The sequence below is a fragment of the Canis lupus genome, chromosome 1, assembly GCF_011100685.1.
Source record: "Canis lupus familiaris isolate Mischka breed German Shepherd chromosome 1, alternate assembly UU_Cfam_GSD_1.0, whole genome shotgun sequence".
Lineage (NCBI taxonomy): Eukaryota > Metazoa > Chordata > Mammalia > Carnivora > Canidae > Canis > Canis lupus.
Genome location: NC_049222.1, coordinates 85,722,259 through 85,866,437, shown reverse-complemented (window position 1 = coordinate 85,866,437; position 144,179 = coordinate 85,722,259). Strand labels below are relative to the sequence as shown.

The 144,179-nt window shown below is 38.0% G+C and overlaps 1 protein-coding gene across 2 annotated transcripts; it reads left to right on the top strand.

The window, feature by feature from the left end:
• Nucleotides 1–48,530: 48,530 nt before the first annotated feature.
• Nucleotides 48,531–143,521, top strand: TMC1 (transmembrane channel like 1). Of its 2 annotated transcripts, XM_038525616.1 has the most exons (18): nt 48,531–48,891; nt 49,698–49,826; nt 69,945–70,035; nt 71,696–71,777; nt 81,022–81,128; nt 83,830–83,928; nt 99,480–99,622; nt 102,912–103,056; nt 103,684–103,878; nt 106,406–106,585; nt 106,708–106,869; nt 113,652–113,780; nt 123,794–123,861; nt 129,200–129,439; nt 134,514–134,639; nt 138,034–138,112; nt 138,215–138,266; nt 142,002–143,521. In XM_038525616.1, the coding sequence occupies exons 2-18, from the start codon at nt 49,768–49,770 to the stop codon at nt 142,022–142,024; spliced, it is 1,980 nt and encodes a 659-aa protein (XP_038381544.1). In that variant the 5' UTR covers nt 48,531–48,891; nt 49,698–49,767; the 3' UTR covers nt 142,025–143,521. The 2 variants fall into 2 exon arrangements, with proteins under 2 accessions (XP_038381544.1, XP_038381545.1); XM_038525617.1 differs by lacking the exon at nt 103,684–103,878.
• Nucleotides 143,522–144,179: the final 658 nt, after the last annotated feature.

The following is a 144,179-nucleotide window of genomic DNA, read 5'->3' as shown; positions in this document are numbered from 1 at the left end:
TTCTTATAAAGAGAAAGACCCTCCCATACAAGTTCTTCCCATACTAAGTATCTGTCTTATTGACCTTAAACTTCTGCTGCTCTTGTGGTATCCAGTAAGGCACCTGACAGAAATATCTTTCTCCAGTGGGCTTCTTTGTATGCCCGACAAAGCAATCAGTCTAACTGTTGGATATGTGGCTAGCTGACATTCTCTAGCTCTGCAGGACTGCTATGGAGGGTATCACCCCTCCAGGCTGGGGGTTAGAAGGCATTAAAGCAATACATTAAGGGAGAACAAGCTAAGATTGACACTCTTAATTCATGATATTATGGATACTGAGCCAAAAACCTGGCTTGTGGCACGTGCTATTAATAACACTGGGAATGGGTATTCTTTTCCTGTCAATCAGACTACACAGGCAGCCCATCAAACTGCTCACCAGAAGGGTCCTAAAAATACCACCATCAGAGCCATGGGTGGCTACACTCAAATTTGGGATGGGTTCATCTGGCTTACCCTGGGTATTGAACATTTGAGCACTCATGCACTGCTATATTGAGAATGGAAAGACCACTCTAAACAGAACCAACCCAGCTGTACAAGGGATATAGGATGGATGTCACTACAACCATGCAGTCAGTCTGTCATATGATGGGTTTGGTAGTGGCTGGTCACGCTGCTCAGGTATTTATTGGGTAGCCCCAAATGGGTGTCAGTGGTTGTGTGGCACAAATCTTTGGCTATGGCTTTTATCCATGGGCTGCTGCACCCTAGGTTTTCCCTGGACACAAGAAGAATCCACCCAACAATAAGAGTTGCTAACTTCCCTCTCCTCGAGGCCTGATGGACATGTTCTGTTTTCCACTGGTGCAATCGTCTGGCCACCATATTTATTTCCTATATTGACCTCGAGGACATGATAGCACACACAGCAGCCCTTACTAAATTCACCCCACAAGCCTTAAATGATAGCTGACAAAGCCTATCCTTACTGAACTCTGAAATATCCCTAATGAGAATAGTTTTCCTCCAAAATAAGATGGCCTTGGCCATTATTGCTGCTGCTCAAGGAAGCACCTGTGCCATTATCCCAGCAAAATGTTCTGTGTTCGTAGCTGAGGAGTCTGTTCATGTATCATCTTTATCAAAACACACTAGCATATAAAGCAACCACCCCTGAAGGATCTGACCCACCCCCAGCCTAGCCGACTTAATAAATCAGTGCTTCAGCTCATGGGGCTCTTGGCAGAAAAAAAAAAAAAAATTGTTACTTACTTTGGGAATCATTGTCTTAATCTGCATATCTTCATTGGTGGCATCTGCTCTGGTATAGTCAGCAGACAAATGAGTCAACTCCTTGCTAATGAACCCACGATGATCATTCAGGGCACATTGTGAAAGAGGGAAACTATGTGAGATCCCAAAAGCCACTCATGAGAGTTGGAATGTTAGAGGAGGTCATCCAGAGGACACAACTGCCCGTTGACCCTCAGGTTGGCCCCTGGCAATGGAAGTTCCTCTCTCCCTCCCTTATCTTTGCCAAGTACACTCTGCCCACCATTCCCATGGCTGGAGCCATTTTCAAGGACACAGCCTGGAGGGAACAATGTGGTGTTGAGACCATTTGAACACCTTTAAGGCTGCTATATGAACTCTGAAGATCCTGGCCCGCAGGTGCAGAAATCTACTTGTCTCAGTCACCCAAGACAAGTCTCACAAGTAGTTCCCATGTTTGTTAAAACTGCCACCTACCAGGCGGTGCACCTGGGTGGCTCAGTAGGTTAAGCATCTGCCTTTTGGCTCAGGTCATGATCTTAGGGACCTGGGATCAAGCCCCATTTCTCCCTATTCCTCTACTCTTCTCCCTCTCCCTTAGCTCATGCTCTGTCTCAAATAAATAAATAAAATCTTAAAAAAAAAAAAAAAAAAACAAAACCCAAAAAACCTGCCCCTTACCAATCTTCAGTGCCCTGTGTCTTTCTTCTATCCTTCCCACCTACAGAGGTTTCAAGTTCATCTCCCACTCAGGGCGGTTTCAAGTTCACCCCGGGGAACTCCGAGGTTTCCAACCAACATACCCACACGGTTAGTGGTCTTGATTTGTGTTTCTCTAGATAACATCGGGCCTTTCTTCATGTATCTATTGAGTATATGTTCCCCTCTTTTGTGAAATAACTGTTCATGTTTTTATTCATTTTTTCCCTAGGTTACAGGCCATTTTATATCTTTATGTGTGAAATGTTTGTTCAAATATTTTGTTATTTTTTTCTTTTGTCATTATTTTAGAGTACGTGTCTTCTTGTTGAAAGATAGAGGTTCTTTATTTTTTTATACCCTTATGAAGTACTGTGTGAGATGTAAATCTACTTTAGTTTCTTTGAAACATCTTTTGGTCAATAAATTTTTTAATTTTAAAGTAGTTGAATCCATCTATTTTTAATGTTATAATTTCTGTCTTTAATATTTTGTTTATTTTTTGGTATAATTTTTCTGGATATAAGGCTTGCAGAACATCTTTTGTTATTTTACCCATAAATTTATGATGGTTTTTATTAGAATAGTGTTTAGAGTTATTTTATATATTCATATTTAATATAAATTAAATTACATCTTGTTCTCACTCTAGGTTATCTGTCCAATGATTTACAATAAAATTTCTTAATGTCTTTATAAATTCTCAAGTTGAAGAACCACTCTGGCATCTTTAAATATAAGTACTTGTATCAGCTACATCCTTATCTTACTGTTACAGTTAAGACCTAGTGTCTGAATAGGGAAAAACTAGGCAAGTAACATCCTTATGGAGCTTTGTTTTAACCTATAATTTTGAATGTGCTACACACTACTTTGGCTAGAATCTATGTACTAGTCTTTGTATATAAGCTCAAAGGGGTAGATCTGTGCACAAATCCATTTGCGAAGCCAAAAGCTACCCTGGTGTAAATGTGCCACAGGGATCCATTTCAAAACACTGCTTCGTCTTGCCAAGGTCAGTGGCTATCACCGAGAGTAACCAGAGAATGCCTGTGTCTTCACTCTTAAAAAGGCAGCCTCTTTTGCAACATTAAATAACAAGACTTTTTGTCCCTTTCTTTCTTTTCAATGGTAGAAATTGTTTTTGTTTATCATTTTAGAGCAAAGAGTATCACCTTTCTACGAGAAGTTTTGATAAAGAAAAAAGTCTTAAAATTGTGTCCAGAAAGTACCAACTTCCTCCTAGAGCCAGTTTTATTTTGAACAGGTTGAGAAAATAAATACGATGTCTCCAGGTATCCCCACATTAGAGACGGATTGCTAAATTGAATGCTCTATAGCTTTGCACTTACACCTGAACTCCAGATGTAGGAGTATCTTGTTTATTTACTCATTTAATTTACCGAGTACACTTGGTGGGTCAGTATTTCTCAGTAAGAGTCAATAAGAATCCACTCACACTGCCTTCAGTATTTGTAATTCTGATAAAGCCCTAGAATGGAAGGCATTCAAAACAAGGCAGGCTAGAGGACCTACTGGGATGAAGCCAGATTTGCTTTGAAGACAGCTTATGCAACCTGTTTAGTTTTATTTCAAACAAGAGCCCCAAATACAACCCTTTTGACCTGAGTACTCCATCCCTAAATGGCAAACTAAACATTCATGAAAATTTAATGGTGAGGAAATTAGTACCTTCTTATGTTTCAGACTGTGAAATGGCACCAGGGAGCACTTTCAGCGACAGGCAGAAGTGTGTGGATGTGTTGGACCAAACCTGAAACATTTGTTCCTTTCAACCTGTCATCCTTCATTAAGTCAGCCGGCAGCTAAGGCATCTGAAAGGACGCCGCCAGGATGCCACCCAAGAAAGGTATTTCAAAATAAAGACCTGGTTCTAGAATATTCTACCTTTCTTAGAGATTGGGAACTTTGAATAGTTTTGTGGGTTTTCTTTTTCATAATTTTTGTTTCCTCCTTGGGACTTTCCCTTTTTTATATTTCTGTGATTAGAGACCATTTGTGTCTTGAGAAAATGGAAAAGGTTCATTCTTTCATCTCTTTTCTGTAACGAACATATGCTTTTACCAACTAGTTGGGGAAAACAGTGATAGAGCAAATTACACTGAGGTTCAGCACCACATCTGAAGTTGGGGGTTCTATTTCCCAGCAGGGACCTCTGATCAGATTGGTGTGGGAGGCAGCTTCGTGAAGGGGACAAGTTCGCTGTAGTTTGTGAATTAAATACAGCTCTGAATTAAGTAAAGCTGAAAAGGAGAGGAGGGTGAATTAAGGCAGAGAAAATGAAGAAAAGAAGCATAAAACCTTCCTGGGGGAGATGCATGTGAAAGGATGAGTGATGTGATGACACACAATTTTTGGTTGCTGTGACTTGTCACCGGGGCACATTTTCAGTACCCTGGAGACAATGTGTGATGTGTTGGGTGTCATTCTGTGATGTTTACGGAGCTTACACTGGCTCTGTGTGCAGCCTCAATTTCAGTCCCCAAAAGACAAACTGGTAGAATTTTCAAATAGGGAATAACCTGAAAAGACATGTTTGCTTTTGAGCTTAGAACTTCTAATTCAGACGGCCTTGGTCCTGGTCATTTCTTTAACTGACTTGTTAAGTCTTAGAATGGAAAGTGGAGACAGAGACCTTGCTTAGAGATAATCTATCAAAGTCACCAAACTATAGGCTCATGTCTTGAGATTGTGAGCAGGATTCTATTTAATAGGCATAGTTGTTTTGTTGACTTCAAACATCTGGACAGGTTTAGGAATATCATTACCAAAGTAGGTCAAAGTTTTCAGAAAACAAAAACAAAAACAAAAACAACCCTTTTATTTGAGGCTCTACATGCATTTCCAAAGAAACTGTTAGAAATAGCCCATAGATGTACAATAGCTTTTAATAGGGTGGGGTTGGTTTTCCATTAATAAGGATAGGGTTTAAATCTTATTAAGATGTTCATTTTAGCCCCTTTAGGATTTTTCAACCTGGGGTCCTCAAGCTCCCCAAGTGGTTTTGGTAGTTATGTTTTCAGGCTCATTTAAGATCTAACAATTCTTACAGAAACTTGCAATAAGGCCGCTCAAGCTCTCCTAAATGCTGACCATTTTGTTAGGCAAGTAAAATTGGAATCAATTATTCTTGCTGTTTGTTCATGCTATTATTTATCATTTATTAATCTTACTGCTTTCATAACAACAGATGGTTTAAAGTTTAATCATTTTATTTTGATTGTGGATGGAATATATGTTGTTGCAGAAAATGCATAAATTTTAGAAAAGTGTATTTTAAAAAACAACAAAAATAATCTCACCACAAATAGACTACTGTAGACATTTGGTTTTCTTCTTCCAGACTTTGTCTATGAAAGTTATGTTTGGTTTATATTTAACAAAATGGATACAAATTAATTGATACCCAATGAATGTTGTTTCAAAGACAATGTTCTGGCTTTATAAGAAATGAAAAGAACAATGGCATTGCCTGTTTCTGTTACATAATATCATAGTATCATAATAATTGCTTCCATTATTGAGTGCCTATTACATGCCAGGCTCTGTGCAACATGTAGTGATGAATTACCATGAAGGTTAGATGTGAAGGGATGACAAGTGATATCTTACTGTGGTGGCTACCACTTTCAACAGGCTGTGAAGGGACATGGCAGGTCAACTGGCAGGTGCGTTGCTCAGCATATTGAACTTCTCCAGACAGGGCACAAGGAAAAATCATGCTTATTGGTAGCCCTTGTAGGGATAGAGGAAAGCAAGTTTATTTGCCTACATCCCTCCTGTCTCCTGTTTTTACCTCATGGAGTTAACATAGGACATTACTAAGTTGTGTCACCTAGCCCCTGAAACATGACATCACCGTAAGATGCCAGATCCCAGATTCCATGATGTGATGCTCCTTTCAAGTCTGGAAGAGGCAGATATCCTAACACTCTGGGCTTGTAGGCAATCGACTCTGCTGTGTGCTTGGCACTACAAGGGCAAGTGATGGGTTGGGACTGGGATGCTGTTGGAGTGTTTGGATGGAAGGAAGCACTGGAAGGGATTTGATGAGGTACATGAGGTTTGTGTCTGGCACAGAAAGGAAGGATTCCAAAAACATTTAGGAATATGGAAATATTCACTGATACTGAATGTGGGAAGATGAGGGAAAGGGTCATGTTAAAAATGATTTCGTGATCCTGGGTTCGGTAACTGAGTAGATGGACATTCCGATAAATAAAAGACTCTAGGGGACAAAAAAAGGTTTGGTTGGGAGGTATGTCTTGGTTATCTGCAAAGTATTTTCTCATGGTAGAGATTTTGGCAATAGCCAGGAGTTGAAGTTGCTAGAATTACATGACTTTCCAGGAAGAGCAAGGAGCAAGGAACTATAGCAAGGAAAGACAGCAAACAATGGAACCTGGGACAACTTCCTATTTGGTGGTGAGTGGAGGAGGGTAAGCCCATGGAAGAAACAAAGGTTGGGTCAGAGGGTGAGAGAGGAAGAAATACCTTGCTGTGCAGACTAACCATTTGTAAAAATGATGGTAGTTCTGGATTGTAATTTAAGATGTAGTCATGTTGATTTCTCTCTCTCTCTCTTTGTTTAGAACAGATTAACAAAGTGTTAACTAGAAAAGCCTTTAGAGATTCTTCTTCAGTGAATGAATAGATTCTGTTATTTATAGATAGAAACTGCCTATTGCTAAAATAGTGCTCCTAAATGCCTTAAATGAATTAATGCTTGTAAGGCCACTTGTAAACCCTGAAACAACATGCAAAATGAGGGTGGTGATCATTGTCACGTTGTCATACTATTGTTCGGCCATATGCATTCTTCCCCCCAACAATGCAAAGATAAACCCCAGCTCTGCTTGTACAAATCCTTCAAAATTCTAAATTCGTGATGCTCATATGGATGATGTTTTACTGTATTTAACGATGAATAGATAGCATTTCCTAAAGAGATAAATTATATATAATATATATGTATATTATATATATAGCTGTGTTAGAATTATAAATTTTCATAAAAATTAATTCTAGTCATTCATTTATTTGGTCACTTTGACAATGCATTTGTTTCTTTTTATGTTCTCTGAGAAGAATGTGTTTATCCTTCTCAAAGTCAGAGTCATCCTTCTCAAGACTTTAGAGATTAATATATTAATATATTTGGGGCAATATATTAATATAATATAATAAACTAGAATCAAAACATTGCTTTACAAAGTACAGAGGGCCTTTAAAAATTAGGAACATTGATGCATTTGTTTCTCACTTGGCCTGTGCGTTCAGGGTTTCTCAGCAATGGACAGCACTTCTTGGGTTTGAAATGCCCTTCAGTGATGACCAAGGGATGATATGAATGATAAATTATTGACAATATTCTATTTCCATTTCTTTAATTCCACTTTAAACAACAGCCTTGTTGAGATATTATGCACAATAAACTGTACACATTTAAAATGTACAATTTAAGAAGGTTTGACAAATATGTACATAGTACTATAATGACGAACACAATCAAGACTTCTGCCCCTCCCAAATATTCCTTAGATCTCTTTGGCATAAATTCACACATTTCACCTCCCACCTCCTATATATTCCCCACTGCACACTGCAACCAAGCAATCCTTATGCAGCTTTTTTTGTCGTGGATTACTATGCATTTTCTAGAATTTTATGTAAATGGAAACATTCAGTAGGTACCCTTTTGTGCCTGGCTTCTCACATTTAACATAACGCTTTTGAGATTTATCCACATTATTAGATATACCAATATTTCCTCACTTTTTTCTGACTCCCCCTCCTGGAACTTCAAGTACACATATTTTAGATAATTTAATTTCATCCCACAGGTCAGAGATGCTCTTCTGTTTTTTTTTAAAAGCCCTCTATTTTACTTCTTTCATTTTGAGTAGAATCTCTTCTTCATGTTTGATGCTTTTGCCTTCATTAATGTCAAATCCACTGTTTATTGCATCCAGTGTATTTCTCATTTCAGATATCCTATTTTTCACCTCTAGAGTTTGTATTTTTAAAATATTTTTTTTATTTTTCACATCGTGTTCTTAAACACATGGAGTATATTTATAACAGCTGGTTTACTGTTAATGTCTGCTAATTCTATCATCTCCGACATTCCTGGCATTTCTGTGTCTATTGATTCTTTTGGTTGCTTCCTGGTTGGGAGGTATTACTTTCCCGACTTCTTTGTCTGCCTGCTAATTATTTTATTTGCTGTTGGAGATGTTGAATTTTACATGTTTGGGTCCTGGATTTATTGGTATCCCTTTAAGGGATTGTTGGATTATGGTCTGGGATGCAGTTAAGTTACTTTGAATTAGCTAGATACTTTTGAGACGTGACCTTAAGCTCTGTTAGGGTGAGCTCAGAGCAGATTTAACTTGGTCTAGGAAATAACTTTCTCAGGGCTCTAACCAATATTCCATGAACTAGGAGGTTTCTACTCCCGACTAGCGGAAGACCTGAACTATTCCTGTCTTTTGTGAGCTCCAGAAAATTTTCTTCCTACTCTTGTCTTTCTGGTATTTCACTTCACACATTCTAGCCGCTTTGTGCTCCCTGAAAACAGAACTACATTCCCTCAGCTCAGTAAGACCACAAGGTCGCTTTTTGGGTCCCCCCTTCCCTGTGTTGCTGCCTAAAAACTCCTCAGGTAAAGTGATCAGACAATATCAGGGCTCATCTCATTTGCTCTCCTTCTTTCAGGGATTGCTGTCTTGGGCTGTCTGTTCAGCAATGTCTGAAAAGAGATGTTTCATATATTTTGTCTGGCTTTCTAGTTGCTTAAGGTAAGGGGGCTAATTCATTCCTACTTATTTCTTTGTAGCTGGAAGCAAAATCTCAGTCCTGTGTTTATAGTATGCTTTGCCTTAATTATTTGAGCATTCCTTCTCATTATCAAAACTTTTGATGCTGTGAGCAGATAATTGAGAACATCTTCAAAACATCTTTCTCCTTTGGAGTAGTTCTCATAGGCCAGGTCTTTACTAAGCATATAAACTTTTAGTATCTGAGTTCCATATGCCAATATTCATAAATATTAGGTTTATCCATATGGTATGTTCTAATGGAGAAGAAAGATGAAGTTCTACTCTTATCTGATGTCTTTTTAGGACTTGGAGACACTTAAATCGGAGTCATGAAGTCTATAACTCTTTATTCAGTGAGAAGTTAAAAGGATCCAAGCCAAAATTGCCCTTGACAGTGACAAATATCCCTATGAAGAACCAGAATCTCTAAGGCTTTTCCTCCTGTGACACATCCCACATTGATTGCTCCAATTGGAACGTTTATTTCTAGTACTAACTAAACACCTATGTTAGTATGTGAGAATCCTTCCTTTTCTTCTGGTTGTGGTCTGGAGAGAAGTCAGTTCCCATCAATGCAGACCTTCATAACAAATTATTAAACTGTTGCCTTCGTCCTCTCTGTTTGAACAAGGTGTGTACCTTCCATTTTAGCTCATTTAACACAATATTCGTTGTTTATTGAATACAACAAAGAATATGACATCAAGAAGCCCAGAAGCTTTTTGGGATGAGGAGACAAAAAACAGAAAATGTTAAAAAAAACAAAAACAAAAACAATGTAAGACTGTAACAAGAAAGATATTTGGATGCAGGATATGAAGTGTCAATTGAATTGTAGAGGCAATGCATACTCTGTGCTTTTTTTTCTCATTTACAACTCTTTAATCTTCTTTTATGGCTCTCTAGTGAACATTCTTCAATTTATTCAGGCCATTCCTTAGCTGCTGAGCTAAAACATTCAGAAGATACGAATTTGATGAGTTCTGAGGATGTCTGGATGATTACTTCAGTGTTCTGACTGCTAGGTTCTGTTTATGCATCCCAGACCTGCACTTGTTCTTATCAGCACATCAGAGTATTATCTCCTGGCAGTGTGTGTAGAGGAACAAATGTTGGAATCATGCAGGTTCGGGTTTGAATCTTTGCTACCTTTGCAGCCTTTCGATCTTGAGAGAGGGTATTAGTTAAGGGTGATTCGGTTGAAGAAAACATATTCTGGCTTAGCTAGGTCAAGCTACAAGATAGCAGGGGATGACTCATGGAACCCAAAGGCAAGAGTGAAGTTGAGTGTTGAGCTCAGATAAACGCTGAGGCTAAAACTCTACAGCAAATATGCTTCATTTTTCTTTCTGGCTGCATGTGGTCTTCTCTCTTTTATAGTAGATATGACAGGTAAAGCCAAAGTTAAGAGTGACCAAAGTCCTCATTTTCTCAGCCATGTGGGTGACTACATTGTGTATGTTTATGTCTGGGTACAGTTCACAGCAAATGTTGGGAAGGTGGTAGAAAAATTCCCATAAAAGCAGAGTAACTGGGATCATAAAATGATGATCATTCACTATAATGAATCATTTCACCTTTTTTAGTTCAGCTTACTTACATGTGGGAGGTCCTCCATAAATATTAATTCTTCGCCCTTACTTCCTTTCCAGTCATTTTCATTCTCTGTTCTAGATAATTTTCTGCTAAGAGTATACAATATGCACTACCTACAAATAGGAATATATCTTGAGAAAACAACTTACATTCCCATAATTTATCAAGGTAAGGATTCATATATTCCTCCTGGGCCAAGTTGATGCTGTGAAAAATAACAGGGATTGAGTGATTCTGAAGATTCTTTACTCAAGAAGTTGCCAGCTGGGGTGAGGATTGTATAGATATGGAGCCAGCCTGTGGAGTAAACACCTGGGGTGTACTTTGGGAGTATTGCAAAAGGCTCTCAGGAAAATGCATTAACCAAGTCAAGAAACCATAGTGTGAGGCTTCCTTCAGGGCAAAAGGGATGGTTTTTGAAATGTTCACAAACTTTCCCATGTAATGGCCATTGATGGTGACAACAAGGCATAGTGGGTGGCCACCCAGTGTGAGCAAAGACCCTAACTTTTGCCCATCTAATCTTCATCCTACTCTCCCAGGCAAGAATCAGAGGCTATGTAGTGAGTAGAAAAGGAGGCATAGGTCAGGAGAAATGGTCAAAGATATGTTTCCATTCCTTTCTAGTTAGGTTTCTCATTCTCAATTGTTAGCATGAGTAAGGAGAAAGAGAAGTGTTGAATAGGCTGTGAGATTGCAGTTTTAACTTAGACTGGACTGGGTATTTTAATACCTTACTACCAGAAAATGGATGTGAATTATCAAAGTGAAGTGGTTCTTATAACTGTAAAAGCTACAGAATCTGCCTAAAATATTATCCAGGTCTGAGAAAATGAAATCCAAGAGAGCCTGATTTAAGGTAGCATTTTTTTGATCCTTTAGTTAAATGATCTACACTTGTTGAAGTGAATATAGTTATGGTTCATAGGGCACACAGTAGATTTTATACAAAATACTCTGTTTTTTCTCTTAAGGGAACTAGTTAAACCTTAAGCAAGATAGCCAAGGAACTGCTTAGGGGGTGGAATGGCTCATTCACCACTCTGTGCTCCATTCTACTCTGGGTCTGATCTTAGTGGAGAGCTCTAGTCATGATTTGTGCTTATTAATAATAACCTGTGACCAAGAGTTAACAATCTTTGCTTTATAACTATGAGAACAACTCCATGATGCTACAAGTCCTTTTCTACTCCTTTTTTAAAAATTATTTATTTATTTGAGAAAGAGAAAGAGAGACAGTGAGAATGAGCATAAGCAAGGGTAAGTGGCAGAGGGAGACGGAGAAGCAGACTCCTCATTGAGCAGGGAGCCCAATGTGGGGCTCAATCCCAGGATCATGACCTGAGCTGAAGGCAGATGCTTAACCGACTGAGACACCCAGGTGCCCCAGTTTTTTTCTATTCCTAAGGACTGATGCTCTGTCTTCTTCCTCATGTCAGTCCTGTCTCCTTGAAGGGGATGAGAGGGTTGTCTACACACTGTGTATGTTGAAGAAGCCTTTCTCCCTCTTTGATGTTAATGCTTTCTTCTGCTTAAAGTCTAAACTGGAAATGAGTCCCTCGTTTATGCCACCCTGTGACACTTTCAAGTAATAAAGAATTAAACAGCAACAGTCATTGTTTGTTTGTTTTCCATTCCATAGCCAATATTGTGTGCAAGTTAACATTATAAAGCCCAAGCCTTCACATTTGGTGATTTTGTGAAATGGGATTCTCCACTTCAAATAGACTTCCTTTTCACTGAACTTACCAAGTTGCATTCAGGTCAGTTCTTCAGTCCTTAAACATCTGGTTTTTTAGAAGCAGTGACCAATACAATGAAATCCCTTCCCTCTGTTCTATCCAATGAAATCCCTTCCCTCTGTTCTATCCCCCTTAAAAATTTGTTTTGACTCAAAGGAGAAAAGTTTTCTTTTCTGCCCCTATGCTCTGTCCCCAAATACACAGTTTTTCAGAGCTCCAGAGTTTCTCTGACGCTACACAAAAGATTTGGCATCTAGCTATAATACTCACCTTCTGCTGAATACTGATGAAATAAATGTATTCTAATTTTTAACATCTTCAGTGTAACGATCTTCTTGCAAAACCATCACTTGGACCCTACAGGGGAGGACTCGTAAATCTCAGTCAAAATTATGAAATAACCCAGATCCCTATCCTTCCCCGTGTTTCAATAACACTGTCGTGATCTAGGATCCAGGACTCCAAAGCTCTCTGACTTGCACTTTTTATTTTAGCTTGCTTGTATGCAGGCAACAGAGCAGAAAAAAAAGCAGTACAATATTGTCACGCTACAGTGTCAACTCTAGGTAGCTAACAAGGTGCTTCCGAGTTTTCATCTCTGGCCCATTTTTTAGCCTTGCCTGATTCTTACAGTATCATCCTGTGATATCCTCTCCTTCATCAGAAGTCTTAGTCAGTTTTACATTGTTGTCATGCAATGTTTAGACTCATGGTCTTTTGCCATTTGAACTTAGTCTTCTTTTAAGTTAGTATCCAACCTGTTTGATCTACTTTCCATTTCCTGCAGATTGAACACATTTTTCCAATCTCTGTGTTTTATTTTATTGGAATAATTCACCTTAGCCTCTCTCAATTTTTGCTCATTATTATCCTATCCATCCTTCAAGGCTCATTTGACCTCTGTGATGCTTTCCTGGATTTCCTCAATAAGGCATAATTTCTTTCTCTTCGTATGACCTGTGGCATTAAATATTCATCACTCATATATCTCTCTTCTCCAAGTACTTTGGGGTGATTATGTCCTTTATATGGCTAGTGACCACTTTTTCCAAACCAAATATTGACATACTTGGCCAGATTTTTTTTCCAACTTGTGAGTTTCTTTACATAATTTTTAAAAATACACTTGTAAAATTAAATTGTATTTTGTTAGGTTATGAGTTTGAACAACTTCAACATTGAGGTGAGCTTATTATGGCCAATTGGCTAGCTGCTAAACTGATGGTTTGGGTTTGCTGGCCAATGCGTTATTGCCTTAGAGAAAATTTACATGGGGAAGCAGATTGTAATGCACATGTTGTTGGGGAGCACAGGAAAAGACTTGAGGGATATTTCAGCCAGATCTCATGGAACTTTCCAATGTTGCCAGGAGAAAAGCAAACAAACAACACACACACACAAACACACACACACACAGAGGAATGGCTTGTCTTCTCCAGGATCCAGGATCCATTTGGATCTCTTTAACTGGATAATGTTTAATAAGCGCTAACATTATTTCTTCTTTGGCTCCCCATTTTCTGTGCCTCTTTTTCTGATCACTTTCTCTCTTTTGATCCCTTTGTTTGTTAAGTGTAGTGATACTATAAAGCCTTTCTGTCTCTTTAGGAGGATTTTGGATGGGTCAGATCTCATCTTTCATGATTTTTAATAGCACTCAAAGGTTTTGGATTTTTTCTGTTTTTTTTTTTTTAATATTAGAGAAAGTGTGCTCACTTAATAAGCTATATAATCAACACTTTATTATTTTTAATAAAGAAAAATAGAAAACTCCGTGATAATATAGTTTGCAAAACATTTGTAGTCAGGATGCTTCTAGAAACTCAGAATGTATCAACTTATCACTAATTACCCTGGAAGCTCTGAGAAAGCAGGGACATAGCAAAATTTTAATACCATATATCCTCTACTACAATAAGAATAGTTAAGACCTAGTAAATATTTATTAAGTGGATGTCCAACTGTAAAAATAGGTACAGGCATAATGATTAAGTGAAACTAGGTTTTATAAGACACCCCCTGAGACCTGCTTTCAAGTGGGTATAAGAGGGGGTAATTGTAGTCTGGGGCCTCACTCCCTGTTCTTAGCTCATGCTTGCAGGAGATGTTAGAAAAGGAGATTGGTTTCTGGTACTATTTTCCTCTGTGGGTTATATGGAATCAAAGGCAGGACTTAAGGAAGTAGATCTATTTTTAGACTCAGTGACATATTTAAATAGGTTGCAATAGAAAGTGGTGCAAAGATATTTCACAGGTCGAATATCACATTCAGGGTGCTTTAACACTGCATTCAAGTGGGTGGAAGCATCTATAAACTGAAATAAGTCACCACGAGCTCCTCTTTGGAACCCACAAGTCTGGCAACTGGTGACTCAGGCTGTGGGGGTCAGGAGACCTGGGTGTTATGTCTAGCACGATGATGCCACTTTAGTTTACAGACTTGGAGATTAATCTAACAAACCTTGAATAGTTTGCTTCATTTAAAAAGAAATCTGTCTAGTTTTTTCCCCTGGTAAATTTCTCTCGGTTTATGTCCAAATGTGGGTGAGGGTGCTTGATCCTTGTGAGTTATCAGCCCTGATTCCTAGGAGGGAAAATTATCCCAGTCATGAGTGAGTGAGATTTGCTTTCTGTGAAGAAAAACGATCTACATAATGATATTTAGAAGTACGGAACACAGCCCGCAGTTCCCTGCCATGACCTTGATCCCCTGAAGTTGTGTCTCCTCCAAATAGAGGTAAGGGTTGTATGAGAGACAGAGCTACCAGACTGCATGAAAGCTATAGTGCAAAGATGACAAGTGTTAAAAAATCAGAAATTTCAAGGGGAAAGTACTAAAAAGTACTTTGATATTGAGAGCTATGGGAAGTAAGTGAAGGAAAATAGAAGCTCTTCTCTAAGAAAATTATGAAAGAGCCCTGCAGAAGCAATCCTCACCTAGTCTGGCAAATCTCTACTCCTTCCGTGTCCTGTGCCTACTTTTTCCATCTTCCTTCCTCTTGGAAAATTTTCCTGTACTAATTCAAAGGCCCCAGGACTCAGGGGGAAAATATGGCAAGTCTGAAACTAGAAGGAAGTTACTGTGTAATGTCCCTTTTGTTCATGGATGGCTTGGTTCATCCATACACTCATTCACATCACCAAATTTGGCTGTGTGCTTACTCTTTGCCAGGCACTAAAGGACAAAGAGTTGAAGATCAACCAAGGTCCTGTCTTCCTGGAGCTTACTTTCTTGTGGGGAAAATAATGGATCCATGAACAAACAACCAGATAATAGAATGCCAGGTGGTGACATTGTTATGAAGAAAATCAAAGAAGATTGGGGAACTAGTGATGACATAGTTTTTGGATTCTCTGCCTGTCTGGCTGCTCTTGTCCCCTCAGTGAGGTGGACTGGCAAGAGAAACTTGCAATATTGACTTTGAGGTTAGGGCTATTTCCACGTGCCCCGCTCCCACTTACCCACTCCTGGCATCTCACCCCTCCCCTCCCCCTCCAGTCTCTAATATCTGAGGCATGAGGCAGCTCCCTTTCTCCTTTTTGCCATCTTGCTACATTGCTTGGCCCAGCTGAACCAGAAACCTCTTCTTTTTTTCTCATGGTCACAGTGTTGTAAACATCTCCGATCTGTTGATGTTCCTGCTTCCCTTTTGTCTTGTGCTTCTATTACTTTCAAGATCCCTTCACCACCATGTGTAGTCAGATCTTGGGAAGTAGTAAAGATGAGCACATATATACAGTCCACCACATCTAAATGGATTCAACCACTTCATCTGTTTAAAATGGAAACACAACACAGCCATCACTCAAGGATCTGCCCTTCCTCTTTGCTGATTCGACTTCTTTTTTAGGAAGCATTTTAACTCCCAGAGTGTCTGCATGGAGCCTCCAGTATTCTGTCAGTTACAGGTTAAGGTTTTCCTACCTGGGAACAGTTCCCACAGTGGTTTCTGCTTGTGCATTTCTGCCCTGTTACACTGGCTTTGTTTCTCCAGTTTGGGGGGCAATGGTTTTCCCTGTGAAGCTCAACTCTCTGATAGATCTAAAAAGAATTGGTCTCAGTTTGTTCAGCTTTTCTCTTATAGGACTGGAGTGATGTCCTGAATGGACTAAAATCTGCATTGTTACAGAGCTAGAGAATTTTTTTTAAAGACTTTATTTATTTATTCATGAGAGACAGAGAGAGACAGAGAGAGAGAGAGAGAGAGAGAGGGAGGCAGAGACACAGGCAGAGGGAGAACCAGGCTCCATGCAGGGAGCCCAACATGGGACTCCATCCCGGGGTCTCCAGGATTACGCCTTGGGCTGAAGGCGGCACTAAACTGCTGAGCCACACAGGCTGCCCGCTAGAGAAATTTTTATGTATGAAAATGGCAATAGCCTTCCACTGAGTACAAATAATCCTTAAATGCATGTGAAGATATGATCATTCATGATGTTACTTGTAAAAAAAAGTATACATATCTTTTGAAGTATTGAAAGTAGTACTTTATAATCTTTTTTGTATCACTTTTTGTAAGTATTGAATATGTTCCTGTTTATGTTTCTATATTTTGTTTTGTAGCCTTAAAAACAGTATTTTGAGCGTATCTGAATATATGAAACAAGAGTATATGTCCTATGTGATGTGATACTGCATTATATATAAAACTATGTACATATACTTTTTAAAAAATCTTCTTACATCTAGAGACTCAATATAAGTATTCATGGTCTGACCATTTTAGCTCCCTAGGATGTCTTCCCTTTCTTGGCTTCTAGTCTTAATAGTAAATATAAGGAGGTTCAATTATATTTCACCTACAATTGTTTTATTTTTGCATATCATGTCTTCTATATAGGTGGGTACTTCTTAGAATGAAAAGAGAATATCTTACTCGCTTATGGCTGCCCAGATTTTATTAGATCAATACAGATTTGAGTGCCTTCCATATGCTAGACACTGCTATATATATTTTACTCCATGATCACATCACTTCTAGGAGATACTTTGTTTTCACAATTCGTTGACATGAAATCTGATGCTCAGAAAGTTTACAAATTTGCCTGTCATTGCTCTTTTTGAAGGGCAGAGCTAGGTTTTGAGTTGAGGTCTGTCTGATTCTAAGAATAAGACAGTGCTCCTTCAACTATAAAGAGCTACACAGCCCTACTCACTGCTTTCTCTCTATAGACTCAAGTATATCCTAGTTGACTGAGTGAATTAGTGGATGAATTCTTCACACCTCCTTTCTACTTACTGTTCTCTTCTCTGTAAAAGGTTCATGGAAGGAACCTGATCTAAGAATCAAATAGTCCACCGAGGTCTCTTAATTTGGCAACCAAGAGAAAGCAGAGTTCATTAACTAAAGCTCTCTCTCATCAGTTTTCTTTAAACTTCCAGAATGTTTCAGAAGCATTTTCCAGAGCTGCATTACAAGGTGGAACATTTCAACCATTACTGAAGAAGGCAGTATTACCATTTTATGAGTTGGCTCCTTTCTTCTTAACACTGTCGTAATAAAACATTGTTTGCAAAATTCTGGCTGCTCGATTCCTATTTTTTCATGATGTTTATAATCCAGGCCTTCATCATAGGGACATAGGGGCATGTTGATAACTGCAAGACCAAGTAAGAGTGCCTGAGATCCTACGAGACATAGCTAAGCAGTAATCCTTGAGTTTCTGTAGCTTTTCACCAAAATTGTCTCTCATTTTCTGTCTCCCTAAATTTCATTCTAAAAAGTAAAAACAAAACAGAAGTTAGTCTTTTTAAGCATAATATGCATCATTATAGTCATTTGGGAAAGACAGAAACAAATCTAGAAAGGAAGAAAATGTCACAATCTCATCATCCGGATATGGCTGCTAACATTTTGGCGTATTTCATCTCAGTCCCTGCCCTCCCTCCCACTTGTTTTTGCATAAGGCATTTATTTCAGATATACAGATATATAGGAATTTTGATAATCTTTTTGTACATTATAGATTGTAAACATTTCTGCATGTTATTAAAATATTTATAAGCATATTCTATTAGTGGAGGCATAGTCAACTGATGTAACTATTCCTCCAAAACTGGTAATTCCATGCAGAATTACCTGGAGATGATTGTGTGTGAAACAAAAAGGAATAGGAGGCAGCCAGAGTTCTTGACTCATACTTTTTTTCTCGTGGACTGAAAAAAAAAAAAAAAAAAAAAAAGGAACTCAACTGAGATACTTCTAAAACATTTAGAATGAATAGGTTTTTTATGTAAGGATGGAGTATAGATTTACTGAATTTACTGTTTATCTGAAACAAATACAAAAATAGAAAAAATACATGAAACAACAATTTCAAGACATTATATGTCAGTACTAAAAAGGATAGTGACCTCCGAGAGATGGAAAATAAATGAGGTGAACTCCTCCCACAAGTAAGAGTATAAAACCTTATAATTCATGAGATGCCATATAGAGTACTCAGAAGCTGTTTGCTCAGCAGTAGGAAAAAAATTAAGGCCTAGATTAAACATTGCTCTGGTCTCACCAGCAACTTAAAACTTACCTGACTCCAGGTAATTTAGATGCATACCAGAACAAAGCTAAAGAATATTTATGGGAATATAAAAATATCTAGCACCCAATAAGGAAAAATTAATAATGTTTATCATGCAGTCAAATATTACCATTAATACAAAGAAGCATGAAAATACCCATAAAGTAAGAAAAAAATAAATTAAACATAATCGTCCCATAACTGACATGGTTGATATAACTGGTACACAAAAAGTTATGAAACTGCACTGTACATATTCAAGAGACTAATGAAAAAATTAACTAGAGACATAGATGAAATAAAAAAGACAATAAATAAATAAATAAAAATAAAAAGACAAAATTCACCTTCCATAGATGAAAAATACAATGTACAAGATGAAGCATATGCTTTATGGGGTTAACATAGAATTAGGCACGGCAGAAGAAAGGATCATTGAGCTCGAAAACATGTCTGACAACAGCACAAAGTCTGGAAAAGAAAAAATGAAAATATTCTGGTATAAGGTTTTTCACTATAAATGAAATGGTATTTATATAATTTGCTACTTATATAACTTTTCTGGCACTTATATTAAGTAGTAGTTTAGAATAAAGTGGTATTTAACTAGTTACAGAAAATAGGCCATAGAAGTCAATAAAATAGAATCACTGTAAAAATCAATTCATCCAAAAGGTGGCTGAAAAAAGGAGAAACTAGAAACTAGAGATAAGACAAAAAAAATTAAAAAGCAAGAGTTTAGTTTGCAAAGAAAACTTGTAGATATGCATGTTAAATATTAATGGTCTGAATACTCAAATTAAAAGTTAGAAATTGTCAGATTACGTAAAAATTTCAGTATCAAACTATTTCTTGTCTATAACAAATCCACTTTCAGTATAAAGATACAAATAAGTCAAACGTAAAAGGATGGAAAAAACATACCGTATTAAACTAATAAAAAGAAACCTGAAGTAGTCATATTAATGTTGGATAAGTTTTATTTTAGAATAAAGAATATTATCAGGAATAAATAACATTATTTCATAATGATAGAGGTAATTTTATCAATAGGAAATAACAAATGTAAACATTTAGATACCTAATAGCAGAACTTCAAAATACATAAAATAAATACTGATAGAGCTGTAAGGAAAATAAATAAATCCACTATTATAGTCAGCAATTTTTCCACAATAGATAGAAAAAGCAAAATAAAATCTGTAAGCATATAAAGACCTCCACAATACTATCAACTGTCTGAAACTAATTGACACTTCTATAACTCCACCTAAAAGTAGCAGAATACACTCTCATCAAGTTCACATAGAACATTTATGTGTTTATATAAATATGTTCACATATTATGCAAACATTTATGTTCAAGTTATACAAAGTATATTCTCTAACTACAATGGAGTTAAATTAGAAATCTAAAGTAAAATATATTTGAAAAATCCCAAAATATTTGGAAACTAAATATCACTTCCAAATGAGCCATGGGCCAAATGCAAAACAAATTTGACCAAAGTAGTGCAAGACCTACAAGCTGAAAACTACAAGACATTGCTGAAAGAAATTGAAGAAGACTTAAATAAATGTACTTATTTGTCGAATGAAAGATTCAATATTGTCAAAAATCAATTCTCCTCAAGTTAATTTTTAGACTCAACACAATTCTATCATATCCAACCAGGTTTTTAAAAATTTTACATAAGTTGACAAGCTGATCCTAAAACTTATATGGGAATGCAAAGGACCTAGAAGAGGCTAAGCATCTGAAAAGAATGGACAAAGTTTGAAGATACATCCTTACTCTCAAGGCACATCGTAATGGCACAGCAATCAAGAGAGTGTGAAATTGACATAAAGATAGACAATCAAAGAAAGACAATTGCTTAGGTCATAATAGCTATGGTTTCTAAAAGGAAGTGGCAAGTGCTTGTTAACTTTCCCCCACTCCCTCTGGACGCCTCATGTAATTGGTTCCCAAAGTGTGATTTGAGGACTGGTAACCTTACTTGGAAGCACTTAGAAAAGCCAATTATTGGCACCCCAATCCCCAAACTACTGAGTCAGAATCTTTGTGGATGAAGTGGATCAATGTGTTTGAGAAGCACTGCCTAGATCTCTTTCTGCTGGAAATCCTCCAGAATTTGGGGGACAGGCAAAAAGATTTGGAGATAGGAGCATAATTCAGTGTCATGGAATGAAGAGGGAAGCTGATGGCCTTTGACCATGGAATCCATTAAAATAGACTCTCAATGCTGCCAGGCTGAGATGATGGATAAAAAAATAAACTAATCTCATTTTTAGTCATCATGCTATTGATGGTAAATAACTGGGCTTCAAGGAGGGCAGAGAGTTTTACCCAGCACAGGCGATGGACACATTTTGTTGTTTGGAACTAAGTAGATGATTGAGAAGAATGCAGAGGCTGTGAGGAGAAATCAAGGGATCTGGAATACTTCCTTAAGACTTTTAATTTTTTTTCTTTTCTCTCTCTCCTTTCTCTCTTACACACACACACATACGCACACATACAAATTCACACATATGCACATGTACACCCACGGTGAGATTTCATGACACAGGAGACAGGAGGTGGAACTAAGAGTCTTGATGAATTCTGAAGAGCCAGTCTTGAGCATCTATTCTGGCTAGGTATGATCTAGGAACTAGTTTCTTGGGAAATATTTGATTACATTTAGGGAAGTTGAGTAGCTTTGGGAACTACCATCAGAATTTGAGTTCTACCCTTCAATCATCTGAAAAAATATACTGCACGGATTTAAGAAACTTGGCTTAGGATATTCTGATCCTGCTCTCTGGAATTAGAATATAGCTTGTCCCAATAATCAAAGTAATTTCATTTTATGGAAAGGAAGGGAAGGGATAATGTAGAATTAGAAATATAAGAGCACCTGAAGTTACTTGCTGTCTCTATCAGCATCAGCTTTCTTTTCTATCTTCTACTCCTGTTGTGCCCAAGATTGCGAATCCGAGGAACCACCAAGGAGCCGACACCGATGCAAGCACACGGTTTATTTACAAGCTCGAGCTTGGGTCCAAGTATACCCGACACAGCGGAGCAGGGACTTGGACCCTGAGGTGGGTTTCAGCTTAGTTTTAAGGGATGGTCTAGGGGACGTCCAGAAGGGGTGGAGCAATTCCTCAAGTTCTGTTTACATTTTGATGTGGGGCCTTCAAGGGCATTGAGCTTTGTTCTTATTCTAATAGGAGCTTCCTGCCCTTGGCTTGGGCTCTGTTTTTATTCTAATATGGGGCTTCCTAGGACGTTAAGCTGTAAACTGTTTTCTTCCTGTAACTGAAGTAAGGTAAAATTCAGCTCTTATTCACAGGGGCCTGGGATGGCTGTACTTGTGCTAACACTGAACTTTGAAGTGGAATGATTTTCCACTTGAAGAAAAATAGTTTTCTCGGCCTCCACACTCCAGATCCAGATCTTAGTTTTTAACCATTGCCCTTTGCTGTGGGATATAATAGTCACAATTACAGTCCCAACCTTTTGGTATTTAATCAAGATAGAATTGATTACCCTTAATTGAAAAAAAAAAAAAAACACTTAAAATCATGATACAGATATATAAGCAAGGGCAAGGTCACAACTGTTAGTGGACTTGGCAGACTGTCAGCCTCTTACTAAATACTCCTCACCCTACATTTTTTTTCTGTTGCCCACACAGGTATAATAATTTGTCCTCTGGATACCAGGGTATTCCCAAGAAAGGAATTTGGAAGCTAGATGAGACAGAACATGCAAATCTCTCATTCTAGGGTCTGTTGACTTTTTTCTCTGTATGAAACTAATTTTATAATTCCTGTGGCTCTAAAAGTCTGTTTTTCACAATGGCTGCTGATCAGTTTTTATGAGTCAACTTCGACTTGTTGTTACTGCTCCTCCCATTGCTAACAAGCAAGAATTGTATGGTTAAGCTGACCATTGGCCCAAGCAGCATGACTTTCCACACTGATTGGCATCATCAACAGGCATGGCGAGAAGCTAAGGATACCAAGAGACAGAGTTTAGGGTAATATTTTATTCTTTGACTTTATCTTTTGACTAAATGGCCTTTAATACAATCCCAGACCAAATATTGAGGTAATTTTCTTGCTGGCTGAGTCCAAAATTGGTCAGAATAGATGTGTCTTCCTTATCTTTCTAGAATTTTAGGTGAAAAATCTCAAAATTTTGTGTATAGATATGTGTAAAGCATTTGAACTGTCCTTGTAGATGATTTTAACCTTTGCTCTATGCCAGGCACATTATATTATACACATCACATTTATTTATTTATAAAAAGATGTAATTTATTTTAGAGAAGGGGAAAAGACAGAAGGAGAAAGAGACTTCCAAGCAGACCCCTCTCTGAGGGCAGAGCCCCACATGGGGTTCAATCCTACTACCCTGAGATCCTGACCTGAGCCAAAATCAAGAATCTGACATTTAACTGACTGAGCCAACAAGGCACCCCCCTATGTCGCATGCATTTGTTATTATGTTTAGTTTTCACAGAGACTCTGTATAGTGATTATTGCCCCTTTCACCAAGCATAGAGAATTTAAATAATTATCCAAAGTTATGAGATGGCATAAAATTGTTGCAGAGTCAAAACACAAAACATTTACCTGTCTAACTCAAAAGCTTGAGAGTTTTCTACTAAGCCAATTGCTGACTTGAAAGCTCTGAGTTGTCTTCTCTGGTTCTATGGTACAAATGTAATAGTTTTAGAGATTCAGGTGAACAAAAGTCCTTCTTTCTTGTTTATACTTTGTAGTCGTTGGTTAATCATGGAAATAAACTTTCTTCTTCATGGTCATGGTCTTGAAGGAACTGGGGTTAATCCGAAGGAAATCAGGTGGTGAAACATACATTTATTTATCCTGATTCCAGAAGTATTTGAAGAATAACAAAAAGCAAATATCCTAAAATTCCCTAATAAACATGATTGTCCACTCCATCCTTTGAACTCTAACCATATCTTCTGCTTGTATCTCTTTAGTAGAACCTGTCAATTTATATCTTGTGTTATTGTTTCCAGTATTTGTCTGGTTGCATTATGGTAATCTTGAAAAGAAAGACTGTCTGGATCAGGGTTCTCCAGAGAAACAGACCAGTAGGTTATCTCTCTCTCTCTCTCTCATTTATCATCTACTGAGAGATTTATTAAAAGGAATTTAATTGATGTATTGTGTTATTTTATATATTTTATGTTTATTCTTTTAAAAAGTATTTTCTTATTTATTTATTATAAAAACATATATAATAACATCCATATAATGTATAATGATTCAGCTGCGTTTAGGATGTGAATTAACACACATTCCACATTCTATGTGAACTATTTTGATAAAATTATAGAACACATACAAATTACTTACAGTTTGAATCTTATCATGTATCATAAACTGAGTCTGTAGGGAAAATGATCATAATGGGTAGATGGGTGGTCACAATTCTTATAAACTCATGAGGACACCTGCACATAGAATTCAGAATTGCTGTTCCTTAACTGATGATGATGTTAACGAAGATCTCTAGTTGGGTAGTAAATCCTACAGAATACAATTTTTCCTAAACAGCTAAAGAGCAGAAAAAAGAATGATTCATTCTAGTTAATGTTTGCTTTTTCTTTTATTTCCTTCTCCTGTTTATTTTTCCTTAGAAACAAAAATGAATGAAATCATTTCATCCTTCCTGGTGCTGTTACTATTTTGTCAGGAAGGTAGTTCTTCCAATTTGAGGAAACTACCAATTCCTTCCTAAGCCATTCTCCTAATTTTCTTTTTCTCTGCCCCTGTCTTCTGCTGCAGCTTTTGACTTACAATTCAGCCACCATCCCTCCCTGTATGCTGCCCCACACTGCCTTTGTTCTTTAGAAGACACTCATTAATGTATGCTAATGAAAAGTAATTAGCATCTTCTGTGCAGCCTGGGAAGGAAGGATGAAGACCACACGGAGTTCAGCTAGCCTTGCTTCCTGCTTCTTTAGGCTCCAGAAACAATCGTCTGCTTTCAGTGGTTACACAATTCTTTAGTGCATTTTGTTTGTTTGTTTCATGTTGTTTGTTTATCCATGAATCTTGACAAGCATTCTTCTTCTTGACTTGGAATATTGCATAAATACTTGGGGTGGGGGTGGGGAAAGATTCCTTTTTGTTCTAAGCAATCCAAGGATGTAAGTAGAGCTGCCAAGGGTTTACAACACATTATTTTCATCTGGTTGTTATTTTGGTATCCTATTACTATAAAAGATTATAGCCACAAAAACTCACACAAGAGAATGTATTTTCGTTTCAGCACACTTATTTACAGTGGTTGCTCTTTATGGTGGTAATTGAAATGTGAGAACACACACTCTGAATATATATGTTATGACAGCATGGTTAAATAAGAAATGTCCCCTCCCCCAGAATATTCTAAATGCAAAGAAAAAGCAAGACTCACTATTTAATTTTTTTGTAACCATGGAGAGCTCTAAATGCCGTGGTAAACAGCTATTTATTGAATATGAATTGTTAAAAAAATAAGCCAACCCCTCACACCAGATAGAATAAGAGCTGTTTTTGTTTTTCCATACATCAGTGGTGTCATAAAATATCTAATTACAGTTTCTCACAAATACTCCAGTATATAATTCACTATTTGAAGAACTATGCTTTAGCATTTCATATTTGCTCTTCCAGCTCAAGGGTGGTAGAATTTGGAAACATTCCAGCTACCCACTCCACTCAGCTTGTGTTTAATTTTAATTTAATGTACAATAAAAACAGAAGGAAAAAGTGCAAAATAAATTGGTGTGCATCCCCTTCCCCTCCTTCTTATGGATATAAAAAAAGATTATTACCATTGTAAATGTATAGAAGGGGGATTTTTATTTTGAGTGAATCTCCTTTTTTTTTTTTTCACCTCTCTGTTCTCAGGGTTAGCCATTCTCGCTCCAGGACCTCATAATAAAATGTGTTTCTCTACAGAATTCATCCTGTTCTAGTTGGCAACTACAATATATTATATTGCGGGTTTTTTTTAAAGATTTTTATTTATTTATTCATGAAAGACACAGAGAGGGAGAGAGAGGCAGAGACACAGGCAGAGGGAGAAGCAGGCTCCATGTAGGGAGCCAGATGTAGGACTTGATCCCAGGACCCCAGGATCATGCCCTGGGCCGAAGGCAGGTGCTAAACCGCTGAGCCACCCAGAGATCTCTATATTGCATTTTTTAATAAAGCAAACATCAGTAGCTATTTATTCCCTACTTCTTAAGGGCTTCATAGTCTCAAAAAGTAAATGTAATTTATTCCCTTTCTTAGAAGGAAAAATACTGGAGGATGACAGTAACTGTAGCAGTTGAATTTCTTGCCCATTCCCTTCTCTAAGGTGGCTGAGTCTCACCAAAAGTCACAATTATTATTTTTTTTGTAATTTTACAAAACACAATTTAGAATAACTATTTAGTATCTTCAAGATATTAAAATGATTGTAAATATGACCAATCTTTTGGCATTTATTTTAAAAGTTTTCATTAGGGTGGTTTTGAATCTATGTGTTCTGTGGTTCATTTTCTCAATGGTCTTAAGGAAGAGAAGAAGGGTGCTGGCATCTGCAGAAAGATTATCAGCACCAGTTTGTCAAATTAAACCTTTCCCCCAGATACCTTGATGATATTCAAATGTAATGATCTCATTTTGTTTTTTCCCACTCCAAGGACTTTGTAAATGTCTTATAGTTTATAGGTTTATTAAGGTATTTGAATGATATAAGAAATAAATAAGTCTTCTCTTTACTCTATGGCTTCCAAATATTGTGCTTAGCACCATCACTTGAAGGATTTGGGATAGTTATAAACAAACGTCCAGAGCATCTTCTTGTCCTTCCCTAAAAGTAAAAAAATACAGGGAGCTGCTGATTTAAACTGAATCTGATTTCATGTCTTGGGTAAGTCCGATTCTTGAGGAAGAAGAATCAAATTCCAACATTTTTGTTCAATTTTGCAGATGGTGCCTTCTGTTCCTTACTTTGTACTCAATAGCTGAATGGGAGCAGGATAATGAGGTGTTCTCTGTAGGGTAGAGGAAACCTCAATGTGGTTTGGTGACGATCTAGCACCCAAGTGTCTCACTGGTGGGAAATTCTTCCTTATGCCTAACTTTACTCATTCCTTTCAAAATTTGGGCTGGTTTACCTTCTGTTTGGTTTTTACAAAAGCAAAATATCTAAATGTTGTTTTTGGCTTTAACTTATACACAGCTTATATTTATTTACATACATACATACATACATATAATTATCTCCATATCGTAATTGCACCACCATCATCATCATTGTTACTATAACAAAAAAATTAGCAATTTGAGCAGCTACTGAGTGGCCATTAGACCTAGAAATTTCAGAGCGTAAAATTTACAGTGTCTATCATAAGGAAGCTATATTTAAAGAGATTTTTAAAAATCATAGCTTACTTTTCATAGTTTCACTGGTCAGTTTTCTCTCTTCTTTCTCTCTTGAAAAAGAGATTTCCTGTTTTTGGTAAGGGATCAAAACTCTTCTTCCTTACAGAACAAGGCAAGCTTTACTTTGGAATATACTCTCTTAAGAAAAGAGATACCTTTATTTTGTTCATATTTTCTAGCTCTTTTACTTTCACATTCTTGTTAGAAAAGAGTATTAGTTGAAGAAATAACTAAAGACAGTCTAGATTTTGTTAACTTGAGGTGTTCCTAAAAGAGGAAATATCATTTAGTATATGAATTTAGAACTGATAACATTTTATATTTATAATATTTACTTACATGAAAATAAAAATACAAATATGTTTATTTATAGACAGAGTAAAGACAAAATGCAGTGTTTTACTTTTCTTTTATACTTTTTTTCCCTCTTATTTACTGTAATCTCACCTCATTTTTGCCCCTTTACCTCCCTTTCTTTGCTGTATTCTTCCCTTCTTCTCCGTACTCTTCCCCATTTTTCTTTTTCTGTCTTGTTCCTTCACCACCCTTTAGTACCATACCTTTGAACTACTATACGGTGGACACTATATATAAGCAAGGGGTATATTAGTAAGTTGCTCCATCTTTTAACAAAGTCTCAGTCAGAGACACATACCCCAGTAACAAAACCAAAAGCCACATCAATGCAATAAAAGAATTCAGAATCTAATATGTGTTGTATGTGTAACATTATCTTTTTATAACCTACATCATCAGTTTATCATTCTCTTTTGCCATCAGCATGTAAGATGGCTAGCGTAACTAGTGGTCCTATTCCTCACTGACCATTCTCTTGTAAAGTCATTGAAATTCAGGCTTTTCCTTATAACACTTTGCTAAATCTATGCTTGCCAAAGTCGTCATTGACTTCCATACTGCAAAATCCAATGGTCAATTTTCAGTCCTCGTTATACTTGAGTTATAAGCCTACGACACATTCCTTGTTTTCCTCCTACTCCATTGATTGTTCATTTTCAGTGTCTTTGATTGGTTTTTCTTCTTCTCCCTGTCTTCTCAATTGTGGAGTTTTCTGTTTTGTTCATTTTTTCTGTTCTGTTTTTATTCATTTACCTGGTGGTCTCACTTGGTTCTACGGCTTTAAATAGCATCAATATGCTAATAATTCCCAAATGTATATTTCCAGGCCAGACTTTTCTTCCAAACTCCAGACTCCAATATCCAATTGCCTATTCAAGTTAACCATGGGTATCTAATAGGCAACTCAACTCCATCATTTCATATTAAACTCCCTATCTTCAGCTCCTCCCACCTATTCTTCCTATAGACTTTTCATCTCTTTTATTTTGACTCTATCTATCTAGGTGCCTGCCAAGGATGAAAACCTTCTGATTGTCTTGATTCTTCTCTTCCTCTCACATTCCACATCACACCCCATACTGATGGCTTGGATCCTTCAGCTAAGATTCAGAAATGACCTTGTTACAGCAAAGATGAATATCACTTCCAGTGCAGTTTAGCCTGAGGAGACATGTACCTCATGTATATGGGAAGGACCCATGCTGACATTTCCTTGCACATAAAAAAAAAAAACCCTAAAAAGAAACACACACAAAAAGCCTCATGAATGTAACTAATACATTGCTGTTACAACCCAGGTAAGCTGGCTAAGATACTCCTATCTAATCTTGATCTCACTTATGAAGTCATTGTTTTGCATAAAATAGTAAGACTCCTTAAAGACTCCTTATGTTTTCTTTTAGAACCTACAAACTCCCTGCCCAGAGCATTTTGTTCTGTACTCCCTTGTGCTAATTGGATAAACGAGCTCTCAGTTTCCAGAGTAATCACCTAGTGCTCCAAACATCTCTTAAAGAGCTAAACATGGGTTAGAGGAACAGGCAACACTACTTACTTTCAGTGGCATAGATTAAAAAAGAAAGCCTGGAACAACATCCCCTTCTCCAAACGATTCCAATGCCTCTAAAATGTGACATTTTGCTGTTGTTTCCTTTTACTGTTTTTAATTACTGGGTCTATTTGCATGAAATGAGGATCTGGGTTGCCTAGGCGTTCATCTGCTCTGACTGCATTTTCCTCTCTTAAATAGCGTACTTCAGTGAAGCTTTGCTTGTGCCTCCAACATTTTGACAGGACCTCCCCCTCCTCTCCTTTCACCATCCTCCCATAGCTCCCCAGGAGAGAGGTTATTTTTAAAGTACATAATCAATAGGCTTTGGGAAGCAGCCAAAGCATGTGGGGGTCATACGATCGGGGATAAGCTACTAGGGATTGCTGAGAAAAGGAATGGCAACACGCCATGCCAAAAATTGTATGAGGAGGGAGAGACAGTCTGTAGCTCCCATTTTAGTGCTCTGAGATATTCTTTTGCACAAGGTTTGGTGTTGGAGGGGCTTCTTAGCTTGGTTCTTTAGCCTCACTTTGAGTTGCAGGAGATCCAGACCACCACTGATAGTTGCTTTTCCAGCCAAATAATGTTCCATTAAAATCAGAGTCCGTCTGAGGCTCTTGCAGGCATCTTACATCTGGTCACAGTGCTGTTGTTTCGTTCTTGATACTGATGATGCCTTTGCTGAGGGTTTGAGTCAAGAACAACCCAATGATTATCACAATAACTATGAAAACAACTATTTCATCGCCCCTTGACTCCACTGCCAAGGGGATGTCATTGAATAAAGAAGGCACCTAATGAGAATGTGCAGATGATCATGCACAGATGAATATCACTCTCAGAGAGTCAGCTCAAGAGGAGGCTAGGGGCTATTTCTGCAGTACTCTCCATTACATCACTTAGAAACCATAGCTCTTTTTTTTAGTTCTTTACTTGCCACCACAGGGATATCTCCTCTGATGGATTTTTAGGTTTTATTTAATAGCCATTTGTTATTACCCTTCCTGTACTCTAGGAGATGATCCATGATTGCAGCCCTGCTTTTTCTCCTCCACTGGCTATCAGAAGAAATGGATGTGTTGCTCATCTCCTTGGCTTGGGACATTTCATTCTGCTGTTTTTATTTAATATATAATCCTTCCTAAAGATGTGCTTATATTTTTGTTCCTTTTTCTCTGTTTCATTTAGTCACATCCAGTGAGTTGTTATTATAAATCAGCATAATATTTTGTGTGGATTTTGCTTTGGCTATGATGTTGCAGAATAGGCTGTGTGTCAGTCTTTGCTGTTTGTCCCTAGCTGTTCTTATATTATACACACAGAACGGACTCTGTTCCAAGGCTGCCTTCCTACGAAGTGTCTTCCTTCTTTGACTGAAGAAGCTTGGTGGTGATGATTAATTACAAATAAAAGACCAAGACTGATTGTTAAATGTAAAACATCTTCTTAGAAGTGTCTGCCTCACTGCTGTGGACTCTCAGTAGTGACATAAAGATCTTTGTCCTGTGCAGATCCAGTTACAGCCAGTAACAGAAGGCACATGTCCACTCTGAACAAAAGAACACTTATTTTCACATTCCGTGGCTGACGTTGAGTGATGACATTTTTGCATATCCTAAAAATTTTTATGCAGATGCTGTTTAAAGGCAAAATGTGCTTTTATAATAATCTCCTTTGTGAATGGAATTTAAACTCTTGGCATGTGTTCCGTTTTCAATGTGCTTGTCAAGTTCTGAAAAATAACCTTTGACGGTACGCGAGCAGAAACAAAACGGAGGTTGTTTCCTCTGTTTGCGGCAATGTTGTTTTGTCATCTTTACTCTCTCAGACTCAGGCTCATCTGACTTAAAAATATGATACACTTATGATTTTATAAGCTAGTTATGGGACTACGGTTTTAAAGAAATAGTCGATTCTCATTTTTACCTGAGCAAGTTGTAGAGCTTTGTCTCTGGCTGAGACCTGTAATGAATGGACAGTAGATGACAAGTGTAAAAGTTAGTATATTTTCGCATATTATTGGACAACTACAATTTTTTTAAACCGTTTGATGCCTTCGCAAAAATAGATCAAAACTAAAAAGAAGATGCTGTCTTGAGTATGGAGTGAGGAATACACAGAAGAAATGTTCTTTTTTGGGGGAAGAACTACAAAATCACGTGTTTCCCTATAGTCCAAGTAAATCATATATTGGAAAATTTAGGCTATCTCAATAGACAACCCCAGGAATCCTTGAAATAGGAAATATCAGCCTTTCGACATTTTTTTGAAAGGCTCTTTGACACTGGTAACTGGTTAGAATTAAATGTTCTCTATTTTAATAAATTAACTTGGTTCTAATAACCACATTGTTTGTGCATGTGGATATAGCTTTACCAGCAACTCAATTTATCACGGAATGCAATGACCCAGCAAACCCCAAGTCTACTCATTGCAACATAGAATTTATTTTGGTAGCAGTTATATTCAATTGAACCGACAGGCTTATAATTGATATGTTTTGCAAGCCTTTGAAGGCAATGAAGCAGAGAAGTTTTTGCATAACACTGTCTAGGATGCTGTGACTATATTTCTTTAATAAACAATGCTCTTTTTGACAAGCTCATTGAAAAATATTTGTATTAACTGCACAGAAAACTTTATGATGAAAATAATAACAGGAAAAACCTGTTACTAGTTGCTATGCCATCATTTAAAGAACTGCTGTATTTTTCTTTTCTTCAACAGTACAAATTCAAGTGGAGGAAGAAGAGGATGACACAGAAGAAAGTTCAAGTAAGCGGGGATGGACATGGAATGTGTTTCCAGTGAAATGGTAGTGAATTCAGAGGACTTGACCTTTTACCTTGTGCAATTATGCTCCCACATGTAAGCACATGCTACCCCAGATGCGGGTGACTTTTGATGGTCTCACCAAAGAGATCAAGTCCAGCAAATTGGATCTCCACTGTAGAATCTCTAGATTCTATTCAATGTAGAATTCTACACTCTATCAAATGTAGAAGTTACTCATGATCAAGTAGATGGTAGCCCACAAAAATTTGCTTTTTAAAATTTCTCTAGTATTTTCCCTATTAAAGCCTTTGTCCTGAAAGCTCTTCTCTAGGGCTGAATCTACTACAATAGAACAGATTGGCCATTTTGACTGACTTGATCAGGTGGTTCAATTAAAATGAATAATTACATTCTTTTGCACTGAATGCATGGGTATTTTGTTGGAATTGCTCTGTTGTTTTTACTTTGTGAAGGTTTAGCTTAAGAGCTTGGATTGTGATCCCTTGCATGCAGAGCACTCATGGACTGGAGCATGGGAAAGATCATTCATGAGATGAGCAAAAGCTCTAAATTTACTAAAATGGAAAGAAAGAGCAGTATCTCAAGAAGAGTTCAATTCGAGGATCCATTAACATTATCAGTGTAATAACTTGAGTACAATATGGCAGCCAGGGAATGTTCACAATGCCAGTTGTTTTCAGGCTTTCAGGGCATTTTACATGCAAACAGCTCAGAGTCTCACATAGACAGACTCTGCATGTCACGGCTTGAGTGCTGTAGGGGAGGAAAAATAATTTTCCCTCTAGCCCTTCTGAGTAGTTAGCTGAGACCTCTGTAATATAAGATAGTTTAATAAGAGAAAAAACAAACAGAAGCTTATTAATGTGTAGTCCTCATGTATACATGAGAGATACTCAGGAAAAAGTAACTCTCTGAGGTGGCTTAGAATTTAGACTTAAATACTGTCTTAATAAGGAAAAAAGAGGGTGTGTATGTAGGCTTTTAGGAGAGAATAAATAATTTTTTTAGGAAAAGTGAGTAGGCCCTTCAAAGAATAAATGGGACATTTGATTGTGACAAAGTTTGTCTGGGTATGGTATTGACTTCCAGTGTCTTCCTTTGTGATGAGTCAATATTCCCTAAGGGTGAATTCTTGGTAAGGGGATTTAGGACAATTCAGTACCTTTTGGAGGATCTGTGTTTGGGCAGATGTAGGGAGTTCAGGAAAACCTTTTCATTCGCAGTTTTTTGTGCCTATAGCTCAGTACAATCAATATACCAAAGTAGCACAGTTTAGGGCAGGCATGTCCTGAGCTCCTGCAGTCTCACTTTGAAGTGGCATATTCTGCTACCCTTCCATATTGAATGAAGACCATTTTAAATGGTAACATTGTATGTAAATCTGCAGTTAGTAGGCAACTGTAAAATATTGGTTATTTGTTTTAGAATTTGGATTTTTGAAAATTAGTTAAGGCAGTAAAAATAGCCTTTTTGTTCCCAATTGGTAAAAATGAAAGTTTAATAGTTTAGTCTTAATACAAAATATACTAAAATGCAGAGTACTTTGTCACCTGGGTGGCTCAGTTGGTTAAGTGTCTGCCTTCAGCTCAGGTCATGATCTTGGGGTCCTGGGATCGAGCCCTACATTGGGCTTCCTGCTTCTCCCTCTCCCTATGCTGTTTCCCCTGTTTGTGCTATCTGTCAAATAAATAAATAAAATATTAATAAATTAAAAAAAAAATGAAGAGTGGCTGCTTGAGTTCTTGAGTTATTTGTGGGAAAATTGCTTTTCAATCCTTATCAAGGTCTTGTCCTTTCTATAAATGGTGACTAACGTGACTAATAAAGACTGGGCAAATTTTCAGAATGTCAGAATGGGATTCACATTACATACAACATTTGCCACATATTTAACAAATGGAAAATTATTCTTGGTTTTTATGACAATGTATGGTTCTCAAAGCCTAATTTGAAAGTTATCCTTCAGTTTTTCTCTGCTAGTCAAACTTTAGTACTATAGGTAATACTTAGATCTCAGATTTGAAATATCAATAAAAATGTTTCAGTAAGTAATTTTAAAAGATAATTAGGGGTACCTGGGTGGCTCAGTTGATTAAACCTCTGACTCTTGATTTTGGCTTAGGTCAGAATCTCAGGGTTGTGAGATTGAGCCCAGGTGGGGCTCTGCACTGGCCATGGAATCTGCTTAAGATTCTCTCTCTATCTCTGCCCCTCCTCTTGCTAAAAAAATAAAACTGAGGGCACCTGGGTGGCTCAGCAGTTGAGCACCTGCCCCTGGCTCAGGGCATGATCCGTGGTCTCAGGATCAGTCCTACATCAGGCTCCCTGCCTGGAGCCCACTTTTCGCTCTGCCTATATCTCTGCCTTTCTCTCTCTGTGTCTTTCATGAATAAATAAATAAAATCTTTATTTTTTTATTGGAGTTCAATTTGCCAACCTTTAGCATAACACCCAGTGCTCCTCCTGCAAAGTGCCCCCATCAGTGCCCATCACCCAGTCACCCCAACCCCCCATTCACCTCCCTTTCCACTACCCCTTGTTCATTTCCCAGAGTTAGGTGTCTCTCATGTTTTGTCACCCTCACTGATATTTTCACTCATTTTCTCTCCTTTCCCTTTATTCCCTGTCACTAATTTTTATATTCCCCAAATAGATGAGACCATATGTTTGTCCCTTTCCGATTGACTTATTTCACTCAGCATAATACCCTCCAGTTCCATCCACGTCAAAGCAAATGGTGGGTATTTGTCAGTTCTAATGGCTGAGTAATATTCCGTTGTTTACATAGGCCACAGCTTCTTTATCCATTCATCTTTCGATGGACACCGAGGCTCCTCCCACAGTTTGGCTATTGTGGACATTGCTGCTATAAACATCGGGGTGCAGGTGTCCAGCGTTTCACTGCATCTGTATCTTTGGGGTAAATCCCCAGCAGTGCAATTGTTGGGTCCTAGGGCAGATCTATTTTTAACTCTTTGAGGAACCTCCACACAGTTTTCCAGAGTGGCTGCACCAGTTCACATTCCCACCAACAGTGCACGAGGGTTCCCCTTTCTCCATACCCTCTCCAACACTTGCTGTTTCCTGTCATGCTGATTTTCACCATTCTTACTGGTGTGTGGTGGCATTTCACTGTGGTTTTGATTTGTATTTTCCTGATGACAAGTGATGCGGAGCATTTTCTCATGTGCTTGTTGGCCATGTCTATGTCTTCCTCTGTGAAATTTCTGTTCATGTCTTTTGCCCATTTCATGATTGGATTGTTTGTTTCTTTGCTGTTGAGTTTAATTAAGTTCTTTATAGATCTTGGATACTAGCCCTTTATCTGATAGGTCATTTGCAAATATCTTCTCCCATTCTGTAGTTTGTCTTTAGTTTTGTTGACTGTTTCTTTTGCTGTGCAGAAGCTTTTTATCTTGATTAAGTCCCAATAATTCATTTTTGCTTTTGTTTCTCTTGCCTTCATGGATGTATCTTGCAAGAAGTTGCTGTGGCCAAGTTTAAAAAGGGTGTTGCCTGTGTTCTCCTCTAGGATTTTGATGGATTCTTGTCTCACATTTAGATCTTTCATCCATTTTGAGTTTATCTTTGTGTATGGTGTAAGAGAATGGTCTAGTTTCATTCTTCTGCATGTGGCTGTCCAATTTTCCCAGCACCATTTATTGAAGGGACTGTCGTTTTCCCAGTGGATAGTCTTTCCTACTTTGTCAGATATTAGTTGACCATAAAGTTGAGGGTCCACTTCTGGATTTTTATTCTGTTCCATTGATCTATGTGTCTGTTTTTGTGCCAGTACCACACTGTCTTGATGATTACAGCTTTGTAGTACAACCTGAAATCTGGCATTGTGATGCCCCCAGCTATGGTTTTCTTTTGTAATATTCCCCTGGCTATTCGGGGTCTTTTCTGATTCCACACAAATCTTAAGATGATTTGTTTCAACTCTCTGAAGAAAGTCCATGGTATTTTGATAGGGATTGCATTGAATGTGTACATTGCCCTGGATAGCATTGACATTTTCCAATATTAATTCTTCCAATCCATGAGCATGGAACATTTTTCCATCTCTTTGTGTCTTCCTCAATTTCTTTCAGAAGCGTTCTGTAGTTTTTAGGGTATAGATCCTTTACCTCTTTGATTAGATTTATTCCTAGGAATCTTATGCTTTTGGGTGCAATTGTAAATGGGATTGACTCCTTAATTTCTCTTTCTTCAGTCTCATTGTTAGTGTATAGAAATGACACTGATTTCTGGGCATTGATTTTGTATCCTGCCACACTGCCAAATTGCTGTATGAGTTCTAGCAATCTTGGGGTGGAGTCTTTTGGGTTTTTTATGTACAGTATCATGTCATCTGCGAAGAGGGAGAGTTTGGATTCTTCTTTGCCAATTCGAATGCCTTTAATTTCTTCTTGTTGCCTGATTGCTGAGGCTAGGACTTCTAGTACTATGTTGAATAGCAGTGGTGAGAGTGGACATCCCTATCTTGTTCCTGATCTTAGGGGCAAGGCTCCCAGTGTTTCCCCATTGAGAATGATATTTGCTGTGAGCTTTTCATAGATGGCTTTTAACAAGCTGAGGAATGTTCCCTCTATCCTTACACTCTGAAGAGTTTTGATCAGGAATGGATACTATATTTTTGTCAAATGCTTTCTCTGCATCTATTGAGAGGATCATATGGTTCTTGTTTTTTTTTTTTTTTTTTTTTTTTCCTGTTGATATGATCAATCACATTGATTGCTTTACAATTGTTGAACCAGCCTTGCATCCTGGGGATAAATCCCACTTGGTCATGGTGAGTAATCTTCTTAATGTGCTGTTGGATCCTATTGGCTAGTATCTTGTTGAGAATTTTTGCATCTGTGTTCATCAGGGATATTGGTCTATAATTTTCCTTTTTGGTGGAGTCTTTGTCTGATTTTGGAATTAAGGTGATGCTGGCCTCATAGAACGAGTTTGGAAGTACTCCATCTCTTTCTATCTTTCCAAACAGCTTTAGTAGAATAGGTATGGTTTCTTCTTTAAACGTTTGAAGAATTCCCCTGGGAAGCTATCTGGCCCTGGGCTTTTGTGTCTTGGGAGGTTTTTGATGACTGCTTCAAATATCTTCCTGATGTTTGGCTTGTTCAGGTTTTCTATTTCTTCCTGTTCCAGTTTTGGTAGTTTGTGGTTTTCCAGAAATGCGTCCATTTCTTCTAGATTGCCTAATTTATTGGAGTATAGCTGCTCATAATATGTTTTTAAAATCGTTTATATTTCCTTGGTATTGGTGTTGATCTCTCCTTTCTCATTCATGATTTTATTAATTTGAGTCTTTTCTCTCTTCTTTTTAATAAGGCTGGCTGATGGTTTATCTATCTTATTAGTTCTTTCAAAGAGCCAACTCCTGGTTTTGTTGATCTGTTCCACAGTTCTTCTGGTCTCTATTTCATTGAGTTCTGCTCGAATCTTTATTAACTGTCTTCTTCTGCTGGGTGAAGGTTTCATTTGCTGTTCCTTCTCCAGCTCCGTTAGGTGCAAGGTTGGCTTTTGTATTTGAGTTCTTTCCGGTTTTTGGATTGATGCTTGTATTGCAATGTATTTCCCCCTCAGGACTGCTTTTGATGTATCCCAAAGATTTTGAACGGTTGTATCCTCATTCTCATTAGTTTCCATGAATCTTTTTAATTCTTCTCTAATTTCCTGGTTGACCCTTTCATCTTTTAGCAGGATGGTCTTTAATCTCCACGTGTTTGAAATCCTTCCAAACTTCTTCTTGTGGGTTTAGTTCTAGTTTCAAAGCATTATGGTCTGAAAATATGCAGGGGACAATCTGAATCTTTTCGTATTGGTTAAGACCTGATTTGTGACCCACTCTGTGGTCTATTTTGGAGAAAGTTCCATGTGCACTTGAGAGGAATGTGTATTCAGTTGCATTTGGATGTAAAGTTCTGTAAATATCTGTGAAATCCATCTGGTTCAGTGTATCATTTAATGCTCTTGTTTCTTTGGAGATGTTGTGTTTAGAATATCTATCAATTGTAGAAAGCACCATATTCAAGTCTCCAAGTATAAGTGTATTATCGAAGTATGTCTTAACTTTGGTTATTAATTGACTTGATATACTTGACAGCTCCCGCATTTGGGGCATAAATATTCATGATTGTTAGATCTTCTTGTTGGATAGATCCTTTAAGTATGATATAGGATCCCTCTTCTTCTCTTACTACAGTCTTTGGGATAAACTAATTTATCTGATATGAAGATGGCTACCCCTGCTTTCTTTTGAGGACCATTTGAATGGTAGATGGTTCTCCAACCTTTTATTTTCAGGCTGTAGGTGTCCTTAGGTCTAAAATGAGTCTCTTGTAGACAGAAAATAGGTGGTACTTATTTTTTTTATCCAGTCTGAAACCCTGCACCTTTTGATGGGATCATTAAGCTCATTCATATTCAGAGCTACTATTGAAAGATATGAATTCAGTGTCATCAGAATAACCTATTCAGTCCCTATTTTTGTAGATTGTTTCCTTGGACTTCCTCTTTATTTTACAGAGTCCCCCTTAATATTTCTTGCAGAGCTGATTTGGTGGGCACATATTCTTTCAGTTTCTGCCTATCTTGGAAGCTTTTCATCTCTCCTTCTATTCTGAATGAGAGCCTTGCTGGATAGAGTATTCTTGGCTGCATGTTTAGGACCCTGAATATATCCTGCCAGCCCTTTCTGGCCTGCCAGGTCTCTGTGGAGAGGTCTGCTGTTAACCTAATACTTCTCCCCATATAAGTTAGGGATCTATTGTCTCTTGCTGCTTTAAGGATCTTCTCTTTATCTTTGAAATTTCACTATTTCACTATTAAAGTTTCACTATTAAATGTTAAGGTGTTGAATGGTTTTTATTGATTTTAGGGGGGATCTCTCTGTCTCCTGGATCTGAATGCCTGTTTGCCCCCGCAAGTTAGGGAAGTTCTCAGCTATGAGTTGTTCAAATACACATTCTGGTCCTCTGTCCCTTTCGGTTCCCTCTGGAACCCCAATTAAATGTAGATTTTTCCTTCAGAGGTTGTCATTTATTTCCCTTAACCTATCTTCATGATCTTTTAATTGTTTTTCTCTTTTTTCCTCAGCTTCCTTCCTTGCCATCAACTTGTCTTCTATGTCACTCACTCATTCTTCTACCTCATTAACCCTCATCGTTAGGACCTCCAGTTTGGATTGCATCTCATTTAATTGATTTTTAATTTCGGCCTGATTAGATCTAAATTCTGCAATCATGAAGTCTCTTGAATCCTTTATGCTTTTTTTCTAGAGCCACCAGTAGCTTTATAATTGTGTTTCTGAATTGGCTTTCTGACATTGAATTGTAATCCAAATTCTGTAACTCTGTGGGAGAGAGTACTGTTTCTGATTTTTTTCTTTTGTGGTGAGTTTTTCCTTCTAGTCATTTTGCTCAGTGCAGAGTGGCTAAAAACAAGTTGTACTGGAAAAAGGAGAAAAAGAGAGAAAAAAAAGGGGGTGGGGACAAACAGAAAACAAAAAACAAGGAGGAGTATCCTCTGATCTTATATACTAAGTCCCTAGACTTCCCCTGGAACTTTCCAGCGCTGCTTGGTCAAGAACTTGCTCTTCCCCTGTCCTTCCAGCTGGTCTTCTGGGGGAGGGGCCTGCTGTGCTGATTCTCAGGTGTGTGCACCTGGGGGAGCTGCCCTGCCCCCTGCCAGGTGTAGGGTTCAGTGGGAGCTGTTTATCCTGTGAGGTCCCTGCTCCCTGGTGGCCTTGCTCAGTCCCAGGTACAAGGTGACACCAGGAGGAACAACAGTGGCGGCAGTCAGCTCCCCAGCCCTGGAGTCAGCTCCCGCAGGAACTCCCGCAGCTCCCAGGCTGCAGGGGCCTGGATGCTCTGGGTGTGGGGGGCACTGACCTGCACAGCTCGGCTGGCCAGGTGGCAGGAGCGTCCTCGCTGTCCTGTGCCCTCCTCACCTCCGCCTGTCCCGGGGGAGCGCCGGATCCTGGGCTGTGTCCCCCGGCACCCTAGGGCTCTGGGGCCTGCGCCACTGGAATCGCCCTCCCGGCCAGGCAGCCCCTCCACAGAGCCGCCACCAGAGCCAACACCGAACTGCTCCCAGGGCCTTGCCGGGGCGCTCTAGCTGTTTAGGGAGCTTGGCCCGGGGTGTGTGGTACACTCTCCCCGGGGCGCCCCTCCTCTGTTAGTGTCCCTGGGAGCCTGAGGGCATCCCTGCCGCTCCTGGGATCCTGCCCGAGCTCCCTGTAGCGCCTTTCCATCCGGGAGGATTGGTGAAACTCCTGCTTCTCCCTGGCTGGGCTTTCCTGTCCTGGGGGCTCTTGCTGCCCCTCTTAGCCCGGCTCCTCCTGGGGACTCCTTCCCCACTGGATGTTTTTTAATTTTTTTTTTCCACTTCCTACCTTGATAGAAGCACAAACTCTTCTCACTGTAGTGTTCAGCTGTTCTCTCTTTAAGTTTCAGGCCGAATTCGTATGTTTTCAGGATGATTTGAAAGTTATCTAGGTAAGTTGGTGGGGACAGGTGACTTGGGGACCCTACTCCTCTGCCATCTTGCCCCATCTCATAAAAATCTTTTTTTAAAAAATAAATAAAAATAAAACTGAAAAACAGAAAACCTTAAAAAATTAAAAATAAATAAAATCATGACACACACATGTAAAAATGAACATGTTTAATGAATGAATGAGGACCCTAGTGAGTTGTTACAACCAGGTCAAAGGAAAATCCAAAGAATAGATACATTTATAGATCAGGGCTATTGAAATGATTGTGCAAATGGAGGCACTACTGTTTTGTGGGAGGTTATTTTTCCTGATGAGGGAAGATTGTCTCTACACTGGACTGAGTTCATGTGCAGATCTACAGACAAGAATTATTTTGCATTGCTTTCTAGTGATCTATAACTTTCAAAATTACAAAATAGCTCCCATAGAATCAGATAACACAACAGGGTACATTGCAGAGAATTCATAGTTTCCCACCAAAGTACAATTTTTCCCTATAGTACCTTCTGAGAGGAGTTGATTTTTTTTTTTTTTTTTTTTTTTTTTTTTAATTTATGATAGTCACAGAGAGAGAGAGAGGCAGAGACACAGGCAGAGGGAGAAGCAGGCTCCATGCACTGGGAGCCCGACGTGGGATTCGATCCTGGGTCTCCAGGATCACGCCCTGGGCCAAAGGCAGGCGCCAAACCGCTGCGCCACCCAGGGATCCCAGGAGTTGATTTTTTAATAATAGGTAATTCTAAATATCAGAAGAAGCAAAAAGATGAAAGTGAAGTAAGAGTGTATGTTATAAACTGTCAAGGAAGGAACTGGATTCTTTCTCTATCTGGAAGATTCTGGTGAAGTTATGGACACATGAGGCATTAATTGCTAGTTGATGAACAAAATAAAATGCCATTTCTCTCAGTTTTATGTTAAATTTACATGTTATATATTTCTATTCATAAAGATACTATCATCAAGCAAGTATTTATGTATATAAATATACTCGGTATCAATTTCATTTAAGAAAGGGAAATATTCAGGAAAAAGAAGAAAAAACCATGGAATAAAAAATAAAGATCATTTGAATTAGGAAAAATTCCAAGGTCTGAATTAGTTTCTTCAAAATTACTCTAGTTTATTGCATTTTGTCCTTCTCGTCCTTTGTTCTAGGATAGAAGTGGTGGCAAACATATAGTGGTTGATCACTTCATCCTTATGCGTTAGATCGGTAACCTCTAAACTTGGTCTTAGAGATCATGGTATAATATTGAACTCTAAGTCATCTAGTAACCCAAAAAAATGAAGACTGGGTTTCTATGAATTATTAAAATTTTGTGATCCACATTCACATATTTGAGTAGATGAACCACACATCAAAAAATGAGAATATAGATAAGTGTATTTGAATTGCAAGCCATGGAATATATATATATATATATTCCATGCATACATCTTATCATGATGTGGAGACTTGCTGGATTGTGCTCTCATATGTGACCATGGTCACTAAAACACTAAACAGACATTTGGTAGTGGGAGAGAGCACTTTCTGATATCGATCATCGAAGTATTCACTGCTGTGTTTAGGTGAAGAAGAAGAGGAGGAGGAAGATAAACTACCTCGAAGAGAGAGCTTGAGACCAAAGAGGAAACGGACCAGAGATGTGATCAGTGAGGATGACCCGGAGCCTGAACCAGAGGATGAAGAAACAAGGAAGGCCAGAGAGAAGGAGAGGAGGAGGAGGCTGAAGAGAGGAGCGTAAGTGAACTCTGATCTGTAACTGGGATTGTGACTTGTTCACAAGTGCCTAACTTGGAAAGAAGACCACTCCCTTTAGGTGCTCTGTGGCCTTGAAAACTATTTTTAGGAAGAACAGGTTTAATTTGATGTTGCCATTTTACTCCACTTAGTTAAATGTATTTTAAAATTAAAAAAAATAAAATAAAATTTAAATAGAATTCTAAAATGAATATACATATTAAAAATGGACTAGGAGAAATTTTCTTATGTGAGATCTAAACTATCATTGGTTATTAACATATTTTGAAGTTCTTCCATAGATGATATGCGTTGTTATCAAAGTGAAATGGAAAATCCCTAAAACATGAGCCCAAATCACTTGACCTTATAGAGCAGGGGTTATAAAATATGGCTAATTCCAGACCAAGAGTGAAGAGTGGTTCTTTCAGCTTTAAAGAGCTGTTGATTAAACAACAACAAACAAACAAAACCAAAGAAATATAGGATAAAGCTGTATGTAGCTCTCAAAGCCTAAAATATTAACCATTTGCTCTTTTATAGAAAAAAAAAGTGCTGGCCCATGTTACAGAGTATTGGGGTTGTCATTTCCTTTTTAACACAACCTGACATCTATCATTTCCACCAGGCAAACATTTCACTGAGTGTTGACTTTGTATAAAATAGTATATTAAATACCATTTAGGAAAAATTCAGGAAAATAATTTTTGAGTCTTTGCTTTGTGGAAATTTGCAGATGGCAGGCCAGTAAGAAAGGTGTGCATGTATCACATCCAATAATGGAAAACCCAGACCCCTTGGAAAGGCTTTAAGAGAACAGCTATTATGTTGTTTCCAGGTAGTAGGGTCATGAGAACCATCAGGAGATGATGAGATCTCCTCCAAAACACTCCTAGGACTTGGGATGAAGAGGAACTTCTAAGATGTCCCCCCCAAATGACACAAACTAGTGTTCAACAGCTAGCTTTTACTTTCCTTTTCATAAAAAATTATAAATACAATCGTATGAAAATTTTGGATAGTAGAGAAGCTTAGCATTGATAGATGATGATTCTTTTTAAAATAGAGAGATAACCCCATGCACTTCTTCATCATATTTTTATTGACTTCAGTTTTTAAATCCTCCTACCCTCTCTTCCTGTCTCTTCCTCCCCAAGCTCATTTCTTTCATCTTTGAATATCAAGACACCACCTTCTTTAAATGTTGCCTCTGGGATTTTTTATCCTATTTTCCTTTTAAGTTTTTTTATGCTTTTTACTTTTAAAAAACAAAAAAAAATCATCTTACTCTTTTAAGTTCTATGTCTTATTGTTGTCACTATCATGACGTAGTAATATTTCCTATTAGCAAAGCCTGTGCTTGTTGACAGTACTATTTCATCAATAGGATAGATGCATGATATAGGCTGTGACCCAGAATTTGCTTTTACTCTCTACATGTGCTTCAGAGAGGTCCTTTTAGAAAGGTGAGTTGGGTGGAAATTTCTGTGCTCTCTTGATCTGCTGAAGGCTGTCATGCGAAATGTTCAACCCCTAGAGAGAGAACCGTGTGAATCAATTGGGTCTTGGCCCCTACTGCCTGAGAGAATGTTGTCCTGGCGACAGTATCTATCCTTAGCTGGTACCACTCTCATCCCGATTCTGAGAAGCCCACAAGCACCCCTGCCACTAGTCCTCTCTACTTCTCCATACAGCCAGTTAGCTAACATGAACTTTGTGTCCAAAGGCTTTTCAAATTACATAATTACTGTCATAATTTGGGTAACTAAATAGTATTATACATTATTTGTAATGATTGATGGTTCTGATCCCTATTTTAAAGTTCATTTTCTATTTTTTATTTTGAAGATAAGTTTTTTTTTTTTTTTTAAGGAAATGTATTAGCAAACATATCTTGAGAAAAGATTTGTGGGCAAATCAGGGTACATTTATTTAGACTAACTCATTTCCAGTGCTCCCTTCAGCAGCACATATACAAGACTAACTCATTTCCAGTCTTTTAAACTTTCAAGTGAAACACCTAAGGGAATTCCTACTCCCACCCCCCACTGACAAAAATTTGAAGCCAACTAAAACCAAGGTTGTAATGCTAACTATCTTTGGAGACAGTTAAAAAAACACTGCCTTTTTAGACATTTTGGAGGATTTCTAATAATATAACAGGCTTTTCCTGACCCAGTTTTAAGTGAATAAGAAATATGTTCATAGCAGTGAGAAATTCAGCACATTATGCCTTTCCCCCCCCAACAACTGTTGTTTAAATAAATCAAAGTTAAGATGGAAAGCCATTCTTGCACAGATTAGCCATACATTTTAGAAGATGAAGCATTTCTATGTTATATTCTTTTAATATGATTAGCACTTTCTTTGATTCCTGGAAAAGCAGTTCCTTATATGCTGGTGAAAGTAATATTTTAATTACCTGCCTATTTGAAGATAACTCAGGAGACAACTATACCTGGTAGCACAACATGATCCGCTTGGAGCAATCAACAATTAACAAAGACTTTAAAATATACCTGTCTGGGGTTATTTTGTGTAAGGATTTATCTTATCTTTCCCTACCATACTAATCTTGGGGGACACTCTTTTATCTTAGTGGACTTTGAGGGCTGGACTTATGATGATAACTCTGTCATTCAGAAAGAATTCTGTACATAAACATTTATGTAATTAATATTTATTCAGCTCCACTACTGTGGAAGCTGATTTGCTAATTTCTTTGGAAGACATGGGTATGAATATGCAATTGGCTGTATTCTCTAGGAGCTCATTATAGAGTAAGGGAGGGGCCACTTAGACACAAATTATTGTGAAGTGAGACAGTATAAATGTGCCAGAGAAAAAGGATAAAGTTGTTTGGAGCCTTGGAGCCTTAGAGAAGACAAAACTGTTATATGGGATAATATATATGGATAATCAGAAAAGAGGGTTAGTGAAGAGATTTCAAATAATGTTTTAAGGAATCATAGAAATAAAATAGATTAAACTCATAAAGTACTGGATTTAAGATAGCAGGAAAGTTTATAATTAGTGTTAGGAAGATTTCCATTAAATGTTTTCTAAAAATTGGCATGTAAAGAAATTAGCTGTAGTTACAGGGTAAATCCACATACCTAATAGATAATTTATTAAAATTTTTTGATGATTCTGGATTAAATGATGATACTGTTTTCTATATGATTCTAAATGGGAATTCATTAATTTAAAGCTTTAAGATACTTACATATAGATACCGTTGACCCTTGAACAACATGGTTTTGAATCCACTTATACATGGATTTTTTTCCTTTTTTTAAAAAAAATAATTCTAGTATTGTTAATATACAGCGTCATATTAGTTTCAGGTGTACAATATAGCAATTGAACAATTTGATACATTACTCAGTGCTCATTATGATAAGTGTACTTTTTTAAAAGATTTAATTTATTTATTCATAAGAGACACAGAGAGAGAGAGAGGCAGAGACACAAGCAGAGGGAGACGCAGGGCTCCCAGGACCCTGGCCTGAGCCAAAGGCAGACGCTTAACCACTGAGCCACACACACAGGCATCCCTGATAAGTGTATTCTTAATCCCTTTCACCTATTTCACCCATCCTTCCACCCACTTCTCTGGTAAACATCAGTTTGTTCTTTATAGTTAAGAGCCTATTTCTTGGTTTCCTTTTTTCTTCTCGGTTTTATTAGTTTTGTTTCTTAAATCCACATATGAATGAAATCATATGGTATTTTTCTTTCTCTGACTGACTTATTTTACTTAACATTATACTCTGTAGATTCATCCATGTTGTTGCAAATGGCAAGATTTCATTCTGTTTTGTTGCTGAGTAATATTCCCATGCACTACATCTTCTTTATCCATTCATCTATCCATGAATACTTGGGCTGCTTCCATAATCTGGGTATTGCATATGATGCTGCAATAAACATGGTGGTACACATATATTTTCAAATTAGTGTTTTCATATTCTTTGGGCAAATACCTAGTAGTGGAATTACTGGTTCATATTGTAGTTCTATTTTTAGTTTTTTGAGGAACCTCCATACTGTTTTCCACAGTGGCTGTACCAGTTTGCATACCCACTAACATTACACAAGGGTTCTTTTTTCTTCACATCCTCACAAACACTCGTTGTGTCTTGTGTTGTCCATTTAAGCCATTCTGGTGTGAGGGGATATCTCATTGTGGTTTTGATTTGCATTTCCATAATGATTAGTGATGTTGAGCATCTTTTCATGTGTCTGTCTGCCATCTGCATATTTTCTTGGAGAAATGTCTGTTCATGTCTTCTGCCCATTTTAAAAATTGGATTATTTGTTTTTTTAGTGTTGAGTTGAATAAATTCCGTATATATTTTGAATACTAGTCCTTTGTCAGATTGTGTCATTTGCAAATATCTTCTCCCATTCAGTAGGTTGTCTTTTGGTTTTGTTGATTGTTTCCTTTGCTGTGCAGAAGCTTTTTATTTGATGTAGTCTCAATAGTTTATTTTTGCTTTTGTTTTCCTTGCCTCAGGAGACACATCAAGAAAATGTTGCTACAGCTAATGTCAGAGAAATTATTGCCTGTGTTCTCTTTTAGAATTTTTATGGTTTATAGAGTTTTTATGGTTTTATGTACCTTACATTTAGGTCTTTAATCCATTTTGAGCTTATTTTTGTGTATGGTATAAGAAAGTCATCAGTTTCATTCTTTTTCATGAAGCTATCCAGTTTTCCCAACATCATTTGTTGAAGAGACTTTTTTCCATTCCATATTCTTGCCTTACATGGATTATTTTTAATAAATACAGTGCAGTGCTATAAATGTATTTTGTCTTCCTTGTGATTTTCTTAACATTTTCTTTTCTCTAGCTTACTTTATTGTTTCTTTTCTCTAGTTTACAGTATGTAATATATATAACCTACAAAATATGTATTAATTGATTATTTACATCATTGGTAAGACTTCAGGTCATCAGAAGGCTATTAATAGTTAAGTTTTGGGACAGTCTAAAGTTATATGTGAGTTTTTAACTGCACAACAGTCAATGCACCCAAGCTCCATGTTATTCTAGGGTCAAATGTATTGTGAGTTTTTTGGAAGGATGGGCAAGTTAAAGACTTAAAATACTAAGCAATTGAATTATCAATCTTAAATATTTTTGTTGCTATTGTTTTCTAATTAAATCTATTCTTAATAGTTACTTGACATATTTTCTTTTTCTTATGATAGTTTCCACAAAGATTTCAATGAAACAGTTATCTATATAATCTAGATTTAGTCTATGTCTACATGGAAACAATTTTTTTGGTAACAACAAAACAATCTTTTCTTTCAATTGAAATATAATTTACACACAATGTTACATTAGTTTCAGATATATAACATAGTGATTTGACAAGCAAAACAATCATTTTTACTAAAACATATGTTTTCCTCTTATGACAAACCAACACACATATTATTATTCTGATTGGCAAGTTAAGCAAATAAAAAATGTGAATATAGATGTAATAAAAAGGTCTTCAAGTATTTTATGTTGTGGTTGTACAGCACTAAGATTTTATATAATAGGCATCAAATAATTAAAATGGAAATAACCTAATGGCAATCAGAGTTGTATTTTAGAGTATACTTCCATTGTTCTCTTACTATGAATTACTATTCTAAGCAAAATATCTGAATTGGTCAAAAAAAATCAAACTGTTATTAAGAAATATTATTTTAGAAAATTAATATGAGTTTTTATTTCATGACATGATTAAAAACTGGGTTGATGGGAAAGAAAGAATACAAAGTCATTTTGTATGGTCAGCTGTAGAACTATGGCTATGTCCTCCTGTTCCTCAGTTGGAACTTAATTTTTTTTAAGATTTAATTTATTTATTCACGAGAGACAGAGAGAGAGAGAGAGAGGCAGAGACAGAAGCAGGCTCCATGCAGGGAGCCCGACGTGGGACTCGATACTGTATCTCCAGGATCACGCCCTAGGCTGAAGGCGGCGCTAAACCGCTGAGCCACCAGGGCTGCCCCATCAAGCTGGAACTTGAAAGCAGCTCTACTATAGTCCTACTGTGTGTAGTCATCCCAAGAATAGTGAGCAACAAAGTATTTTTCTTTCTTTTTTTTTTTTTTAAGATTTTATTTATTTATTCATGAGAGACACACAGAGAGAGAGAGGGAGAGACACAGGCAGAGGGAGAAGCAGGCTCCACGCAGGGAGCCCCACGCGGGACTTGACCCTGAGTCTCCAGGATCACACCCTTGGCGGAAGGCGGCGCTAAACCGCTGAGCCACCCGGGCTGCCCCAAAGTATTTTTCTGTTTAATGCTGAGTCAGATTACAATTTCTTTGTCAGTCAGAGTTTAGTTAGGAGAAAGAAACTTCAGATGTTACTTGAACAGAAGGTATTTACTAAGAGAACTGTTGATAGGTATCAATAATTGTTACCTAGGTTATAAGAGAACACTAAAGTATCATGATACAAGTTTTGGAAGCAGCTATCGGGAAAGAGGTTGAAATTTATACTTAGAAGCATTGAGGAGGAATGCAATGGGCTGAATCCACTGAAGAGGGGGTGATACTCAAGTGGTGCTGGTTTCTATGGGGGTGGTAATGAAGCTGGTTCTGTTAGTGATGGAAAAGTTGGCAATAGATTCACCTGCACCCTCCAGTTAGTGCAGTGAAGAATCATTACTAAGGAGGAAGTGCCACCCCAGAAAGCCAAAGAAAAGCCCAAATCCCTCTTTAGTATCTTCTGTTGGTGCCTGCCATTGAGCCAGCCAAAGCAGAAGTGTGCCCTGCAGAGTCCCAGCCCTAGTATCGCAATATTAACTATAGAAGGGTGAGTTTGAAGTTGAGTGACAATAACTTGAGTGACAATAAATAGAACACCTACCACTAAAAAAATTAATCTTTACAATAGAGCATTACATTCCTTGATTTAAAATCATGTTGCTCATGTTTAGATGTTTTTTGTTTTATTAGTTCTGGATCCTGTAGTATTTTTGCAATCCTAGGAACATAGAAAAGAAAAGATACATCTCATTTGTTCAGTGAGAAACTAAATTCCTTTGAAGGTCTCTTCAAAGGATTCGCTTCTCCCAAATATACTTCAAGTTGAATTTTATCAACTGAAGTTTTGAATTTAATTAACAGATTAAGTTACCTTTGAGAAATAGATTTTTATTTTTCCATATTTCAATTTTTCTCTTTCTCTTGAGACATAGCTAACAAATTTGTAAGGGCACTTCAAAGACATCTTCACCTCTAATTTACTATACTTATTGAAAAGTAATGTTTTTCAATGAAATGTAGAATTAGTGAAGGAAAGTGTACAAGGGAACAAAAAAGAGGAAAATATGTTGATAGATCTGTAACTAATATTCCACTGATTTTTGTTGTTCTGAGAGTTTGAGGCTGTGGAGGTAAAACAGTTTCAGGACTTCAGAATGTAAACACTATTGTTTAAACTTATAATCATTCCAGAAATCTTGTATCAGTATTCAGACAGATACAAGCTCTCATGCTTATAAGTCTTGGTATCTGCTATGTACAGCCAAGTTGATACACATGGAATGAATATCTGATAGCATTCTTTTTTAAGTTTTAAGTCAAGCAAAATTTAACTTTATTACTTTTTTTTTAAAGGGAAGAAGAAGAAGAAATTGATGAAGAAGAATTGGAAAGGTTGAAGGCAGAGTTAGATGAGAAAAGACAAATGATTGCTACTGTCAAATGCAAGCCTTGGAAAATGGAGAAGAAAATTGAAGTTCTCAAGTATGGTGCCACCTTTTGTAATTAGACACACTTTCCCTGATTGCTGATCTCCTAAATCCTCTGAGTATTACCTATACTTTATACATAGTGTTATATATATCTTTTACTTAAAATACTGTTACTTTATATAAGGTTCATGGTCATAGACATGTACCCAACATATTATATATGTCACATGTCATGTATGTGAACACATCACATATCACAGATATGTACATGTATGCATATATACATACCATCACTAGAGAGGCTGAGCTAATGATTATATTTAAAAAAAAATTATGAGCAAATTCGTTGTTGTTCAGAGTCTTATAACCTCTGGTCACTTTTAGTAATTTGTTCCTTGAACTGAGAATTTTTTTAGTTGAATACATTCATTTCTATTTCTCTAAAAGAGATAATATATTTGAATTTTACAAGTTTGTGTGGCTTGCACATTCTTGTTCCTCTGCAGATTCCCCACCTCAAATGATATAATCAGGTGACAGTTCTCTTTAAAGCACAGGGAGCATATTAAGCCAACAGAACAGTACATAAGATTCCAATTAAGGATTATGCTAATAGCTATTCCATGGTGACATATAAATGACCCAATTTCACTCTTCTGTTGAGTGTTGATGAGGGTACAAACAGACTCAGAGACACATGGATTTGCCAACTCCCTGTATGAAAAGACAAATGATTCTCTCTTTCTGAGGGACGGGAACAGATTCATTTCTGATCACTTCTGAGGTTCATACTATATTACCTTGCCAAGGTTGTCGGGGAGGTGAGACATGAATAAAAGGGAACGTGTCTGTGATAACAAGCATGTTTATATCTTTCAGTTGTACTACCGATTGCATTTTTTCTCAGAACCATTTTTGTAATTAATGGTACATTTCCAAAGCTGTCTCTCCACAAGGCTATTTAAGTAATAATGTTAGTGTTATAGTATAGTATCGTTGTCTTTGGTGATGAGAAAAGAACTGAAGTATCTATGAGGATATTTCACTTTTAATCTTAGCTTTGCAAAAGAGTAAATCTTATTTAAAGGCTTTGCTAGCTTCTGGGGCATCAGCTACCTCATATCTAAAATCAAACAAGATATTCTAGATCTGTCCTGTGAAATGAGAACCTAGCCATCATTTATAATGGCATTGTTTTGTTTTGTGGACTCAAGTTTCCTAAGTTCCAAACAATGGTCTTCCCAGCAACCTTCTGGAACAGCGCAGTAGTAGGCTGGGAACTCCATGTGCACTTACTTGTAGGCACCAGCCATGAATGACAGCAAAGGCAAGCAGAGTTCCTGGTTCCATGAAGCTGGTCACGTGTATGTGTGCATGTGTGTGCACACGTGTGCATGTGTCTGTTAAAATAGTTTTCATTCAATGAAGTGAAAATGATGCTAAATGATAGGTTTAAAAATATCCTTACTTGGCAAAATACAAATTTGGCAACTGCTTTATGTTGCTTCCAAAATGTATTTTGAAATATTACTGCCCGTGAAATCCCCCATACTGGAAACCACAGGTAATCGTATGTAGAAAGGGATAAAATTGGAAAGCAGTAGTATTGTGAACCTTCCAAGCATGGGTGTGAAATTGAGTAAGAATGCCAAAGAGTGCATCTTCCCTTTCCACCTGCAGAAGGTGTAGAAATACCCTCCTCCCTTTTCTGTATCTCTCATGTGGGGCAGCGGAGTAGGAATGGGCTTCTAATTCCAATCTGAATCTCAGACCTTCCACTTAATGGCTGTGCAAATTTGAGTGAATTGTGTAGCTCTCTGACATTCAGGTTCCTTTTTTTTTTTTTTTAAAGATTTTATTTATTTATTCATAGAGACACAGAAAGAGAGAGAGAGGCAGAAACACAGGCAGAGGGAGAAACAGGCTCCACACGGGAAGCCTGACATGGGGCTTGCTCCGGGTCCTCAGGATCACACCCCGGGCTGCAGGCGGCGCTAAACCGCTGCACTACCGGGGCTGCCGGACATTCAGGTTCCTTATGAAATTATGCTAATTTACAGGGTTATTGGAATCATAAGATGAGATAATTTATATAAAATGCTTAGCATGGTGTTGGAACATAGCACACAGAGGGGAAGCACAAGTTGTACTTATCACTTCCTCTCAGGACAGAGTCAATCTTGCCTGGTCCCCTGCAGCGTGACAGGAGAGATGGAGAGGGTGTGAGACATGGCAGGGCTGGGTGGAAGCAGACCCAGCCGGGGACAACCACGGGAACCCTAGGGGATGGTGACACATTGGTAGTAGTCTGGATGGGCAACTGATTTTGCCATTCCAATGAAGAATAGAGCATCTTGACAATTTGGCAGAATCTGGGGCCAAGCTCCTTTCAGGTGTTCCAAGTGTACTCAGGGTAACCCTGTAGCAGATTCCAGAACTTGGGTCCTTGAGCTGAGTCCAGGAATTAACCCATTTTTGGAATGGGGGAGAGGTAGGGATTGGGGTGCCAGGAAGGCAATACCAGGCTCTGTTGTTAGGGCAGAGGTTGAAAATGGGGAGTCTGAGACTCAATCTAGGTCGTAGATCTGAATGTTAGGTTTTTATTCAGCCCAAATGCTTTTTGTTTCTTTTTCTTTTGTTATTTTTTCATTTTTCATTCACATATATAACAAAATTTACCATTTTAGCCATTTGGGGGGTATATTTTTTATAACATTTTTTCCTTGTTGCCAAACATTGAAAAGTAGGAGATTTTACATTAAGGAAATCCAGAAATGAGATACCTGGGTGGCTTAGTGGTTGAGCGTCTGCCTCTGGCTCAGGTCGTGATCCTGGAGTCACAGGGTTGAGTCCCTTCAGGGAGCCTGCTTCTCTCTCTGCCTATGTCTCTGCCTCTCTCTGTGTGTCTCTCATGAATAAATAGATAAAATCTTAAAAAATAAAATCCAGGGATGCCTGGGTGGTCCAGTCTGTTAAACATCTGACTCTTGATCTCAGCTCAGGTCTTGATCTCAGGGTCATGAGTTCAAGCCTGACATTGGGCCCCATGCTGGGCATACATTTAAAAAAAAAAAAAAATCCATGGGACGCTTCGGTGGCTCAGTGGTTTGGTGCTTGCCATAAGGCCCAGGGTATGATCCTGGGGTCCTGGGATCGAGTCCCACATTGAGCTTCCTACATGGAGCCTGCTTCTCCCTCTGCCTGTGTCTCTGCCTCTCTCTTTGAGTGTCTCTCTCATGAATGAATACATAAAATCTTAAAAAAAAAATCCAGATGTCCAGCTTTTGCTGGATAAGTGGAGGATCTGGTCCCTCATTCCTACAGGGAAATAGCAGCTGGGGCTTGGCACTAGTTGCCTCTGCAAAAGGGGCATTCACTTTTCAGTGTGCACAGTTCTCAAACAATCCACATCACCTGCTGACACTACTTGGTTAAAGCTTGTATGCATTCCAGTGTTCGGCCTCCTACCTGTGCAGCAAGGGAGCAATATCGGCACGTTACCAAGATAGCAATTCAGAACATCAACTTCAAAGCCAGCTTGCAGAATGGAAGCACAGATTCAGGGCCAGAAAAGGAATGATGATGGCTTCTCACATGTCAGTAATGCTCACCATCTTGCGATGATTGTCTGTGGCCAGAAGTGAGTCCTGCTTCGTAGCTTTGCAATGCTCTGCACAGCTGGTGTCAGCGATTGGCCTGATTTCCTTGGTTTCACCCTCCTTAATGGAGCTGTTGGCACTATAGTCCCTGGCCTATCTCCCTTTGTGGGTCTCTCAATGTTGTATTAAGCGGCTTCCCCGTGGATTTCAATCATGTTATTAGAGCAAGTGGTCAATACTTATGGTATATAGAGGTAAAGGTTTCTCTACCCCAACATGGGAGTAGAGAGGGAACTTTTCTCCTACCCTTTATGTCTTTCAGGGACTTCTAATTCTGAGAGGACATTTCTGAGGATTATGTTATCCCAGAATTCACCTCCAGTCATCAATCCTCACTAAGTATATGGAATCCAAGGCAGTAGGCTCAGTATAACTACAGTAGATACTTAGGTCATAGGTTTGGATCTGTGTCGGGGTTCCAAGGCTTTCCATCTGGCTCTGAACTATGAAAAACTGAGGAAACACCCAAAACAGATTTATCAGAGGGTCAGGCTTTCAAGATGTGTTTTAGAGTAAGGCATAGGGAATAGCAGCTATTATATAATAGTGGGGGGGCCCCTCAGAGGTGGTTCCCACTTTCTGAAGGGATGCTCACTAGCAACATGAGCATCCTTAGAGCTGAGGCCAAATGACAGTTAAAATAAGCAGTTAATACATGGGCAAGAGGCCCTAAAAATGGGTTGTTAATCCCTGAGGACTCTTGAACGTGGCTCAGGAGTGGAGCTCAGCACTTTCAAGGCAGCAGTATTGGCTTTTTAGGACTGAAGAGAAGGCACATCTTTCCTCTGTCACCGGGGACAATGTTTTTCAGTGTGTTTTCCTGTGTGCTAATGCAGTTTTGCACATTCGTGTGGCCTTAAACCTGTTGAATGATAATCTCCAGGTTTGGAAAGGCAGGTGTGCCTGGCCCAGACCAGGGTATGCATATTTTTGTTTTTGACTCTAAACGTCATTGATATACAGTCAGGATTGAAGTCTACTGTCTTGATTCTGAGAAACAGAAAACTTCAGTAAGCAGAATGTCCTGCTCTATAAATTGTTTATCAAATGGGTGAAAATATGTGGTGGGGGGGGGCAGGGGAAGGGAAATAGTGGTATAATTTTCATCTCTTTGAAACTCAATTCCTAATTTTTTATTAGTAATTAATTTAAAAAATATCCAACAGCCAGAATTGTAGGCATAATTTTTTTAAGTTGTTAATGGGTTTCCCTTGGAAGTTGGTTACCTAGATCTTTCCTCACTGTATTTATAGATGACTGCATAACCTGATAGCAACCATCACAAGTGATATAAAACACCTAGATGGAAAATAACCGGTCTACTTATTACTCATCTTGAAATCTCAAAACCAACTACTCCGGAACATTCGACATGGTGTGTTTAAAGTCTGTATGACTAAACTTGAATAAGCAACTACTTTGTTTTGTTACAGTAAGGTGGGTTGGGGAGTGAAAATAAAGAGATGTGAGGGCCACCTGTTTGGCTCAGTGGTTAGATTTCTGCCTTTGGCTCAGGACGTGATCCCGGGGTCCTGGGATGGAGTCTGGCATCGGGCTCCCCACAAGGAGCCTGTTTCTCCCTCTGCCTAAGTCTCTGCCTTTCCCTCTGTGTCTCTCACGAATAAATAAATATCTTAAAAAAAGAGAGAGAGAGAGACATGGACTCCAGGCTAAGTTCTACTCTAACCTCACCTCTTGGAGCCTCATGTATTTATTCATACAATGAAGGGATTGGATGGTGGCCAGTGGTTTTCAAACTGTTTACTTCAGAGTTCAAGTGGTTTGGTGAAATCCCTTCAGGGCAAGGCAGGCAGAGGTAAGAGAGGGTTGCCTGGCCACACCACTAGCTCCCAGCAGAGACTTAGGGATTGTTTCATCTACACAATGGCCTTGTATATAAAGCACCCATTTGAAGGAAAAATAAATGCTTCTGTGCCTATTGACATAAGAAATAATTAAATATGTCTTTTGCCCACTTCATGATTGGATTGTTTGTTTCTTTGGTGTTGAGTTTAATAAGTTCTTTATAGATCTTGGAAACTAGCCCTTTATCTGATAGGTCATTTGCAAATATCTTCTCCCATTCTGTAGGTTGTCTTTTAGTTTTGTTGACTGTATCCTTTGCTGTGCAAAATTCATGAAATGGGCAAAACACATGAAGAGAAATCTCACAGAGGAAGACATAGACATGGCCAACATGCACATGAGAAAATGCTCTGCATCACTTGCCATCAGGGAAATACAAATCAAAACCACAATGAGATACCACCTCACACCAGTGAGAATGGGGCAAATTAACAAGGCAGGAAACCACAAATGTTGGAGAGGATGCAGAGAAAAGGGAACCCTCATACACTGTTGGTGGGAATGTGAACTGGTGCAGCCACTCTGGAAAACTGTGTGGAGGTTCCTCAAAGAGTTAAAAATAGACCTGCCCTACGACCCAGCAATTGCACTGTTGGGGATTTACCCCAAAGATACAGATGCAATGAAATGTCGGGACACCTGCACCCCGATGTTTATAGCAGCAATGGCCACGATAACCAAACTGTGGAAGGAGCCTCGGTGTCCATCGAAAGATTAATGGATAAAGAAGATGTGGTCTATGTATACAATGGAATATTACTCAGCCATTAGGAATGACAAATACCCACCATTTGCTTCAACATGGATGGAACTGGAGGGTATTATGCTGAGTGAAGTAAGTCAATCGGAGAAGGACAAACATTATATGTTCTCATTCATTTGGGGAATATAAATAATAGTGAAAGGGAATAGAAGGGAAGGGAGAAGAAATGTGTGGGAAATATCAGAAAGGGAGACAGAACATAAAGACTCCTAACTCTGGTAAATGAACTAGGGGTGGTGGAAGGGGAGGAGGGCGGAGGGTGGGGGTGAATGGGTGACGGGCACTGAGGGGGGCACTTGACGGGATGAGCACTGGGTGTTATTCTGTATGTTGGTAAATTGAACTCCAATAAAAAATAAATGTATTAAAAAAAAGAAATAATTAAATATCCTCACTTAACTGGATATTTAAAGAAGCTGATTTGGGGGAAGAAGCAGTTCTTATATTTCATGAGGGTATGGGAATACTCTAATATACTTTCACATGAAACGGCTCTTGGGTAGAAGATATTTTAAATTTATTTATTTTGATAACAAACATGTTTGCTTAGCTATTATACTGGCTGCTTTAATTTCTTAGCTTTGTGGCACGCTGACCCAATATTTCTGGGAGTTGTGCATTGGCTAACTTGCCCTGGTGATTTATATATGGCACATTCGTTAAAGCCAAGAAAGTAATTCTTAGAATTTCACTTACATTTAAACATGTGCTTTTAATGGTCAGCTAGTCATTAAGGTAACAGTCTTTCTTACTCAATCTTCCTTCACCCTCCAGTATTCTTTTTATTTGTTTTGTTTTTGATTTCACTGTATTTTTTTTTTTTTCCATTGGGGGAGCTAAGGTATTTCTAAGACAGTAAGAATAGACCAAAATTGATGTCCTTTGCTGGCCCGATCTGGGAAAGCTAGTCCCTTGGCTCCCATCTATTCCTCTCAATTTCCTTGGAGCTTGAGATTTTTATAGGTAAGAATCATGATTTCTCTTTTTGTTCACAAAAGACTTTCCTTCATCTGTCATTATGATGGAATGAGGACTTCCACACAAGAGGACCTTTGATCATGGGTCCTCACCTACCAACACACACTTCACCCATTGGGATTCTTTTTAATCAATAACTCAAACAAAGTAGCGGTGTTCAGTTTTTGTACTTTGTAAGTACCTTATGTATATTGATTTTCTCCTCTAAAGAATGACAACTACTGGAAATCAGTACATCTGAATTTTGCTGATCATAGTGTAACACTGACATCCAATTTTTCTTTTCTATTTTAAAATTTAATTTAATTTTAAAATTTTGATTATTTATTTATTTATTAAAATATTTTATTATTTATTCATGAGAGACATAGAGAGGCAGAGACTCAGGCAGAGGGAGAAGCAGGCTTCCTATGTGGAGCCTGATGAGGGACTCAATCCCAGGACCCTGGGATCATGCCCTGAGCCAGAGGCAGATGCTCAACTACTGAGCCACCCAGGCTTCCTTATTTATTTATTTTTAATGATTTTATTTATTTACTTGAGAGAGAGTGAAAAGGAGAGAAAGAGAGAGTGTGAGCACGATCAGGGGGTGGAGTAGAGGGAGAGGGAGAATCAAATTCCTTGCTGAGCATGGAGCCCACCAAGGGGCTCAATCCCAGGATTTGGGATCGTGACCTGAACCGAAGGCAGACACTCAACTGACTGAGCCACCCAGGTGGTGCCCCTATTTTTATTTTTTAGAGAGAGTACATGTGTGAGTGGAGGTGGGGAGGAAGAGGGAGAAAGAATGACGATCTTAAGCAGTCTCCATGCCCAGTCTGGAGTCCAAGGCAGAACTTGATCTTGAGACCCTGAGATCATGACTTGATCTGAAACCAAAAGTCTGACGCTTAACCGACTGAACCACCCAGGTGCCCTGATATCTAATTTTTCTATTATTTAATAAATGCCTGCTAGGTATTAAGCATGATACTGTGACCTTGGACAATTTTCTTAGCTTTGCGTCCTTGCATTTTCTCACTTATAAATGAGAATAACAGTACTGCTTCATAGAATTATTGAGAGGATTAGATCAGTTAAGATCTACAACACTTAGAATGGTGCTGGCCCATAGTAATCATTTTATGCATGTTAGCTATTATTATTTTACTATCATAATTTCATTTATCACTCTCAACCATCCTTCAACAGAGATATTATTACTTTGGTTTTGTATGTAAGGAAACCAACACTCTGAGAGGATAAGTAATTGTTTATGTTCAGGTAACTAAGTGGTAGAACTATGATTTGAACTTGTGTAGAAAATTACTCTGATGAGATGCAGATCTCTAAGTATACTAATTGCCAGGCAAGCTCTACCAGTGGTCATGGGACTGAAAGGTTCACAGAGCAAACTAACATATTCAAATCACATGGTCTATTAAGTCAAGTTAAAGTATAGTGACAAGCGAGAGCAAAGAGATGGGGTAAATGAACATGCCAGGAAAGAATGATCATAGAGTGACGTAGTAGGCCACAGGAGCACACTTCTTGAATATTGGATATCACAATATTCACATGTTCTGTCTTTCTCATTCTACTGATGATGTAGTTAAGAGGACTGAGGTCCCCGAACACTTGGGTGGTTCAGTCAGTTGAGCATCTGACTCTTGATTTTGGCTCAGGTCATGATCTCAGGGTTGTAAAACTGAGCCCCACATGAGGCTCTGTACTGGGCATGGAGTCTACTTAAGATTCTGTCTCTCTCTCCATCTCCCTCTGCCCTCCCATCCTTGCCACTTGAGCATCCATACACATTCTTTTTCTCTTAAGAGAAAGAAAAAAAAAAAGAGGACCAAGGTCCCAAAGGGCCCCACAGAATGAAGATGATGGGCCAACCATAGGCATCTGCTCTATCAGAATGACACAGAGCAAGTATGTTTGACTATAGTAATACCTTGTCAATTAGCCTGTTGAAATGCCACAGTTGTAGCTGCTTTTCTTGAGCAGAACACAAGCTAGGAGAAGAGAAACACATTGGATGACACCAATGCATGGTCAATTTAGTGGTGACAGATAATCAGTCCCAGAGTGATAGGATCATAAGTTGGTCCTTCCAACCACTTCTAACCTTCTTATTTGTTCATCGTATTTTCCATCTACTTTCTGTCTTTCTTTGTCAGGTATTACAGGTCACTAACTTACTATCTGTATGGGAACACATCTTGTTAATTATGCCTATGTATCACACGCTACAGGTTTATTTATTAGCTATACTTAACATATCCTGTGTGCCGAGCCAGCTACAGAATTTGCAGGATCTGGTGCAAAATGAAAATGTAAGACCCTTTGTTAAAAAATAGTTCAGAATTTCAATGATTAAGAATTTCAAGATACCAATGGCAGAGCATTGAAGTGGGCACTGAGCACACATGGGGCTTTGTGTGACTACATAGCCCCAGGCATACCAAATTTACCCTGCCTAGGAATTTCATCTGAATATTATGAGCCAAGAGCTTTCTTATTGTCTATGTTTAATTCTTTTAATCAGTTGCATCCATTACAGTAGCATAATGGAACAGTCTCAAATAATTCAGCAAACTCAGCTTAACAGAACCAAGTCTACGTTACTCCAAAGACTGTTCATGCCCTACAGTTGGGGTGTTCTTTTCCAATACTATTTTGAACATGTGATCCCTATGTTCAAGGCCTTCAATACCTCTCCAGGAATTAACAAAGTGTACAAGCTTTTGCTTATCAAATCAGTGAAAAAAAATCAGTGAGCTCTACAGTCTGGATTTGCAATCCGAAGTCCAGTTTCTTTTCCAAATAATTAGTTACTGATGATGGTGACCATGAGGTTTGGAGATGGGACAGTATCATCTTCAGTTTGTTTTTTGTTTTTGTTTTTGTTTCGGAGTGTCTATTATGTATCAGATCCTATGCTAGAAGATGCTGAACACATTAACTTTTTAAATTCTCATAAACACCTTGAAAACAGAAAGCTATCCCTATTTTACAGATGAGAAAGCTGAGACTGACAGAAGTAAAGTAGTCTCACACAGCTAGTAACCGTCAAGGTGAAGATCAAATCCAGATTTCTCCATCCCCAAACCTCATAGGTTCTCTCTACTGGGCCACACCACTTCTCATGTGAACCATGTTTTCCAGGGAAATGACTAATTTTCAAATCTAGACATTCTCACTTCCTTCAGGTATCCTCTCTACTTTTCTGCTATTCTTCTTCCTATGTTTCTTCCAGTTCTACCTCCTTCATGAATTATCCTCTCTCCTCTGAGGTCCTTTCTCTGCCAACTGCTATAGAAATAGAACTCAAATAGAGTTGACAGAGCCTTTTAGGGGTCTGCATGAATCTGTCAATAAGAGGCAAGAATGTGCTATTAAAAGGCCTTGATTTGTAGCATTTGCCGATTTCCATGGTGTAAATACTCCCACTATGATCAGTTTCAAGCTACTAACAGTTTAAGAATTAGTTTACAAAATCCCTGAAAACACAACAATCGGTAGCTGAATCAGCTCCAGTGCATCTTATTTAAAAATAATCAAGTCTTGTTTGGGATCAGAAATCTTTTCTGACTTAAAATTCACATTTGAGTTCACCTGTCCCAGCTGCCTGTCTTATTTTCATTGCATTAGAATTAATCTTTCCTATTAAATAAGAACAATGTTCCTGACAACTCCGTTTTGGAGATAGCCTGTTAATACTTGCTGTGCTATTGTGAGTGGTTAGAAAATCACTGTGGGTAATTTTAATAATATTTCTCAAATAATATTTTGAAATTCTCCCTTAAAGGATTCTGATAGAGTTCACATGAGAAAATTGTTTGTTTGTTTTCTTTTTCTTTTTACTTGAGATTTGAAACTTTTTCAGTTGCTAAGGAAGTCAGCTCTGAGATACTGGAGATCAATATACTTTTGCCTACCAAAAGTTCTTTATTAATTACATGATTTATTTAATCTTTCCTATCTACACTGTATCATTTTGTCAGAGTTACCTGGAGATGGTCTATTCTTCACCTTGGTTTTGCAAGCTTTTTAAGTGCCCCCCTGGACTCCAGCTCCCATCTCTTTTAGAGAGTTGTGAAGGCATTTATGGCTCTTGTACCAACCTCAAAATTTCAAATACCCGCCTCATTAAAACAGCCTGAGATTCTGTCCAGATGGTTGATGGAAGGGTAATTAATGGTCATTGGAAAATGAGTCTAAAATATGCTAATATTCAAGGTTGCTCACCAACTCTTGGCAATCAATACTCACTGCCTTTCACAAATATCTGCTTATTTAGAATTCAAATAACCTCAAAGCTAAAAAAACAGGGATTTTTTCCCCCTGTACACCATAAGATAATAATTATATTAAAAAGTAAATAGAATAAAGTTCTAAAATTTTCCTCTAGGTAGATAAAATGTGGTTACTATCCTCTTTTTAACTGCATTTTATTGTACACTACTTTCCTAGAGTATTATCAGTCAATATATTACAGATGATAAGACACACTGAATTAGTTTTCCCACGTTGTCAGAGTATCCTACCCTCCAACCATTTTTTGATAAATAGCAATTTACCTAAGTTGCATTCTTTAGAGTGTCAGCTGCTGGTGACAGCTAATTTTCACAACTTGTTATTAGACTATCCACAGATATATTATCTCTGAAAGGTGATTAAGAAGAGAAATTCACTAATTACCACTTACAATGATCTAGAAATGCTTTTAAATATGTTTGACATAATACATTAACAGTAAGAGGAAAGCAAATGTGTACATGATAAGCACAGAATACGATTAATTTGAGAAATGGGCCTTTTTTGTTTAAAAGAAGTGTCATCCAGATCTTGAGTAAGATACAAATTCTGAAAGTAACCCTTTATCAGGTTTATAAGAGGATAATGAAGGAATATTTGAGGATATTTTTATGTAAATGACCAAGGAATAGCAAGTGAATTATTACTTTGGGGGATTTAAATAAGCTTTGTGCTGTAGAATAAAAGTGGCTAAATTGGGGATTTAAATAAGCTTTGTGCTGTAGAATAAAAGTGGCTAAGCCTTATTAACATGCATGCATATGCTACAGTAAATATTTGGAGAACATTATATTAGAATATCATGACAAATTAGATGGGAGGAAGAAAGGGGAATAGTTTTATATATTCAATGTAATATATCTAAAATTTCTTTCTATAGTCCTGAAAATTAGAGATTTTTAAGTACTATAAATCACTTTTTTCAAATAGTTGTTAATTATGTGTTTACAGGATACATGCATGAATTTACACATATATGTATATGTATACATATGTCCATGTATTTTAACATATACATACACATACATACTGGGATAGCTACATAAGGACACACGACTCTCTGGATGAATTAATTTTTCATTTTATACATATCCTGTTATAGTGTTTCTTGACTAGTGCTTGGTCACAAGGATCAGAAAAGCTTAGGAAATGCAAGAAAACAGTGAAAAGGAAGATTTCAAGTCAACTGAGTAGAAAGCCAAGTTCATATAGAAGCATAGAATGCTCTGTGAATGACCTTACATAGGTTAGTTATGTTGCCAAGTGTTTAGGACAGACCTCCCGATCTAAGTTTGTCATGGAGCAAGCAGTCAAGTTTACTAGGTTGTCTTGATTATTTGCAGAGCTCGCTAAACTGCCATCATTTGAAATTTCTTGCCCACTCATGGATCAAAAGGCAGAGCACACTGTTCCAACAAAAAATTAAGGCTTTTTTTTTTTTTTTTTTAGCACTCCTAAATATCATAAGACAGCATTTTGAAAACCTGTTTCATAGCACCTAGAAATGTTAAGCATAGGGTAGAAACGTGAACACCCAGGTATTTAAAAAAAACAAAAAAACACCCAGGTATTGTGCAGAATCATTTTACCCAGGCTTCCAAAGCAGAATGGCTTCTCTCACTCTGAGGCAATGCCTTGTAAATCCATCTGTTTACAGTATTCAGAATTTATTGTACATGTTTGATTCAGATGCACGTGAACCAAGCAAAATCAGCATGGCCTGCCCACCAAGTCGTGTCAGTGGCCTTGTGAAGAGCTGAATGTAAGTCTATCTGATAATATGAGCTTGTATATGTGCTCCATGGTGGAAATATCTCTTTTGTTAGAAAAATTCCTACCAACTGATGCCTAGAATGCCTTTCTCTGCCTACTTGAATTCTATCAGCGCTTCAATGCCCAGTTTAATTCTTATCTCATCTACATCTTCAAAAGCTCTCAGGCCTCCAGTGTCCTCTCTTTTTTCACTTTAAGGCTGTCAAGCATTGTTACATAACAGTTTTATGGACCTATATTTCATTTTCCTTAATGGAGTTTAAACTTCAGAAAGGAATCCACATTTCTTTTATTTCTTTCAAAGCATTTTACACATTGCTAAGAACAAACACACTCAATAAATGCTTGGAAAAAAATGGCTAAGTGTACCAAGTACTGCTTTACTCATGTCCTCTCTACTTTTTTTGTGCCCCTGTGCCAATCACAGGAGGTAGATAATGATGTTATTCAGGGGAAACTGAGGGCACTAAGCTCAGAACCCAGCCAAACTGGGACATTTACTTTTTGGGTAAGCTTGGATCCTGATTTCATTAATTTAATCCTCAGTTTTTCATCTCTGAGATAGGGATAACAGTAGTAGTTGTCACCTTGCTTGGTTTTGTAGGGATTGAATGAGATGATGGACATAAATAGTGCTTGGTACATGGCAAGTTAGTTATATGTTAGCTAACATCACCATTACTGTTACCGATCACATTTTACAGGTGGGAATGCTTAGTTGGGATCCATAAATCTCATAACTTTCCCAAAAGCACACAGCTAGTGTGTGACAGAGCCAAGATTCAAACCCAGGTCTCAATGATAAGACAGAGATAATAGAATTGAATAGAATATAGTCATATTCAAAGGAGAGAGATCCATTTTTGGCTCTTAGCACAGAGACACCCCAGCTGACCTGAGCTCTCTGTAGCAACACAGCCCGGCTAGAGCAAGACTCAGGCTAGAATTCACCCCTGTATCCTCTCGGGCTGAGTCACAACTAGGGCTTCCAAAACTGAACACATCAGGTCTCAAATTTGGGGCTGAATCCTCTCTTGCTCATTTAGTGGCAAGAACAATTCCCACTCTTCCCACATCTCATCATCTGATGGGAAACGGGCTGGCTTTCTGAGCAGTTTTGCCTGGGAATATCTTGTCCTTTCTCAGCTTTGTAATTTGGAGGCTTAGGCATAAAAATTGAAGTCAGCACTATTAGTACTACTGTTGTTAATAATAGTTCCTATTCTTAGTGTTCTTATGTTTGCCATGGACACATTACATGTGTTATGACTAAACATATTGCATGCATTAGTTCCCATAAAACACACAGCAGCCCCATGACAGAACTATTAGTATCTCCATTTCATAAATGATGCAACTGAGCATCCAACCATTACCACCACTGGCACCAGCATCTCCTTTATTAAAAAGCAGGTATTTTAAATCATCACTTCCAGTCTAATTATGGAGTTTTATTATCTAGGAGGCCTGTAGTCTTCATTTCCAACCTCTGTGCATAAGAGTAGCTTCCAAACTCTGCAACTTTCTTTCAATTACTCAGTACTATTTTAGGAAAAGTCAGAGTTTTGACTTTGAGTCAATTTAAAATGGTCACTTTTTTTTTTTTTTTAAACAACAGCGTTTACTAAGAAAAGACTTCTCTTTCTTCTGATCCCTTTACTAAGAAGTGTCCATGAGTGCAAGTTTTGATTACAGTTGCCTTAAAGACCAGTTTTGAAATGTCTTTCATGTACTTCAGCAATGCATTGGTTGCTTAATCATACTATCAAACTGAAAACAAGAGGGAAGAAGAGTCAACTCAACCTAACCCAAACAGGGAACACGTTGGGATGAGAATGTGTTAGAGGCAGCATAGCATGTCCTAACTCCCCCGTGTAATCAGGGCTGTATCATGTGTTGCAAGTAAATTATCTATTTTGTAAGTTAGGCCAAATGTGCTCCTTCAACTAACTGTGAAAGCATTCTTGAAAGCCCATGAAACCTTATTATTCTAATTACCAACACAAGGGGTTGATAAATGAATTATGAGGCCAGGTATTATTGCCATTAAATAGATCTCACTCAATTATTTATCCCTGGGTCTGGGGTTACAGTGCAGGGAGCTGTGCATATCGTACCAGGGCTGGTTTGAGCTCCAAGACCTGGAGACCGGATTACAGACTTGGCAGGCGACTTTTGTTGAATGCAATTCAAGGGAATGACACACATCTTTCTGTCAGACATTTGGATGGTTTGAAGCCAATAGATATTCAAAGTTTATCCACAAAATCTTACTCATATTATCCGTGCAAAAAATATCCCTTTATATTATCCAGATAAGTACAAATGGGTAGGAAGATGCATTAACTATAGGAAAAATAGAAAAGTTTTCTTGCGTTTTAGTTTTCAAAGGCTGTGCTCTTTATGTTCTTGGATTCTGATATCTGTAGTGGGCACTCTAGTGTGTTAAGTACCTTTCAGTGCTCATCTCTGTATTGGATATTTCCCTTTTGTATCTTGTTTCTAATCACACAATGAAAGATGCTGTCTTCTGGTTAAGAAATCCATTATTGGAGAGGATGGGATTGAGTGGTTCTAGATTTTTTCTTGTTGTTGTTGCTTTTTATCCTGAATTGGTGCCCCTCATTGCAAAGGTTAGCCGAGAAAATAGTGTTAAGAGACGTTCTTTCACTAAGTCACCAACTTCTTCCTATCCCATGTCCCTTCTTCTAGACCAGCAAGCTGCAAAAGTGCTTCCTTATAACCTGAGAGCATCCTCTAAGGAGGTTCAAGAATCTATTCTTGGTAAAAAAAAGCAAACAAACAAACAAACAAACAAACAAACAAAAACTATTCTCATCCCACCCCGTAAACTCTGGCTTTTTTTTTTTTTTAACTGCACCCCCTAGACTTCTTGTTTATCTTCTTCTTTTTTAAAGATTTGATTTATTCATTCATGAGAGACACACACACAGAGAGAGAAAGAGTGAGAGAGAGAGAGAAAGAGGCAGAGACACAGGCAGAGGGAAAAGCAGGCTCCTGTGGGGAGCTCCATGCGGAACTAGATCCTAGGACTCTGGGATCACAACCTGAGCCAAAGGCAGACACTCAACCCCTGAGCCACCCAGGGGTCCCACCCCCTAGACTTCTGCTGAGTTGATTCCTTTAGCAATTTTGACAAGAGTGGGCAATGGGGAACAAAAGGAGCTAGAATGACTCTTCAGGTATCCTTATGGTATGAAACTTGGTGGAAGGCCTTTTGGAGAATGGAGGAGGGGGGAAGGCATTAGGGAAGAGAAGAAATTTCCACCCGAGATTACATAATATTGAGTGAAGTCCAGGTTTTTATCTGAAAACCAATGTCAGAATATGTATGTTGAGGGTAGGGTGAGGTAGTACTTGAGAGAGCAATATGAAACTATACCTAGCATCAGGAAAAACTAGTCATTTGAAGAAACAAATGATAAAATCTTGTTTAGATTGCTCTAAGGAAAACTATATTTATAATAACTGACAAAACTCTTATGAATGCCATGTGAATAGGTTTCTATATTATTAGATGAATTTATGATTAATTTTGTGGTGATTTTAATTTGTTTATAACCCTGACTTCACTCTCTCTCTCTCTTAAATCTTGCTAGTTTAATGATCCTATAACATAATCATCAGTTCACAAAATTAAAAATCTTGTCAGAAATATGAAGTAGAATAGCTATTTCTTTATACTTATGGCTGTTTAGAGCAGTCATGTTTTCTAATTGGCCACTCATCTAGAAAGTGATGTAACTCTAAAAAACCAAACTGAGCATCTTTTAAATTATCTGCTAAGTAGCTAGAGTAGCAAATATGCCCGTGAAGTAGGCACTTTACATTTGAAAAACAAATTTTGATGTTCCTAATAGAGTGATTCTCTATTTATATATGTTTATTATAATAGAATGATGTGGTGATTCCTACGTATACTTGGTTTTATGAATTTCAAGATTCTTGATGCCAAATAATTGAATTATAGCCAGTTTCACTATAACACAATATGTGGGTTCCTAAAGCCCATCAAACTGCAAAATAGGGCAGTGAAAACCACAGGGCTTATAGGAAAACTGGGGGTAAGGGACTAATAGTCAGAAATATCATCAGTGACACATTAAAAAAGATAGGTATAAAATGGCAGCAACATTTTACACATGCTAAATGGGTAAGAAATACATAAATACCAAAATGAATATGGCAGTTACTTTGAAAAAGATCTGATGTTTGCTTGTGGAAGTGGTTTTCACAGGTCTGTAATTTGTGATGTATTGTGACATTTGGAAGGAAGTTTTATAAGACCAGCTGTGAATGGATATGGCTTTTCTAACACACGGAGTGCAGTGAGGTAGCTGGGTGAGGTGTGTACATTTTGTGTATACACTGCTAGGTTTAGCTGGATGCAACTCTCTGCATTTCCCTAGTATTTCTTGTAGAAATTTAAGCAAACGCAAAATTTGTGGTATGCTTAAATTGCTCTGGATTGTATCAATCCTGTTACGACAGATTTTCAGTTTTGAAACAAGTATTACAGGAGAATCCACTGTGTAGTAATCCCTCCAACACTTTCACGTTTATGATTTCTCCTTCTTCTCGCCACCACTGGCCAGGCAGGGAAACTATTGCTCCCTGGTTTGTTTGTTGGGGAATCCTGATGTGTTAAAAGCCACAAAGTAACCAAGGGAAATTGTGCAGATCTTTCTCACATGTGTGTGAGTCTTGGGCACATGTGCTTTCCTCTGAGAAGTAGGACCTCCTGAACGTGTATACAGAGAGGGTCAAAAGCCTGGGTAAGGTCACAGAGACAAATCACAGAGGCTGAGTTAGAACTCAAGTTAGAGTCAAGGTTAACTTAGGTCAGTAAGATTTTTTATAAGTTTATTTATTTATTTATTTTTAAGATTTTATTTATTTATTCATGAGAGACACACACAGACAGAGAGAAAGAGAGGCAGAGACACAGGCAGAGGGAGAAGCAGGCTCCATGCAGGGAGCCTGACGTGGGTCTTGATCCCGGGTCTCCAGGATCAGGCCCTGGGCTGAAGGCAGCGCTAAACCGCTGAGCACCCGGGCTGTCCCTGATATTTTATAATTTTATAAACATCTGTGAGGTGCTGTACTCACTCCTACCATATCATCTCTATGACATATAGTTAACGCTTGAACATGACATGTTTTCTTGACTGCATTGGTGTAGAAACCCGGCCATGAGAGTGCTCAGTTTGTACTTTTTGATGTGGCTTTATTAAACATTTTAGAATGTGTAGAATGCCTTAGAAATCATTTACAAATTAATATTTGTAGCTCAGAGGTCATGTCAACGTCAAGGCATTTGATGACAAGGTCAGTCTAGAAACTCTTCCCATTTCCAGGGGTCTGCACTATTACATTTCTGAGAAGACTCATGTAGAGGAATGCAGTCCCAAAGTTTAGGAATGACTTTGGTTTTTGAGCATTAATTACTATGGAAAATACAATTATTGGCTACTCCCCTGTCTCTATGCATCCTAAGTTGTGTCATTCAGCTCCACTTCCAGAAGGTTTAGTTTTATTAAGCATCTCCTCTGCTCAAAGTAGTGGTCAGTGCTGTGGGGGATACAAAAGGACAAAATATTGTCCCTGCCATCAAGGAGCTCATTTGGAGGCTCTGTATGATAACTGAAGAGAATCTATACTCTGTTGCATTTGTGTTTTTTATGGCATAATATGGGTGGGTGCACATGCACAGGTGAGTTACTGGCTCATTCAGCAAGTGCATGTTGGGTTTTCGATCACTGGATATTATAAAATCATGAGTTTAGCACTGTTCTGAGGAATACCTTACCAAAAAAATCCCTCACTGACCTTTCATTTTATAAACATTTACTTTGTGTGTTAATGAGCTTACTTACTTAGTCATATGTGGAAGGGTCTTGTTCTGTAAAATCACACATTCGAGGCACCATCCAACTGACAACAATGTTGTAGCTGTAGAAATACAGTCCAGGTTTGGGTTATCCTGGGTGATATCCTTTACGGCCCCCAAAAGGTCAAGACAAGCCTGGGCCACCTCTGTTTTTAAAATTCTTTTCCTATGTCAAACATACAGCAAAAGCTAAATTGGCCAAACAAAGTTACAAAAATTGTAATATATTTAACATTAAAACTCCTCCATTTTCAGGAGTTGATGCTTTTCTACACACACACAAAGACACTAATGTGACTATTGTAAATGTTAACTATTGTGGAATAATGTTCAAGTTTATATTTGAAGCCCTTTCAGAATATGAGGCCAAAAGTATTTCCTTTCCTTTTCCTTCTTCCCTCAACCCCATTTACTGCACATAATATGGTTTTTCTCTTTCAAATCATAATTGGTTTTATGCGATACCAGGTCAGTAGGTGTGTTCAATGTCAGTTTGTCCTAACTTCTTGGCCCTATTTTTTTTAAAAAAGCAATGCTTAAAAAAGAAGAAAAGAAAATATTTTAAAATAAACATTCTGACTGCCAAAGTCTGAAGTCAATTTTGAGTTCAACCTTATATGTGGTAGAAATGGAAAAGAATTAGCATTCTCTATTTTGATGCTTAGCATAAATTCCTTGCTTTTTGATGACTCCTGCTGATTAATAAGTGAGACTAAAATATCTTATTCTTCCCAGCTAGAATTAATAAGCTTTAACATCATTTACAGGTTCCTGAGCTTGAAATAGAGCTTAAACTCATGTGCTAAGGGTCTAGAAGAAATAAGGCTGAAAACCCAATAAAATGAAATGTCCACTACCTCTGTCCTATGATTCTCAACCTATATCTCCCTTAACCCTTCTTTTGTTTTATTTTCTCAGGGAAGCAAAAAAATTTGTGAGTGAAAATGAAGGAGCCCTTGGGAAAGGGAAGGGAAAGCGGTGGTTTGCGTTTAAGATGATGATGGCCAAGGTAAGCATTTTCACAATCCACTTTTGTTGATGCCATGCATTCTTAGGGGCAGCCATATTGATTCCAAGGGAAAAAAAATTGATTCTGTTACGCGAGAGGGAAAATGTCTTACACTTTCTATGTATGAAGCATGTACAGACATACAGTATATACACAGAGTATCTATATTGAAATTTGGGACAGAGTGTGATTCAGAAAACAAACAAACAAGCCCCAAAACATTCCTTAAAGGCATTAAAATGAAAAATAAGGTGAGAAACATTGACTTATGGCAAAAGACTTACTTGTGTGATTTTCTCACTCCTAAATGGCAAAGACAGTGCCCTTTTCATTTTCATTCCCTGATACTTAAGGGGTACTGGGTCAAAGTTTCTTTCTTAAGTTTTAGGGCCATATAGCTCTTCTCTATCAGGAACATCAACTATAAATTGAATAGAATGTTTATATACCAATATAAACATAGATTCTTAGAAAAGACAGAAGAGAAACTAACATTTATTTAGTTTTTACTATATGCCAAGCACTGAACTGAATCCTTCAATGAAGTTATCATATTTAACTCTCAAAGCAAAGTAGGTATGGTGGCATTATTATCTGTTCTTTACAATTGCTATGCCATTTGTAAGGTAAATGCATTTTCCTACAGATGGGATTTTGTGAATAGAATTCATATATCTTAAATATGAAATGTAGGTAGAAAGATTTATGACATATATCAGAGATTTTGTCTGTTTTTATAATTTAAATGAATAGAATCATACAGTATTTATACTTTTGTTTCTGGCTTCTTTGGTGCAGTATTATATTCATGAGATACAACCATGTTGTGGTAGTTGTGGTAGTTATCGATGTGTTGTATTCTGTTGTATGAAGGTACTCCAATTTATTCATCCATTCACTTGTAGATGGACCTTTGGGTTGTTTCTAGTTCAGATCGTCTTTTGAACTTTAGGCTTGTCTCATACTGTTATTTGGGTTCTACATTATCTCGTCATAATGTGCTCTTATGCAAAGTTATCTGCCCCATTCCCATTCTTCCTTTTGTGGTCCTCTTGACCATGGATGGCCCAACATTGTGGAATAAAATGGGAGGAAGTTCTTTTATGAAAACTAATGTATGATTTTTTTCTTCCTCCCTTTTCTATGATACTTTGTCTTCCTATTTAATTAGCTGCTCTACTTATACCAGAATAAAAAGTGTCCTATGTCATAACACTTACCATCCTGTATTGAAGTTACTTGTTTATGTACTTTAGTAGACCCACAAGCCCTTCAAGTCAGGAGCCATGTTTTGTTTATATTTCATTAATTTCTTCATGTAATGATTATTTAAGTAAACACATATAATTTGCCTATCACCTAATATTAGGTGCTAACTCAGTCCCTTATTGTCTGGTAGAATAAACAGATCTTTCTCAGCATATTTTCTATAAAACAGGAGATCCATAAAAGTTTTTTTAATTGAATTGGGGTGGGGGTGGGTGAGGAAGAGGGAGGCAGGTAAAACCTACTATTTTCTCTTTTTACACAAAGCCTTATGTGGCACCAGAGAGATCTTTCCAAGCTCATCATCTTGTGATATTTTGGGATGGGGGTGGAAGATAGACATCTTGGTAAACAAGAGACTAGGTTTTACTGTTGTATTTGACTTTCTTTTCAGAAATGGGCAAAATTTCTTCGTGATTTTGAAAACTTCAAAGCTGCTTGCGTCCCGTGGGAAAATAAAATCAAGGCAATTGAAAGTAAGTGCTCATGAGATCTCATTAGACAGGGAGGTTGTTTCATAAGCCCATCAGATGCCTTTCTCAATTTCTATACTATTGGAAATATTAAATACAAGAAAATGAACAAACACAAATAATCATTTTTTTACATTCTCTTGGTTTACTGTGAAAATTTGCGAGCACTTACCAAGCACAGCACTGGAGACCCCACCTCTCTTTCCCTAAGTCAGACCAAAACATTCTTGTCCTAACTTTGTTTTCTCTTCTATGTGGGGAAGTCAATAGTGTGCGCAATGACATTGAATCATATATATTACTGGGAAGGCAGCAATTTTATTTTGGCAATGAACATGACATTGAAAATATATACTCTTGTGAGAGGGAGACAATAATCAAAATGAACAATGTCTAAAAAGAACGAAGAAATCTTAAAACCTCATTTTCAAATCTGAAGTAGAATAAGTAATCATCATCCAGGAACTTTCTATGTGAATATTATATTGTGCCTTCATTTTATACAGTGTTTGTAGGGTATAGAGAAGTCAGGAGAATATACTCTATCAAAAGCCTACTTAGAACAGTGCTCTAGGCTTAGAATAAGGCAAATAAAATTTTTAAAACAATAAGTATAATAAATAATTTTTAAAGTAATGAATATTTCAAGAAAAAGGGATAATTTTTCAAACAATTCTGAGCACAATCTTGCCATATTTTGGTTTCTGAGAGTTTGGCTAGGCTATGATTTTCCTCCCTGACTTTACTGATTGAGAGGCAGGTTTTCCTGCTGGTTAAATGTGGCATTGCATAATTAAAATGGAGGCTCCATAGGGAGATAACAGAGTTGATAGATATTTCATGGACATGATTGGGCATGTTTTAGGAGTGCCTATCCTGAGTCCTCTGTCTCTCATTATCAAGTGGCAATGAATTAAAAATACATCAACTAATTAATTGCACTTCCTCCCACATATTCCTGTATCACCCCCCATCATCGCTTTTTTTCCCTCCTTAACACTTGCTATCTAAAATACCGTGTTTTCAATGTAATTTTTAAATGTAATTTCACTTCATTTCATTTTGTATTTATTCCTTCCAGTAGACACGAAAGCAGAGGTTTGGTTTGCTCCTAGATCACCAGACCTAGAATATGCTTGACCTTAATAAGTATGTGTTGAATAAAATTAAATAGCAGATCTTCTTCAAATGCTTACCATTCTGAGAAAAGGAATTTAGACCCATCAGAAAAGGAGAGACACCATGGAATCCTTAAGTTTCAAGTATATAGATGAAATGTGGTACCAGAAGACCATTTGAAACATTAAGGTCTTGATACAATTTGTGTGAAAAGAACTCTGGATTTGGTTCTTACTTGCTGCAGATTAGCCATTCAACTCTGAGGCGGTCATTTAATCTCTCTGGGCCTCAGTCTATTCATTTATGAGATGGTAGGGTTGAATCTTGATCAGTCATGAGATGTATTCCAAGAAATTTGTAGTAATTGTTAAAATATGTACATTTGCAAATTCTTTATTTTGAAGGTCCACTAGAGCAGGTTCTAGCTTGTCTCAATACAAATGTCATCCCCATATGTGTTGCAGTAGCCTATCTTAAGTGGGACAGAAACAGATGGAATTATTTTTATTGCCAGAAATTTCACACAGGAATGAGTGACACATACGACTACCATGTAGCATGTGTGTTACTGTGGGAAAGAGGGATTAAGAGCCATCAACTAAACTTTTAGTTATCTTCCTTCATCCCCAATTCCTCCAGAAAATTGGGCACAGTCAGCTGGATAATTCCAGCAAATGTGAATTATTTTCTCTTCCATACACAATTTCTGATTTGTTTAGGTCATCCGGATTTCTCCACCTTTAATGGTGCTTTGCCTCACTGGGGAGAATTGATCCTTATTTTCTATTCCATCAACAATTGCCACAATCGCCAATCTTTGAGTGTCACTTAGCTACTCTACAAACACTTCACATAATCTTTACCGTCCCTGCAATGTGCACTGTAGCCTTTTTATTTTCAACTTGCAGTTAAATAACTGTCCCAGGATTAGTTACTAGAGGAGCTGAGATGTAAGGTGAAGTTCATCTGGGCTCAAAGCTTGTGGTTTTCTCAATGAGGCTTGCTCATTTGATACTTGAAGGAAGATTTTATACACTTTTTCTCTGGCATCACGTCCCAGAGTGGATTCTACTAGGGCAATGGCAGAAGGAGTAGTTATAGATTTCTTGATCATTATCTTATTTGGGGAATTCTGTCCCATTTTCTCATGTGCTTCTTTTTTTATGTGTTTATTTTTGAATAAGTTATTTATTTAAATACATACATAATCTATAAATGCTTAATACGTTATGGTGTTAATGATAATCATCAGTAAACTAAATGCTTTTGGGCTATTGTATTAGTTGAAAAGTATGAAGTGTACTAACAAAGTCATTGGGTCAGACTAACCATCTCATAGAAAGATCCCTACCAAAGATGGGGAAGCATGTATGTGTAATGTTTTTTTTTTTTTTTTTAATTTTATTTATTTGAGAGAGAGAAAAAAGAAAGAGAGCACGAGCATGGAGGAGAGGGAAAAGCACACTCCCCATTGATCAGGGAGGAGCCCAATGTGGGGCTCTGTCCCAGGACTCTAGAATAATGACCTGAGCCAAAGGCAGACACTTAACTGAGCTACCCAGGCACCCCTCAATGATGGTCTTTTTTTTTTTTTTAAGGTTTTATTTATTTATTCATGAGAGACACAGAGAGAGGCAGACACAGGCAGAGGGAGAAGCAGGCTCCCTCAGAGGAGCCTGATGTGGGACTCAGTCCCAGGACCCTGGGATATTGACCTGAGCCCAAGGCAGGTGCTCAACCACTGAGCCACCCAAGTGCCTCTGTGATGGTCTTTGAAACTTAACTAAATGGAAATAGGAAAAGAAATGGAACGTGCAATCAGTTTTCTAAAGGTTGAAGTCATTTAGCCCCTGACTAGCTCTATAGTATGGGTATTATATCATTTTATATCTGGGGCCCTCTGTTTCCACATTTGGAACTTCCCCCAAATTTGAGGTTTAACTGGTTCCTATACAAGGCAATTTACAACCTACCATTCTATGACTTATAACTTACAATCACTACAATATTTATATGTAAGCATATGAAGTTCTTTATACTTTTGAGTGATAAATTATTGAAACAGTTAAATGAGAAACAGACTTCTAGGGAGTGAGGCCTGCATAATTTACCTTCTGCCAATTCTTCTTAGAAAAAAGTAGATTAAACATGTACCGTATTTATAAAATACATATTTCATATTGTAAAACTAATACCAATGCTTTTCTCTTATAGAAATGACCATTTAATCTTACAGAAGTTTCAGAAATATTATTGTATTCCTTTTGAAAGTCAGAATAGTCTAACATGTAATACTTCATTTAATCTTCAAAATAAACTTGACTGTACTGATTAATTGAGCAAATACTCACTGAGTGCCTGTGTTAATAAGTCTGTTTCCAGGCACTGGGCATGCAATGCTGATAAAGACTGGCAAGGCTTGATCTAACATCCAATTGTGTTATATGAGTTTGTCTGGGGAAAATAATAAGCAATTAAAAACTGAAGAAATTTTGGATTGTAGTCAGAGGCATGTTTAAAACAAGAGAAGCTAAGCCCCATTCCTAAATCTTTCTGATGCATTTGCCCTCATTCTCTGCTAAATCTCTAGATAATACTGAGCAAGTAATTTTTAAGTGTGATTTTTAAAGGAATCCCATATTACTAGTCTTCTCTGAGTTTCCCTAAAACTCTCTGATAACTTGCAGAATTGAGAGGGGAACTTAAATCAAGTCTAAAACTCATGTTGAATCCATCTTGATACCAGTAAGGCCTAGATCTCTTTGCTACTGTGGATCAGGTTATCATTTGAGGACTCCCAATTTTATTTTTTCACATCAAAAATAGATTTGATCATTTCTGCCACAAAGGGATGCTGTGAAATTCTACATTACAGGGGAATGCTTGTGAAGAGGTCATGCTAAAAACCCTAGAATTACTCACAAGGATGTACCTTATTAACAACATTGCATTGCATATTTTACTGAAGAAGCTATGTATTTGTACTCCCAGGAAATACAATGTATATGCATTGTGACTCCAGAATTATTATCAAAAACATGGATTAAATCATTGAATGTCCTTCAAGCTGAAGATTACAAGTCTTCCTCAGAATTGAAATCTGCTTCTTCCTAATAATAAAGTATGGCACTGAAATAAAATGTGAAAGACTATTTTTCAGATAGGAAAGATCTGCAGATAGACAACCCTAAGAACAGACTTTAAACCTCATGTTTCTCTACTGGCCTAAGGGCTCCAGAAAATGCAAATCAAATTTGCCACATTTAATTCCCCTAGACCACTTTGAAAGCAACTATGCTTCATGTCCTAGCCTAACAAGATGGTATTTATACTGTGCTCATACAGCAGGTGATTTAATTGGTCTTTTCCCATTTAGAAATGCTCATATTTGTCTGCCTGTCTTATTACCCATCTGTTCAGGAGGAAATTATGCATGATGACAGGCTACAAATTACTTTGCCTTAATAATAAATAACCAGAGGGAGAGGTGGAACTTTAACCTTAATTTAAAAGAAATGCAAGAAAATTCAGCAACAAGAATATTGCATAAGCTTAAACGGCCTCACTTGAATATATACCAAGGACTCAGTTTTACTGTATTAATAATTCATTATGGAAACAGAATTTATTAATCAGATTAAAGAAAAAAAGGAACTGGTAATTTCTGGGCAGCATCCCAATTTATGAATGTGAATGGCCTTAGCTGATTAGTAGATATTGCCTATATTCTTTCAGACATACACATTCATGGCTTATTTACTCCATATATTATCGAGTTTTTTAAATGTAATTAATGATTCCACTTGAATAGCAACATAGCACCGTGGTTAAGAGAGATCTGGATTTGAAGTTAAACACCTACAGAGCAAGGCTACCTAGTTTAGAACTCTGGCTACATCATTTACTACCTACATAACTACCTATGTAACCCTGGTTCCATCATTTACTAGCTGTGTAACCCATGGGCCTAAGTCTCTGTAAAGTGAGAGCAGAGGATTTCTCTTCTTGTAGGAATTCCACGATGACTAAATCAATCAATACACAACATCAAAATAGGTGTCTGAAGGAAAATTCATTAAATGCTAGCTATTGTTATTATTAATCAAGTCTTGGTTCAGGCAAATACTATGTTTAACTTTTTGGTTCCCCATCCCCACAGTGGAACTAATAACGCTGCATAATTGACCAGGAAAATATATCAGCTATTATTATTATTATTATTATTATTATTACTACTACTACTTCCTATTATTATTATTATTATTGCTACTACTACTTCCTATTCTTTACAAGAATAAAACAATTTTATCAAAGAGACTAAGCACATGGAATGACTGTTTTCTTTAATTATGATCTCTTAGATACACTATAGTAAGGTTTCTCTTTTCAGTAAATGCCAGATTTAGCCACCAACCTCTGGTCAGAACCACTAGGATAAGTGGATGTGATGAGGGAAATTTCTCCTTTTTTGCTTTTGTTTTGAGACAGGGAAACATCCTATAGAACTTGGATGCCAACCAGTTGATTTGTTTTCTCTCCTTTACAGTCTTTATTTTGTTACTGTTCTCTGCCCTCTGCTATGAACAATGTTCTCTGGATTCCTTGATCTCTTTGACCTGCATCTGGGTCTTTTGTACAATCACTAGTTTTAATGAAATCTGTTTTCCTGAAATTCATTTTCTTTAGATATAGGATTCTGTAAAAAGAAAAAAAAGAAGAGGAAGAAGAAGGAAGAGAGGAAAGAAAAAAAGGATAGAAAAAAGAAAAAAGAAAAAAAGGATAGGAGGGGTGCTTCATTGTTATTTCTCTACTTCCAGAGAGAATAATTGTGAAAAACTGAAGCCTGAAAGCTTTGGAGTCTAAGTGTATTTCATCCATAATGGATGTGGATTATATAAGAGGGAGGGGATACTTTCTGCAACATTTTAATTTGCTCCTCTTTTTTGCTTTTAGGTATATTTACACTCTGTACTCAATTTAAGAAATTCATTTGCTAGGGGTTGTGTATGGGAGCTGAGAGAGGGCAGGCAGTGGGTGCTAATGAGAAGAGAGAAACTGTAAGAAAGAAGGCAGGAAGGGAAGGAAGGAAGGAAGGGAAGGAGGAAGGAAGGGATTGAGGGGAGGAGAGAGGAAAGGATGAGCCAGAATCCTGTGCTTGGGCCTCTAAACCAGATCTGCCATGTGTTTCAGGGAGAAGCTTGCTCCAGATACCTAGAGAATGAAGTTCCTTCTCCAGTTAATGAGTAACTGTAATGACTAATAAGGTGGAAGTCTACTGCCTTCAATTAAACATGACAAGTGAACCTGGCTGAGGGAGTCCATGGGCAGTTGTTACCAGAGAACATAGATAACAGCCATGAAATGATATGAAATCACTGGGAGCCAGGTGGATGATCAGATGTCCTGGGACGGGCAGGTCTGCGTAGCCCTTCTGGAGATGGCCCAATGCATCTGGTTACAGTACCTGAGGGCATGTTTATCAAGACCACATGCTTTTAGAAATTTTGTAGAATTCCGCTTTCCTCTACAAAGTGAAATGAATCCAAAAATTCAGACTTGAAGATAATTGATTTTGAAAAAATATCCATTTAGACACTGACTTTTTAAAAACATTTCTATAAAAATTGTCACTGTGTTATGGGAATGTCACCTACAGAATAGAAACTTCAGAAACAGAAGCATGACTCTAGTGTGATCTCAGCCTCATTTTACTAAGCAGAGACTGGAATCTGCTTCACGCGAGCCTCCTTCTGCAATAATGTTTCCCCACCCGTAATGCTGCAAAGCCAAAGAGCCAAGAAAGCTCTCAGGCCCTGGAGGTGTTTTGCTGAATGAGTCAGGAAAAAGGGCCTGATCTGGTGGGTGGTTGCACAGATTCATCATTTCTTCTTGGGCAACTGAAAAGGGGAATTGGGAATTGGGAAGAAAACCGGCAACTTGATATTGAACCTTAAGTGATGATCAAAGAAAGTGGGGCTTTTGTTAATTGGTGAAATCTCAACCTGAGACTTCACATTCCTGTTCTTTCTTCCTCTTTCATTCTTTGATTTAGGATAATGGGTTTCTTTTTTCTTTTCTTTTTCTCAGTAAATAGGATTTAGACAGATCACTTTTCACTGTGACATGTGCACATTGATGGCTCATTCTTGTCTGTCCCTTCTCAATTCATTTCCCAAAGCCAAGGAGACTTTAAAGGTCACAGTCTACTCCCCTCAATCCCAGTCCTGCTGCTTAACACCTATTGGTGACTTCTCAACACATTTAAAATAAAAATCTCATTTTTTAATGTGTCCTTAGGAGGCCCTACATAGTGTGGTTTGGCTTGTCTCTTCATCTTCATCTGTCACTTCTTCCCCTTGTTCATCAGGCTCCAGCCACGCTGTCCTTCGATTTGTTCCTCAGTTGGCCTGAGCTCTTGTTTCCCTCCAGATATTTGTTCTCGCTCTTTTCTCTGCTTGAGCTGTTCTTCCCCAGCCTGGGCACTGCTATCTCTTCCTCCAACTTCAGACCTCTGCTCAAATGTTACTCTCTCGGGCAGCCCAGGTGGCCCAGCAGTTCAGTGCCGTCTTCAGCCCAGGGTGTGATCCTGGAGACCTGGGATCGAGTCCCACATCAGGCTCCCTACATGGAGCCTGTTTCTCCCTCTGCCTGTGTCTCTGCCTCTCTCTCTCTCTAATAAATAAATAAAATCTTAAAAGAAAATGTTACTCTCTCTAATATACCTTCCTCAATGAGCTTATTGAAAGCAACCCTCTTTTTTTTTTTTTTAAATTTATTTATGATAGTCACAGAGAGAGAGAGAGAGAGAGAGAGAGAGAGGCAGAGACATAGGCAGAGGGAGAAGCAGGCTCCATGCACTGGGAGCCCGACGTGGGATTCGATCCCGGGTCTCCAGGATCGCGCCCTGGGCCAAAGGCAGGCGCCAAACCGCTGTGCCACCCAGGGATCCCCAAAAGCAACCCTCTTGATATTTTTTACCTTCCTCTCTCTAGGACCTATCTGGCAATAATTGTCACATATATATAATTGTTATAATGATATAATCATATGCAATTTTGCATATCATGTATAATACATATATATCAAGTATGTGCTACATGCCTAAATGATAGATCATATATAATATACAGATATTATACAATGTATATGAATATGCATATAATATGTATGATATATATGATACATACTCTATGTACACATAATATGAAATACAATAGAATATAGCATATATATTATGATAAATACATATGTTTATTTATTTATTTTTAAAATTCCTGCATCTCTGTTATTTCCATACCTCACTAAAATGTAAGTTGTATTAGAGCAGCAACCCTGTCTGTGACATTGTGTTTCACATCTAAGGTAATTCTTTACAGAAGATATTTTATTTTATTTTTTTAAAGATTTTATTTATTTGAAAGAGAAGGGTAGCACAGCTGGGAGCAGCAGGCAAAGGGAGAAGGAGAAGCAGGGAGCCCAATGCATGGCTTGATCCCAGGACTCCAGATTCATGACCTGAGCCGAAGGCAGACACTTAACTGATGGAGTCACCCAGGTGCCCCCAGAAGATACTATAAATATGTGAAGAGTGGGTGAATAGACTTCAGCTTCTATGCTGTACCTCAGAAATGCCAATGATGCAGATAAATAGTGCAGGATGGTCTGCAAGAAAGCTGTCCATCCGGGATGTGGTAAAGGGTTTTGAGAGCATTGTTGCCCAAAAGAAAGGTGGCCGAAGTGCAGTGATTATGATGATAATGGTAGCTAACTAGGGCCAAGAACTGTAATAACCACTTTACAGGTATTCCCTCACTTAAACGTTATTAACTCTGAGAATAAATGGGTTCTTCAGGTAGCAATGCTGGCTGCTAAGCCGGAGGCAGCTCACCTTTGTCTGGGCTCTAAAGGCGCAGGTCACAATAATTGCACACAACTGCACCTACATGGTAGAGAGCACTTCCACCACCAATAACATTTTCTCTTCTTGGATAGAAAGAGAATGCTGGAGACTGTCAATGTGGAAAGGACCAAACTGTTGTCATGAGCCCATTTATTTTGGAAAGCACCAAGACATGGCTTTTGGTTGGTTTGCTTCTGACCTTTCAACCCTTCATTTTCTTCTTGATAGGTCAGTTTGGCTCATCCGTGGCCTCCTACTTCCTCTTCTTGAGATGGATGTATGGGGTTAATATGGTTCTCTTCATCCTGACATTCAGCCTCATCATGCTGCCAGAGGTAAGAATCTGACTTCCAGTTTACAGGGGGAAAAAAAAAGTTGAAATAAGTTTCTCATGTGATCACTGTTCTAGAAAATTTCTTTTCTCTTCTGAATAATAGCATCATTAACTGGCAATAGCCACTCTTGGAGTCATAGCACGTGCAATGAGGTTAATCTGCAAAATGGTCCTCATTGGCCAAAAATTCTAATTCTTGCTCCAAAGGGTACATGGGCCTCCTGAAATCATATATAAAACATCGTGTATACATTTAAATGTACATTTTTATATGGAAGGATTCATGGCTTTTCTCAGATTCCCAACGTGGTCCCTGTGCTAAAATGTTAATTGCTCAAAAGGTAGGCTTTGACACCTTGTGAATTGTATTTACTTATTTTACCGAGTTTGCTTTGAAGGAAATGCTTCTAAGTGCAACCCAGGATATTTAGCTTTTCTATCTGAAGAAACACAAAATGAGCAATTTTTTTTCCCCGGATGTAAAGTAAGATAACCCAGATACTCCCTTTCCCTTCCAGGCACACATACAGATACATAGAGGGGTGGGGTCTTCTGGATCAAGGTCAGAGAGGAGAGTAAAAAAGATAGTGCTTCCAGATGGAAGAAGACAAAGCCCTGAGCTGATGTGGGGGAAAGAGTCAATCAGCTAGGGTCAGGAAGCAAGACTGAGGTTGGAGCCTTTATCCATAAGAAGTTAAAAAGACTCTGACCTTTGGACGCTTACTTATCATACAAAAGTCAGGTTAGGCTTTATTTAAGCTACAAAGGGTCTTTTCAGGTACCACTATTTCAAAGCTAATTTGTTCGGAACAGCATTGCCAACAGCCAAAACTAAGTGTTTTGAGTGACATGTTATCCCCATGGTTTTGAATCAGGGCCAGTTACTGTATAAAGCCTCCCCAGGGGCATAATAATCCTAATAATTCCTTACATTCATGACAAGTTTTAGCTTTTAATAGCGCAAAAACACCTTCACTTCTTTTACTTACGGAGCCTCACAACGAATTTATGAGGTAGATTATAGAAGAGTTTTCTTTCCCCATTTAAAAATGTGGAAATAGTCACGCGTTTCTTATTGGGTTTAACCAATATTTCAGAGAGAGGCTTTTTAAAACTGTTCTGGGAATAAGACCATGATTCAGTCCTTTGTCCCAAGAGTTTGCAACCTAATTCACTGGTTTTATAATCCCTGAGATAATTCCCAAGGTTCTACAGCTATCTGGCTCTTAGGAGACAGTGGACACAGATCAGAAGTCCTGTTATACAGTTTATCTCTCCAGTGAAAACTTACAGGCAAATGCAGCAGAATGCAAGTCACCTATTTCAAATTAACCCAAGCTTTTTTTTTTTTTCTCTCATCTTTCTAAGGAAACCTGAAACTTCTTCAGGGGCTATGATGACGTTTCTTAGTGTCAGACTCGAGGTAGACATGTTTTATCAGTTGTGCTTGCTCTTTCCCCAACACCACAGCCTCCATGGAAATGAAAGGTTGTGGCTGATTCGCTCTCGCTATATGGAGTTACAGAATGCCCGATATATAGCAGAGGGAGCTAATCTGTGTCTGATTGGGTGTAGGCCCAGAACCAAGAAGCATATTGTCTTTGGATGCTTTCTTACAGGTTTGTGTTAGATGCTGAGGGGCGTCCTGTTTTCTGGGCAATGCTTACCACCTCCAGCCAAAGAACAAAAGAGGATGTGCTAGCTTTACCAAACCACCAGTGGCCAGGGTGGGTCGCCTCTTGGCAAAAGGGCTCCATTTTCCCTCTGCCTCCACCCACCAGCCTCATTCAGCCTTCCTTTGAGACAGCATGGAAAGGAATCACCTTCTGCTCTGTTCAGTCCTAGGAAGCCAAGAAGTTTCCATGAAAGCCATGCAGCTTGAGTGGCAGGTAGGACTAGAGGCTGATTTCCAGCTCCTGCCCTGTCAAGCTCTGCACTCAGGCTTCCAGCCACATTCATCCTCCACTCGCAGCCCCAGGGAAGGAAAGTTTTCATATTACATAAGAAGCAGCATCTGCTTGGCGAGCCATGTGCCTGCCCTGGGCTACAGGGGTGCTTTTTCTAGTTCTCCCCGACACCTGCTAGAACTTTATTCTTTCTTCCTCGTTGGCTGGCTTTGTCCCTAGTAACTCCTCTTTGAATCTGGTAGCATAAGATCAAAGTAGTAAACTTGAATTAGTGGCTAGGCAAATACAATCAGGGTGCAGTCTTTCTTCCTATTTGACACTCTCAAACTGTATGAGTGATTCACTTAAGTCTTCTCTTCCTTAATACGAAAGAGAGAATCTCCCTCCACCCCCACCCCTAAGAGGTAACCCCATATGAAAATGTGGGTAGTATGGTTCCTTTTTTGAACATTATAGTTCCCCCAAAGGCCTCTTTTCTCCTCCCCAGACCTCCCCTACAAGACACCAGTTTGGAGTTGGTGGTGGGTAGTGGGGCTTCTCAGCAAGCCTCCGGGAATGTGGTTGGCCCAACTGTTGGTGGTCCACTGAACTTAGAATGCAGGGTGCTTAGCAGTCCCTTTGTTCTTAACTCTGGATTCAGTAGTCAATTCCCAGAAAATGGGACCCCACGTGGAGACTCACAGAGTCCCCATGAAAATGTGTAAGAAGTGCTTTTAAATGAAACCATTTGTGATCACATGTGTGGCTCAGACTTTGTTTCCAATTATTAACTGCTTTCTTTGCTTCTCTATATAGTACCTCTGGGGTTTGCCATATGGCAGTTTACCTAGGAAAACAGTTCCCAGAGCTGAAGAGGCATCTGCAGCAAACTTTGGTGTGTTGTATGACTTCAATGTAAGTGTCTCTACACAGCTGTATTGGTAGGAGGACAGATTTTTCTTTACTATCTGAAACCCCATTGCCTCTTCTTCTGGGGCTGGTTGAAGGTCTTAAGAGATAAGTCCCTGCCCCCAGCTAAAAAGAGAATAATGAAAGAAAGAAGAGAAAGAGAGAAAGAAAGAAGAGAGAGACAGACAGAGAGAGAGAGAGAAAGAGAGAGAGAGAGAGAAAGAAAGAAGAAAGAAAGAAAGAAAGAAAGAAAGAAAGAAAGAAAGAAAGAAAGAAAGAAAGAAAGAAAGAAAGAAAGAAAAAGAAAAGAACAGGAGGGAGGAAGAGAAAGAAAAAACGAAAATTGGTTTCAGAATATGATAACATGATTAAATGTGAATATAGACTACTGAATGAAGGCAAACTAAGAGATCAAAGACTTGAAACACATATCTTTATCTCTGGCTTTGGAAAAGAACAAAGGAAGAGTTTGCAAATGTGCTTTTTGAAAAATCTTATAGGATTCTTAGGGAATTAGAGTTTTAACATTTCATATTAACCGTTTTGCTTCCTAAACAAATCTATTTAGTATTACTGAGTAGTCAATACTAAATAAAGCTAAATATTAAATACTAAACAGTACTGAATTCTACCTTCTAAATAGGACTAAAATAAGTATCACTCCACTGTGATACCCATGTGGACATTACTCGACCGTAATACTAAAATAGTATTACTTTTTGAGCTGCCCTGGGTGGGGATTGTTGTTGTGGCAGAGACCCATCTTTGGCCATTGAAAAATCATTTTGGGGATCCCTGGGTGGCGCAGCGGTTTAGCGCCTGCCTTTGGCCCAGGGCGCGATCCTGGAGACCCAGGATCGAATCCCACATCGGGCTCTCGGTGCATGGAGCCTGATTCTCCCTCTGCCTATGTCTCTGCCTCTCTCTCTCTGTGACTATCGTAAATAAATAAAAACTAAAAAAAAAAAATAAAAAAATAAAAAAAATAATAAAAAAATAAAAAAAAGATTAAAAAAAAAAGAAAAATCATTTTGGAGTTTGATTCAACTCTGTGGCAACTACTCATTTCCACACATTCTTTTTAAAATAGCGACCAGATCAGAGATATTTGAAAGTGTAGAAGATAAGAAAGTAGCAAGGTAGAGACTGGGAAATTGTTAATTCAAGGAATTTTTGGAGAGTAGCAAATGAGAATAAGATAAAGGGAGGAAAGAAAAACTAATAAACACTCCTCATGGTAATAGTATCGATAGGTATATTTTACAGATGTTACAGAATTCTGCCCTTAAATCCCCGAAATTGTGAGCTTCTTAAAGAGGGGATCATATCTGTTGCATCTTCTTTGAAGCCCTTGATATGATACTTAACCAACAGAAGCTTATTGAATCTTATTGATTCACAATCCTGAGTAAGAGGAAGATTTATAGAGCCTTGAGAAAAGAGCCATAGAAATTAATTTATGTGAGTAGTTCCAGAAAATGTAAACTTAAGGAAAAGTTCCCAGTCTTTGAGTAAGCAAGGCAAGCTAGCGAATAAGCATAAGGCATGGTGGCAGCCCCAATTTTGTGGCATTTGGAATCTCCAATCATCTTTGCCAGTTGGACTTTTCATTTCAATTCAACATTTATTTATTGAATATAAACAAATGTTTGTTTTACAAAGATAAAGGTGACATGATTCTTGATCTTAAGGCACTCATGACAGTAGAAGATAGTCAACTAGTATATCATAACGTTATATGCTAAGTTAGCAAAATAGAAAAAAGAAAAAGACACTGGGAAGCCGCGAGGAAGTGATTGTTAATTTTGCCTGGGAAGGTCTAGGATTTATGAAGGATATGACCTCTGAGTTAGATTTTACTTATCTTTTATTTCTCCTTTCTGTTATCTTTCATCCACCCACTCATCTCTCTCTCTCTCTCCCCACCCTTTCTCTAAATATCAAATAATTTTTTACTATGTTCCCCTGAAACTGCTTTTATGTCTTATTCTCTTCTGATTAGCAAGATAATAAACTTCCAGTCTGGTTAATAAAAACAAGAACTAATAATATCATTGGCATTTTCTGATGTTTTAGTCAAACCAGAGAAAAGAACTGAAAGTATTAAGAAAAGATTTTTATTTGTAAACATATATTTAATGAAGCCTAAGCACTTGTAAATTTGTCGATTAACTGAAATTTAAAAGTTGGGGAAAAAAGTCGATTAGGAATTTGAAAGGTATTAATCAGCTGAGGAAAATAAAGAAGGTAGCTATAAGGGGCAAATCAGGAGCTCTCACCGGAGGATACAGGAGGAAGCTAGGGGAGATCTGGGCAATCAATGGGTTCACCAAGATTTTATGACTGCTCTTGATAGTTCTCTCATGTTCAGTTTATTGAAATGCTATTTGTAGGTGGATAGAGGAAGACAGAAACCAAAGTAGCCTGTGTTACTCGTTTTCCTTTATAATTCTAGGTCTGACTAAAACCAACTCTAAAGCTATAAGAGAATATAAATGGTCAAGAAAAAATAAGAAAGTCATTAAAGTGATATTATTCATTTACACCTTTTCTTAATTGTTCTGCATACTGTAACCACTCAGTTATTTGCCATTTATCATAAAATAAAAGGTTTTTAGAGATAGAAAAGCTTTTAGAGCTCTTCCATCCCATATTTCACATTATAAAATTAGGGAAACCGAGTCACAGAAGCATTTTTTTTTTTTTTTTAAATTCAGGGTCTTATAGCTATCTAGTGGCTCCTAATCCATCTATCACGGCACTATGGAGGGAGGCACTATGGAAATCATTAACTATCCTTGAGATCCCTACAAACAGAATTCTGCACTTCCAAAGAGCACGGAGATGCCAGGAGGAAAATACATGTCTCAGGCCTAAGGCAGAGATAACAAGTGCCTGAACAATCTAATTAAGCTATGGGTTAGCTCGTTGCATCGAAGAAGGTTAATGTGCCAGTTTAGCTAAACAATTCCATGTAAATACAGATGAAGAGAAGCAGAAAAAGATTTATAGAATACTGCGAAAGAGATACAAGCATGACCTCTTGTGGCAGAGGAGCTTATATGATGTGAAGGGTCAGAAAACCTTTGGGATGGAGGTGGGAAGGTGGAGTCTCATGTTGGAAACTTGGAACTTCCTTCCGGACAGCCCCTACCTGCAAAGTATCTCTCTGGAGCTCAGTGCTCTGTTATTTGTAAACACATGTCATAACTCATCAAAATTTTCTTTAATTAAAAGTAGAAAAACACCGTTTGATATATGCAATGTTGGACAGTCTTATAGCCTCTCAGTCATGGTTTACAAAGCACCATTTTTTATCCTTTTATTGAGTACCTAGCAGTGAGTCTTACTAATTCGGAGGAAAAAAATATTTTATTAAAGTAGTACAAAATAGTGAGTTGTCTCATGTGTGTGCTATGAATTCAATTGGCAGATGTGGTATCATTTGAAGCAGTAGAATTGGAAGATTGGGTTTAGGTCAGGAAGAAGAGGATGTCTTTGTTGGCAAAACACTTGGAGACACAAGAATGATGCATGAATGATAAAGAGAAATAGACTGCAGTTTTGATATTCTTGTAAGGGAGAGAGACAGGAGCTGAAGTGACATTTGGAAGGAGCTGGAGCTGATATCAGATGGTGAGATCATTTGGGTAAAGATTTGAGTTGTGAATAAAGGGAAATGTACTCAGTTTTCCAGCTTGTGAGCATCTTGTACATTGTGTGAGGATAAATGGTGAATGGACTTTGCCTCTCCTTTTTGGCTGGTCATCATAGATTTGGTGGGTGAAGCCCTAAAAGGAGCAGGAGAGGAGAATTAACACCTCTCATGTGTTAAATAGGAACATACATTAAATTTCATCTTTATAACAACCCTTCAGAATGAAGATCAATCATCTTTTTTATAGGAGCACCTGGATGGTTCAGTTGGTTGGGCATTGGACTCTTGATTGCTGCTCAAGTCATGATCTCAGAGTCCCAGAATGGGTCCCAGGATGGGCCCCAGGTCTGGCTCCACACTCAGCATATAGTCTGCTTGTCCCTCTCCCTATGCTCCCCCCCCCCAACTCTCTCTCTCTCTCTCTCTCTCTCTCTCTCTCTCAAATAAATAAATACATAAAATTTAAAAAAAATTTCTTTTATTTTTTAAGATTTTATTTATTTATTTATTTATTTATTTATTTATTTATTTGAGAGAGAGCGAGAGCATTAGAGCACAAGGGGGGTGAAGGCAGAGGCAGAGGGAGAGACAGACTCCCCACTGAGCAGGGAGGCCCTACCTGGGGCTCAGTTCCAAGACCCTGAGATCATGACCTGAGCCAAAGGCAGCCACTTAACCAACTAAGCCACCCAGACACCCCAATAATCTTTTTATAGGTAGGTGAGGGAATTGGGACTCAGAGAGGTTAGTCAGTTTGTCAAATCTAGCCCAGGTAATTAGAGGAGGTACCAAAATTCAAAGTAAAATGTGGCTGATTTTAATGTCAAATTGTTGGTTTAATTCTAGCATACCCCCAGTGGATTCCTTATGCCCTGTCCACTTATGCCACATACCACCCTTGAAATCTGTCCTCAAAGGAGACTATTGCAGACATTCTGAATATTTTGAAACAATTCCATTCCTTATTTTATTAGCATCAACAGTTCTTTTAAATAATAATCTTCCAGAGCGACAGTGTTTTCTCGCAGACATATGTCAGTTCTCCTAAGTTCCTTCATCTTTTATTGTACTGGCCACATTTAGAAGAGGTATTTTTGTGATATACATATGGAATAACATATTTTTAAGGGATATTTCAGTAGTTCAAATGCATCTTTATTTTCAGAGAGTATTCCCTTTTTTATTGAGATATAATTGACCTACAACATTATATTAGTTTCAGGTGTACTACATGATGATTCAATATTTGTATATACTGCAAAACGATTACCACTATAAGATTGGTTAACATCTGTCAACATACACAGCTACAGAATTCTTTCTCTTGTGATGAGAACTTTTAAGATTTACTGTCTTGGCAATTTTCAAATATGCAATATAGTATTACTAACTATAGTCTCCTTATTGTACTTTGCATCCCCATGACTTGTTTATTTTGTAATTGGAAAGCTATACATTTTTACTTCTTCCTCTCATTGTTTCCATCCTCTCCCTCCTGCCTCTGGTGACCACTAGTCTATTCTCTGTATCTATGAGCTAGTTTTTTCCTTTTTCTTTTTCTTTAAAATTCCATACATAAATGAGTTTATACATTCTTTGTCTTTCTCTGTCTGACTTATTTCATTTAGCGTAATGCCCAGGGCCCATCCATACTATTGCAAATGGCAAGATTTCCTTCCATTTTTATGGCTGAATAATATTGCATTTTATATATCTATATATCTATATAATATATACATATGCACATATATACATAACAGTACATATATATACACACATATACATAATACCACATATGCACATATACATATGCACATATATACATATATATACATATGCATGTATATGTACACACTCCACATTTTCTTTATGCATTCATCCATCAACAGACATTTAGGTTTCTTCTATTTTTTTTTTTTTTTTTTTAGGTTTCTTCTAAATCTTGGCTACTGTAAATAATGCTGCAATGATATGGGGGTACAGATATCTTTTCAAGTTACTTTTTCATTTTCTTCAGAAAAATACCCAGGGGCACCTGGGTGGTTCAGTGGTTGAGCCTTCGGCTCAGTGTGTGATCCCGTTGTCTTTTGGTGTCTCTCATGAATAAATAAATAAACTCCTTTTTAAAAAAAGAAGAAAAATACCCACCCAGCCGTGGAATTACTGGACCATATGGTATTTTTATTTTTAATTTTTTTACAAGATTTTATTTATTTATTCATGAGAGACACTCAGAGAGAGAGGCAGAGACACAGGCAGAGGGAGAAGCAGGCTCCATGCAGGGAGCCTGACGTGGGACTCGATCCCGGGTCTCCAGGATCACACCCTGGGCTGAAGGCAGACGCTTAACCACTGAACCACCCAGGGATCCCCTATTTTTTATTTTTTGAGCAATTTCCATACTGTTTTCCATAGTGGCTGCACCAGTTTATATTGCCACCAACAGTGCATGAGGGTTCTTCAGGAAGCCCTCTTTAAAAGGCAAATCATTTAAGGTTTCCTAAGAAATGGACATCAAGACAATATTAGATTCAGGATAATTTGAGGGGAAAATATAGAAGGGGAGAGGAAGCATGAGTAGGTGGGGAAGGTCTCCAGTTAGCAATTCTGGCCAGACTCCTGTGAAGGAGAGAAGAGGGGAAGATTGAGTAGGAAGTCTTAGGCTGCAGTACAGTTTTGGAAAAAGTTTTGGCTAGGCCACTGGTGAGTCTCCAAGCGAAGTATATCCATTGGAGAAATCCCATATCACTGGTTCTAGTATTTCTCATCATTCTGGATCATGGCCTGGGGGCCACCTCAGAGGACATGGTCTCAGGATGAGCACATTTATGTTCCATTCTGGTTGATACAAAGTAGTAGTATCTGGAGGCTGTCTCCTGAAGGCTATCTGAGCAGCACACTTATATGGCTGCTATAGGGGTCTGTTGGCTCTGAAAATGTGACTTGGTTCTTCTACTTTAGATCAGAACTGTTGCTGCTGTGCTGCTCTTACTTAGTTTCAACAAGCTTCCAATACACCAACATAACCTCTTTGCCTCTGCCATTGTCTCAGCCTCATGTAACAGAGACTGAATTCCTAGATGATAAACAATCTCTTGGTGAGGGCAGACATATGACCCCGAGCCAGACTGCTAAGCCTCTTGGGGACAAAGCTAGGCCTGTAGATTACCACATCCACCCAGATATATTGCTCTTCCCTGAAATAAAAGTCCCATGATTGAAAGGGGTAAGGATTGTCTCCTTTGTATCCATAGTTAGACTCCTTAGAAAACTTGACTGAACATCATGGGGGCTGTTCAAGATTGAGGCGCTGAGATTGGCAGCATCCAAAGGCTGTCCATCTCTGGTCCCATATTTGCTCATTTCCTCAATCCGGTACAGGTCCCTCTGGTTTAATAGGCTCATTAAGTTTGATTAAAAGAAGAGGCATCTCAAATCTGCTCTCACTCATAGGCCTCTTAATCTGCTACTCCTGGACTTCTTCATATACATCTACAGCTCGTGGTAAAAGAGATCTCTGGGTCTGCTTTTAGCTTTCTTGGTATCCTTTTATTTTGCAGACTTGGGAAACTGATCCCTCAAGGTCTTCATTTCTATCAGTGCTTTCTTTCATTCAGCAACAACTTTCAGTTTTCAACATCTTCCTTAAGCTGCATCTGGCCAAACAAAGCCCACCTTCTTTTTTGCAGAAATTTGGGATATCTAGGATCCTGATGTCATGGTTGCAGCATGAAAATAGCATCCCTTTTTTGGGTGTGATCCCAGAACCAAGTCTTCTTTTAATTAATTTAGTGGACATTTATTGAGGATTTGCCAGATGCCAGGTAATGTGCCAGATGCTAAGCAAAGGGAAGCAAAACCCAACAAGGTCTCTTCCCTCAGAAACTTATAGTAGAGTAATCAAATAATCACAAAAATAAATGTAATTGTGACTGTGCCAAGTACTACAGAAGAAAGGTAAAGGCATTTAGATATATTAGAGATCCTGACCTGGTTTACAGCCTAAGAGAGGAAGGTAAAGGAGAGTGGAAATTTTTCTGAGAAAGTAACATTTGAATTGGGCTCTGAGAAGTCAATACCAGCTCCCAATTTGAGAGAGGGGAGAGGCCTTCTAGAAAACAAGGACAGCGAATCAAAGGACCTGTTATGGGAGAAGGTTGCCTTATTCCAGGGACTGGCTGCAGGTTAGCGAAACTAGACGAAGGAGCATCGGAGTGGACGGCCTTACAGAGATAGAAAGGTATATCAAGACATCTGGGACCCTCTAGAATCTTGTTGGTGATAGTTTATTTTTTCTCAGAGTAGTTGAAAGTAATTCAAAAGAGTGGTGGATGAGTAGTGGCATTATCAAAATTGGAACTTAAAAGATCAACAGATTAGAGAGGAGAAAATTACATTTGAGGAGACCAAGGAAGAGTCTATCAATACGTAAGAGTACCATATATCAATAAATATCAGTAAGTGAGAGGTTAAGATTGTTTGAGAGAGTTCTATTTGCCTGGTAGGAATTTGCTGATATCTAAATATTAGCTGTCAACCTAATAGATTAAAGGTTGAGCCATTGAGTCAGATTAGAATTTCACAATCTATTAAATTGTCGCATAATATAAACAAATAGCACCAGATGATGAGTCTGATATGTCTACTATAACAATAGATTACTGAAAGTTGAAAATACTTGAAAACAACTCAGTAAAAACTTTACTCCATGTTCCAGCATCATGTATCTCCAATAAATAATACTTGCTTATAAATTGTACTTGAAATTATATTCATTGACTTTAATGTTTGAAATAAAATATATACTACTTATATAGAAATGAAATTTTCTGAACTTCATTTTTTTTCAAGTAGTTTATTTTCTCTATATTTTTTTTCATTTGTTCAAAAACTCTTTTTAAAATAGATGAAGTAAGGGAAGATAATTCCTAGAACAGGCTGTGTCCATATAACCAGATACATTTCTCTTTCTATATGATTTTATGATGCTTCATTTTTCATTACTTCAAAGAATTAGTAGGCAGATTTAGAAGATCAGAAGTTAATTGAATAACAAAACCCTGTAATATAATGTTTTTAATCTTTACCTCGTGAAATAAAAGACCATTTTTCCCATTTGGGAAGAAACTATATGTAGAAGCTCATTTTATAGCACTGAGATTTTCTTATTTTATAAGAGTTTTAGGCAATTAGACAGTTGAAAAAGTTAGGGAGTTTTGGCAGCTTTCGTGTCTGTCAGACACTTTCTTGGTGTTTTTATTCATTAAATTCCAACATAAGATTGTTATAATCATGTTACTGTCTTGAATGATTTACTCTCTTTTATTAAAATGGGTAGCAGAGTGAGGAAAAACAGAAAAAAAAAAAAAAGGTGGTTTAGATGATCATTTGAATGAGCTTAATCTCACAGAGGATCACTAATGACCACCAGAAGCAATTTTTCTGTTCATCCAGTCATTCCGCAAACATAAATTGAATGTGAGATGCTAGGAATACAAAGATAACTAATATATTTTCCCTGCCCAAGGGACCTTTTGGTTTAATTGGCTGTGCAAATGAACAATTGCCAAACAATGTGAGGATCTCAAGCTAAGAGATACATGGCCCAGGCACATGGAGGCATTAGGGAGGGAGGGTTCAGTGTTACACTTTACTAGAGTTCAGTTTCCTAGAGATCTGAGAGGACCTAGTAAGCAATAACTCTGTTTTCCATCTGAGTTGTGAATAATTTGTTTGAAAGGAGTGGCAGATGGACACCAGAACTTCACATTCTTTACTTCCGGCAGGCCAAATTGGAGCACTAATCTGAGACTCTGACAAATGGCCTTGCTAATATGGGATTCCACAATAGTCCATCTAACCTGGGAAAGCTTTTCCCTACAGGAAGGAAGTCATATTTGGGCTAGGCAAGTACAGCTAGTTCATTCCAAAAATATTAATTGGAGAAGTCACTATACTTACCCTGGGATAGAGTCAGTAGAGGGACAGTGGGGTCCTGGGGAGTGTATCGTGTACTGGAGCTCTGTACCCCTGAAGGAAATGACCATTTCCCTGTAACAAGTGGTTCTGGTCTAGAGGTCAGTAAAGGCTTTACAGAGGTAGTTTGAACAGGTTTTAAAGGAAAAGTAGAAATAAACTAGGCTCTGAAATGGGGAAGATAGCGGGGAACAGCATCCCAAATAGTGGAACCCGCATGCACAAAGGCATGGAGGCAGGAAATGGTCTCATGCACTCAATACCCATGAGTGATTGAGCAAAGCTGGTATTTAGGGAGAAAGTTGCATATTTACAGATCAGTGTGTCATACAAAAAAGGTATCTAATCAAGGAGGACAGTCTCGTTCATTATGCTAAGGAGTCAGACTTTATGGGCAGTGGGGAGCACAGAGTTTTGAAGTAGGATGGAAATGTGGTCAGTTACCCTTTAGAAGATTCTTTGTGAATCTTGTGAGTACTGAATGGGACTTAGTCGAACATAGAATAAGATGGAGGAAGAGAAGCCTGTGAATGGCAGTGGTGTACAGAGAAGAGATCAGTGTCACACATGATCATGAGGCAGAAACTACAGGACTAAGCTAGTAACTGCATGTGACTTAGGGGTGAAAATGGAAGGATAATGGAATATCCAGGTTTCTGACTGAAGTGACAGATGGGTTAGGAGATAGAAGGAAGAAGCAGGTTTGGGGGAACCTCTTGAGCAAAAGGGTTCTGTGGGATATCCAATCAAATAAGATGTGTATCAGGCACTGGGCCTCTATCTAGAATTCCCAGCATTAGTGCTAGTTGTGGACCACGGCACAGAGAAGACAAATGGAAATGCTCTTTACAGAAGTCAGTGTAGTTTAAAATGTAGAGTTGCATAATGAAAAGAACTCAGTCATGGGATTTAGACAGACCTGAGTCTGAGTCCTGCCACATAGTCCCTGTGAGATACTAGACAACCATTCTGAGCCTCTTAATTGTCATGTGTCAAATAATAGAATTAACGCCTAACTAGCAGGCTGGCATTAAAGATAAACGAGGTTGTGTGTGTAAAGCACTAGCACAATGCCTGGCACATGGTAGATGTTTAATAAGCACTTCATTCCTTAAATGCCTATTCAGGATACCTAACTCAAATGCTCATTTCTTGGAGGGACAAGAAAAGGAGAGAGCCCTGACAGAGAGAGCACAGTATCCACAAGCCAGAAAGGGGTATGGGGCACCAACCATGGCAGCTCTCTAGAAAGAAGGCAGAAGAACAAGGGTGCTGATCTATGGATAGGCACGAAAAGCAACTGTCCTCTCACAGCTTCTTGAGGGCCAGAGCTCATGGACTTCCGTCCTGGAGACAGGTAGTTAATTCCATCTATTGGAAACTAGAAGTTCTGCTAAAGCTCAGCCCAGCTTCCTCTTTGTAATCTCCATGCTCCCTAGCTAAGAGGGTAGAGCGTCAGTTTTACATCTCCAGATCTGGGTTGTAGCAAAAGGAAAGGAAACTCAGAGGTGAGTGAAAAGCATGAGGCTGAAGCTTAATGAGTCTGGGCAGAGAGAAAGAAGGTGGCCAGAGCAGGATCTCAGCAGGTACACCGAGGTACCAGCCTGGCTGGTGTCCTTTGAAGTCAGTTGAGGTTTGCAATGGGTGTTGTTAGCCTTCTCACTCCTTGATTCTGTCCACTTTATCAGATATTAGGTGATGCCATGTTCTATCTTTCACTCATACTTGCAACTTTAACACTAAAGTATAAATGACTGGTACCCGTACAGAGAAAGGTAGGAACATACCCCATGCTGTGGCACCACTATCCCTTACATATGCTCAGTAGGCATAGTCAGAAATTATGTCTTCCTTTCCACCAGTTTTGACTTCAAGATTTTTTTTTTTTTTTTTTTGTACGAAATAGTGCTTTGGTGGTTACTACAAACTGAAAAGTGTTGTTAAGGACGCTGAAACTCATTTACCATCCCGGGGATGGAATGTTGTGTTTTGCAGTAACTATTTATTTGTAGTTATGATAAACACCAAAGGGATGGAGGTCTAATATAATTTCAGGTGACAAATACTTACGAAGATGATATTTTTCATAAGAACCTTTTAAGGGCCCTCTGCCATCCAGTATCTTACTCCATCTATGCGTAGTGCTTGGCAAATAGTAAATTCTCAATAAAAGTTAGTGAGATAAACAAATATATGAGTTGATTTCTAGCGACATCATCAAAACATTCTCTTTCTTGGGGAAATGTGTCGATGACTATGAGCTAGATGAGCTACAGCACTCAAACAGAAATTAGAATCTTAATAGACGATGCGCAAGGATGGAACTCAGAGCTGAATGGGAATGTTTCATGCTCATTTGAAACTTGGCTCTGACTGTGGCTTCTCTGTCACAGATTTTGGGGTGGGAGAGTGCTCCCACAGGGAAAGCCATGGACGCTGACATAGAAACTGAATAGAACTTTGGCTAGGCTGGGAATCATTGCTATTGCAGTCACTTCCAGATGTCTACTGTTGGAGTTTTAAGGGAGAGGCAAAGATGCGTGGAATGTGGGGGCCCCCTAGGGTAAAAGGGGGAGTGACTGTTTAAAGTCACCCTTCAATATGCTGCTATGATGGATTGGATAAAGCTTTTTAAAATTGAGTTCTTCAGTAGTGCCTCTTTCATTTACATGCTTAACTGTACATGTAGGAATAGGCAAACTAAAGAAATCTTTGTGAAATAATCAGGATTCAAAAACAAAACAAAGAAAAACAAAACAAAACAAAACTGAACCTTACCCCTTTGGGTTGCCGTCTAATATTTATGAAGTGCCAGCCATTGAATGTACACACACCAGATAAGCCAGCTGGCACTGTAGCTATTGTGCTAACCTAACAAGCTCACCAGACGCTTTTTATCCATCTGCGTTCTCCTTTCATGTTGTTTTGGAGTTGTCTTTTAATCCCAGTACCGCCATTATGAACTAGAAAATGATGTCAAGTTGTAATGTTGAAGTACATGGAGATGAGGCCCTTTGAAGTCTTCAGAAGGGGTGTTCAGGTCCTTCTCAAGAGGCCCTGGCATCACCATGGTTCAATCCAGGGGAGTATGTCAGAGAAGGCCCCGCTGGATTGGTAGGGTTTCTTGTTTCTTTGTTTTACTGGGAGGGTATGGCATTAGCATGATACAAAGGGTGGAAGGCAAAGCTTCAGGAGAAGTAGTAGAGCACAGCAGTTAAGAAGTATATGGATTTGAATCAGACAGACTCAGTTCAAGTTCAGACTGTCACTTGCTAGCTATGTGAGTGTACACAAGTTACTTAACCTCTTTAAAGATTGGTTTCTTCATCTGCAAAGTAGGAATAGGGCCATTGAGTCTTTGCTCAATGGGGGAGTCATGGTAGATACACCTCCTACTTTGTTCAACCAGGTTGTGAGCTAACCAGAAACAAGACAAAGCATTAGGCAGATGGAGGTCAACATATCACCTTTATTATTTATTGTTATAAATAATAACCATTATTTATTATTGTTAAAGCCAATATTAAAGAATGTGGCACCTTTCTATGGGCAAGTGAGCTTCACAGCCAGAACTTTCTACACAGCAGCCCAAGACCAGGACAGCGTTCCCTCCTCCAGGGGTAGGGCACAATGTGTGCTGTCTCAGGATGGGGAAGAGAGGTAGCTTGCACCATCCCCATTTTTTTCTCCATGCTCTATTATAGGATTAGTTTTTTCTCCCTGGGGACAGCATAAGGAAGTGGGGAGAAGCTGGGGTGTTACATTTATGAATCTACTCTTCATGGAAGACAATACTAAGAGTGGAAGAAAACTCATTGCTCCTAACAGGAGCAATTTCACAGGATCTGTGTAAGGATTCTGAAATGAGGGAACATGTTTAGCAAATGCTAGATGCTCAACAAAATTTATTGATTGATGTTGCTACAACCATTGTCACAAAGCATTGGGATAGAGGCATGGAAATGAGGTGAGCATTGTTTGCAGGGAAAAATGGAGGTGTTCAGAAAATGATATGTGTTGTACTTAGGGAGAAAAAATGAACACTTTAGGATATCTTTAAACCAGACAAGAGGAAAATGCTTGTACTTAACTACGCTCTGTTGTTGTTGCTCTGAGATGGGAAGGCCAGTCGGAAATCTCAGGACAGAGTAGAGGAGATTGGACTTAAAATGGCCGAGAAGAAAGCAAAGCCCTTAACTGATAAATGTGAAACAAGATGTCATTGAACTGGGTGCAGGAGATCGTACCAATTATCACTCTCCTGGGATGATTTCTGGGTTTTGGGCAGGTGACCAATCCCTCTCTATGTGCTTTCTTTCTTCTTTTTAAAGATTTTGTTTATTTATTCATGAGAGACACACAGAGAGAGGCAGAGACACAGGCAGAGCTCTGGAGAAGCAGGCTCCCTACGGGGATCCTGATATGGGCCTCGATCCCAGGACCCCAGGATCATGACCTGAGCCAAAGGCAGACACTCAGCCACTGAGCCACCCAGGTGCCCCTCTATGTGGTTTCTTATTTGGGGCATGAGATCGGTCCACATGCTTTCTTTCCCCAGTCTGAGGTTTCTACTAGTTCTTTAGCCCCATATTTGGGTAGGATTGCTTTCTTCTTGAGCTGAAAATATGCAAAGCCAGGTGCAGTGCAGGGAAGCCCTTCAGTTTTTGCCTACATCCCTCTCATTCCATCCAGACCCTATTCAAAGCTCATGAGCTCTTCTGAGATTTTTCTGGATACTTTTTTCCCTGCTAATTCTTACACAGTATTAAAACATAAACTTGCTGCAAATTTCAAAAGCAATAATTACTCCAGATCTTTACTGGCCTCTGTTTTGAGCTAGGCATGATCTCTGTTTAAGGCAATTTTCTAAATTGCTTACCTTAAGTTTTCCTCTGGGAATTAGCATCCAGGGGATTTTTTTTCCTCTTCTTCTTCCACCCTGCCTCCCCACTTCTTCTGCTTTCTTTAGCTGTGGGCCTTAAAGTCTCCGGCTGTGTATAAATGATGCTAAAAGTAGCCAACTGGACTTTCTAAGATTCAAGGGTGACTCACTTGATCTCCAGAGGAGGCCTCACATTGGCAAGTTATTACTGTCTCATTTCATAAAACATAGTAATTTCAAGTTATTGCCAGAAAGACAAAATCAGAGGGAAGCTGGGGAAGTGGATATGTAGTAATACAGAAACATACTTCAAAACTGAACATGAAAAACAGTGAATTTGAGAAGAGAGAGATGAAGACCATGATAAAAGAAAGATCATCAGAATATGCCAATGTTCTGAGTGTAAAGAGGGTTACTCAGGTGCCTTTGGGGAGTTGGTGATTCTAATTATCTGGCATATAATTTTAAGGAAAGAGCATGTAATCACATGCATAAACATGCTTGCTGTGGGAGGATGCTCTAATAGTCTTGACATGTCCAAGGTTGTGCAGATTGGTTCCCATAATATCTCACCTGCTTTTCACCTTTGCGCTCTGTGAGCTGAGACAGGCCTCTATTGTTCCAGGGGAAGTAATCTGACTGTGGCTCGGGGGATGGGAAGTTGAAAACTGCCATATTTTGAGGAAGCACATTTCAGCCCTTCCCCAAATGTTAAGCAAGCTTTTAAAATTATAAATCTAATGACACCATGAAGTATGTTTTGATGTTTCCATCAATGGGCACTTCATGGTAATGTCTCCACAGTGGAGCAAGCCTGTATTTGGTTGAAAATTTGGCCAGTTCAGAAGTCCCCGAGTTTTGGATAAACCGAGAGGTTGCCCAATTAAAGTGGCAGCTGAAACATTTGCTCTACGAAGCAAAAATGATGGGACTCAACATTGAAGTGTGAAAATGAATGCCATTTTGTTGTTTCTCTTGAAAGTCAATCTTTTGAGTTACTCTTCCTAGCATCTGCTAAGTGGTTTTGTTGTTGGATTTTAGGGCTTGGCGCAATATTCCGTCCTCTTTTATGGCTATTACGACAATAAACGAACAATTGGATGGATGAATTTCAGGCTGCCACTCTCCTATTTTCTGGTGGGGATCATGTGCATTGGATACAGCTTTCTGGTGGTCCTTAAAGCGTAAGTCTCATTGGTCTCATGGGAACCAAGCAATGATTTCTGGAATTGAATGGAAGCATTCATTTACTGGACAATCATTTTTATTCTGTTTTATTCTGTTTTATATCTAGGGGGTACTGAGTCTGTAAGAGATAAAGTAGTTTTAATACTGACACTAATGTTAGACAATGACATTCCCCAAACAAAAGGGTTGAACACAAGCTCAGGCCTTTGGATCATCTCACAGGGTTGCACACCTACCCCGTGTGTAAGCAGATTTTGAAGATTCACCTTTTGAACTTCAAGGTATGAATCAGTGTTGCAAACAAGACAGGGAAACAAGCTGCTAGCCCCTCTCTTTGTGTGCAGAGAAGCTTGCAAGTTGTAGAATCAGCTCAATAGGCAGAGTCTGTTGTTCTCTGTCCATTAAAAAAAAAAAAGAGAGAGAGAGAATCAGAATAATCACTCAACCAAAAAAAAAAAATCAGCTGTGTAAGACAGCAAATATGAATGGCCACCGATGAAACCACCATGATCAACTGCAGAATTATGGTCTGTCTGGGAGAAATTTACTAGAGCATGGAGAATTTCATTGGGGAACTAATGAAGCTGCAGTAGATTTCCCTGCCTTCCCTGCCTGAAGTGTACGTGTGACACCCTGTTTAAAGATGACAGAAACCTGCATCTGGGGCCATGAGAAATCTCTGTCATCCATTACCCAATTCTCTGAGCTAGTGTTGAAATCTTAAGAGACATCTATCAATGTCCTGATCTTTTTATTTGACCATGAACAAGGTTAGCTTGCCCTTTGCTCCATCATAGGAAAGGACTAAGAGTCCAGGTCACCCCGAACAGGAGCTCTTTGGACCAATCTGTGACACAGTTTGTGCCTTGTCTCTGCCAAACGTAGTGGTTCTACCAGAGAATACTGTCATACTTACTTTTCACCTTTCAGGACTTGAAAAAAGCCTTGACATAGACCCACATCCACAATAATCATCTACCTGTCCAAATGTAGCTAGAGATCCTAAATATGAGGTATCTTGTCTACCTAGTAAAAGTACGACCACATTCCAAAATCTATGCTATTTCTGGTCTTTAAACCATTCTGATTTGGCAAAACTAAAATCAAGGCTGCCAGTTATGTTGCAGAGGTCTTCTGAGGGTTGTTTCTATCTCAGTCCATCAGTCAAGCACTATGATTTCCAGAATCATAGTTCACATACTTATTTATTTATTTAATACTTATTTATTGAGCAATTACTGTGGGCTAACTGGGGTACTATTTAGTGTCTGAGCATTTAACAATGAACAAAATAAAATCCTTGCCCTCGTGATGCTCAGTTGATGAAACAGTCTGTAACTAAGTACGAAACAGTGGTTGTGGCCAATATAGAATTAATATATATATATTTTCATAAAGATATATAATCCACATATTACATGTTATCTTTTGCAGCCAAATATTTGCTGCAGTTTATTATTTCTCAAGGATGTAATACATACTATTTAGTATAGCCCTTACTATAATTTTTTTGCTCTTGTATAGTGGGGTTATTCTGTGAGCTTCTAGAGAGTTGCTTTCTACCTTCCTTTCAACCCCCCTCCTCTTCCTGACTTTCATTTTAGCAGAGGCTACATTCCAGTGACCCTGTTGGCTGAGGATTTATGGAGGCACTTATTTGATTTATTAAAAACCTTCTCATGCATCCACAAAATGACCGAATAACCTCGGCTTGTTAACAGAGATGCAAACTTGGGGTCCAATGCAAGAGGTCGAGGCAAAGGCATGAATGCAACAATTGCTTTCTACAACTTCCCAACAAAGCAAATAATACTGAGGTTGCTTCTCATAGACACAGTGGTTCAAAACTATAGCCTCCTTGAAATAATCCATGGAACAAATCCAATGTCCATGGAACATTTAATAGATATCAGGGCTGCCTCTCAACAAAAATGTGGAATGGGCAGTTTGTCTTCGGGATCTTTCCTTACTCCTTTTAGCATTCCACTCTCCTTCATGTTGATTCTCACATGCTGGGTGTTCCCAATTTGTTTGCCCAGCTCATGCTCCCTTATCTGGGAGACTGTCTACAGTTACACAATTTGACCAGTGAAGCTCCATTCAAAACTTAAATCTGTCAAGCATCCATTTTTGCTTGAAATCATGCCCTTTGCTCAGTGACAGTGCAGAAATGGATGGTGGTGTATCAATCAAATAACCAATTTTCTCCCCTGGTTCAACCATTAGAAATCTTTGATTTCAACCCCTTCTAATCCACAAAAAGGCATTTTATGTGATTCAGCATATCTCATGAAGTCCTAACATGGGCACCAGAGTGAAATCAGATAGCCTAAACCCTTGGCCTACTCTGTGGTTAACTGCTGGGTAACTTCCAGTAAATCACTTCATAATGTTAACCCTTAGCTTCCCCATCTGTAAAAAGAGAATAATATTAACCACCTTGACCTTTTGCTCAGTTGTTGAGAAGGGGCAAATATAGTGATATACATAAACACCATTTCAAAGGGTAAAGGGATAGACTGATGTAAGGGAGAGTTATTTTGGGTTATTTTTCATAACCCATTAACCGTTTTAAAATATATAAACCTCTGTAAGGAGTAGAGCTAATAGCAGGAGACTTAGGCCACCGCAGAGATGCCTGCCAACCTATAATGTCAGTTTTATGTCATTGTGCTTCTTTCTTTTTTGGTTCCATATCACTATAATATTCAAAAAATCAAAATCTTATGGGATCATTTTATAATATGTGTCATAAGAAATTTTAATTTTGCTATTTATAGTGATAAGGAGAAAAGAAAGGAAGTGTAGTTAGTGGAATATGGATCTCTAACCACTGAAATAAACTGTTAAGTACTCCAAGCAAAAAGAAAGTGTATATATATATACACAAAATATGTATTTATATATATTTATTATATTATATTATTATATTTATTTATTATATTATTATATTTATTATATTATATATTATATTATATCATATTATATTTTTTATATATATATATTCAAAATATGTATTTTTATAGGACCTGTTTAATTGTTAAACTCATCAATGCTTCACGGTTTTTTAATCTTGAAAGGCCTGGAAAATGAGCAGCTTAAAAAAATTAACACAAAACCAAAATTTAGAGGTAAACTTTTGCTTTAAGAATAAACTGTTTGAAAATACATGCTTTCAGGATATTGCTTCTCCAATCTACCTATAATTGCAATATTTTGCCACTTCCTTTCCTTTTCTTTTTGTGTGTGGGGGGAGGAGCTGGCTTAAACTCCATGTTTTTACAGAATGACCAAAAATATCGGTGACGATGGGGGTGGTGATGACAACACGTTCAACTTCAGCTGGAAGGTATTCACCAGCTGGGACTATCTGATTGGCAATCCAGAAACAGCAGACAATAAATTCAATTCCATCACCATGAACTTTAAGGTAAAAATATCAACTTCAGGAACTGTGCCTTTGGGTTTCTAAGAGTGAAATGGGAGCCATTCCATATGGTTCAGCTAGCGAAATATCCTGACAATTAAAGGAAAGATGAACTCATCATTTCTGCCTACCGGGATCCGGGCAGGGTTCTGATTGAGATTGGAAAATATCTGATGACCCATGACAGCACCATTTCTTCTCTAAATTTGGTAATAAAAATAATGCCACTGGCTTGAAACAGGAGACCATTAGTAATCAGACTCAGGTAGTCTAAATAATAGAACAATGCTTACTAATTATTTACAGGAATAACCTAGCTCAATATTTAAAATGACTCTTAAGTATTATTTTGTAGCTTCAAAAAAAAAAAAAAAGAAAAGAAAAAAAAGCCATACCAGAAGAGAATTTAGAAAGAAGATTGTCCTAGTATTAGATCAATCAGAAGTTGTGAGAATACTCCTTCCTTCTCTCACTTGTTCTCACTTGCTGGTGACACCCTCCTGGCTTGTGGAGTTCCAGATATAGTGTACATTTTCATTCCTCATTCGATGTTTGCAAAAATATATTCTGAGTGGATGATACTTTTTTGTAGCTCAGATACATTTTTTTTTCTGTTTTGCTCGAGTACAGGAAGCTATCATAGAGGAAAGAGCAGCCCAAGTAGAAGAGAACGTGCACTTGATCAGATTCCTGAGGTTTCTTGCTAACTTCTTCGTGTTTCTAACACTTGGCGGGAGTGGATACCTCATCTTTTGGGCTGTGAAGCGATCCCAGGAATTTGCACAGCAAGACCCTGACACCCTTGGGTGGTGGGAAAAGAATGAAGTTCGTCTCTGCATGCTTTTTATGTGCTTAGAACCTGACTTTTGAAATTGTGTGGGTTATGCTTCTATGGCACAACATGAAATAAAACTACCTTCCCTACGCTGTCCTGTCGCACATTTTCCACTCTACTCTAGCCTTATTTCCAGATCTGTCTATTATCTGTTTTTCATTTTGTGGAACTCTAACTTTATGGAAAGTTAGAGTTGGAAGAGGTATTAGAACACATATATTCCAACCAGCATGTTTTACAGCTGTCGTTAATGAGCATTAGGAGAGAAGCTGATGTGTTCAGGTCACAGAATCATGGAGAAGAGTGAGTTGAAACCTCGGGATCTTGATTTCGAGGCCAATACTCCTTCCCTGACTCTATGTTTCTTTCTCTGGAGACTCTGCATCTATCACTGAAAGATCCAGTTGATGCCTGAATTCTTTGAAGCAGCAATGATAGAGTCCTTGGCTTCTATGTGTATCTCACTGGAGACATTCAGATTGCCTCCTCCACTTTCAGCAACTCTGGGACTCTCTCTGCTTCTCCCTAGCAGCCTTGCTGCACATTTTCCCCCTTCATCTCCCCTTGCCTTATTTCCTCTCCCACCAAGGGATATTCAAATGAAGAAGGCCTGCTCTTTGCCCAGAATTAAATCTGATTGTGATTTGTCTTCAAGATATGTGTCCATTTAGCAGCTCAGAGGAACGAGGTCAGATATTTAGAATGAGGAAATTTAGATATTTATAATAAGGAAATCATTATGTGTTGTTGCTAGGGCCTGTTCCCTTTCATAAAATGTTCTGGCATACATGTGGCATCATTTTCAACTAGGCATTTTCAAAGTATGTATAGATTTAGGCTGTGGGAAGTGTAGATTTCCCACACTGAAACTTCTGCAGAGCCTCGTAGACCAAAAAGATTAAGAAAATCCTTATAAGCATAGAATTTTCTAGAAGTATATTGGGCAAACTATAATATAACCTCTTTACAACAAAAGGCTCCAAACGGAAATGTTCTAGGTATTTCAGAAGTGGTAATACTGGAGATGAGAGACCATACATTTAAGAGATTATAACAGCACAGTCATTTTATGGAAACCTATATAAAGTCATTAGGTAGAGTGATTTCCTTTATTTAAAACAGAGGAGAACCTCAAAGCATTTATCAAGTTTGTTTTCAAAGTTTCTTCCTATAGTTGCGATAGTTGCTATTATAGACAAAATTATCCTGCCACTTTGGTCCGTGGTTCATAGCGATCATATTTTTGTGTGAGGGAGCCATAGTAAAGGGTAGGTAGTTGATCTTCATTAGGTAGAAGAATCATTTTATGTAAGAGTCTGTTTAATACCCATTTTAGGAGACTCTGAGTCCTAAAGGCCAACAAAGGTAATAATGGGGATTCATGAATAACTTTATACTTTTGATGAAACAAAATTTAAATTTACCTTATAAAAGATTGCACAGGATCTGCCAAGTTTTTACATTAGGCTGAAATTGTATCATGCTGATTTTATATTATGCCGGCTGATTTTCAGGCCATTTTGGTCATGTTCATATAATGTTCTTAGTAAAAATGGGAAAGACCATATTGACAATTATTTTCTCAATACATTCCAGAAGTTGTAATCATTCAAAACATGGAATCAAGAAATGACAATAGGAATGGCTTAGTGGTGACAGTTTGAACCAGATATTTAGGAAAGGCCCTTGCCAAGGCTACCCAAAATCTTTTTTAAGGAGGCCTTTTTCACCATCACACAAATAGTACATGCGCTGGATTCTTTTCCCTGATTTAATTTAGCTTAATATTATAGATATAAAGATGTCAGACAGGAGATAAAGACGCATATTTGCTACTTTTTGTATTTTTTCTCTCCGCTCTCCCTCAACACATTGACATAAAACAGTTCTTCATTCCTGGAACTTTCCTACCTTGGCCTTGATAATCATCCTTTGTCTACTTTTGTTTCTCTGAATGTCCTGTTTTCTTTGATAAACCCATTGTTTTGTTTTTCGTTTCTTGTTTTTTTTTTCCCCCTTAATTGGGTGTATTCCCCAGAATTAGGCCTGAGCCCATCTCGGGGCACTCATTTACTCCAACTGATTGAACCAGCCCATATGCTGGTAATTGTCAAATTTGTATTTCCAGTTTGGACCTCATTCTTCAAGCAGATAATTTTCCCTTTCCTTTGGAAATCTTGTTGCAAAGTGTATCACCATGTCGGAATCAGTTCCTATGTACAATAGTATGTGTTCTTTGAATAGAAAGTGATAGAAATTACCTCCCTTATTATACTAGGAAATAAATTGTTATTACTGACACATATAGAAGTTCATATACAAGCACACCTTGGGAATGGGAGTTGAATATTTTCTTTTGTTGTTTTATTAAAATCAAATTTTAAAAGTATGTGAGATACTCTTCTTTAGTCTTACAAAAGATCAAGGAAACCTAGCTGCAATCTTGCAAAATTCTGGAAGAAAGCAATTATTTTTCAGATACCATTAACTTAGTTAATACCTTGTATCTCCTTGTAGATGAACATGGTCATGTCCCTCCTGGGGATGTTCTGTCCAACACTTTTTGATTTATTTGCTGAATTGGAAGACTACCATCCCCTCATCGCTCTGAAATGGTTACTGGGACGCATTTTTGCTCTGCTTTTGGGCAACTTATATGTATTTATTCTTGCCTTGATGGATGAGATTAACAACAAGGTAAGTATTATATCTGGATTGTTCTTGGCATCCATGTGTTACATTCCCAGTCTCCAGGTTGCTAGAAATGCCTTTGAAATCTCTGATGTCTCCATCTTTGTTTCCATCACTTTGCATTCTAGATTGAAGAGGAAAAACTGGTAAAGGCCAATATTACCCTCTGGGAAGCCAACATGATCAAGGCCTATAATGCATCACTTACTGGAAATACCACAGGACCACCTTTTTTTGTGCATCCTGCAGATGTGCCTCGAGGACCCTGCTGGGAAACAATGGTGGGACAGGTAATATCACAGACAGAAGTGTACGGCAATTAATGGATTCAAAAAGAGTAGAATCAATGATTTCTTCCATACATGTGGCCTATTTTTTTTTTATTGCTTAATAAAAAAAATCCCTAAGATTTATTGAAGATTTACCAGGTGCTGGTTGTGAATTTCATATATATTATCTCATGTGGTCCTCATTCCATCTATTGAGGTAAGTACTACTTTTACACCTTTTTTACAATTGTGTTTAAAGAGAGGATATTTTTAAATGGTGTGAGGAGAGCTTTACCTTCTATTTGTGTTATAATAAAGCACCTAGATTTAGATACAGGCTCCAGTGAATATTTAAATGGAACTCCACCTATTATTACCAGTTTTCATTAAAAAAAAATAGGTTCTCAAAAAAAAAATAGGTTCTCTTGGGAGCACACACTAATACTAATTTCAACAATGTCAATTTTTGTCAAATAACTGTCCCTTAAGTGTTAAAGGAAATACTATTTTAAGTTAGTTGTTTTCATGATGATTATGTAAACGGCCCCAGTCCAAGACTACTGGTGTTTTACCAGAGAAAAGAGGCAATGTTTTGTATGGCTTTCTGCCCAACAAGGGGAACCAAATTAAGCAAAAACAATAGCAATAAACTATTTCATGTCTCCTATTTCCATCCATATACAAATTTTACTTTAGAAAACCTTTAATTTTATCTCATTAGAACTGACATTGCTAATGTGCATTTCATAAACTGATTTTGGACTTTGGTTCATTGATGATGAATAGATACTTTTAAATATGTCATCATGCATCTGCCTGCCTATTGGGCAATATAGTTCAGTTTCAGCAGAAATGTGGTACTGTGGAATTATTTGAATAATTTTTTGCTGTGTACTTATTTTTTGTAATCTAAAAGGAGAAATTGAAAGTATTAGTTTTGTAAAATGGATGTAACTTAAACAATTGTAGATATCATTAGATGCCCTTCTGCTCAATTAGATGCTCACCAGACTTAAGCCAATCAATTGTGATTTTAATTGTGGAAAAAGAATAAGAAAAATGTATGTGATGCTAGATACACATCATTGAAGACTGTGTCCAAAATGTGTGGTATGATTAAGGATTTTATTTCACTTTATTTTTAAGCTATCAGGGGTCAGATAAGCTCCTGTATTTCCAGTTACATATTATTAAATACTAAATTTTAAGACATGCACATTCCATACATGTTCATAGAACATACTATGTATGAAATAATAAATGAAATGAAAAGAAAAGAAATGAAATGATATGATATGATATGATATGATATGATATGATATGAAGGCTGCCTTTACTTAGGAGAGAGGTGTGCTGATACAAGGTGTGAGTAGATGGGGTAATGGCCCTTCAAAGATGTCCATGTCCTAATCCTTGGAATCTCTCTATGTTACCTTACATGGTAAAATGGTCTTTGCTGATGTGATTAAGTGAAGGGTTTTGGACAAGGAAAATTATCCTCAATTATGTGGATGGACATAATGAAATCACAAGTAGGGACAAAACAGTCAAAGTCAGAAAAACTAGCTGTGACAGTGGAATCAGTTTGGAGAGATATGCTTTTTAGATGGATAAGAAGGGGCTGTGAGCCCAGGAGTGCAGGCAACCTCCATAAGCTCGAAAAGGTGGGGACACAGATTCCTCCCTGATGCGTACACCTTAATTTTAGATTTCTGACCTCCAAAAGTATAAGAAAATAAATTCATGTTGTCTTAAGCCATGAAGTTTGTGGTAGTTGTTTTGGTTTTCGGGATTTTTTTAGATTTTATTTATTTTAGACAGAGAGAGCATGAGTATGAGCAGGGGAAGGAGCAGAAGAGAGAGGGAGAAGTAGACTCCCTGCTGATCAGGGAGCCTAATGCAGGACTCCATTCCAGGACCCTGAGATCATGACCTGAGCAGAAGGCAGATGCTTAACTGACTGAACCATCAGATGCCCTGTGGTAATTTGTTATAACAGCAACAGGAAATGAATACACCAGAGTACATAGTGTTCTTCTGGGTTTCAAGCATCCCTGAAGTGATGTCTGGTCATGGTGCTTTCCACAACTTATCACATCTAGGCTGCTCCTTGAGTCTTCAGCTTAACTTGAAAGAAATGAAAAATAGGGAAAAAAAGTTTTTTTTTTCAAAAATTCAAAAAAGTTTGAGATGTTCTCTTCTATATATCCTAGAATGCAGACTGGCAGGTGGGCTAAGAAATCTTCAACAATCTTGATAGAGCAGACTATAAAGAATAATATTGAGGCTGCTACTTCTGAGGAAAAGGAAGTGATTTATTAGATAAGAATGCCAATGCAATCCAGGAGGATAGTTATGTCTTGTCTCCAATTACGCAGAAGCTTCTGTGTTGGTCTGGTATATACAGATTTAAAATAAAAGGAAGGTCACTTATTTGATTCTTCTTGGGATTTTGCTGTTTGTCTTGTCCTTTAAAGAAAATCCCATCTTCAGTGCTTTTACTTGCTTCATCATCTTTCCTCACTGCCCCCCACCCCTGTCTGTTTCACCTTCCTTTCCCTGAAGGAGCATTCAATACTTGTGGGAAAGTCTGCAGGAGCTGGCCCAGAGGTGTGGTTTTGAACAGAATGTTGATGAGGGAGTTGTAGAGTCCATGGGGACGAAGTATCCTGAGTACTGGAAAGTCTGGTCTTTAAGAAATCAATATCTATATCCATCACCTAGAAACATTTCATTTAACCATTTAAACAAACAAAAAAACTGACTCCAGGAGTACATGTGTGGCTCAGTCAGTTAAGCATTCGACTCTTGATTTCGGCTCAGGTCATGACCTCAGGGTCGCCAGATCAAGCTCCGAGTCTTGCTCTGTGCTCAGGCAGAGTCTGCTTGAGATTCTCTCTCTCACCCTCTGCCCGTCCCCCAACTCATATATGCTATCTCTTTCAAATAAATAAAACCTTAAAAAAAAAAAAGTGACTCTAGGAGAAACAGTAAAGGCATTTGCTTTGCATGTAATGTTGGAGAAATTACACTCATTCATTGTTCCCTAAGAACATTCCAGAAGTTTCCTCTACTCCTCCATGGATGCCCTCTGCTTTGTGTCTTCAAGGATGATATGAGATTCAAACCTCTCCGTCTGAATATAAGATAATTTGGCAGTTCCTTTATCCCTCTACAGAACCTCAAGATGTAGCCCATCTCTGATGGCATTTGAGAGGTAGGCAGGGAAGCCACCCTTGGGAGATTGCTATATAAACCTATATATTGAGGTGTGTATTATGGGGAAGGAGAAAGCAGCCAACAACTAAACAGAACAACAATGGCTAACATTTATTGGATGCCTATAATGTGCCCTGTGCTGTTTCCTTGAATTTTTAAATTACTCTTTGAGATAAGTTATATTACTATTTTTGTTTTTCTGGATGAGGGGGCTGCGACCTAAAAAGCTAAAATAATTTGCTCAGCTTTTAAAGGCAGTCAGTGGCAGGAGTCCAAATTTAACCTACATAGTCTGATTAGAGTTTGCATCCTGGTCTATAGTGCTGAATTGTTTTTAGAAACATAATGAGCATTAGCACATACTCTCCAAATTCCTGCCATGGAACATCTAGAGTCTGGTGGTCCTTTGTGATGCCCCTTGACTGTATGTTCTTCTTTTCTGCTAATGACTCTTAGGTTTACTGATCAAAGTTGCCAAGACACTTTAACTAACTGCCATGAATAGGAAGCTCTGAGGTGTGGGGTGTGGTGCTCAACAGGAGACCTGTGTGGAGACTATGCTTTCATCCTGACTAGCCTGCTAGGGATTTGGATTGGTGCCCCTGAGGTGGCCTGGGCCACTTTTTGGGGGATTCTCTTTCCTATAAAGCATTGTATTCTTTCTATGATTTGTGAATAAATCTTATGTTTTGGTATAATGCTTGAATCCTCTTCTGGCATTTTATATGACAGAACACTGCTTGAAAAAAAAAAAGGATTTCAACCAGTGGGATGAAGAAGTTTAGGAAGATGTGGAAGACTTTAAAATGGCTCTGAAATTTTCTCTTACCTGTAAAAGTCCTCATGACATGGTGATGGAAGCTAAAAAATATCCCTCATCGCCTACCTCTAATTGATACTAGTTATTAGAATCTGAACTCAAATTGCCTGGGGAATGAAAAAAAACAAGAATAGAAAGAGAAAAATTATAGCCAGAAATAACTGCAGGAGTTTGCTATCATTCAATCATTTGTTCCATATTTATCGAGTGCAAGTCGAGAGCCAGGTGGCATGCTGGATACTAGAGGTACAGTGGGCCCAAAGTTGCCTGGTTCCCTCACTTTTGTGAAAACTTCAAGTTTTTGAAGAGAGGAGGGGAACAAAGCCATTAATTAATTATGCAAAATTTGCAAATTTATAATGATAACAAAGTACTACAAGAATGAAATGCATGGAATCTGAGAATTTTTAGGGAAGCTCACCCTTGTCAGTGAGGTGAGGGAGACTTTCCTAAATCAGTGGTGTGTATTCGTTGGCATAAACTGAGTCAAGAGGTGAAGTTACAATGATTCAGTGGAGTGAAGTCCCATGCAAAGGCCCTGTGACCAGAAAAAGTATGGAAGATGAGGATCTGAATGAAATCCAATGGGCCTGGAGTGAGAAAGAGGGATGAACAATACTAGAGGAATAGGGGGAGCTAGACAGGAGTCCGATTGTATAGAAGCTTTCAGATTATGCAGGAACCTTACACTCTCTTGGCCCACCTTTTACTCCATCTGTTCTACGGCAAGCCACTGCATGCAGCTGTTACCTGACAGCATCTCAGCTGAGCTGTATGCATACTCCCCATCTGACCTTCAAAGTTTCTCTGTTGTCATCACGTAGGGGTGTTAATACACTTGGGGACATCCTTGACTAATGGGAATGGTTCCTGATGAAGGACCATCGATATGTCCCTCTTCTCTCACCAGCATGGACAATTCTGAGGCTTATTCTATCAGCTTCTCGATTTCCAGGTGGGTCCCAGAAGAAGAAGACTCACTTGCCCCTGCACTGACAGATTTTAATAAGCTCTTGGGCAAAAGCTTTCCTTCCTTCTGTTTCATTCTTCCCAACCTCCTCTCCCTTTCTTTGACACCACTTCCCAAAATATACTGCCAGCTTATAAGCCCTTGTCACAGGTATTACTATTGGCAAAAATTAATATTAGTTTTAAAATTTGTATTTTTAAGGTTTTAATATAATAATTTTTGTTTGGGTTATATTTATGTTTTAGTTACCTACTATTTATGACAGAATATAGTAGTAGCAGTTATCTTTTAAGAATAAGGCATGTTAAAGTTAAAAGAAATATGAGATAAATTATATTTCATATGGTACTTGGACAGATCAAGAATCATGGAGGTGTACTAAAAAAGAAAAAAAGAATCATGGAGGTGGTAGACAATGATCTGGTGTTCAGGAAGTGTTGCTCTTAAGTATGAGGCTGGAAATCAACCTAATGACTGCTAGTCAAACGGCCCTTTGCCCCATTAGAAAATTTTTTCTTACTAGTTATTTTGGAGGGGGGATTATATAGGTAGTTCAAAATAGAAACCAAAAGACTTCAGAAATTATAGAAGAACACTAGTATTTCTGGCAAAAAAAATTATTATTAGATATTCAGTGTCTGTAATCTTAGGACATAAATTATTGAGAAGGAAAAGAAAAGGAAAATCAGAGGATCATAATGAACATTTATAATTGTGTGTCTATTCCTATATTTATCACTTATTGTCATAGGGGTTCCACAAGGAAATAGTGAACTGTCCCTCTAATCCACAGAACATACCCTTTTGCACATAAATTTAAGTCCACACCACTGAGGTAACCAGTTTATAGTTTTCCAGAACTTTCTATGCATATATGTATACATATATGCCTATATATATATATATAGGAGTTTTTGTCAATAAATGAGTTCATACACATATCCTATTTTGTAAATTTTAAAAAAATCCATTTCTTTTTTTTTTTAAATTTATTTATGATAGTCACAGAGAGAGAGAGAGAGAGAGGCAGAGACACAGGCAGAGGGAGAAGCAGGCTCCATGCACCGGGAGCCTGATGTGGGATTCGATCCTGGGTCTCCAGGATCGTGCCCTGGGCCAAAGGCAGGCGCCAAACCGCTGCGCCACCCAGGGATCCCAAAAAATCCATTTCTTATCAGAGCATAGCATTTTAGGACTTTTTAAAGTTTACTGAGGTATGATTCACATACCACACATTCCACCCATTTAAAATACATAACTCAATGGTTTCTAGTGTATGTTCCTATTTTTCAACATTTTAATTGACTGTATATATTTCCTTCTGAAAATTTCATATTTGTGCCATTTACCACTCTCTTTCCTTATTGGATTGCCCATCTATTGTCGGACTGATTTACAAACATCTTTAGTATTAGGAAAACTAATCCTGTGTCACGTATGCCGTTTCTCAAAGTTCATCTTTTTAACTTTATAAATATTGCTGTTTGCCAAATTAAAGCTTTACACTTACGTGTGGTCAATATATTCCTGGTTGTGTTTCTCGTGTCATGCCTATAAAATCTTCTCGGTAAGGAGACTTTTGATACAGTGTTTTTGGAAGTAGAGATAATTACTTTTAGACTAATAAAATAAGAGTGAAACATTCTTCACTTGCTAGATGTGCCTAACTATTTTTTTAACTATTACTTGCTGTTTCTAAGCTAATACTATGCAGAGGCATAACAAACCTGGTCTCAATGCTATGGTCATTTGAAGGGAGAAATGCTCACTTTAATCTGGATAATATCTTGACAGGAATTTGTGCGGCTGACTGTTTCTGATGTTCTGACCACTTATGTCACGATCCTCATTGGGGACTTTCTCCGGGCATGTTTTGTGAGGTTTTGCAATTATTGCTGGTGCTGGGATTTGGAATATGGATATGTAAGTATAATACTCATTTTTCTCTTGTCAGATTATCCCTTTGTGGTTTATCATTTGTACATCCTATGCCAGAACTAAAAATTAGGAGGTGGGACCACCTGTTAGATGTTAATAAATGAAGACCAGGTGTCAGACTTGAGCATCACAGTTTATGATATTCTAGTAAAGTGAATTAAAGCAGTGGACCTCAACTTGTCCATGAATATGATGAACGCTGTCAAGCTGGGACCCACAGCCAGCCCCCTCCACATGAAGCTTGCTGACACTTCTAGAAGCCGGGCAAGATGGGTGGTATCAACTGCATATTCTATGAATTCCTTTGAATTCTACTAAACAGACTCCCACAGTTAACTGTGCAGTGCATTGGGCGATAAATGGATCCAGTAAATAGGGTGCTTGTTTCATAGAGCTCACAGGCTGAGAAGAGCTCAGTGGAGAGACAAGCAGGGAGCTGTGGAAGTTTTGAGGAAGGCCCAGGGTGCTGAAAGGTGGACCTGAACTTGAGCAAGTTGACTTCCTTTCCCACAGCAAGGACACAGGTTTTTCTGAACCACACTGGCGTTGACTTCATTCCCAGTTCAGCCTCTGTGCACAACCTCTGTTCCCTCCCCTACCCCACAAAGTTCAAGTGAGACAACAGAACACATATCACTCTTCAGTCTCCCCCATTCCCAGGTGATCATTGTCCTTCTTTTGCATCGCTAACAGTCATCGTGGGAACTAGGACCTGAAGGGTGGACTGTAATCTTTTGCTTAAAATCCTCCAATGGCTTATAAGTACTTAGAATGAATCCCAAATCCCCTTCTAAGGCCTTATAGGATCTGGAGTTGTTTTTGTTTTTGTTTTTGTTTTTTCCTTTCTTTCTTTCTGAGCTCATCATCTACCACTGTTGCTTTTGTTCTTGCTTTGTGAAGTCCATAAACGTTGGAACTCTTTCTTATGCTCAAACACAAGACGATTCTTGCATCTATTCTAGCTGGTATTCCGTGTAGGGGTGCAGATTCCTAGAATTCGGCTTGGCTGATGCCTTCTCATCAGTAAGGACTCAGCTAAATATGTCACCTCCTTCGAGCTCTGTTCCGTCCTTCCCATCTAATGTAGCCTACCAGACTCTCCCTTCAATGCCCTGCTTTATTTTCTTCATGTGGTGTATAACTATCTGACATTTTCTTTTAAAGATGTGCTTAAAATCTATCTCCCTTCCCTCTGTTGGAATGAAAGTGCTATGCAAACAGAAGCCTTGACCTCCTTGCTGACAACTATGCTCGTCACATGGCAGGCATTATCTGCTGACTGTCTGCTTCAGTGGTAAACCCATCCCCATGCCCTCTAAGTCTCTGGGCAGGTCCTATGCTCAGAAATGTTTTCAAGACACTGGGCTGGATCCTCAGCATGGCTATCTGACTTTGAGATTGTACCTTTAATTAGGTCATCTCTGTCATCCTCACTGAAAGTGCCCGTGGGATGAGCCAAAAGTGGTTAGGTAATGCTCTTTGGTGAGCGCCCGTGAGGTAATGCTATGGATCCAGGATGTTATTGTGCCTTCCCATTCCCTGCTATGAGGTATGCAGTTGGCTTGGTTTCATTTCTATTTTCCTTGTCTGATTCAGCTCTTCTGAGGCAGACATAAAAATTGCCATATCTTTCTTAGGCCATTGCCTGGCTTATGCTTGCCTTTTATCCCTTACTGCTTTCTTCCTAAGTGCTAGAGAATTTTGCTTCAAATATGAAGTCAATAAAACATGACCTGGATGCATAAAAGCTGTAATTAAATGACTGTAATTTATTATTTATTGAGTGCTGACAGTGCTCTTGGGTTAGTACAAAGTACAGGAAAATAGACAAGTTCTTGTTTTAGGTCACAGAGAATTTTCTTCCATGTGACTTTTGGAAGGCTCCTCAGAAAGAAACACAGCATCAAAACAAATTTTGAACAGTAAAGGGTGGGTGGTGCATCTTTGATGCTGATCCTATTATCATTGGCCCATCAGTTAGAGAGCTGACACAGTTGAGTGCCTACTAGGTGTGAATCAGTGTGAGCAAACCTCTGTGCCAGGTGATAAGGGGATTCAGAGATGTAAAAGATGTAAGCTTAAGGAGATGTTGCAAACTTGGGCTCACTGCCTAGATTCAGCATGTATTTTCTTTGTCTGCAAAGTGTTTTCATTTGTTTGTTTTGGTTTTTTTAATAAGCTCCTATTTTAAAACTGGAAGTTTTACATTTTAAAAAATATGGATTTCTTGCTTTTCTTGACATATTGGAAGGGCTGGCAACATTCAATCCATATCCCCACCTGGGAGTGATTGGCTGGAGTGAGAATCCACTGCCCTGTACAGATGGAATATTAATCCACTAATTCCTCACACTCTTTACAACCATTTAATCCTGTAAGCTCTCTCCTTATCAATGAAGAGCAGAAAATGTAAATGCTGTAGGAGGAACCAACACTACATGACTTTGGGGGTGGAGGGAGGGAGGGAAGATGAGAGGGAGAAAGTGATAGAGAGAAAGACAGAGACAGATCAGAAATGCAAAGACTCAAAGACGTGCTAGAGGAAGAGGCACTTGAGCTAGTCTCGGGGAAAGGAACAGAATTTCAAAGATCCAGTGGAAGCAAGGATTCTCAGTGGAGGGACCAATGTAAGATGGGGCCCAGCAGGTGCAAAGTATGGGCAGTGCAGGCAGAGATGCAGAAATCTCAGCTGGGGCTGTCATAGAGGGTAAGAAGCTGATGAGAATGTTTCTCTAATATTCTCCTGGATACCCTAATTGAAAATATATCCATAGAGTACCTGTCATGAAGTAAAGAAGACAGAGAAGATACTTTTGAGATGTCTTTCAAGAATCGAAGAGAAAGATGTGTCCATTTCCACACCCCAAAAAATTCTTTTTGAGTTCCAAAAATAATAGTGGTTCATTATAGAAAATCTAGAAAATCTAGTGTAAGCTAAACATGGAAATAAAAATCACAGGCAATCTCACCATTAAGTAAGCATTACTTATTTGGATTACTTGAGTCATAGAATATTAGTGTTTATTTATATGTAAATAATAAAGTACTATGGATTTTTATAATATACATATTTTTATAAATTTTTTATTAAAAGGTATATATATTTAATAGCTGGTTACCTACTTTTTTTCCTCTGTGACCATTTCCCTATGGCCACAGACTTCATTTATGATAGTTTTAAATGACTGTGCGATATTCTATAAACGAACAAACTATAATTATTTAATTTTTATTGGCTATCAGTAAAACATCTAATTTTTAATTATTATAATAAATGTTGCTCTTACATTTATTTATATGCACATGGTTGAATATCTTCACAGATAAGTTACAGTGGTATGCACAGATAATTTCCTTTTTTAAAATAAAGATTTTATTTATTTGATTTTTTTTTAAATTAAGTAAGGTTTGTTTAATCAACAACTTTTTGAAAAAAATCAATGCCAAGTAATCCTTTATCACAATGATAAAAGGCAAGCTTTTGAATATTATGGCTCTTTAAGGATCATGTCTGACCCATAGAATTACCTGCTACTGCACAGTAGCTAAGTCTTAAAAGTAGATATGAAAGATTCCAAAAAACACAAAACAAAACAAAACAAAAAAAAAAAAAAGAAAGATTCCAATACAATGAAATTAACAGAATTCCAATTTTAAACTTTACAACAACTGGTCAAGTGAATAACATTGAATGAATATTTAAACTGAGGTGAATTGAGAGAGAGAACACAAGCAGGGGGAGCAGCAGAGGGAGAGGGAGAAGCAGACTCCCTACTGAGCAGAGTCTGATGTAGTGCTCCATCCCAGGACCCTGAGACCATGACATGAACTGAAGGCAGATGCTTAGCGGACTGAGCCACCCAGACACCTCCACAGATTATTTCCTTATGAGAAATTTCTCTAAGTTGAATTACTCAGTCCCAGAGAACATACCTTTAAAATGAAATCCATTCACTTTTATTACAACAGCTTCTGTAAAAACTAAACTTTGCTGACTCTGGCATCAGATTCAGTGATCCATGGAATATTAACGTTCAGTGGAATTTTAACATAATCAAGCATACATCCCTTTATTTCACATCTGAAAAATTGAAGGCTTGTGTATTGAAGTGAGCTGCTTCTGTTTGTGTAGCCAGGGACTAAACAAGGGCAATGAAGTATTTTTCTGGACACAGCCATTATGTTAAAAATGCTGAATTATATACAGATTGTATCAGAGTAAATTATATTAGAAGTGACCCTGTATATTTTTGCAATTATAAATTTATGGCTAAAGTATTATGACAATAAACCTATAAAGATGGACTAAGGTGGGAAAATTGATGGCTAGGAGCAGGCTGTTAGACCACGTAATGTAAGTTAATCTTTCCTAAGGCTTCTCCAAGCATAGCAGACAGTTCTCAATGTTTCTTAAGTGTTCACCGACTCATAGAAAGTGGAATCGTTGCTCCCAGGAGGGATTTTAACCACCCAGATTCAGCATGACTGTCCTAAAACCTCTTGGAAACTCTGGGTTTCCTGCAGTAGCTAGCTCAACACAGAATGTCTTAACTTTCAGCTTAATTGTGTTGTTACTGTCTTTGCCATTTATTAATAAAATAAGTAGCAGGGGCTCTTGGGTGGCTCAGTTGGGTAAGCATCTGCCTTTGACTCAGGTCATGATCTGGGGACCCTGAGATGGAGCCCCACATTGGGCTTCCTGTTCATCAGGGAGCTTGCCTGTCTCTCTCTCTCTCTCTCTCTCTCTCTCTCCTCCTTTCCCTGCTCATGCTCTCTCTCTGTCTCTTTCTCTCAAACAAACAAATAAAATCATGAAAAAAAATTTAAAAATAGGTAACAGATATCTAAGAAGAAATAGAATTGAATACATAGCATGGAGTAGAATATGTTGAAACAAATTAAAACCTCACCATCTTATTTTAAAGTTATATTTTTAAGGTGGTCTTTTTAAGATTTATATAAATGGAAAATAGAAGAGATTTCCCTGAGATCTGATGAAAGATTATCCCTAAACAAGAGCCCTATGACTAACAGACCATAAGACTAGATTCTATGTTATATTATATTGTATACTTTCATGTAGTATTTATTATATGTGAGAACTTCTACAAAATACTTTGCATATATTATTCCATCTAGTCATAGCAGCAACACTATGAGGTAGATTTTTTGCTACCTTACAGGCTTAAGCGATGTTTAATAATTTGCTTAAAGACAGATAGCTGGTCAGTGGTGGAGCTAGGACTCACCACTCCTATCTAATCGACTTCAAAGCTCTCAACCAGATTTCAGTCATGTTGAATTTTCACTGTTAACGCTTAACCCTAGAAATTTCAAGGACTCTGTCAAATCATGATTCATGAGCCAGTCTGTGGCATTTGTAACTCAAAGCACTCCCAAGATTAGACAGGTCACTTGCAATAATGGAGTTACAGGAGGGATTGTGATAGAGAATTAGAAATAAATAGGTGTTCTCTGGCTGTGAATGAGACATTATTTAGCAGTCCAGGATGATGTCATGCTAAAGGATCAGTAGGAAATCTTGAGTATCTCATGAAGGGTTGACTGCATGAGGAAGGGGACAGCACAGTCTGGATTTGAAATTCCACTTGAACATTGGTTGGAGTCTGTCTGCAGCAACAAGGGGTGGGTCATCCTAGTAGATGAGGCTAGGACTTGTCCTAGATCAGTAGGTCTCAAATTTGAGGGTGTACCAGAATCCCCCAAAGGCATGTGAAAACACAGTGTTTCTGATTCCACCAAAGCTGGGGGCAGGTTCTGGAGAATTTACTTTCCTAACTAGTTCCCAGGTGGTGCTGCTGCTTTTGGTCTGGGGACCATGCATAAGAACCATTGATCCAGAGTGATTTTAGATGTGAGAAGTGAGATTCGTACATCAGACAGGACGTTGTAATGATAGAATTCTCTCTGAGATATTTCATGATAGCCACAGGTTAATGATCTTTCTCAAATGATGAAACTTACAGAGAGGATGGGTTTTCCTAGGCACTTCAGTCCAATTCCAAACATCTGTCTTCCCTATGGATAGATGACTGACTCTCACCCACCACAAGATCCAGAAATAAAATAAGATAATTTTCAATCCCTTGATTATTATAAAGTTATTATAGACCTCAGCCTAAATCCGAATGGGATCTTCTTTGGCTGGGGCCTAAATAGCTTATTAGGGATGAGCGACCCTTAGTGACTTTGTTATATGCATCTCATTTGAATAATTTCATTTCTCAGGTTTCAAGAAAACCTATTTCTCCCCAAGCCTCATTTACCTTTAAGCTTTTTATGTTTTAGAGGCAATTAAGCATACATATTACAAAATGATTTACACTTGTATTATTAAAGCATCGCTTTTAAAACTTTAAAATGCAATATAATCTCATGTTTTTATTAAATCCAACTCTAAAAGAAGGAGCATTGAATTTGTGTGTGTATATGTGTGTGTCTGTGTTTGCCTTTCTACTTTCTTTTTTTGTTTTTTTAAATTTTTATTTATTTATGATAGTCACACACAGAGAGAGAGAGGCAGAGACACAGGCAGAGGGAGAAGCAGACTCCATGCACCGGCAGCCCGACGTGGGATTCGATCCAGGGTCTCCAGGATCACGCCCTGGGCCAAAGGCGGGTGCCAAACCGCTGCGCCACCCAGGGATCCCCAGCCTTTCTACTTTCGTTTGATGTTTAGAGTGAGATTTTCTGAGTTTAACTCATACAGCGTTCAGTTCCATTTCTAAAGTGTTTACAGAGAAGCAATTCTTTAATAACTGGGTCTGATTTTTCAACCAATTACAGATCTCAGATTAGAAAAGCATCTTAGAAATGATCTAGTTCAGAAGTTGCCGGACTTTCTCTGTAAAGGGCTGGGTAGTAAGCAGTTTCACTTCTGCAGGTGTGATATTATGATATAACAAGAAATATATATTTTGGTCTCTTATTTCCAGCTCCTGGCCAGCGCTTCTAAACCTTTTTCTAATTCTCTGAGCAATATAGGTTCTAGGATCATATTTTGTTCCAATATTTGGTCTTTGACCCTGGTTCCTGATACAGAGCCCCTACATTCCTTGGGTTTTCCTGGGTGATAGGAACATTGCTTACTCTAATGAGGCAATGCCTGGTGACTCCTGGGTAGCATCAGGATGGGGGATGGTCACCAAAAAGAGCAGGCTGTTATTAGAAGCTTGAAACTTTCAGCCCCATTCCTCCATCCTCTGGGGAGGGAAGAGGGGCTAGAGAATGAGTTAATAATTGATCATGCTTACTGAAGAAGTCTCCATAAAACTCCCTGACCTATGGGGTTTGGAGAGCAGTCTTGGGGAACCGAGTCCTTAGCCTGTAGAGTCTGCTCTTACTCTGGACAGTCAGTATCAGAACAGAGATAAGCGGTAGGGCATCCAGCTTAGGTCCACAGGGAACCTAGGCATTGTTTGGTATGGAGGTTAAAACCCACACATCTGTGTCAGAAATCCTGTGAGAAGAGTAGAAAACCCGAGGTTTTGCTTTCAGGTGGCCATTTGGTCACTGTGCAAACTTTTAAACTTTCCTATTTAAGTGCCAAAGAGCCACAAATAACAAATCAACAAATGAATGCAGCTATTAGCTAGTAAATCTTTGTTTACAAAAACAGGTGGCGGTCCAGATTTGGCACATGGGCCATAGTGTGACAACCACTGACTGACCTAGTTCATTTCATCAGTTTTATCTGTGAGGAAACTGAGGCCTGACAAGATAAGCAGCTGGCCCAGCTCATCCAACTAGGACATGGCAAGGCAAAGTTTAATACTCAGGTGTGAATCCCAGACAAGTGTTTGGACCACAAACCCATTTGGTACACTGGGAATGCCTTATACCCATTTTCTTCATCGGGTGAATTTGTGCATCAAAAATGACATTCCTTCTGTTGTCCCTGCTGCAAACACTGTATGTGAATGAGGCTTCCCAGTATCTTTTGTGTTTTTCTAGACACCTAGTTATAAAAATATCTCCAGTGGTTTTGAAGAAGGTTATATGTTCATGAGAGCAAAGAGAATATATTTCTAAAAGGTTGATTTTTAAAAAAAATTTTACATAGTTTGGTGGGTTAAATCATGGCACCATTTTAAAGAGGCCAAAGATGAAGGTTTGATTCTTGAACTGACACACAGTTGTTCCAAGGCCACAGATGGCACAGGCCACCCAACTGAGCATTTGTCATATGTGTTCTGTGAGCTTAAAAGGCATCAGCGGGGAGAAAATGGGTGGTCCAGAGCAAAGCCCTCCTGGGGAGGGAGAAAGACTCAGAATTAATGTTTCTAGAGATTAGAAGCAGTTTATGTTTCTCCATGAGGAACTAACACACTGCTTTCATTGTGGATTTTTAGAACAAAAACTATTAACCTAACCTCCTCACGTCTTGTGAATGTTATGCTTCTAGATAATCTGAGAACCAGCAAAACCTTGTTTATACAATCCAGGTCATCTTTGTCCTGCTTATTATAACAGGGCTGTGTATTATTTCATTACATATTGTCTTATCATTTTATCTTGTTATTTAACCATTCTTTCTGTTTATGCCCTGAATCTGTTACAAGGCATATGATCCATATCTTTCCCAAAAGTACTGCTGCCTTTTGGAGAAAAAATGACTTCAAGAACTCTTGAGGCAAAGAATCCAAAAGCTGTGAAGGTTTTGTTGGGGTTCCAAGTCAGGGAACTGTTCCATCTTCTTACAGATATTTTTTTGAGAGGGGATGTTTCTTGGGTTTGAGAACTGTTGAGATCCATCACACAATGAGTATGCAGGTTTAAGTGTGTGTGCATGTGGTATGCTCTGTGTGTGTATGTATGTGTGTATTGGGAGGGAGTTATTATGGGGATATATATGGTCTGAAGCCACTCCTGCAGAGGCCAAGATCTAGGACAGGATTAGGGACCTGCCACTCTTTTGGTCTTTCTTTCATGGTCTTCTTGGTGGTCTCAATTCACATTTTTTAGCTTTTTTCCTTTTCTCTTATTACCTACCAGTTGGTTTCCTATTACTCCCATTGATAGAAGCTTTCCTTCTAGGCTGTCTGATGTGTTACCAGGAAGCTTTTGGACAGGCCACCCTGGGAGATCCCACCTCAGTTCCTACTGGTGGGCACTCTGCACAAAAAAACAGCCCAGTGTTGCTGCCCTAAGCAGGGATGGTATTACCTAGGAGACAAACACTGGATATTGGAATTAAAAAACTTCTTAAACTTCTATTCTATTTCTCTATATTTATTTTATTGTAAAAGAAATTCACATTTTTGGAGAAAAGTTTTAAAATATGCAAACTTAAGGAAGGAAACAAAAGTCATAATTTATCACCTACCTATAAGACATATTAATTTTGTTGGTCATTTTCAGGTCTTTTCCTTATGTGTGATTACATATTCAGTGGATAAAAATAATGAATGTGTAATTTTATATCTTTGTCATTTAACATTAACTCCTAGTTTTCTCTGTATATATAAATATTCTTCAAACAGTGATTGTAATTAGGTGCAATCCATATTACAGTATAGATATACTATATTTACTTAACCAATATTGGATATGTAGATGGTTTCATCTCTGTTAAAATTTGTCAGAATTTAAGATCAATTTGTTAAAACAAATTACTAGAAGTAGACTTACAGGGTTAAAGAGAATGAGGTTTTTTAAGCTTTTCATATATATGGCCAAATTGTTTTTCTAAAATGTTGTTCCAATTTTTCCTTTCCCCAGCCATGTAGGAGAGAGAGCCCGCTGGTCCACATTTTCATAACATTGAATGGCTGCTTTAGAAAATGAGACTTACTGTGTTATAAAGGGTGCTTTATTATTTTATTTGTTGCTGATTATTTATCATATCAATTACTCTGCTATTGTTGCTGTAAGGAAGCAGTTGAGAGCCTCGCCATACATGCAGAAACATGAAACCCTTGTCTTTCAATTTTCACCAGTTGATATGCTAATCCAGTGAATGTCTGTGTCTCCTGTAGCCCTCGTACACTGAATTTGACATCAGCGGCAACGTCCTTGCTCTGATCTTCAACCAAGGCATGATCTGGTAGGTCAGCTGGTGGACAGCATATCACTTGTAGAAAAGCGTCAGTGATCATTATTGCATAAAGCACAGTAGCCTGGTGTCAGAGAAGTCCCCGGTCTGGTCTAACTCAACAATTGCCTTTGCAAAGTAGATTGCTAGGAAAAGCTATATAACATATATAATATATAGTATATAACATATATAATATATATTGTATATATGTCTTGGAATGTATATACTATATTTTTTCATATACTATATTTATATAATATAGTATATATAACATATGTTATATATAATTATATATGTTATGTAATATTATATAATTATAGTACTATATGAATATAGTATATATACATATATATTTTTTCATATCTTAACTCTTGGTCCTCAAAGACATCTGCCTGTTTTGCAGAGCATTCCTTTATCAAATACTGGGAGACTATTTCTACTTAGTAGATTATTTGAAGACTTTTATACTTTTGTATCTTCTGACTCCAGGGTCTAACAGTAAAACATTAATGATCCCATAATCACATGTAAAGTGTGAAATAAATTAATGTAAGACCCTTCTGAGGAACTTAATTTCTTTTGTCATTATTGAGTATATTTAGAGTACAACTTGTTGCGACTTTTAAAAATAATATCTTACCAAATCCGGTAGTTCATGGAGATGAAACACATGTTTTAGGATGGTCAAGCTAAAAATATGATCTTTATTTTGTAGCTTGCCTCACAGGCCATTTGCACATCAGAATTATGTCTTTTGATGTACAAAGGATTGTCATATCTTTTATTAAATGAAAGCATTTTCACTGTAAAGCTTGTCAGGTTAAGACGAGCTGATACAGTAGAACTGTTTTTGAGTTTAAAAATTGAACCACAGCATGTGATTCATCTGGGGACCAGGTGGTCTTGGAAATCTGTCGCTCTTAACTAAGAACACCCAACACACAAGCAGTTGCAATTGAGCTTCTTTATCCTACCCACACATGTTTAACATAATACTGTGCCACTGACCACACCATTGTCCTATAAACAGGTACCAGTAACTCCGTTCAAGTTTTGCACAAGCTTTCCCTATCACTTAAATCCTTCAACTGTAGCTGGATTGAATTATTAAACCATTGCAATACTGGACCTCTCTGCAAATGTTAAAATGATCTTGCTTCAGTAATATAAAGACCATAGCCATGCCAGCCATGGCAGGCCCCATCATCCTGCCTTGGGGGCTGTCCATTTCCTGTGCCTCACTAGGTCAATACATATGAAGGAAAAGCTATAAAAATATTATATTCTCCATTATCAGGTATGTTTAAAAATTCAATTCCTGTCCTCTTGCTTTTTAAATTTTGCAAGTTATGGCTCATGCACCCAGAGAATCATTAAAGAGTGAAATGTACCTTTCATTCTCCAAGCAGGGAAGAAAGCCAAGGTGGCCCAACATATGTCCACCGGCAGAGAGAGTAAAGGGAGCAGCTTCTGTGAGTTCTGGATCTTTTATTTTCTGGAGGGGATTGTGCTGTCATAGCAGAAAATGGCGGAACATTGCACCCAGAACAATGAGAAGCCATCACCTAATATTAGTTTTAAAACTCCCTGGCTTTTACACAGAGTGTCACAAATCCCTCAGGCCTGGCAGGTGCCATTTGTGCAGACATATGCTGCATGTCTGTTTCTTGTCCTTTCATAGCTAAGTCAACAGATTGGCTTAGAAATTCATTTTCGTTATCAGAAAAGCTGTTGTAATGACTGGACTGATTAGGTTTCACTTACCATTTTGCAACTATTTAGTCCACTATTGTTCATGGTGAAATTCTTAAATATCTACACATCTCCCTCCTTCTCCCATGGGCAGAACTATTATCAAAATCTCTCCACTAGCCCTGCACTATCGCTTTCTATGTATTCATCCTTTAGATACTGGTCAAGTCTTACTTCTTGGTAGTCCGAAAAGGACATTAGAAAGTGATGGTGTCTTTTGAGTGCAGAGATAATCACACACTTAGGAGAGTTTCAGAAGCAAAGGAACTATTATTCACCTTCAGATCAACCCTTTGTACAGATGGTCTTTTCCTAACCCCCAGGAAGTTAGTGAAGGAGTAGGAATGTATTGTGGTGGGCAAGGTGTGGGAGTGTGTATTCTAAGTGCAGTAAGCTCCCCTGCATAAGGGGACTCACACGTGGTAAGCTACTATTTTATGAGGTATGAGTAACTGATACTTGACTTTGGCCATACAGAAACAGAAGAGTATGGGAAGTTTGCACTCAGTTCCATTGGTTACTGACTGGAGACATTAAGTTACTGCTTTAGAGGTTTCTAATTAGTGGAGGTTATTTACACTGATGCCAGTAAAGCTAAACTTTATAAGTAAAATCCATTTTGTCATGAAATTGGCTGATATGACCATAAATCTTTATATTATACACTTAATTTAAAAATGGATAGCGTAGGTTTTTGTGATCATATTTTACAATGATGAACACACATCATCTCTCTATCTTAGTAGGGTATAGAGGCAGCAGAGAACACAGTGAGAGAGAAGATGGGTTTGGATGTTGCTCTAATGCTGTCCTTTGTATAACCTTTCACTAGTGTTGTCACCGTCTGCTACCTCATTTTCTTGGTTGATCAAATGTGAATAATTTACCTGACATGTACCATGTCACTGGAGTAATAAGGAGAGCTCAATAAAAGAAGCTTTCATTTGCTTTGATCTTCTTGGAAGAAAAGCACTTTATAAGGCTAGGATATTATAATGATCTTTAACTGACAGATGATGGAATCAAGTCTGGGTAAGGGACTTAGTAAGCCAAGCTGATTAGTGAGTCACAAGCAAAGACAGAATGAACATTAGGGTTCAGATATCAATGTGTATGGATCTGTTTTTCTAGGTTATAGTTCTTGAGCCATTTGTTCAAAATGCCCATGTGTTATTTATTTTGAAAATCTGAAATTTATTTATTACAGATGCACATACATACATGTGTACATATATATGTGTACAGACGAGTGCATGCAGGCATACACACACAGATATATATGTGTATATGTATATATACATATATGCAAAAATATATGTGGCTTTAGGCTAGTCTAGGTCTTAAATTGTACGGAATTGTGTCTGAGGACAAACTAGTTTGTGCAGCATTTAAACAGAACCTCCAAATCTTAGTGGCTTCCAAAGGGAAAAGTTTACTTCTTGTGTACTCGACATGCCCAATGTGGGTTGGTAGAGGGCTCTGCTCTTGTAAGTTACCCTTACTGCCGAGTCCTAGACTAGCAAAATAGGGTCCATATGGAACATTGCTGGTCAGGGAAGCAAAGACAAAAGCCACACAGAGCTTTTAATTTTTCTATTCAGTAGTGAGACACCTCATTTTAATGACTATTTCATTGGCCAAGCCTGACTTTTAGAAGGGAGCAAGTATAATGACTCACTGGCATCTCAACATTACTAATATTGCCATTTGAGAATATAGTGTAGGTGCTATGTAATTCTGGCACCTAGCCTGGGACAATCACTCATTTGCTCTCATTTTTGAGATTCTAAGTTCTCTTTTGCTATCCTGTAGCAAAGATACCCTGTCTTGTTCCAAAGCCTATCTTCTTACTTTTTTTAGTTCATACAATTTCTAGTTTATTTTATTTTATTTTATTTTATTTTTTTTCAATTTCTAGTTTAGAGCAGTTTTGGGTTCACAGAAAAACTGAGTGGAAAGTACAGAGCATTCCCATCCCCTGATCTCCTTGACATGCACAGCCTCCCCTACTAAAGGCATCCCACACCACAGTCTGGTGCATATGTTACAGTTGATAAACCTGCATGGGTATATCATTACCTGAAGTTCATACCATTAAAAAAAATCATTTAACTTCCTTCAGCGTCTCTGGTCCATTCAGTATGCTAAAATATTCAGATCTGTTGTGTGAAATCCTACCAACAGGACAATCCAAATTTTGGCAAGATTCCACTTTTGAATGAAATAGTTTAGTGCTGGTCTGCATAATTTTATTTACAGAAATAGCAGAAATTAGTTTCTTCATCTAACTCACCCCCTACCCTCCCTGTGTATTATACCAAATTTACGTTGGATTAGTTAAAGCAGCTACTCTACATATCCAGGAAATATAAAATGCTCACCCTAACTAGAAGTGCTGAGAGCTTTATTATAGCTGGGACAGTTTAAAAGATACGATTCTGCTTATACTTCTAAAATAAATGCACATGTATCCTCTTTTTGTTTTTGGACCAGCACATTGCTATTAATATGGTTTTATGATACTAATGGATTTTCTCATCAAAGAAAATTGAAATTTATTTTGTTGAAATAACCAACTAAGCTATCAAGTAAATGCGATCTTACCTAAGTGCTTCCTGTTTAAAAGTGGCATTTAAAAATAGCTTTTAAAAATCAGATGTACAAAGCAGTGGATTTCCAGGACAAGCTGAAGTAAGAAAGTAAACAGATTAGGTTAAATTAAATGAATGTGTTGAATTTTCATATATCAAACACATAAAGTGTCCTATGGACTGTTAACAAAACACTGTCTATTATCGGGCCTAAGTACAACAGCTCTAAAACACCATCCTAGCTACATAGCTAATAAAGAATAGCATCAGAAAAAAGATAAGCTTATTTTAATTTTTTTCTCTTCCATTAAGCAAAAATTAATTAGCCAATGAGAAAAGTAATTAATCCAGATTGTGCAGTGTATTTGAGTAGAATGGGTGGTTTTAAGAGGTTCTTATTACTATTTTTAAAAATTTAAAAAAAGACTTTATTTACTTATTCATGAGAAACAGAGAGAGAGAGGCAGAGACTTAGGCAGAAGGAGAAGCAAGCTCCACGCAGGGAGACTGATGTGGGACTTGATCCAGGGATTCCAGGATCACGCCCTGATCCAAAGGCAGACACTCAATCGCTGAGCCACCCAGGTGTCCCAAGAAGCCTTTATTAAAAAGAAGTTAAATTTTTAGGTTTATTAATCAGTGATTTGAGTATTAAGGGAAATCCAGCTTATCTGAGAAGTAGAAGGAAGAGAGAAGTAAATACATGTGATACACTGTTTTCTCTGGTGTTTAAGTTTATTAATGAGAGCAGATACAGTTAGTGAGCAGCATAATAACTATGAAAGAATCACATAGCAATTCCTGGATAGTGGGGGAGACGGTAAAATGGGCATAGAAGATGGAAATTGACCAGCTAAGTTTATTTATCAAAGGATTTGTGTGTTGAAAGTGGCACTACGTTTTCTGCCTTTAGCAAATAAGCATGGTATAAAATAAACAGGTGCTGTGTGACTTTGTTATGAAGAGAAGAGTCGAATTGAGCAGAGCCATGTTTTTCCTTCTAGGATGGGCTCCTTCTTCGCCCCCAGCCTCCCGGGCATCAATATCCTTCGACTCCACACATCCATGTACTTCCAGTGCTGGGCCGTGATGTGTTGCAATGTTCCTGAGGCCCGTGTCTTCAAAGCTTCCAGATCAAATAATTTCTACCTGGGCATGCTACTGCTCATCCTCTTCTTGTCCACCATGCCGGTCCTGTACATGATTGTATCCCTCCCACCATCTTTTGACTGTGGCCCCTTCAGGTTCTTGCTTTTGAAATTCCATCTGGGTGGTTTTCTTCCAGGCATGGAGACAGGAATGGTCGCTCCCATGAGCCTTGCCTCCCTCCCCCAAACAGTGGCATTTTGGTCTATAGATACTGATTCTTTGGGCATGCAGGCTCATTAGGTAATATGGAGAATCTTAGGCAAGTTCCATCAATTTTCTTATTTGGGAATCATAAAAGGAATCAAAAATGATTTGAGTGCACCCAGGCTCTACCTGGGTAGAATATGGACAATAAATCTGAGCCATAAGTGAGTAGCAAAGAGCAAGGTTTGATTATGCTATGAGGAGATGTGAAAGTTTTCCTGATGCTAACCACCACATTAAAAAATCAGAAGATTTGCTATGTCATGCCAAGGAGAAAATAATTAATCAACTAAAAGATTATTCCACTACCTAGGAAATGTGGTCATTATTAGACAATTATGAATATCAAGTGAGCCACACAATTTAGAATCCACAATACTACTTACTAGTAAAACAATTGAAGATGCTATTCATCATGGACATTCTCCCAAATAACAAGGACAAATCACTCACATCAGTAATAAAGAGCCAGGAAGTCTCTCTGCTATAAGCTGAAATGTACTTCTCTCCAGGTCTCCAGGACCAAGTTCCAGCTGTGACACTTAGCAAGAAAACAAAATCCTCAGGATCTGGGGAATTGATATTTCATTCCCTAAATAGGGCCTTAGAAATGAATCTACCATGTGCACCTGGCTGACTCAGTTGGTTAAACATCTGACTGTTGATTTTGGCTCAGGTCGTGATCTTGGGGTTGTGAGATAGAGTCCTGCATTGGGCTCCACACTGGGTGTGGAGCTTGCTTAATATTCTCTCTTTCTCTTAAAAAAATAAATAAATAAATGAATCTACCATAAGTCACCTCAGCCCCATCCCCACCCCAGAATCTCTGCCTATCAAGTCACTGGTCAGCATGCATTTGAATTATTTCTCCTTTCCAACAAAAGAAATGTGAACGTAAAAAGCCATGTGAATAACAAGCATGAGCCAATAATGGCTACATGCAATTTCCTCGTCATGCCATCAGACCCAAGTTATGAAATTAAAGTCAAAAGTTTCACTGCCCACAGACTTAAGAGGCACTTTTACTCTAAAAATAGTTTGCTACGGGAGGAAAAAAAAGGAAAGAAAACGTTAAGCCAGCGATAGGGCAAAAACTACAATAGTTTGTCATACTCAGGAAGCTGATGTTGACAAATCCTGATCACTGCCGAACACCCCCACCACCGTGGGCTGAAATAAATAATGCAGACAGTGACATCTGGAGACAAAATATGAAATTGCAGCCTTGAAGGAGAGCTTGGTCTTAATAAATCTCTAATGACTCTCAGGGTACGAGGTTTACCAGATAAGCCATTCAAAGACTTTAGTTGATTGCAAATTACTCACACTACTGAATATCCAAGTTGAGTTTTAGATGTGCTTTTAACTTTCCAATTGGAAGTCGATACTTCTCAGAAAAATGTATCAAAGGAAAGGAAACCCCATAATGTCCACGTGGAGCTGGATAGGTGCATTCCTATGAAAAATATAATTGAGCTAGACATGTACCACAACCACACAATTTTAGCTTTCTGAGCCTAACTCTTCTGCCTCTCTTTGTATCACGTACAGTTACTATGAATTTAATGAAAAAAAAATTAGTCTGTATCTAAGGCATCGTACCTGATTTTGACCAAGAGTGTCCTAATTGGAAAACTTAGGCAAAATTTCTGCATATATATCACTATTTTGCATTAATCAAGAAAATTTATTTTCAGTATTTTCAGTAGCATGTCAGGAAAAGATTCCTCTCTCTTATTTAAATAGTCTATTTCTCCTGTCAGTTTCCTCATTTGGGAGCAAAAGAATGTATGCTTCATTTATTTGTTTGGACTTAAAAGTTTGAAAGGGTTGCTCTGGACTAGGAATGAGGTTAGAATGCATGTATTAATAGGAGCCTCATGGCTGGGCATGAGTTTGGGGTCGTTTGCTCAGTCTGCCTAGTCTGACCCTACATGGTACCTGGGTGGGCAGCAAACATGCAGTTGAGGTAGGTTAATGGATGGCCACACCCCCACAGGGGCACAGTGATGGCTAATCACTCCCAGGTACGGGTGATGTTTTCAGGTAAGGTGGCTACTATACCTTAGAAGATCCACTCTGTAAAGCAATCTGATGACATATCTAGCTTGCTCTGGTTTCGTAAGACCTGGCTAGGGAGGGTGAATTTTCCAGAAAATTATTCCAATAGGCTATTAAGTGGATTTACCTTAAACAGTTCAACAATTTGCAAACTACTTATTCGGTGTCCAGATGAAGAAAATTCTTCTAATTGCTCCACCACATTTGCTGACACCATGTTTCTCCCTCAACCCCTCACTAATAATTCCAAACAATTTATAATTCTCTAGATTCTCACGTACTCTCCTTGTTTGCATCATGGGAATTATATTTTTATGTATTTTCATCTTATTGCAAAGGCACTTATGTAGTTTATCCTAGGACACTTGGAAATTGTGGAAACATTGCTACAGGAAAATAAACACTATTTGAGATGCCTGGGAGGCTCAACAGTTGAGCGTCTGCCTTTGGCTCACGGCATGATCCCAGGGTCCTAGTATCGAGTCCCACATTGGGCTCCCCTCAAGCAGCCTGCTTCTCCCTTTGCCTATGTTCTCTGACTCTCTCTCTGTGTCTCTCATGAATAAATAAATAAAATCTTTAAAAAAATAAACACTACTCATAACTCCAGAGATCTGAAATAATACCTCTCAACATTTCGGCATTTTGTATTCTGGTTTTCTTTTTATGCAGCATTTTAAAATAATCGAGATCATAAATTAAGTGCATATTTGTATTATATCATGACACTTTCATACTTATATTTATTTTATCTTGTGACGCTGCTATTATATTAATTTTTTGCTATTACACTTTCTATGTTTATTTTTTTTAAATACTGTAGCTGGCCTCTAGAGATTGAGGATAGAATATTTTCATTGCTGTAAGTCTAAACACAGTAGAGTGTTGGGCAGTAATTTGAAGTAATGAATGAATAATGACTTCTTATGCAGTAAGCATTAGAGGAGCTATAGGAGCAAACTGGACACTGATTCTGGTCCTGTGAAACTCTTGGTCCACTGGCAAAACAGATCTGCTCATAATCTAGGATTGATGGAGCTCTGCCCACGGGAGCTTAAGTGCAGTATCATTTCATTTGACTATTTAGTCACAGCAGACTGGAAAGGACTTTTGGGCATATTGACTAAACTATCAGAAAAAAAAAAAAAAGGATTTCTAGGGATCAGTAGATGCTTCTTTAGTTTGTATTGAAGTAAGAGATCTGGACTCCCAATAAGACACCAGACCTGGAAAGGGGACAATCCCCAGAGATGCTAATGACTTTGAATTTGGGACAGACTGAACGCAGAGAAGATGGTTGTGGGTAGGGAGCATTTTGTAAAATTCTATTCCCCCCATTCTAACCACATTCATTAGCTTTGGCCCGAGAAGCTGGGGAAGGAAGAGTGGATTGTCTTACCTTCTCTTGTCTTTGCCTACCTTCTTACTCTAACTCTATCCCCTATGTCTAGAAGGAAAACATGGCCAGTCAGAGTGGATGAGGACAAAGAAATCTTGGCGGAATAAATTGATATGATCTTGAATGGCCTGCAAGCTACCTTCTCCTTAATATATCACAGGTCTTGCTGCATGAGTGCAGATTTGTAATTTTTTAAAGATTTTATTTATTTGAGAGAGAGAGAGAGAGAGAAAGAGAGAGAGAGAGCACAAGCAGGAGGGTGGCCAGTAGAGAGAGAGAGAGAGAGAGAATAGAATCCCCGCGGAACATGAGCCCAATGTGGTGCTCCATTCCAGGACCCTGAGATCATGACCTGAGCCGAAGGCAGGTGCTTAACCAACTCAGCCATCCAGGCACCCCAAAGATTTGTAATTTGTGAAGCAAAACTTGCACCTTGGTAGTCCAGCAACTCTTGACCAGATACTTGGAGTTACTCAGTCTTTTGAAAGATATTATAGATCAGGAGAAAAAAAAAATTCCCATGTGGATTATGTTTATTTGGTTAGGTGAGAACGTATACATCAAAAAAACAAAAGTGGAACCAGAATATTATGTTAAGTGTTATAACACCCTTTATTCTGATAATACATACAACTTGGTGATAAATAACCTAATCTCTTTTCTGAGAATTACAGCTTTTCACAGTAGAATCAATATGCATATAGTGAAAAAAATGGCTTGACATGATGGGCATGACTTTATAATTCTGACTATTAGGTACTAAGATAAGACATACTTCCTGCTCTCTTTTTTTCTGGTTTATAAAGGCTGATTCTTACCTTAATGGGTTGAGCACTAACCTATTAAGGATTTTTGCTTTTTAGGCTTATTTTCCTTCTTTTTGCATTTTCTGTTCTTAGCAGCAGGACTGAGCTGGCAGTCATTAGAGCCTGTCCACAAGAAAGAAATGCAGAGGGAGAAAGGACTCATCATTTAGTGTGGTTACCTATTAATAACTCCGATGAAAGAAGTCTGTGGAAAATGAGATAGCAGCTATTGCATAGGGGGGAGATATTGGATTATGTGTGGACTTTATTCCGTTAAGCTATTCCTTATGCTCATTTCCAAGGCTAATTAAACGATTGAGTACACTATTTATTCAGCCCCAAGGGAGTATTCTCCAACATGGACAGCTGGCCGAGGGCAGATTTATAGACTTTTCATAAAATATATTTCAATCAAAATCTTAGAAATACAGCTTTAAAAAAATCTTCTCCTAATGCTGTGGTTAATTTCCTAACTGCTCAACTGTGTGTTTATGTTCAGATATCATTTCTCATATTTTAACATGTTGACAGTAAGAGGTCAAAGTGCCAGAAGTTATAGCTTAAACATTCAGTTCCCAACCTGAAAAAGTACTTAGGTGGTGTTAGAGAAAGATTTCTAGTTTTCTTGCTGTAACCATGGTTTTTACAGATGTTGTAAATAAACTTCTCTTCCCTGCTGCCCCCCCCCTTTTTTTCCAGTGGCAAAAATAGGATGTTCGAAGTCATTGGAGAAACACTGGAACATGATTTCCCAAGCTGGATGGCCAAGATCTTGAGACAGCTTTCTAATCCTGGACTGGTCATCGCTGTTGTTTTGGTTATGGCGTATGTGCTTCCAGCCTCATAGAAAGGGCTTTTGTAATAAGGAAAGCCTGGCTCCTTTTAAGTTTAGCTTTTTTGGCTTTCTCACACTCTCTAAGGGTTGTGCTGTAACCTCACCAAATTCAGGGCTGATTACATGGTGGTGAGAGGCTGAAATTCATGAGCCATATTCTGATCCTATTGGATGTAATTCATAGCCATCTGCATCTGTCCTTGCCTGCCTAGGATTATAAGATTTGTTCCCAAGTAACCAAAATAATTATCAGTAAACAGCTCAAGCAAGGGAAACATAAATGCTAAATGCTAAATCTAATTAGCGCATTGAGCTTCCCCCCATCTCCTGGCCCCCACCTTGTTCCATAAAGCAGATGGCTGTGAACACATAGAAATGATGAGCCTCTAAGTTAATATTCTCTCTGGGGGCCTTATCGGCTATATTTTAGGCCTAAGGGTTTAAGGGGGTCTTAAAAATTACCATGTCCCTGTTCCGAAAGGCCATCAATAAGCGTGTGTTCATGATAATAGCATCAGAGGACCAGAAGGATCTTGGAAAGTTCACTTTGTCTATCCCTTCAAAAGTCAGAGGTGATATACAAAGGGGAACTTGGGAAGGGGCTTTTGTTCCTATGAAATTTTTATTGGCTTCTGACTCTTGACCACCACAGAGATAAAATTACATTCTGAGAAAAAATATATGTGTGCTATGGAAGAGCCAAAAAAAAAAGGGGGGGGGGTGGCTAGCCTGCCCTTTCAACCCCTGAGGCCCTCCTAAATATAAAGTCGGAACGGCCACTGTTCTCTCTCAGTCAAAGAGGGCAAATATAAAACTACCCTCACAAATGCATTAGAAACAAAGCTTATATAAAGGGTTAGATTTGTTTTTAAAAAGGTAAAACTAAGAAATATCCTGGAAAGAAATCCCAGTGATGTGAAGTAACTGAACTGGCATCTGGGCCAGGGTGTTACCATCATCTTTGTGATGATCATGGTCATGTGCCACATCAGAGAGGACGGTATCATGTTCCGTTTTCTTAAGATACTGGCTTAGAGGGACAAAGTGATTTTCCCTAGATAAGAAAGAGTATAGCATAGCAAAAGAGTAGTAGTAGGACTTTGACAATAAATCCAGCCTCTTTACATGTGACACCTTCTTTGAGGGCGAGCTAATAGCCTACAGAGATAATTAAACAGTAAAGCAGATTATATTAAATATTAGAGAACCTTGATCCTGGGGTGGCATTCAGAATCTGATAGTGGATCTCTGGCTCACATATGTGAGAAAATGACCTGCTGGATGCAGCCTGTTTCACCAGATGGCCCTTGAAGTGATTTTTCTTTTCCAAGTTTTCATGATACACTGGCTTCTTGGGACCATGTTAGTTATTATATGGTTTTTAAAAGTCAAGGCCATTTACTGATATAAATGAGATCTTATATTAAAAATCTAAAAACCAACAAAGCTTAATGTCAAATTTTATGACTATGGTCTTAACTTACCGAAAGACAGTTTTATTTTTAAGCAAAGGAGCAACATTGTTCTAATGCCACCAATTAAAGATTTAATAAGCTGCCTTGAGAGTATGGAAGAAGAACTAACATTGCCTGTGTTCCAGGCACTACCCATATATTAATCACTTAATTTCCACAAAAGGTTGGCTTCATTAATCACATTATTGATATTGCAGGGAAGATCTGCCCCAAATCAAGTGGTTCATAAGTTAATTCAAACCCATGTCTTTTTCCCCATCTCTTATTCCTTCTAATCATTTGAAGCACGAAACACTGAGTTTGCGGTGAGTGGGAATATACAGAAAGACTAGAAGCCACTTGTCAGGAATGGTTTACACCCAGCTTCGGCACATTTTTTTTTTCTTAAAGGGCCAAATCATAGACATATTAGGTTGTATGAGTCAAAGGCAAAACTGAGGACATTATGTAAGTACTTACATAACCATTTAAAAATGTTAAAACCATTCTTAGTTCATGGGCCATGCAAAACAGGCTGGGAGTCAGTTCTACCCTGGAAACTACGGTTTGCCAACCTTTGGTACAGACTGTGTAGAGAAAAACTGGCAGGATATGAGGTCAAATAGATGTCCTGCAAGACTGAGTATAGTTCTGAGGTTCTGATTTAAAACCCAATTTCAGTTTATTGCTGATTTGATTTTTCAAATCCTGAGATCTCATCTTCTAGTTTATGAGGCTCATGCAGTTGGCTTGGCTCTTTATTACCTTTAATTAGAGACTGTTACATGTTATAAGCATTTTGAATTTCCCCAATGGATAATACTAAATCAGCTTGGATGGTTTTTGGTTAACTGAGTAGAATTCAGGTTAGTTATCTCTAGCCAGGTTCATTCCTTTGGAGACCTGAGAATTCCAGAAATGCAAGTGACTTGTGAGGTCTTTGAGTTCATCCTCCAAATTCAGGCACATTTCTAAGAACACCCTTATAATACACACACACACACACACACACACACACACACACACATTTATTGAGCACTTACTTCATGCCAAATAGTATTCCAAATGCTTTCATGTATGTAATTTCATTCAAACTCCCATCACTCGGTTAAGAGATAAACAAATCCGGCTAAACCATATCAATAATTGTGTTGCTAGCACCAGATGGCTCATAAAGGATATAATCTGGCATAGTTGGGGAGTAGAGTAAATGTGTTTAGTATCCAGTTATTTGCAACAAAGAGCAATGCCAGTTACCTTTTTTTTTTTTACTGCATTTTGTTTGTTTGTTTTGCTTTAAGTGAAGATGAACATATTTATTTTTACACAAACGTTTGGCTGGAATTTGCTCTTTCTAGAAATGTAAATGTCAACTAAAAGCCAAGAATATTCCTTTATAAAACATTTTTTTTGAAGAAGGGGAAAAATGCAAACAATACATTCTATGGGAAAAAAATCCATGTTAATGAACTATGACTATGGGGATTAGAGTCTTTGTTGTAAAAGCCAAAGGAGGGAATTTAAAGCAGAAGGTCAATTTCTTATTCTATACATTCCCTAAGCTTCAGTAGCCTTTCCAGTCTCTTGGATGCTATTCATGTCAACTTGAAATGTTACTTCTAATTATAACTTAAACTGATGTTCATACATTTCCAAGAAGAAGCTACAGTAAGGCAGTGAGGTATGGGAGACAGAATGCTGGGCAGTGGAAGAGGACCTTTCGGTCCCATCTTCCCAGGTCCACCCATGTCCCAAATATACTTCTTTACCTCTGTGTACTTCTATCTTTTATCTATACAATAAAAGACTTAGAGTAGAAAATATCTTGAAGTCCACTGCAGTGCCAACATTCTGTGATTTAGTAAATGTAAATTTAAGAAGAATCTTGAACTGAAAAGTATCATAAATCTTATTGTTTTTTAAAATGTAGCTTGACCATCTATTATCTCAATGCTACTGCAAAGGGCCAGAAGGCAGCAAATTTGGATCTAAAAAAGAAGATGAAACAGGTAGGATATAATTTATTTCATTAATATGTTATCTTTATTAATGTCAAGTAGTAGGAAATACCAAGAAATATCATGTTCTTCTCTTCTTTTTGTATTGTGTAGCAAGCTTTGGAGAACAAGATGCGCAACAAGAAAATGGCAGCTGCCCGAGCAGGTCGGAGAAATGTTTACTATTGCAGTTTTTTTCCCCTACAAATAAAATGCTCTTCCTTTTTTCCTCTTTTTTTCTCTCCAAATGGGGCATTTGATTTGATGCAGGGTGGCATTATTGCCCTGAGTGAGTCATTCCACAATTTTACTGTTCACTTTTGAGACCCTCTCAGGCATCAAATCCTGGGGCTTGTTTTTTTTTTTTTTTTTTTTCCCAGTGGGGGAAAGGTACAAGAAAGAAAAATTTAGAAATGTAAACTCAGCAGTAGTAGAGGAAAGGTATCTTTGCAAATTGACAGTAGATGAAGATGACATCCAAATAGTCACATACAAATAACAGACACAAGGGGCACCTTGGTGGCTCAGTCAGTTAGGCATCTGTCTTTGGCTCAGGTCATAATCTCAGGTCCTGGGATCAAGCCCACATCAGACTCCCTGTTTCTCTGCCCCCCAACTCATACCTCCTCAAGTACTCTCTTTCTCTCTCTCAAATAAATAAATAAAGTTTTTTCTAAAAAATTAAATAACAGACACAAATGTATAATCTCTCCTGCTCAATGGGATCATTTTTATACATAAACAGACACATTGGGAAGATATCATTAGGCTCTTCTGCACTCACCACTGTTGATTTCCTGGAGTCTTTTCTAATTCATTAAACTCTCTTTTTTGTAACCTCCTTAATTTAAAAAATATTACAATAAGGCACACCCCTATTTGCCCAAATCCCTGATATTCTCTGCGTTCCACATGGAAAAATGATGTCTAAGAAGTTTAGGGAAAAAATTTTTTAAACTTTTCCCTCATTCTTAACTTTAAAACTCTTAATATAACTAGGGCTTTCCCCATGTATAAGTAATAAAACTCAACCCAAATTGGTTTAAATAGAAAAAAATAAATAAATTCATTAACCTACACAGATGAATAGGTTAGTTGTATGTATGGCTAAAGGCCACATTTTATCTTAAGTTTAGAAGTAGCAGGGCTGAGCCCCATTTCTCTGTGGTTCTTTCAATGCTACTTCTTCCATGTTGGCTGACCTTTATGGCAATAGGAATGGATGCAGCAATTTCCAGTGCTATGTCTTCGTATTACATTTGTCTTAGATCTTTTTTCCATCACTAAACTAGTTGTTTCTTTAATTGCATTTAAATTTTTCAGCTTTGGCAAATAAAATTGTGATACATTTTAAGTATACGATGTACATTTTGATCTGCCTATACATTGTAAAAGAACTCCCACCACTGTGTTCATTAACACATCCATCACCTCACATATTTACCTTTTTCTTTTTGGTGAAAATACTCAAGTTCTACTCTCTTAGCAAATTTCAATTCCATAATATATCAACCATAGTTCACGGTGTTATACATCACAGCCTCAGATCTTATTCATCTTATGACTGAAAATTGGTACCTTTTCATCAAACTCTACTTATTTCCCCCAACCTCAAACTCCTGGTAACCAACTTTCTACTCTTTATTTTCATGAGTTTGACTTTTTTTTTTCTTTTTCATCAGTTACCACATATAAGCGATACCATGCAATGTTTATTTTCCTCTGTCTAGCTTATTGCACTTAGTCTAATGCCTTCCAGGTTTATCCACATTGTTGTAATGGCAGGATTTCTTTCTTTTATAAAGACCGAATAATATCTTTATATTATGAATACTAGTATATTATATTATATATCACATTTTATTTATCCATTTCTCTATAGATGGACTCTTAAGTTGTTTTCATCCTCTCATGCTACAATGAATATGGGAATACAAATTAATGATTTCATTTCCTTTGGACATATACCCAGAAGTGGGATTGCTGGATCATATGATAGTTCTATTTTTAATTTCTTGAGGAACTTTCATACTGCTTTCCATACTGGCTATATCAGTTTACATTCCCACCAGTGGTTCCCTTTTCTCCACATTCTTGCCAGCATAGGTTGTCTCTTGCTTTTTGATAATAGACATCCTAACAGTGTGAGGTGTTATCTCATTGTGATTTGATTTACATTTTCTAGATAGTGATGTCGAGCACTTTTTCATGTACAAATATTGGCCATATGTATGTCCTTGAATAAATGTCTGTTCAGGAACTTTGCCCATTTTAAATCAGGTTATTTTGTTGTTATGTTGTTGAGTTGTACGATTTTCTTGTCTATTTTGGATATTAACCCCTTATCAAACATGTGGTTTGCAGATATTGTCTCCCATTCCACAGGTTGTCTGTTTGTTTTATTGATGATTTCCTTTGCTGTGCATAAGCTTTTTGTTTAATGTTTATTTTTGCTTTTGCTGCCTTTGACAACAAAAATTGTTGTCAAGAACAAGGGCAAGAAGATTTTTCCCTAGGTTTTCTTCTAGGAGTTTTATGATGTAAGGTCTTACATTCAAGTCTTTAATCATTTTGTGTTGACTTTTGTGTATGTTGCAAGATGAAGGTTAAGTTTCATTCTTTTGCGTGTGGATATCCAGCTTTTCTACCACTATTTATTGAAGAGAATATCTGTTTTTCATTGTATATCCTCAATACCTTGTCAAATCTAATGGGCCATACATGTTTGTGTTTATTTCTTGTTTCTCTATTCTGTTCCATTGATCTTACTCTCTGTTTTTGATCCCAGCACCATACTGTTTAATTACTATAGCTTTGTAGTATAGTTAGAAATCAGGAAGTGTGGTGTCTCCAGCTTTGTTCTTTTTCAAGATTGCTTTGGCTATTTGGGAACTTTTTGTGGTTCCATCGAATATAAGTATTGTTTTCTCTATTTTTTTGAAAATGCCATTGGAATTTTGATAAGGATTACATTGTATCTGTAGATTGCTTTGGGTGGTATGGACATTTTCACAATATTAATTCTTCTAATCTATTAATGTGAACTATCTCTTGAATTTGTTTGTGTCTTCTTTAATCATTACATAATGACCTTCTTTGTCTCTTGTTACTGTTTTTGTCTTAAAATGAACTTTATCTGAAATTAGTAGAGCTCCACCTGATTCTGGCTTCCATTTGCATGGAATATCTCTTTCCATCTCTTCACTCTCGTTTGTGTGTGTCCTTAAAGCTGACATGAGCCCTTGTGGGCATCTTATAGTTGGAAGCATGTATGTCACAGATATCTGCACTGTTCTTAAATTTGCTCTAGATTGTGACTATAACTTAACATTATCAAGTTAGTGTTTAGAATGGCGAGCAAAAAGTTTTGACTTTTAAGATGATCTGAATTCTAGTTAAAGCTCATTATTACCTTTATTGTTTTAAATGATGATATAATCTTACAGCATGCTATTTATTTGATGTTTTCCTGTAATTTGTACTTAAAAACATATACAAGTTTTGTGAAGGCAGAAACTATCTTATTCATAGTTGCTTCCACAGAAGTTACTACAGAACTTTATATATAACAGTCATTCAGGAATACCTCCTGAATTTCCACTGGTCAATAAGGAGTTCTTTCATTGGAAAATTTTTAAAAGGATAAATTTTTATATTAATTATGTTAACAGTATTGAATAAACATTATAAAAAGATCAGAACTTTCACTTTCACTCTCCTGGAAAAAAAGAAATATAGAAATATTTTGACTATAAAAATGCTAAGTATATGGCAGCATGGGGCACATTTGGAGGATACAGATTTTCACCTCTTTCAGAATGTTAAGCATAATGAAAACCAAATTGTCACTTTGCTTCCTCATTTCTCTCTCTCTCTGTTTCTGTTTCTCTCTCTCACACAGCTGCAGCTGCTGGTGGCCAGTAACTACAGACAATGCTGGGACTCAGAAGTACTCCTCACCTTGCTGCTTAAAAGCACTGATTCATGTAAAAGGCAAGAACACAAGCATTGTGAAGTTGCTGTTCCCCTGCTCTAACCCTCATAGATGGTCAAGGGCATGCTGGTCAATCAAAGCATCATCAGTCCTAGTCCAGCAAGGAAGATCTCCACCTTGTTCCAAATTAAGAGATTTGTCCCCACTGCCACTTTCTTGCCTCACTCATTTCCCTGGCATTTCTTCTAACAATAGAGTTTAAGGGTGGATGTGATTCATTAATACAGGTTACTGGTTTACCTTTTGGGTTAATTAAAAGTAGTTTGCTCATGTGGACTTTGGTTTTATATGTTCCTTCTGCCTTAGTTTTCTTTGCCTGGAAACAAATATTTCACCCCCTTTTTTTTCCTGCAGAGTTCGGAAATATCTTTATAAAGTATTAATTGTAATTATTCATTAACTCACAGTTTGAAACTGACATCCTGTTTTCCTTCTTTTTTATCTATCTCCCCATCCTGGGCCCCCACAACTATACACTCAAGACTTTTTATTTGCTGCTGGATTCAGTATGAAAAGGAATGGCATTTTTAAATGAAAAATCCTAAGGGAAATAGGGGTCTAATTAGCACTGGGTTGAAGGTCTCTCGTCTTGAGGTACATAGGTCTTAGACAACCCACCTCTTTGTGAGTTAAAAAAAAAAAAAGACATTGTACATGGTTACAGTTCCATCCCAGCCTGATCATGACCTCCAGTGATCACATCTCCTGAGTATAGATTCTAATATTCCATAATTTGTCTTTGCTTTTTGTTAAGGTTGGGAAAATACACTTTAATGGAGGAGATTTAGTTTATAGATGTATTTAAGCATTATTCTTTATTTAAAGTTTGAATTGACTTTGAATAGCAGCAACCAATGCCCTCGGTAAGAATTGTTGTGTGACTTCCATTACATCTGCTAACCCAGTGTCCTTTTCCAGGGCTAAGCCAATTTGCCTGCTATTCCCTGCAATTTGACTTGCTGGTTTTTATTACCATGTTTTTGAGTTTTTCCTTCTTTACTCTTCATCTGGCCATAAAACCATCTCCCTGTTCCTCTGCCAATTTCATTCACTCATCACTGCCATGATACAAATTCAAGATGTACTTCCTTTAGTTTCACTTTCAGATTGGCTTCCATTCCGAATTGTATCACTCCTCCATAGGTTTCCTTGGACCCTAATGTCTTTAATTCGGAGTCTATTATTTAAATAGATTTTCCCGTGATTTTTAACAGTTCTTTATTGTTTCCTGTACACATGGATCATCTATCCTATCCAGACTGTAAGCTCCCTAACAGCAGGGATCATGTCTTTTAGCTCTTTTATATGCCTAGTATAGTGCTGTGCACAGGTAGGCACCAAGTAAATGCTTGTTAATTAAATTGAATCAATTTAACTTAAAGCAGTTGCACTGTGAAACAAAAATTTCTGTTATCTGCATGAGAAATGTTACTAGGATATCAGAAACGAATTATGTATTGCTGTGCAGGGTTTATCATCTCATTGGTTATAATGCAGATGAGTAAATAAAGTGATTGCTTATTTCTACGTGGATCAGTTTTGTACTGTGTAGTAATAAAATTAGAGAATTGGTTTATATGCTTTGCCAAATTTACAGTGTGGATGACACCCCCTTGTTCTTGATCTGCTTCATAACAAAGATGATGAGAGATGACAAACCGTCCCCCAAGGACTTCATTTAGGGAAAGACAGTGTATTTTTTTTTTCAGTCTAGTTACCTATGTTACCATACACAGTCACTAACGATATTATTGACTATGTTCCCTCTGCTGTGCATTGCATCTCCATGACTTACGTATTTTATGATTGAGTTTGTACCTCTTAGATCAATGTACGTTTGGAACAAATGCTCATGGTATAAGAATTCAGATATAATAATTCTAAGTTTCAGTCTTTCTAAAAATTGAAAAATAAGTTGGATTTTTATGGCACCTAAACACCCACCTGATTTAAGTTGAGCATTTTTAGAAAATTTAATCCTTTTAGTCTCCAGAGAGCTGCCCATAATATTTCCACAGGACTACATGAACTGAAAGACTGTCTGAGGAATAGCCTTGTAATAGGAAGGTTCTGATCACGATGATA

What these genes read in the sequence shown, in the direction of transcription:
- TMC1 (XM_038525616.1), top strand. Translation starts at nt 49,768, where the DNA reads ATGATTGCTACTGTCAAATGCAAGCCTTGGAAAATGGAGAAGAAAATT. An exon ending in TTTCTGGTGGTCCTTAAAGC is followed by an intron (nt 99,623 to 102,911) that starts GTAAGTCTCATT and finishes ATGTTTTTACAG; the next exon opens with AATGACCAAAAATATCGGTG. An exon ending in GCTGTTGTTTTGGTTATGGC is followed by an intron (nt 134,640 to 138,033) that starts GTATGTGCTTCC and finishes TTTAAAATGTAG; the next exon opens with CTTGACCATCTATTATCTCA.